This window comes from Pangasianodon hypophthalmus, chromosome 30, assembly GCF_027358585.1.
Source record: "Pangasianodon hypophthalmus isolate fPanHyp1 chromosome 30, fPanHyp1.pri, whole genome shotgun sequence".
Classification (NCBI taxonomy): domain Eukaryota; kingdom Metazoa; phylum Chordata; class Actinopteri; order Siluriformes; family Pangasiidae; genus Pangasianodon; species Pangasianodon hypophthalmus.
Window position 1 is genome coordinate 5,198,185 of NC_069739.1, and position 144,179 is coordinate 5,342,363.

At 39.0% G+C, this 144,179-nt stretch overlaps 1 protein-coding gene across 7 annotated transcripts; it reads left to right on the forward strand.

Annotated features, from left to right (window-relative positions):
• The first annotated feature begins 23,473 nt into the window (after positions 1-23,473).
• Positions 23,474-101,325, forward strand: epha7 (eph receptor A7). Of its 7 annotated transcripts, none has more exons than XM_053231746.1 (17): positions 23,474-23,702; positions 25,323-25,387; positions 26,425-27,094; positions 42,683-42,838; positions 52,458-52,793; positions 82,516-82,640; positions 84,873-85,047; positions 86,616-86,760; positions 87,498-87,553; positions 90,175-90,300; positions 90,751-90,936; positions 91,822-91,883; positions 92,036-92,245; positions 92,489-92,704; positions 96,399-96,592; positions 97,260-97,415; positions 98,216-101,325. In XM_053231746.1, the coding sequence occupies exons 1-17, from the start codon at positions 23,615-23,617 to the stop codon at positions 98,328-98,330; spliced, it is 3,081 nt and encodes a 1,026-aa protein (XP_053087721.1). In that variant the 5' UTR covers positions 23,474-23,614; the 3' UTR covers positions 98,331-101,325. The 7 variants fall into 7 exon arrangements, with proteins under 7 accessions (XP_053087721.1, XP_053087725.1, XP_053087722.1 ...); XM_053231750.1 differs by having other exon boundaries at positions 92,555-92,704; XM_053231747.1 differs by having other exon boundaries at positions 90,187-90,300.
• The last annotated feature ends 42,854 nt before the right edge of the window (positions 101,326-144,179 follow it).

Consider the following 144,179-nt stretch of genomic DNA (forward strand, 5'->3'; position numbering starts at 1 on the left):
CAGTCAAATATGAATGATACAATCTACAAGACCTAAAAATATGTATGGAATAAAACACAATAGGGTGTGCTGTTAAGAAGATAATGACTGCTAAAATGTCGTCTGTCAAGGCTGGCCATTAATTGTTAATATACCGTACATGCAGGGTGTAAAGAATAAAAGACGTGGAGGCATGCTGTTTTAGGAAAATAATAAACAATGAGGAGCTGTTATGTGACTTGAGGTGAAGTTGATTATTTTCCAATAACACCACGTCCTTGGAAAAGTATGAGTCTTGTGTCATACTTTGATTTAAAAAAATGATAAATGTTGGCAAATCTCTATGTTATAAGAGAAATAAAACACTAACAAACAAACAACATCCAGTCGGCACCTTGTTTGATGAGAGAGGTCAGCTTGACTGGATCAAGCTGACAAGAAGGCTAAGATAACTTAAATAACCACTCTGTACAAACGTGGTGAGCAGAAAAGCATCACAGAATAGCAAACCTTGAGGTGGATGGGCTACAAGAGCAGAAGTCAAACATCATGATACACTCCTATCAACCAAGAACAAGAATCTGAGGATATAGTGGGCAGGGGTACAGGTGCGTTGACGGTGTGTGTACATGGGTCTCATAGGCTAGTAATCCTGGCCAGTGATTCTCTCCGTTCCTGTAGAGAAGTTCTGAGCCAAGCTGTACCAGCAAACAGCAAGCATTAACACGTGTATAATTATACAGAAGCCTTCAATAAGTGCATAATTATGCAAAGCCAGCCAAATCTGTTGCTTTATGTTTGCTGTTTTGCAAATGTGTCTGAAGACGCCTTTATGTGCCACTTGCTTTTTCGCGACACCTGTTTAGTGTAATTAAAACAAACGCTGACATGCGGCAATCAGCATAATCACGGTTTCTTTCATACCTTCCCAAAAGACGTGATAACTTCCCCTAGACTATTTCCCAAATGTATATTTTGGCTTAAAATAAAGCTCTTCAGGTCCTGAAGTGTCAATCTAAGTGCCAAAAGCTGCAAGAGTTAGAAGCATTGAGAGAGGAGCTTCTCGAATCTTCTTTACTCGGAACAATGATGCTCTTATTCTAGTTTTAATTAGCACTCAGATTTCAGTATTTAAGGCAATGTCTTGTTGATTACAGCCCTTTTTTTTAAATTAGTACTCACCTTAGTGAGATGGGGTGAAATGTTTTATTCTCTAGAACAATCGTAGCTTCCTGAAAAGTTCTGGTGAATATGTTATACCACAGCGCTGTTGAATTCTCGAGTCTGATTGGTCAGAACGCGTTGATGTATTTTTTCGCATTGTTGGAAGGAGTCTCCAGTGTCAGCGCTTTGTAACAGTCAGAGGTAAAGCTGTAACTTTCTGACATTTTGGCTTTGTGGTTTCTAGGTAACATGACAAGCTGCATTGGTTTTGTATTATCAACTTGAATAGAGAAAAAAGAGGAATGACTGATACTACCTTAGTACTATAATGTTAGTAATAACAGGAACTTGTTTTGTAGACATTAAATATAAGAATAAACAGATAAAAGTATGATGTTCTTGATTTCAAATTGATATGTGTTTGACAGCACAGATACGCTGAGGACACAGATACACACACAAACTTGTTGTTGAATGGCCTGACTTATGATTGGTGTATGGAGCGAATAAAAATATGTATGATTGGTTCTTGTTTGAAAGCTGAAAGTTTCGTCTTGAAAAGTGCCATCATGGACATTATTTGTTTGTTTGTTTCCCCCATTTTCTCCCACCCACCACCTAGCTTTCCCCTATCATACAACCAGGGTGAGTGAAGACACTTGAATCCAACAGCTGAAGAGTAACACACGCGAAGGACATCGCTTTCAGCCCTCTTCCACATACATGAGCTCACAGACACCCATGATTGGTCACTAGTGTCACTGCGATTGACATGTCAGTGAAAGTGTGCCATCCCTCTTAGCTAGAGGTCAGATTTGCTCTCTCGGACCCCTGGTCACTAATGGCTTCAAACTTAAGATCTCCCAACAGTTGGGCCAACTCTTTCCTGTTGCGCCACTCAGGAGTTTGCACCATCACAGACTATTTTACGGGCTGAAATTTAGCCAGGGAAAATAAAGAGACAACGTTTGGTAGCCCCATGCTAACCTGTAATGTAAGCAAAACCTTCACACTCCACTGCAGGTCCCAAGAGTCGAAAGAGTCAATAACCAATTAAATGAATTTAAAGGAATCTTCTTTCCCATTTGCATTTTTTTGCACTGGCCAACAAATGGCTTCTCATTTTTATTCACTCTATTCCAATATAATCAAGTAGTTGGAGAAGAACCTGTCAGGATCAATCTATTATCAAACATGGACACTTTGTCGAATGGTGGAGCCATCTTCATTTAGTTTCCAGTGAGATTGAGAAAAAGAAATCATAAGAGCTGAGTCCTGATCATCGACCGGTTGAAACCGACACCGCTGATTTTGACTTGCTAGTTGATGGCAGGTGTCTAAAACCATCTAAAAGATGCTTGCAGGATGTTGCTTAATATCATTCATGAATTTTGAAACAGTCGTAAATGAACACGGCATGGAATCACGCTCCGAACACCTCTTTCTCCTTCAGTGATTGCAATAGTTAAAGACAACACCGTGTTCTGTTGGGACTAGGGCGAGTTTGTAGTTAATTCCATCAAAGTGTCTGTCTTCCCACAATGTCATTTAGGATTCAATCTGATATCCAGTGGATTTTTTTACTGCTCCATTTGCATATATATAGAACTCGAAAGATAAATACCCAGCTTGTGTTAAGCACCTAGATGTATTCTGAGACATAAACGTGTCCGGTAAATCTACACTACGGGTTTTAATATTTGTATAGGGATGACTATTACACACCTAATCATGTAATCTAATCATGTAAAAATGTAATGACTGGGAATGTAGCCAACTGGCTTGATAGAATTTTTGGGGAAAAAAACCTACTTCACAGGTTACATCCTTGGAAAAGGTGGAAAAGTTGCAGTGTTATTATTCAAATAAATGAAAACTAAGTTGTGATTACATCACACAGTGCTGCTTCTGAATAAAAATAGTTGCCTTATACACATAAATTTGCTTAACATTACATTGCAATCAATTATGAACTCAACTGATGTAGCTGAGGTTGAGGAACTGTCAGTTTAGGAACAGTTTAGGCCACACCCACTTTAGGTTTAAATCCGAATATGGGTAAAGAGCTCTAAACAGATACAGATAGTGGATAGATTGTGTTATTGTACACTGTTGCTGGAATTGTCAATCCTAGGTCTTTTACCTTTGGTTAGCAAACCAAGAGGATGTAATGTACTTTTAAAACTCTTTTACAGTGCATAATTAGATCATAATGACCACTGTTTTACTAAGCTACAATTACACCGCTTAATACCTTGGAGAACCGAACTGTTCCTGTACAGTACCTTTGTTTCCAAAATATCCAGTGACTAAATCATGTGGTTCAGAACTTCAGCATCTACAGAGACCAATAAGTAATTGTTTAATGCAAATTGGTAATGGGAGAGAACTGATATCAATAAAGAAGTGATTATTACCAAGCTGTACAGGGACAGGGGACAGTCAAGGTGGAGTGCAGGGGAACTGACAAGGTAAAGGTTAATGACTCTGTCCTACAGTAGAATAATGAGTGTGTTAATGACCTGAGGGAAGAGGTAAAGGGGTCTGTCCCCCAGGCAATGTTAGACCTCTTCGCAGACTTCAGTCATGGCTTAAAATAAATGAATCAACCCAGTGAATTATAGATCATTAAATCAATAAAGATCGCTGTAACATGTAAAGTGTAGTTTAGCATGACAGTAAAATATGCAAACGTTGTTACTGGTAAGCGCTGTGAGTACTCTGTCATTCCACGCACTCCATGTTTTTTTTTTCCGTGCTAACTAGAGTGAAGATGACTGATATTGGTGTCTTCTTGAATCCCCCGTGAATATGAGCACCTGGATCGGCTTCGTGGAAATAAACTGCTCAAAGGACAAGAAGGGGAAAAATGAATGAGGCACCGGTTTCCCATGGCTCAACCCTCCAAACAGAGCTCTCAGTGGATCCAAATACTGGATGTGTTGAAATGCTCTCGGCTGGAACCGCATCTGAAATAACAATCAGGCCGTGCTGACAAACGTCAAAATCTCAACCTGCGAACACACAGATATCCGGTGCATCAGCGATGACACATCCTGTCTCAGCATAACTAAATTCATGATCAGAAATACATGCTGATGCTAGGTTTGGGGAATAATATAGTCTGAATTTACTTTCAAACTTCCCAGCTTCACTTGACTGCCTCAGTTTGAATATCATGTGTCTAGGCTGGACAAAATTATGGGTTTCATTCAACATCGCATCTCATGGACAAATAAGCTGAAAAACTAGAATAAACATTCCAAACTGGGACCTTTACTCTGGCAATCTTCCTGCACGGGATGGCAGGATAGGAACCCTGGGGCTGGAAGATGGAGGCAGAGAGCTGAACTGGAGGTAGTTAGCATACCAATTTCTACCTGCTGTGCCAAGTCCTGTTTGTGTCATCTATTTCCACCCCACACCTGTTCTCCCTGATTTCGAGATCAAGCTTTTCACTAAAAGCCCGGCAACATTCTGCTTAGACCTCAGAGGTGTGTTCGGGCCATTGAGCTCCAACTTACCGGACCTTTCCGGATGAATGGCCTCCTCTGTTATCAGCTCTAGGCCTGCTCCGTCTCAAAGGCAGTGGCCTGAGTCCAACCATTCTGCTCCAAGCCCGAATTATCTTTATTATTAATCTGATTTGGGTAGCAGTTTGATACGCTTTGCCCATACAGTTTTGATTATGATGGCTGGCGATGAAGGGGATGTTCTTCTACAAGCGGGGGAGGCAGCTAAGTGCTTTGTATGAAGTGAATAAATTTGTGCTCATCCGTTAATTCCCACACATCTGTCAGATCGTTCATACATGAGGAAAGAGACGCATGGGCACCAGCTGGATCCAATAAAAACACTGAGCAGTATGATTATCCCATTCTGATCTCAATGTCAGATTGTGTATCCGTGCTTATGGAGGCTATGGATAGCTGTCTTGGGGGATAATTTGAGTTTGTTTTTGTTAGAGCAGACAAATCCCATTGAAGCAAATCATATTACCGTGTGCGACACCTTATTTGCACACAGACACTGCTTTCGTGATGGACTAGAGTGTATTTGTATGTTTGTAATTTGATGTTTGCGGATGTGCAATTAAGTTGCATTTTCTTAAGTCACCAGTTGTCATGTCCCAAGCTATAAAGTCCAGGTTTTCTGCATCTTAGGCACTGAACAGGGTCTACGCAGAATTGCGTCTTTCTAAAAAGCAAAATAGCATGTGTTTGCCTTAATGAATATGCAATTCGAAAAGCACAAAATACAGGGTGATGTCTATACAGATACATTGATTTAGCAGTCATTTCAGGAGCGGCAATTTCTTGTGCAAATTAATGTGACCGAAGGGCAGGTATAAAATTTGCATATAAGCCTATTTACATCATTTGAAGACAAAATAAAACCATCTTTATGACAGTTTCTTGAAATGATGAGAAGCATCTCAAAATAATGAGACAGAACAAACAAAATAATGAGACTTATTGCGCAATTGCACAAAGTTGTGGCAGTTTTACTTTTCCAGATGTCTATAAACCCAGATGATTGTGTCATCTGCTACATGGTCATATGATTGTATATTTGTTTTTTTCCCAACATCTAACGTTAGATGACTAAGGAACTTACAATTGCTCATTTGTTTACGTCTAGAAAACTGTACACGTTATTGTGGAATATGTTACTAGAATCTGCTTTTGTAGCTATAGCTAGCATTATAGAGGCTCCGTGAATTAGCGTTCAGGATCACACGCTTCTTGATTTCCTCCCAATGTGCCGAGAAAGTGTGGAATTGAAAGTTAGACAGCCCATACTAAGAAAGTTGTTAAGACGCATCGCCCAAAGCACTTATCGTTTTTTGCGAAGTGGAAATACGCACTAGGGGCTTACGTCCAAACGTTATGTCAGTATTTATGTCTGGAACATTCAGAGTCTGGTTATTAGCTGATTTTCTGCGAATCCTATTAGATTATGCAAATGAGTTTGACAGATATTTCTTGAGTACAAGCATCCAAAACAGGGTTTAATCTTTCACGAACAATTTAGGAAGTGGATATGCATGCTAGATGACTAAATATGGTGAGTAGCCATCCAAAAAACTGGAAGATGCTTGGAATATCACAGATTTCCAGACGGGATTGAAATTATTAGACAGTTTGTAATGTTTTCTGGTTGAGATATTGCTAAGTAGTAAGCGCATGGATGTCTAATTGGCCTTTAGTTGGCACTGGAGTAACTTTTGATCCGGTGTCCTTTAGCGATTGGTCAGTATGACCATGGTATTTGTCGGAATAAATGCACAAACACGTCCATAGCATTTTCAGGCTGTGACAGAGAGCTGAATGAATGAAGAGGGTCATTCTAGAAAAATCAGGAGCTACAGTGGCAAATGTCATTTGAACAAATGTCAGACTTGCCTTTCAAGCTGGCACTTTTTTGATAGCCTAAAACGTAAACCGTTCTTTCTTTCGCCGTTCTTTTTTTGACCGAGCCACAGCTTTAACAGGCCGGTTTTGTTTAATGCGACGTATCGTCATTCGTCATCTTTGTAATTACAGCATCATGTTTCAGAAACAGCAGCCGATTTATACAGTGTGAAGCAAGTGTAGTTTGAATGTTCCACGCCGCTATTGTGCGATAGTCACCTTTCATCTAGACGTGATATGTGCTGATATAAAGTCTTAACACACAAGAGTTTGTTATTGCAATGCAACATGGGTAAGAGAGACAAAACACGGACGCACCTTTTGACAGCCTTCACCTCACTCCCTCAGGAGCACTGACAAGGGAAGAAAAGAATGAATACAGAAAGAGATTGCTATCAGGACCTGAAAGATGAGAAAAGATGGCAAATCAGAATGCAAGAGTGGCAACATCGCAAGCCTTCGCCCATGTGATTTTTGTTCTTTTTCTTTTCTTTTCTTTTCTTCCTCTGCACAGCAGGAACACCACAGAGGCCAGGCATACCTGAAAATACACATCTGTCAAGACTTGTGTTGATGGTAAGTGAAAAGAAAACAGAAACTGATAGAAAAAACTGATTATGAGACATGAAAAATGAACTGGGAGAAAGGAAGATAAAATAAGTCCGATTTAAACAATTACGGTGCTCCTTTATGAGTACAAAAGGCTGCAAAAGACCAAGTTTGCTATTAATAAACTGTCTTTGTTTTATAGTTTCTCAAAATTTGCTTCGATATTTTATTCAACTGATATTTGTAATTTAATAAGACATTACTTCAGCTGCATATCTTTCAGTATGAATATCCAGTTACTCAACATTTGTGCCTAATATTATATCACAGTGCTGCTGAATCCTCAACACTGATTGGTCAGAAATTGTTGATTAATTTTCTATAGCAGCAGCTCTGACAGTAGTTCAGGTTGATATGAATACACTTGTTTGCCATTTTTGATATGATGAAAGGAGATGTTTATTTAATTTTTGGAAGGAGTCTCCAGTGTCAGTATTTTGTAACAGCTCTAACTGCTAAAACTTTCACATGGATGTTTGGAGGTTTCCATCATGGGAACGTCTTCAGGACAGAAGGTTTTGTGGTTTCTCAGTAATATGACAAGCTGAATTTTTAGTTTTGTTTTGTTTTTTTGCTTTTGTTTTTTTGTCTCATTAACTTCAAGAAAAACTGGTGAGGGAACGACTGTTTTTCGTTGTTGTAACATAAGTGGTAAGAAGAACTTGTGCATATGTTCTACAACATTAAACGAAACTATAAATGGATAAAAAGTACAATGTGTCATTCATTAAAAAATAAATAAAAATAATAATTGTTAGCAAATTAAGGATGTACTGTTATAGGAAAATAATCTGTTTTTAATGAGGTAAGTGTAATTTAGCTTCACACCTGGCTTGTTATTTTTCTGTAACAGCATGTCACTTTGTGATTTATTCCTTACTTAATGACTAATTATAATAAACACTTAACACAGAGTCTGCACTCTGACTTTCAGACCATATTGAACTGCAATTCTCGGTGAAAAGTTTCCCTAAAAATCAGAGTAAAGATCAACAGCATGCCAAAAGTGGCATGACGGTAGTAAGATTGTGTATTCCAGGACATGTCCATCATCAAATGTCATCCTGCACTTTCATCTCCGGTTCTGATAGAGTGCAGCGACAGGGGCTTCGCATATCTCCGGCAGCTGTGAGAAGCAAACACACACACATAAACAAATCTGTTTTCGCACCTTGTGTCTCCTAGCCACACACAATATTAAAGCAGGAATGCACAGCAGTGAAATGAGGTCTAATAGCCATCTCTGGGTGTCACTCAAATATCTCCGATTTGACAGGAAATTGCATTATCCATGGAGCCTCGGAGATGGCCAGCACCCTTCCGAGCTTGACGAAGTCTTTCCAGCTGACGAGCAGCTGATGAGCTTGAACAATGACTTATTAAATTTCCAGATGCCGCATATCTGTTAAATCAAGGGGACATGATTTCAATTCAATTCAATTCATGAACGGATGAAACCTGTATCAGGGGCCGAAGTGCAGACTCCGACTCGTTACTGGACTTCCGAGAGCCTCAAAAACGAGGAATAATTGCTAATCTCGCACGTCTCCCAGCCGAGCTCTCTAATCCTCTGATGATGAGCTATGGCTTGAAAATGAAAGCGCCATTTCCTTTTCTTTATGGCTGCTTTATGGCAGCCCTCCAGGGTGGCAGTTTCAGATTTCAGATCAGGTTTAAGAAGATGTAAAGCACAATTGTTTCTCGATTCAATTATCTGATATCATTATGCCGGGTGTTCTTTTGCAATTAAAGCTGTATTTCAGGGTCAGCGTTTGCCAGAACATTTTCTGATTAGCCTGATGAATTCCAAGCTTATGTAGCACTATTTATTTAGCAGGAAAGAAAAAAATAAAGCTTTAAATGTTCTTACCTTAGAACTCAGCTTGCCCAAGCACATGTGAAAACTAGTTCAGCGATGTAAATACTGCAGGTTTGCCTGCATTGCTGCAAGGCTAAAATATCCAGTTAATAATTTAGTTGTGCTGTGTACACTTTGTCTTTTATGTTTCTTCCTAGTGAACTCTCTTATGATTAGGTGGGTGAGTAATCCTGGGACTTGGGGTCCAGTTTGCTCTGAATCTTATATGTGCTTTTCTTTCTTTTTTTCTTTTCTTTTTTTTTTGTTCTTTCCATCTTCACACAACCCTTCAGGGAGCAGCTCGCCTACTTTATCATCATCCACCCATATGAACAGAGCAAACATTCAGTTTTACACTGAAATACCAGGCCTGTACAATCTGCTCTACAGCTCGAGACTGCTGTGCAGGCTGAAATAGATTAATGGACTTTTACTTATTATTTTTTGATCAGTATCAAAGCCAGGGATAGTGTTATTTGGATAGTGATATACTGGCAACTGAGTGCGAACCTACCTGCTGAACACGTGTGCCCATAACACATACAACACTCACTACTGAGTCAAATGGTATTAAATAATGACAAACTTACATGACAACTCAATTGAATTCTATTGGATTCTATAGTAACAGCAGATTCACAGCCACTGATACAACGTATCTAAGCATAATAATAATCAACTGATTTAAAAAATGTTATTTTACAAGGAAAAGCATCATCATTATTGACAACATGAAGTTTTCTGTAAGGAGATTTTTATGTTTATTTAACATTTAGGGAAGGAGTCTCCAGTGTCAGTGCTTTGTAAGCATCAGAGGAACTTTACAGGAAAGTCTAAGAAAGGTGGATGCTGCAATTTGCAATTTTTTGATAAGCTGGAAAATAGAAACTTAATTATTTAACTTATTCATGACTAAATTTTAAAAATTATTGGCAAATTGTCGTGGTAAAAGAGAAATAAAACACTCGGGTGTACTTTTATAGAAAAATAATCAATGTTAGGCTGGTAACAGTAACTCCATTTCGTGTTGGGCCTCATCACATTACTGCATCATTGATCATTTTATCTTATGCACATCTCAAAGTGTTTTTTTTTTACCTTATTAATAAATAAAAAAATCTGACACTGGCTTTAAACAACCGTCCAAGAATTAAAAAAGAAATCCCAGTCAGCTGTTGGACCAAAGAATGCGCACAACAATGGAGAAAACCTGAAACATTGTCGGAATGTAAAAACTCACTGCTGTGAAATGTACCCATGGTGCTAGTTGGCCATTCTAATGATGTATTTCAGACCAAATTTGTCTGTCCTTGCTCTGCTATGCATTTCATTTTCATGTCACCATGACTAGCGAGTTTGTTGACTTTTCTGTATCTTGTGGCTGACGCTTTTAGCGGCATGTCGATTGGCTGTAAATCAAGGCATGAAGGCTGGCTGAAGTGACGCTTTAACCAACAAAATAGGCCCAAACACTAGAAATCAAAACATATTTCTTTTATTCCTCTATATATTCATTAATATGTCAGTGATCAATCTGACACTTAAGGCCCAGGGTCTAGTTTGTAACCAAGTAGGGAGCTAGTTTGGCTGTAGATATCTTGACACATTGATTGAATCATTTGACTTTCGAGATATCTTCATTTCCCAGACCTAACTTGGTAAAGAAGTACAATGCATAGTAACTGTAATCACACAGCTGTAATTTTTAGTTCCTAAAACTTTGTAGACCTTCTCCTAAAAAGGCCATAACAGCTCATCATTTGAAACCAGACCAGTGACTCAGGATGGCTACAATGCAGTCAGATCCACATTTCGGTCATCTGATGGGCACGAAGGCAAATAAAGCAAACTGGGGGGGGGGGGGGGGGGGGGGGGGGGTGATTGAGAGGGCAAGCAAAAAAACCAAGAATGGGAAAGATTGATATAAAGGGAGAAGGATGCAAGAGGTCAGGCTTTAGGAGCATGGCACAGGGTGAAGCTTCAGAACCGCGCTCTTGTCAGCACTTTTGCGTTCGACAAAGACTGGAGTGAAGGAGGAGATAAAAAGAGCAGGGGAACTAGACTACACGTGCGCCAATCCCTTCAAATCTTACATAATCCCTCTTTCTTTCCCTCCGGGAGGAAAGTTGACTCAGACTGAAGTCAGAAGTACGGGAGGCCATGTTAATGACAGCGACGTGCTGACACTTCAGAGTTGCTTTAACCTGCTCAGGTTTAGCTTAACGGTTAAGCAGATCCCTGCCCTTTGGTTAAACTTAACATGGCCATGATACTTGTACAGCAGGATTAGAAAAAAAAAAAACTAGCTAGAACAAATGGACTGAAAGCATTGCAACAATGTGCAGAAATGATAAGCCAAATGTAAAAATGTATGAAAATAAAATCTTAAAAATTAGTTAACAATTAGTTAACAATTAGTTCATGCCGCTATTATAAGCTTGTACTGTTTTTTGACCTAATATTTTATAAATTGAAAACTCAACTTACGAGATAAACTGAGAAAACCAACTAAAGCATCAGTTTGTCTCGTGTCGCTTGTGGGCGTGGCCTTTACAGCTTTTTTTGTTTGTTTGTTTGTTTTTTAGAAACGGTAGTAGCTTGTATATCTATATATCTATATATATATATATATACATATATATATATATATATATATATATATATATATATATATATATATATATATATACATATATATAGCTTCTAAAGCAAAATAGCTTAAAACAAATTAAATAACACACTAAACTTTGTGATTTATGAAATTTATTTACATATTACATGCTAGGCTTTGTACTAGCTTCATTGGCAGATTAGCAAACCAAGCTAACCCTTCTAGCTATGTATATTAACCAGAGGCATTTACAACTTCTGTTACTTCCTGCAAAGCTTTAATTTTTTTCTTCGTAATGCCTCTATACACATTTAACACATTTAAAAGGTTATATTTCTTAAGAAGTTTTTCTATGATATTATTCTTTCAATTTTGCAAGTCAAACACAAAATGCAGGTAGGAACTAAATGCAGGTAGTGCGTGGGGAACGGAAAAAATGTCGGACCATACATGTCATAGGATTGGTTCAAGGAATTCTAGCCAATTGTTTGGCTTTATTGCTTTACTGTATCATAACTAATTTGCATAGGATTAAAAAAAATCTCGATTCATATGTTGCTTTGTTACCCTCTCGGGTCTAGGGAGTCTATTTCCTAGATTAGGACCTTATAAGGTAAAAAAGACGTTTTATGTCCTGTTGCTCTGTTTTCTCCTCTTTTGGAGAAGCAGATGTGATGAATTATTAAACAAGGTCAGTACTAAATTCCAGGATGTGCAAAAGCCACACCTTTAGACATTACACTGGATTTCTTTTTCACACAGGCAGAGTGGCATAGCGTTATATTGCCCAAAACGACATAATGTGCATTTTGACCTGCTGAACGTGGGTGTCCATGCAGAGTCTGTACATACGTACGTTGACGACATGCTCATTGACATTCCATTATCAGCGACTCAGTAGGCATCGATGAAATGGAAATGTCAGACAGCGAATTAATAAGACTGCATAACACTAATCAACCCTATACATCAAAATACATAAAGATGAAAACAAGGCAATCTGTTGTCTAAAAAGCCCACTTGTGCACCCTGCTTGTCTTTTTCATCAGCGTGTGAATGGCAGGGAGCCGCGGAGACTCGGACTGCGGGGAGCTAATTGCGTGTTGTTTGCTTTTATCGCCACAGATGCTTCAGTGAATGCCATTACTCTCTCCGTGAGTGTGTCTTTCTGTGTGTGTGTGTGTGTGTATGTGTGTGTTTGTGTGCATGTCCTCATTCAAGCTCATTTGAGCCCTTATTTTATGTCATTAGCGCTCTGATTGAACAATAATCACTAAAGGTTACTAGATCACTTATTGGTTGGGTCTCTGGACAAATTAAAAATCAATAAGGTTCATATTTACCTCCCACTGGCAGCTGTTAGAACACGATTTATGCTTATTAAGTCTGAACTTAATGAATTTAGTCCATAATAAAACGTGGTCATAAATTGAGAGCTTGGTTGTTCAGTCCAAAAAAAAAAAAAGAACAAATAGGCCAGCCATGGTTTGAAAAAAAGAAGCTCTGTTCCCATGCTTGAAATGTGAAACTATTAGCTTCGCAGTTGGTCAATTTATCATGGTGTAAAGTTGGTCAATGTATCATGAGGGTTTTTCTCTCTCTCTCTCTCTCTCTCTCTCTCTCCAGGTTTAATGGCTGTGAATGGAGAGTAAGAAGGACGGCATTGAGGTTAAACCCCACAGTCGAAGCGGACCAGCCTTCCTCCGACAGATCTCAAACCAGAGCAGCTTCAGCATTTCGGAGGAACGTTGAAACCATACGCCTTCCTCTTCTGTCGAAAAGGAGCCCCTGCGCTACTCTTTCACAACATGGAAAACCAACACGAGCTACCGTCTTCTTACTCTCTGTCAATTATACAACCTCGCTCCCCTTCGCTCCTTCTCTTTCTGTCTCTGGCGTGGGTGATTTATAGGTTGGCACTGAGCTCATGTTTTTGGAACGTGAAACAGTCACTTATTGCTGTATATGGCAGAGATACATAATGTTGTGATATCAAATAACATAATAACATGCTGGATGTACCTGTGAAAATCTCCAACGAATTTCGTTAGCAGTTGTTTCATGCTAAATGTCAAAAAAATCCATGTTAAACCTAGCATAAAAATGTTAGAAAAAAAGCATTTTTTTTTTGTGACACGACCGTGGAAATGGGAGGAATGGCTACTCGCACTCAGGGCTATGACTTATTTGCGTTTTGAAATCTCACGTCTCTGGTTGCATTGTTTATACTCAGCAGTACAGTGAGACAAAACGTCTAACATTTGTTTTTTTAGTCTTACAATAAAGTCATAGTGTCGGGCTAACATTAGCTAGGGTGTTTGTTTCTATTAATAGGTATTTTCTTACGTTGTTTATATATGACGAAGGATACAGTCTCACGCCTTTCTCCAGCTTACTAGAAGAAGCTATGCAAGTGATTTTATCTTTGCAAGTCTTACCTATATGATGGACGCCATTCAGGATCTCCTGTAGTCACCGGGTGTAAAATTAAAAGCCATTAATTAATAGCTTTTAATAGTGGACGAGCCGGAAGCAGAAGTGCTGTTCTGATTACAATGTGCAAGTGTTTGTGCAAGTATTAACAAGCAATTACGTGTTTCTTAAATTGCATTTGGCTTTCCTAGGAATTGCATCATTTTCAACCATGTGAAAAAGTGAGAAAACGCACATGGATGACTCCATGTTCGTATTTTTGTGAGTAACAAGCTAGCTATCTAACTGCGACTAGTGATGTATGTTGACCTTCTCAAAAACAGCGAACTGTATAGTCACGCATATATATGTCTGTATGTTGATTGATATAAAGTAATTACTGCTAGTGTCTACACTACTATAACTCATTTATAGGTAAGAAGTACTGCTTTGTGGATTGTTGATGCTATGAGCAGCCATTAGGAGTTTCAGAGAGCGTTCCGAGTTCCCAAGAGGGAATTTCGAGTTGAGTTGAGTTGAGGGCGTGTTTTCTTTATTGGATGTCAGTAATTATGACAGGAAATTGTCGGAATGATTTTTGACCCTCCATATCTGATCGAATGTAAATCTCCTTTCCATTCCTTTCCTCTCATTTGTCTCTCAATGGGACGGAAAAAAAATACACACAAGGTGTAAAAGCTGCTATTTTTGCTCCAACATGGCTCAAGCCTGCTTCTAAACCATTAGCCAGCTCTAAAGCTTCCTTCCTACATCCGCTCCGCCCTCCGCTCCACGTTTCCGATCGTGCTTCGCGTATTTATTCTGGGGGAAAGGAGCCATCGTCGATCACGCTGAGCTTGCAAAAATGACACGTAAATGGTTCGGACCGATGGGAAAGGACTTTTGCTAATTAGTCTGGAGCAAACACAGATATAGTGAAGGGCCTGCTGTGCCACATGGTGCTGTTTGGCGGAAGTTTATGGACGCCTGGACGTCTTCAACTGTCAAGACTGAAATTTTCAGGTCCCTGAATTCCAAAAACACTGTTGGGTAATGGGAAATGCAAATGGTCACAAATGAGGACAATAATGACTAATTATGGTTATGGATTGCTTTTTAAATGACGAAGTAGTCATTCCTGCCAAGATCTCACACTCCTAGCTTCTTATTGTCCAAAGCTAAGTGTGGTATTTTTATTACCTCACTGCATTTTGAAGACAAAGTAATAGGTTTAATGAGAAGCTCACGCCTGCTGAGTGGACACAAAAAGAGGTGGCCCGGTTCTGTGTTTTTTGTCTAATAATTCATTGATTAGAGGCACAAGGGTGTTTTTTCATTCAGCATTAATGAGAGCAAATGAGTCAGTGTCTGCAGTTTAGCACGGCCGCCTGCGAGCCTTCGGCGGAGCTCGTGGCTCCTGCTGCCCTCTTGTTGCTCTGTGCTTTGTAATGGCTCTTTGTGTAATTAAATCGAAGAGAAAGGAAGTGCACACTGCTTAGACGTGTAGTCAAGTTAAATGCCCCGTTGTTGCTTGGGAAGAGAGATCACTAACCTACAAGCGTTTAAATATTTATAACCGAAAATGATTAAACAAAAATTTCCCCTTACAGAAAAGTCACATGAATGTCACACGTGAAATTAAGAGACGTGGCTTTTAGACACTTCACGTGTTATTTTTCACATGTAGTAGTTTGTTTTTGTCACATGATTCGTTTCTTTTCATGTTTGTTTGTTTTGTCACGATTCATTTCTTTTCATGTTTGTTGTTTTTGTCACATGATTCATTTATTGTCATGTTTGTTAGTTTGTTTGTTTTTTTTTCCCATGATTCATTAGTTTCATGTTTGTTGTTTGTTTTTTAACAGGATTCATTAAATTTCATATTTATTGTGTTTTGTCACATGATTCATTTATTTTCATGTCTGTTTGTTTTGTCATCTGATTCATTTATTTTCATGCATTTTTGTTTGTTTTTTCATGATTTGTTTATTTTCATGTTTGTTTTTCACGATTCATTAATTTTCGTTTGTTGTTTATTTATTTTGTCACATGATTCATTTATTTTCATGTTTGGTTTTTTTACACGATTAATTAAATTTCATGTTTGTTGTTTATTTATTTTGTCACATATTTGTTTATTTTCATGTTTGTTTGTTTGTTTGTTTGTTTACACGATTAATTTATTTTCACATTTTTTTTCTGCATGCTTTATTTTTTTTTTTTTTTACAATTGATTTATTTTTCACATATGATTTTTAATATGATTCAGTTATTTTCTCATGTGATTTTTTTAACATGCTTTTTATTTATTTATTTTAGTTTTTTACAGATGATTCATTTTTTACACATGATTTTTTTTGACATATTTATTTTCACACATTGATATTTTGAATTATTCATTTTAACATGTGATTTTTATATGATTCGGTTATTTTCTTATGTGAATTATGTTTATTATTAAATTATTACATTATTAATAATGTTTTTTAATATCCATTTATTTTCATATATGATTCACTAATTTTATATGGGATTTTTCAAATTTTCTTAAAAAATTTTTTTTACTGATGCTTCATTTTTCACATATGATTTTCAACATTATTCAGTTAATTTCTCATGTGATTTTTTATTCATTCATTTTCATATGTAATTTTTTTTACATGCTTTATTATTATTATTATTTATTTTTCATTAATGTTAATATATGATTTTTTAACACAAATCAGTTATTTTCTCATATTTTTTTTTTCCACATGCTTCATGTTTTTTCCCAACTTGTGATTTTTTTTTTTTTTTTTGGACATTTTGAATCATTTATCACGATGTTTTACATGACTAATTTTTTTATACGTGATTTTTATATGATTCATTTATGTTCATGTGATGTTCTTCCAACAATTTATTTTTCAGTTGATTTTTTAAGGATTATTTTCAATTTATTTTCATATTATTTCGATTTTTTTAAATATGTGATTCATTTTTTGTACAACCTGTTGTTCTTATTAGAAAACTAATATTAACATTACTGTCTTTAATAATATCCTTCACTCTTTGTTTTTTCAAATATGAACTCCTGTCTCTAAACCTTTTAGCAATTAAGGTTTGGCAAGAAAATCTGACATTTATTTGAGCTTCATTTTTGAAAATTCTGGTCCTGACCCACATTTGGAAAGAATGCAGGTTCTGTGATCATGCCTCCACTGGTGTATCAGGTGCAAATGGGGCACTAGCTGACATACAACAATCCCTCGGTCACACTGAACCCTAGAAAACGTTCTCTTGGGCCACCGGTGCACTGCATTACTGAACTAAAAAAAGACCTCAAATTGCCTGGGAGTGCTTACCAAAAAACCCATGTCTCTCTCTGGCTGCTGCTCCTGGTGGCTATTAAATCTCTGCGTGGTTTTTTTTTTTTTTTTCTTTCCCCCTTAAGGGCCCTCAAAGGCTCCACCCTGGCTAGAGAGACGGATCAGTACGAGCGAGGCCGGCTGCTCTCCCCTCTTATTACCCTCCCAGCTAGGGGCGCTTAGGAACGCAACACTGCTGCATTCATGCTCTGTTCACACGTCTTTCTGTCTCTACAGCCCTGTTTTTTGAAGCTTCTCGTGAGTGACTGAGTGCAAAAAAAAGGGAGACTGAAAGGAAAGCATGAGTCCTGGAGTGAAGTAACCCATAAAAAAAGAACTCCATGTTGTTTCCTGCTGATGAGGAGATGCGGTCCAAGCTCTGGGTTTCAGAACAGCCAGCAAATAAACACACAGCAAAACACGCAGACTGAACGCAGCACGAAACACAAGAGTCTTCCACTTTTCCTAGGAAAGTATTTACACTCAATTTAACTGGTATACATTAAATATTGAAACATTAGTAATTCTGAAACAAAATCACTCCATAATACGACCTTCAGCTTGATTTTAAGATTAAATTTATTTAAAGCATTTAAAGCATTGTCACTCCATAACAAAGGAAAATCTGTGACAGGGAAGTGTTGCGTCATAAAATATTACAGCCAATCACGTTCCAGTATGCAAATGAAACCCATACATCACAGGTTTGTCAGTGGAAGGGGGCGGGGCATGTACAGCTGGGAGTGTTAATATCATTCTATCTAAAATGGTTCCTCAAGGATGCTTTGGAGAGTGAGAGTGGTTCTATTTTGATACGAAGTTCTACATACAAGCTTTAAGAGTGTTCCATCAAGTACCCTTAAAAAGAACGTTTGACCTTCTGAAGGATCCTTTAAAAACCCCTGAATGAATGTTGTTTTTCTTAAAGAAGAGAAAGATTTTGGTTGGAGCTACCAAAAGAACACTTGAGGGACCATTTCTCTACTTTACCCTCTACCATTTCTGTTTTTTTCCCCTCTTTTGTTTACACCATGCCAAATAATCTATTACTTATTGTGGCAAAGTTATACAAGTATTTAAAAAAAAAAAAGCATTAGATTTCAAAGCTTCGTAATTTAGAGATGCTAATTATTTACCAGGATCAAGCTTAACATTACTGACTATTCATTTCCTTCAATTTCTGCTATAGAAAATGAGAACATTCTTAGAAAAAAGATTACATTTTACTACAATAGGTTTTTTTCCCCTAGTAGAACCCCATAAGCAAGCTAAGAACCATTCCAAAGAACTCTTGAGGAAACCAAAAAGTACATGAGACATGTACCTCATAGTGGAAGCTTTAATGTAGCTGAAATGTAGCATATTTTGTCATTTATTTTATTTATATCCAAAGCAAAGTCTTCCTCAGGAATTGGATTGGAGCTCACATTATGTTCAGTTTTGGTGACTAGCACAGCTACTGTTGCCTTGTGTCTTCTGAAAGAACGCTTACGGATGTAGCAGGACGTTGATAAGGACCTCCACAGAGAGCTCCACTCCTGTGAACTGTCATCTCCACATGACCACTAGAAGATAATCCCATTTCAAGGAAAAGAGCCTCATTACCAGATGTAGGGACTCACTAAGCTGTGCATTCAGCATCCAAATGCTCATTTTCATTCATTTTTGGTTAGTTTGTTTTCTGAAATCCGTCCGCCGTAGCTAATTCACCTTTCGCCATTATTAGAGCGCGTCCTAATGACCACTTTTTCGATATAAATATTCAAAAGAGTATTAATAGGCACTCAGATAGCTCCTGCTTAATCTATTAGTAACAGCGGTGTTGAGTTTAAAGGAACACGTCACTGAAACAGAATTACGGTGTCACTTACTGCCATGTTAGAGAAGTAAAGCCCTGTTTATCTTATAGGGTGGTAATTAGAGTTTATCAAAAAAAAATTAAAAATCCCTGTTCATTCCAGACACCTCAAAGAAAAGTTTAAAATGCTGATAATGAGCGATGCGGAATAATGCTGCGCAGGGGTGTGTATCAAGGGTAATGAGGATTAGCAGTCATTTGCATACCAAACAACAAATAAATACATATGCAAAAGAAAAAAAAAAAAACAGAGGTAAATAAACCTTGGAGAGAGTCCTTGCCCACCGCCATCCATTTGCAGTGTACATGGTGTATTAATCAATATTTGTGGGCCATAATTACAGTCGGTTCTCTTGTTCTAGGTAATGGAGATTCATAAGTGACCTGGAACGAGTGCATGGTATGTTTCCGCAGCTAATGAGTTCCCTTTCGTGCGTTAATTTATCAATGATTTGCCAAGTCATCTGAGAGGATGGAAATTAACTTTACACTTTTTAATTGTGTTTGGTGTTTATCTTCAAATCTCAAGCGCTACTTTAAAGCCTGAACTCATTTGTCACGTGGATCTACTTAAGCTACACACACTGACGGTAGCAGGGTTGTTGGTGCCAGTTTGAATATATTTTAAGAAACTGCTGAACGCTGATTTTCATGCTCAACAGTCTCTTGGGTTTTCACAGAATGGTGCGAACAAACAAAAAAAATGCAGCGAATGACACTGTAGGAAGAAACTGACCACTCTTTACAGCCGTGGTGAGCAGAAAAGCATCTCAAGTGGGTGTTGTGTCAAAATATTACAGCCAATCACCTTCCAATATGCAAATGCAACCCATACACCTCTGTTTTACCAGTGGAAGGGGGTTCATCAAGGGTTCATCAAGGGTTCATCAAGGATTCTTTGAAGAGTTAGAGACCTTAGTTTTTAAAGTGGTTCTACATGGAACCCATTTGGTTAGGGGGTTCTACTTAAAAGCTTTAAGCGCGTTCTAGGAGCTAGTACCCTTAAAAAGAACATTTGAGCTTCTGAAGGATCTGTCAACAGTGACTGGTGGTTCTGTGGTCGTAAATATCTTGATGAAGAGAGAAGTAACTCAAATAACCACTCTTTACAACCGTGTTGAGCAGAAAAGTATGTCAGAATGCACAACATGCCTGGCCTTTGAGACGGACGGGATACACCAGCAGAAGACCACTTCTTCTGGGTTCCACTCCTCTCAGCCATGAACAGGAATGTGTGTTCTGTCTGTATGTCTTTCTGTCCATATATCCGTCTGTCTCTCTGTAGGTCTATAGTGATGGAATGATGATAACAGGTTTTTTTGTGTGTGGTACTGTCTGTCAGTCTTTCAAGCTGTGTTCAGTCTCTACATCTGTCTTTCTATCTGTCTGACTCTTTGTGTCTATCTTTGTGTGTGTTTTAATCTTTATGCCTGCTTCTGTATTTTTGTCTGTCCCTATTTTTTTTTTTTTGTTTGTCTATTTATCTGTGTTTTGATCTCCTTTGTATCTGTTTCTGGTGGTCTGTCTATCTGAATATGCATGCGTCCATATGCCATTCTGTCTATCTCGCTTCTTTATGGTTATCTGTCTGTCTTTATTATGTGTTTGTTTCAGTCTGTCTATCTGTGCTTACGTGCGTCAGCCTTTGTATCCGTCTTTTTATCTGTGTATCGATGTGTCTGTCCATATGTCTTCCTGTCTACTTCTTTATCACTCTGTCTATCCATGTGTCAGCCCGCCTTACTCAGTATCAGTCTGTTTTTCTGTCTGTCTGTTGTATATATGGGACATTTGTCTTACTGTCTGTCTGATAGACTGCACAACTCACCTACTCCCTCTATAGCCAAAAGCTGTCCTATAGCACTGATTTTCTTTTATAACGTCTAAACAGAACAGTGTCAAGACATATAAATAAACTCGAGACCTGTTTAAATATATGACGTAAAAAGTTTCAGAGTCTCGTTCACAAACTTTTTGCAGCTTTGCTGCTTTAGGTGTAAAAAAAAAAAAATCCCTGGACCCTCTCAGCACAGATATTTTATGAAGTATTCAAATATTAGGCTCATTATTCAAACATGTACAGTAATATTTTAGAGACAGAGTCTTTATTAGAGACAGAGCACTTTTTATTCATGAATGTTCCTCTCAGAGAGCTCAGAGGTCCAACTTTTGAGTTATTGAGGTTTGGATTAAAACTCGTTTAATTAAATGACCAGTCAAATATGCTAATAAGTATATAATCTCAAGAATACAATCTTTTGTAATGGTAGCTTTGCGATTTCCATTTAGATGGACCATTTAGCTGTGCTGCCTGGGCCTTGTCTTGAGAACCACCGATTTATTTATTTATTTATTTATTTTTGAATAATTACAATATATTATTGATCTAGTAGCTAGCTAGCTACCTGATTTGTGTTTGTTTTTGTTTTTTTTTTGTTTATGATTTATGCCCTGAAATAAAAAAGAAAATCTTTTAATGATATATAGATAAGAAGACAACATAAATAAACACAAAATATTTAAAAACAGACAAATGAACAAACAAACAAAGATCTTTGAGCATTCAAACAAAATAAAGGCAAACAATTTTTTAAAAGTGTACAAATTTGTTTGCAGCTAGTTTTGTTTTGATGAACTACTTTTTAAAAGGTTGACTCTATATTGCCTTTGTTTCATCATAAACAAAAAGGCCTTTTAAAAAAACAAAAACACAGGAACTGATTGACAGCAGAAAGTATGCACATTTCTGAGGACACTTTATTTTGCTCCCATGCTGGGTGCGGTAATATTAACAGCAATGTGCGTTCAGGCTTGTCCCTTATTAGACTAATCGTGGAACAATAACCTGCGTGTTTTTCTTTAACATGTTGTCAGATGAGCAACACTGAGTATTATTGAGTGTTAGGCCACCGTGTGTGATATTTAGTAAGCATGCAATCCTTTTCAGACGCTCAGCTGTTGAGGCATGCTTAATCCGCCCTGCCAAACGTCCAGCCATGGATGCACACAAAAGAGGAGAGTGAGCTACTGCACATAGTCTGCAATGCCACTTAATAGTTTGTGTACAGGGTCAGTGCAAGACATATTTCTGTATGGGAAAAAAAACTCACACACGTTACACATGAGAGCATTTTATTATTCAATATATGTGAAAAACATACGATTTCAACATACTATGCCCTACCATGTGTCCTACATATGAAAAATTAACATGTGCAAATATACAATAAAATAATCATGTGGAAAAAATAAAACCACATGTACTACCTTAAAATGTCCACATGTGGAACATCAACACACAACAATGACACAACAACACACACACACACACACACACACACACACATGCACAGTGTATACCTGTACCGGACAAGAAATGACACATGATTTAAAAAAGATTTAAAAAAGATTTTAAAAAATAATGAAAAAAATAAATACAAATATAAAAATAATGAAACAATGTAAATAAATATAAATACAGATATTAAAATATAAATATAAAATTACTAGAGAAAGTGCAACAGACTGTCATGTTTTTGTCAATATTTTTGAAAAAGAATTTAATTTATGTATTACTGATTTTTTTTTTTATTATGTTTTCTGGTCTTATATATATTTAAATATAAATATAGTATATAAGTATAGTGTTGCAATTACTTATGTTAACATCATAACATCACTTAAATATAATAAAACAATGTGCTGTATAATATTAATAATGAATGAAATTTTAACATTATATTCTAAACAACGTATAATAAAAAGCAAATAATAAAAATAAATACAGTACATTGTATATATGTCCACATTACCAGACAAGAAAACACAATAAAACTTATATAATTTTGAAAAATATATATATATTTTAAAAGTTATTATAAACACAATAGTCTGTTCCAGTTTCTTACACACACACACACACACACACACACACACACATATATATATATATATATATATATATATATATATATATACAATTTTTATAGTATTCTTCATAAATATTATCATGTCATGTGTTAGGGCTATTTTATAGAATACAGTTATATATAAAATAATGTATAATAACGTTTTCACTGTGTTTGTTTACATGTCAAAGTTTTTTTTCCCCCGAAATCCCGCCCCTTTCCTGCAGTCACTCCAGTTGATTGGCAGCGCTCCTGGCCCCGCCCTAGCTCCGCCCCCTCCGCCTCTATTTGACTGAGACACTCGTGTTGCTCTCACTCAGAGCCGGTGGCTGTGGCAGCGTCGTCCATGGCAAGGCAACGGATATAAGCGCGCGCTCTCTTCCTTCTTTTTTTTTTAATCCCCTCCCTCTATTTCTCGTCTCGAGCTGCTCTCGGTCCAACCAAAGCCCGCACCATGACCATGCTCGGCCGCCTGTGGACTCTATTCTGCCTCCGCGTGTGCTTTTACGCGAGCGCCGGATTAGCGCAGAGCGCCAGAGAGGGTAAGTGATGGGAGAAAAAAAAAAAAAAGACAGAAAGTTTCCGCGGAGAGGAGAGCGGAGAAGTCACGAGAGGCGCGCGAGCGTGGAGACGGAGAGTTGGTACTGAATGCACGCGCTGACTGGCACACACACGCACGCACACACGCACGCACGCACGCGGTGTCGGATTGGAACGAGCTGGATACGGTGTTGCGGTGTCGCACTGATGCGCGTTTGGATACTGGAGAACTTGCACTATTGCAGTATTGAGCAGCCCGATATGTCCGCGCGCAGCGGGTCACCGCTGCTCACTCTGTATTTACGAGTTATTTTCTTCTTTGGATAATCCAGAGCTCATTATTATTATTACTATTTAAAAAAAATGTATATATATATATATATAGATAGATAGATATGCAATATGCAATCTTTTTGTCTTTTTTTTTCATCCGCAATGTCCTGAATCCTGAATATTTTTTCCTTCTTTAATTGTCGGATCAGACCCGAGTGCTAAAAACCTGCCACAGTGTGTTACTGTCGCACAACTAAACTGCTTGTGCTCGCTGTGCTTTAGCGGTGGAATTTGGGGAGAGATGGATAATGGATATATTTATAGAGAATATGAAGGATGATGACTAATTAATAACTTGAAAATGTCCAACGGGTGTGCGTAAAAGCGCAAACGGCGCACCTTAGGCTATATGTCTATACGTCAAATTAATATATATATATACACACATATGTATATATGTATATATGTATAAAGAGAGAGAGACTATATATGTGTATATGTAGCATTTGTTAGTATTGGTGTAATCTGTAATTTTTAAAGAATTTTGTTGTGTGTGTGTTTCAATTTGTCGCGCCGCGGCGCATAAACATCTCTCTGTCTCTCTCTCTCTCCATGTACATATATATATATATATTAATATATATATATATATATATATATTAATATGCCTAAACCTCAAATATACCTCCCCCCCCCAAAAAAAAAAAAAACAGCCCCTAAATCACCTCTGCCTTCTCCCACTCTTCATTTCCAGTCCCACTCGATAAATGCGCACCGCATATGCATTTCAATTACCAGCAAGCAGTGTGTAGAATTAGGTCGTCTGTGCTATACCTACTGAGTGTATATCTCACATCACTTTTTTCCCTCACTCCACTGCTGTTTGTGCTTATGCCTTCATTTAGACTCCTGTTTTATCTATGAAGATAAACCTTGGCACGTTTTTTTTTTTTTTTTCTCCAATCTCATTTCCCAAAAACATGCCAAGAGCAAAATTCAGTGTTTGGATTGTCAGATTGGCTTTTGTAATCATGGCATGTTAATTCAGCTCCTTGTTTAAGGCTCTAAGCACAACAGCGTGTTTACACACGCTCAGCTACAACACACACACTCATACCCACAGACACACACATGCATACAGACACAGGTCATGATTTGTTATTTCAGTAGATGTTTTCTGTCACTGGTGCTTGTTGGGGAGCCCCTGTAAGCCCCCTCTCTCTCTTTCTCTCTTTCTCTCTGTCTCTTTCTCTCTATCTGTCTCTGTCTCTCAAATGGAGAAGTTTTGATATTGAAGCATTAATTCCTCTCTGTGTCCGTGTCTGTGTCCATGTCTTTTTCCCGGGCAGTGATCCTGCTGGACTCAAAGGCACAGCAGACTGAGATGGAGTGGGTAGCGTCTCCTCCGAACGGGGTGAGTCTTCAACCATCCCGGGTTGAACTTCAGAGATCAGCATGGGATTATTCCTTATCTGATCTTTCAGATGCTCATTTGATCTCTATAGTATTGTTGACTGGATCAGAGCGAGAGAATGTGAACGATACACACGTAGACGTGTGCAGTCCGTAAAATATTCAAGTTTCCAAATTGTCAATGCTTTAGGAATTTTTTAAGGCGTACTCTAGACTGTTCTTTCAAAGTTGGACTAGATTTTTTTTTCTTGATTATATTACTACTTAATTTTTATTATTTTTGAAATATGCAATAATAATAATAATAATAATAATAATAATAAGTGGCCTACTCCTTTGTTAGGTCCATTATTTCCCCCATTTCTCTTTAGTTTATTTCAGACATCGACTAGGTCTGTATTCTTTTGCCCAGAACTCATTTTCTACTTTGTGGTTCATATGCTTTTATAATAAACTATAATCTTCTAGCTGATATTATTATTCCAGAAGTTATTATTTATTATTATTTATTTCAATCAAATTCTTTTTTATATATATATTATTTTGATTTTCTTTTCGGCCCAGACACTCGTACTATGTTAAAAAAAAAAAAAAAAAAAAAAAAGCTATCGGACCACTGTTTGTTTCTCACCCTTGGAATATTTCTCCTTGATTTTTCTCTCGTAGTTGTATTGTTTTTTTCAATTTCCTTCTTTTTCTTTTTCTTTCTTTTTTTTTAACTTCTGATTTCTTCTTGGCTGAGGCACTCTTGCTTGACCCAGTGTATATTGAAAAAAGTTCTTAGACAATGTTTTATTTGTTTATTCTTTCTTTCCTGCTGGATTATTTATTCCAGGTCTCAATTTTTCTCCAGCAGTTAAAACTAATAAGAGTCAAATTCTAAAACTTTTCTAGCAACATGTATTTTATGATTTGGAGTATTATAATAGATTTTTAAATTTTTTGCAACAATATTTGACTTGGGAACACTTTCTGTTAAAGCATGAAGATAATAAATATGTACAGTGATCAATTTTTTATTTGCTTTGCCTTTTCCAGTGGGAAGAGATCAGCGGGCTGGATGAGAACTTCACCCCAATTCGCACGTATCAGGTGTGCCAGGTGATGGAACCGAATCAAAACAATTGGCTTCGGACTAACTGGATCGAAAAGGGCGATGCTCAGAGGATTTTCGTGGAGCTGAAATTCACACTGCGGGACTGTAATAGCCTGCCCGGTGTGGTGGGAACGTGCAAGGAAACGTTCAACTTGTACTACCAGGAGACGGACGCTGAGATGGGCAGGAATATCCGCGAGAGCCAGTATGTGAAAATAGACACCATCGCGGCGGATGAGAGCTTCACACAGGGCGATCTGGGTGAGAGGAAAATGAAGCTGAACACGGAGGTGCGGATCATCGGGCCGCTCTCGCGCAGAGGCTTCTACTTGGCCTTCCAGGACGTTGGAGCATGCATCGCTCTCGTCTCGGTCAAAGTTTACTACAAGAAGTGCTGGTCCATCATCGAGAACCTGGCCACGTTCCCGGACACCGTCACGGGATCTGAGTTTTCCTCGCTCGTCGAGGTCGAGGGAACGTGTGTCAGCGACGCCGAGGAGGAGGCCGACAACTCTCCCAAGATGCACTGCAGTGCCGAGGGCGAGTGGCTTGTGCCGATTGGAAAATGTATCTGCAAGGCCGGGTTTCATCAGAAAGGGGACTCTTGTGAACGTAAGTATGCAAGCTGCCGCTTCCTGTCCTTATGGGAAATTCTGTATTAGAACCTCATTGATTAACCTCATGCCTGATTGGACAATAGTGTAATATTAAGGTATTATTATGTACATTAGGTTATTATGTAGCTTATTCATGGGTCCATTTGGCAAAGGAAATTGCGCTTCTAATTATTTGACGAGTCTCAGTCCAGTAATATGGCACCTCTTTCTGAAAAAAGAATTCCGATTCATTTTGCAAACGGCTCTGCTTATCCGTGCAAGACGAAAGAACCAAAGCAGAAAAAAGAGGCCCAGGAGTGGAAGAGAGAAATAAAGAAGCATGATATTTGACAGGAATAATAATGAAGGATTAAATCTGGAGGCATATATCCGTGGCATAATAATAGGGGATCCAGTTAATTGTTTGATTAGCAAGCTCTTAAATTATAGTGGTGGTTGTGTTGGTATTGGGATTAAACGATGACTTGCACTTGAGTCTGGCTCTCTGCTCTTCAACAACGCTCTGTCTTTCTGTCTCCTGCTATCTGGCTTAAGGCCAAGTCAATCACTCACGAAATCCCCAACCCTGGAGGAAGTCCAGCTGGTCACTCCGTGTGTCTCTGAATTGTCCCTGACGGAGAGGAGAAAACAAACAACGGGCATTCCACATCTTTAGGCTCCTTACAGGAAAGGCAGTCAGGGTTGATACCATTGCCTCACCCGTAATAGGGGGGTCATCCCTTGGCATCAGTTTTTCCCTTCCTCCTGACTCGAAATACAAGAACTGGCGAGGGCTCAAAGAGGATCACTTAGTTTTACTTCGTTTAAGTGGCCTTGCTTTGCTCGACGAAGCCTTTCATGTGCAAATTGGGCCACCGTGCCGGTGCCTACTCTGTGGCTTATCAAGTGTGGCGAAGAACAACGCTTCATCAGAAATATTGGAGGATGGCTCAGATGGCTTTTACGCCGTACATACACGTCTGGGTCTGCATCATTAAGTTAGCGTGTGAAGAGTGCTCTACAATGCAATTACATGATCAAAAAGCAGAAGCCCCTATTGCGGTGCCCCGTTGAGAGGTTATTTTAGAGCTGAAAGCCAGTCAGAAAAGCCAAAAGGCAAAGCCAAGTCCGGAGATGTGAGGGTGCTACTTTGTAATTTGAATTATTTGGCATGTATCCAGGGTAATAATGGGGGTCTTTTAAGTTCTTTGCGCAAACAGTGAAAGAGCTAGGGTGACAAAAATGCCTTGATTTTATGATGAAGTTGATGTAAAATAAGAGCAAAGCTTCACTGTTTGACCCCCTTCGGTAGGAAGTTTTGGTCAGAAAAAAAAACTTCACAAACTCCTGACATGCCTCCCATTTTTTTAAAGCACCACAGCTCCAAAAGAAGAAACCAATTGCCCTCCACAACATGCCCTCCACATTGTCGCGTTATGAGTTTCACTGGGCTGCCGACTCGAGCGTCGGCGATATTACAGGCGCAGTTAATCTAAATAAAATGAGCGCAGGAGTGCTGCGTCAGCATTCTTGGTCCCAGCCATTTCTCCTGGTATTAAATTGCCCTGCTCAGTGTTTCCCCAGAGTTCTGAAAAGGCTGAGAAGTACCAGCGTACTTCTTATTTCTCCTCCTCTTCAGTCTGCAGTATCTTCTGAGAGACAGAGCCCTGTTTAATATGGAGGTCCCATCTCTATCTCTATTTCTCTTTGTCTTCCGTTTCTGACTCTGTCCATCCCGAGAGAACTCTCTGGCCCTGAGGCTTTCTAGAGCCTGTTTTTTTTTTAACACCCCCTGTTACATTTTAATATCTGCACTGCATTTTATGCACTTATGTCTGTTTTTTTTTTTTTTTTCAAAGCAGCATAGCTGTAATTCAGGCGTCCTGTCCGTCATGTCATTCGAGACGGGTTCCTCCGTGTGCGCTGCAGGCCTCCTCCCAAACGTGTGCTGTGATCTTCTCATTCATCACCTGTGCTGGAGTGGGTGGCAACTGTCCGTCTTTCATTTCTCTCCCCTTCTTTCTCGCCATCTCTCTAGTTTTTTTTCCGCAATAACAAGATTTAACCCATGCCGCCTACTGCTAGGAATCCTCAGCGCTGGCGGCGTTGAAAAGAAGCAATGTGAAATGTTCTGGGTTTATTTTGCATAGAGCCAGGCAAAAATAGTGGTCATTCATTTGCAGTGCGCTGTTTCACCAGTGTCCATGCTGAGAAAATTGAGACACTGCGTTCCTTAACCCCAGTGAAAAGGCCCTTATAGAGAGACATTGCGGTCTTTGTTTTCTCTTTTTTTTTCGCGAGCAATCTTTGGAATGCACGTTGCTCAATTTTAGCACGTCACATAATTTCATCTTGAGCCGTGCAGCATAGCTGGGGAATGACTGCCAATTGACCCATCGTGCGTGCAAAAGCAAAGCTCTACTGTTTGCCTTTTTCCTATGCAACATTTGCTAAAATGCTAATGGGGAAGTTAGCACTGCGTGGCTGTCATCTGTAAGAAGATCATCCGTCTCGGCTGATCTGTCAGGGAGGTGGACAGAAGTTAGTCAAAACATGATGGATGGCTTCTTCAACCCCCCCAAAGGGGGTGGAGAGGGGGTGGGGGGTGGAAGGCAGCTTTCTGTGGAGCTATAATAACACACAATAGCGGAAGAGGTGAGGGGAGGCTAGGCTAGGCTAACACTCGGGCAAGGCCGCTCCTTGGATTTTAAACGCTGCCCAGCAGGACGTGGTGAATGAGGATGAGGGATGAGTGGGGCTGTAGGAGTAGGGGGGGATTGTTTCTGAGCTGTGACATTTAGCTGATTGATCAGGTGTTAACTCGACGGCTGGAAACAGCCATCCACTGGCAAAACCTAAGTGATCTCCATTATTCAAACGGAGGGAAGTTCCTCAGGAGGGACGCTGCAGGCTCCGCGGCTGTCAGAGACGGACTCAATGCCTGACGGATGACAAAAAAGGCTGCATTCTTGCAGAGCTTGGGGTGGATTTTTCCCCCCCTCCTTGACTAGCAGGTTTTCGCTATATGATATGATATGAATCCGATGGTCAAAACTTTTCAGTCTGCTTCTCAGTGGTGTGGGATTTCAATCTAAGTAGTACTAAGTACTGAGTACAGTTTTAAAATAAGACACCAGCTTTAGTAAATGTCCACAGATTCAATCCTGGCTAGCTAAGTAAGTAGGTTATTAATTAATATAGTGTTTAGCATCCACATCTTGTCAATGGCACTACACATTCATATCATATCACATAGCAAAAAACCTACTAGTCAAAGCTAGTCAAGCTGCCTAAGGAGAGAAAATCAACCTTGTTTTGCTAGCTAGCAAAGTAAAGAGAGAGAATACATGTTTGATATTCAGTGTTAGCTAGCTAGAAAAGTGTTTAGCATCCACATCTAGCCGCTGCCTTGGGCTGCCAGGGACAGACTAAACACCTGAGTGATGGAAAAAAAAAAAAGCTGCATTTTTACAGAGATTTACTCTCCTCAGGCAATTTAACTAGCTTTGACTAGCAGGTTCTTGCGATGTGATATGATATGAATCTGTAGCGCCGTGGTTCAAACAAGTCAGACCCGGTGTGAGTTATCGATCTGCTTCTCAGTGGTGTAGATTTTCAATCTATGGACATGGAACAAACAGCTTTTTGCAACTCAAACGCGACAGGCTTCGGGAATCCTTACTCAGCACATCGACACTCAAAGGTTCAGATGGAGAATTTGGCTAGCAAATTCAGAAGCACTTCATTATTGTTTAAGTACACTTTTTTTTTTTTTAAATAGCAAATGAATGTATTTATTCCCTCTGTGGAACAAAGGTGTGCTTCCTGTCCCTCTGTGGGTTTTTATCTTTGGGAGTGTAAACGGAGAAAAGTGTGAGGTTATGTAATAAGTTATTGATTTTGTTCTTAGCGGGAGATTGAGGTGCCAGGCCTGCGTTCTCTGAGGAGGGAAACTCTGACAACAGGGCCCTCACTGCCGCTCAGCCAGAGCTAAAGACCCTCAAGCTGCTCACATATCACTTTCACCTCAGGGTTAAAGCTGCTCTTAACACACACACACACACAGATAGATATGTACACACTTATACACATGCGGGCCCGCCTAAATGGACTTGTACACTAAAGAAATGCATATAGCATGAATGCTTAGGTGGACACTTGCAGCATTAATGCTTAAATGGAGATCTGTGCCATCCTCTCCCCCGGACAGACAGCAAGCAATTACAGAAAAGACAAATGGATGTGTGTGTGGGTGAGGGTGTGTGGTGGTGTGACGGGGGAAAGTTAGTAAGCCTACCCAAGTGTGTGTGTGTCTGTGTGGAGAATGTTTAGACAGGTAAGAGACGGCTGTGAAAGCCAATGGGTTTGTCGTCAAGCTTCAGGAAAAGGTATCCAAGCCTTTTGTGTGTGTTTGTGTGTTTGTGATGGAGATGTCAGGATGCGTTAGCATTGCCGGGGGGTAGAAGAAGGTAGGGGGTCTTTGTTTTGAAGCAGGAGGGGTCACGGGGGTCACTCCTTAGGCAAGTCAAAGGTCGACCGGCCACCTCATTTATCTTCCAGCCTGGCAGCGAGCTGTCATTGCATTGTCCGAAACACATTGCAAGCAAACATGCTCAAGTGAAGTTGATATTCACTGACCTCAAAAGACCAAGCAATGGCGAAAAAAATCATGCCATTATCCGAGAAATGCCAGAGAGGTGCCTGCTTTTTTTTTATCTCGTCAGCCATGTCATTTGATTTCTCATCAGTCTTATCATAGCATCCATCTGTCCTGTTCTTTTTCTGTAGGTTTCTCACAATAGGGGCTGAAGTATAATGATGACAATAGCCTCAGCTGGTTTAATAGAAGATATGTTAAAATAATAATAATGATGATAATAATAATAATAATAATAATAATAAGTAAATATGTAAAAAAATTCTGGATGTATTAAATTGCCAGCATTTAGCATCTAAGGCACTCTGACTATAATATTAAATACTGTACTCTAATGTTAAAACGCTATGCTCAATGTGGCTAAGTAAGTAGTTTATTAAAGCGAAACACCACCTGTGGTAGAGCTAGCTAGCAACATTCAGTGTTAGCTAGACAGAAACATGTTTAGCATCTACATTTTGTCTCTGTCTGTGGCTATGAATGTAGTATAATAAAATAGTAGAATATTAAAATAATACTCCAGCTGTGGTAAATGCACTTTTAATATATAGTGCTAGCAAGCAAAGTGTTTGACAGCAATAGTTTGTGACTAAGTAAGAAGTAGCGGTAAAGCTAGCTAGCTTGCAAACCCAAATCCAGCTGCTACCAAATGCAAGTTATTTTTAAGAGAATAAAAAAAACAGCAAGCCAAAAGGGAAATCTCAGACATTTATTGATCAGTTTAGTCAAGCTAGCAACATGTTTAGCATCCACAGCTTGTCAATATCTGTGGTTATGTACAGTATGGAGTACTATATATTTTACCGCAAAGTTGTTTATTAAAATAATGCTACCCGTGGGGCAAATTGTTTAGCATATAGCTAGCAAATGTTTAAAATAACTGCCTCTTAGTAACCATCTGTGGCTATACTGTGTTTCAAACAATATACTATAAAAGTAATTAGCACAAAGTTTCTTTTGTTGTTTAGCATTGATGGCTAGCTAGCAACTTAGCAAACATTTAAAATCTTGTCGCTTCCTGTGGCTATCAGTTCTAACTGTGCGTTCAAGTCCTCCTGGGAATTTCGTATTTGCGAGTTTGGAAGTCGTATTTAAGACGTCAGGTGCGTTCAGGTTACTTTGGTTGGAGCAAGATGGTGGTGTATCTTCTCTTAATTAACTACAAAAAAATACAGCAGGGTTTTTAAAGTCTACTTCTAGAAAATGAAGAACAAAGAATGTGTCAGGTGTGTTTTGCTTTTTTATGCTTTTAATCAATTTTATGAAGCTACTGTAAACTTTATCGTTACATAATGATTATATCGTAATTGTACATTATACTATCGTATATCGTATAATACCTATTCAATTTCAACAAATTCACCGTCAACTACGGACAACTACAGATCCTTCGAATTTCACTGTGTTTTCTTACTGACACGCCCCCTACTCGGAAACTCGGAGCTCAAAGAAAATCACGAATTTCTCCCTCGTAATTACGACTTTGTGGTGTGTGTTCAACTCGTATATACAGTCTTTCCGACATGAATTGAACGCACCATAAGTAACTTTTAAAGATTAGAGTTATAAATATAGCTTTATTAAAGTTTAGAGTAACATAGTAATAAGTAGCAGAAAATAGTATATTAAAGTGATGCCACCTCTGCTGAGAGATATATCGTTTGGCATTTTCTGCTAGCTAGCTAGCAAAACATTTAGCATCCATATCTTGTATCCTGTCTGTGGCGATGTATACTGTATGTAGTATATTAAAATAGTTCTAAGTACCTGTGGTGTATTTTAAACAGTATAATAATATAGTACTAAATATCATTAAGTAGTAGTAAGTAATGGCACCTCTGTGACATACTGTTTAGGATTCAGTGCTATGAAGCTAGCAAAATATTTATCAGCCACAGCTACCTTTAGCTATGCATGTAGTGTAATAAAACACTTGTATTTTAAATAATATTAAAACCCATGTATTTTAAATTAGTATTAAGTATCACTAAGGAGTATATTAAAATAATGGCATCCTTTAGCTTTCTGTTCTAGCTAGCTTTTACTGGATGTAACAAATGTGATTCAGACTCGGGATGTACTTAAAGTTTTTTTTATTTTTAGTTTATTGAGACTTAAACCTAAATAGAGACAATTTTATAAAAGTTATTGATAAAAATCTTTTAAAAATAAGCTATACCATGGCATCCAGTGCTCCTTTGACTAGCTGGCTCAGACAAATATACAAAACATTATGTGATGGAAGTACACAAATCACATTTTCTCAAAATATGCCCAACATTTGGATGGAAATATGCCGGCAGTCTCACACACACCAAATGATAAATGCGCTCTAAATCACTTCCTGCCTTCGACAGAATTATGTAATGCTTTGCACTGATAAAGTACATCTTAATGTCAGCAAAACCTTGCATGAATGAAGAAGAGCATTAGGTTATGTCTTCCCGTGCTGCGATGATTAATGGTCCTAAACAACGGTTGTTTTATGACTCCAGTGCATTAGTGTTTATGCAATCGATATTTACTTTCAAATGCCTTTTAGTGAACTTGCGGCATTACAATTTATTTCATTCATTTTATTAAGGTTGTTTACTTGCTGCTTAAATTATGTGGCAAGTCCTACTGCATATTTAAGCATTTACCTTTATAAAATGGAATTTTTTTTTCTCTTCTCCCTAGAAATAGATTGTGTGTTTTCTCTTATGAAAAATTGAGCTTTGAAGCCATCATTATAAAAACGGAATAAGCAAAACATCACAGGAAAAAAGCGCGTTTGTGTGTAATCAGACTATTCAGTTATCTTTATTTACACATCAGTGCCACTTCAGTGGAAAAAAAAAAAGAAAGACTTTTTTTTTTTTTTTGTTCACTAAGAATCCTCACTCATTACGGCACATTTCTCATTATGTATGTTTATGAGAGAGACTCAGTGGGTTTGTCGTTAAAAGAGCCTGTGTTTTGTGGTTTTGCTAAAAAAAAATTACACTCCGAAGTGTTAAGTTTGTGCATGCTGTGTGTAAATGAGGAACAGATAAAACTCCAAAAAGAAGGAGGGGTTTACATTAGAATAAAGTAAGTCAATGAGGACAAAAATTATTATACAAAGATTATGCTGCTATACATTGCCATATGCCTTGCAATATAGAAGGAAACTGTAATGTGTCATGATTAAAGATTGACTTATGGTCATTTTGAACAATATATATATTTTTTCCAACAACAATATGCAAGTCTCACCCTTTCTTCTTCTTCTCTCTCCTGGACATTTGTGCATAAGAGCTGCTGCTATAATCGTAAAGACAATTATTTACAACCCGCTCATACTGAACATCCTTTCAACACACTTTTTTGACTTTATAGCATACAGCCATAGAAGAGTAATGATTTATAGTCCCATGATCCGAGGTCAGTGTTTCCTTTTGAGTCTGGTTCTTCAAAGGGTTCGTCTCAGGAAGTTTTTCCTTGCCACGGCTGTCTCTGGTTTTTTCATTAGTGAACTAAATCTCCATCCTGATCTCTGTAAAGCTGCTTTGTGACAATGTCTATTGTTAAAAGTGCTATAAAAATAACACTGAATTGAACGAAAGACAGAAAACAAGAAGAATTATGGCTGATTAGCGTATCGCAGGCTTGACTGATAAATAAACGAATAAATAATAAAGTCCACGATCTTTTCCTTCCCCGCAGTGCGCCGTTTATTAATATTCCTGGATAATTTAATGTACAGAAACAGCACCGAGACACGAAACAGCGCTTGTTGAGCAAGTTGATTATCGTTATCAATAAACGCGTGAATTTGTTTGCACTGTAGCTCGGAACGGATCTGGGAATTTGATTCGGTGGCTGATCGATTGGCCTCCAGACCTCATGCAGGGAGAGATCGGCAGGCGTGTGTGTGCGTGTGTGTGTGTGTGTGTGTGTGTGTGTGTGTGAGAGAGCGAGAGAGAGAGAAAATGGAAGAGTAGGCCACGGTGTATGTGTGGCACTATAATGATAGTTTGTCACTCTTCTTTTGCTTAGTCACCTCTGCTACAGCTGTGTGTGTGCATGTGTGTGTGTGCGTGTGTGTGTGCGTGTGTGTGTGCGTGTGTGTGTGCGTGTGTGTGTGTAGAACTGGTGTATGTAGCACTGATGCTGCATGGTCTTAGAGCTGATTAGTTGTGGTCATAGAGCCTTTGGCTGTCCAGACCTTTGGGTTCATGTCTCTTTTATACGCTGAATAACTGATGACCCTTTTTCATCTAATGCCTTTCATCTCTCTTTCTTCCTCCCTCTCTTTTTCTGTTATCAGCAGCAGCTTTGCTTTCATTGTAGTCCTTTAACTACGGTTTCAACACACATATTTTCGGAATAGTTTGGATAACAATTCAACGTGCAAATTTCCACTTACTCCAAATGTAGGGTGTCTAAAGTTTGCTGCTTTAATTTTGTGGTTTGTAAGACTCTTTGATAAATCACAGAGGTGCCAAAATTTATTGTTTAGCTGTCGCATTTGCAATTTCTGATGCCTTACTGGAGCAATTACAGGAGACACCTGGAAGTAACACTTTTCTGCCTTTTTAGCTAAAGCAGCAGATAATAAAAAGCTGCTATTCACTGAAGGGGAAAGGACGGGAGATATGAAGGACACATTTGCTTCTGGTGTTGGTTGCTTTCGCTTCATGCCGAATTTCGAACCTGGTTTAATTTGGATTAAAATATCTTTTTTTTTTTTTTTTTAAATGCAACCTTATCTTGCTACTTTTAAAACTGTTGCTCTACAAATGCAATGTCGTTTGGGGTAGCTGTAAGATTTCTTTTCTTTTTAGCTCCAATGCAAAACCAAAAAAAAGCAAACTTTGGCCTTTTTTTTTTTTTTGGCCAAACTGTTTCTTTATAGGAACTTTGGCAGGGACATCCTTTTCATCAGGGAGACAAATGAATTCATGAGGACTGATTCATTCACAGGAGTGTTCATGAATTTTGTCCCTCTTTGTCTACGTACATGCAGCGTGCCAATAAACCTCCAATAAATTATATGCAGTGTAACTGATTTAATGCAGAAGCATCATTTCTTTTCCATTCCTAAAGATGTGTGCAACACATCAGCTGCTCTGGGAAGAGAGAGAAATTACAGATGTTACACATTTGGCCAGGTCATCTCAGGCAATGCACATTTCGTTTCAGTATAGTCCACTCACTATTGGAGATATTAATTACATGTAGCTTAGGACTTGTAAAGTCGGTCAGATTTCCACGGGTCATTTTAATTCGTGCCATAGTGTGACCCAACGAACATCTGGCGGTTGTAGCGGGCCACCCAGTTGCATCCGTAACACTAGATTTCCATCGCAATTGTGTTGGAGTTCCTAATCGAATCTCCTTTCTCTGTAGCCAACACTTGAATAATAAGGAACGGGTTAGAAGATTAATTTTTTGGCAGCCGGGGCCAACACGTCAGGCCAACACAAATCCAAGTGTCAGGAACGAATGCGAGCTGATGTTCAACTGCTGTGTTACATAAGATTAAGAGGTCTTTTTTGGAAAACCGAAAAAACTTATGTTGTCTTGTGGCTTTATCGCTAATACATACCTTTGACAACTGGTGCAATTTAAAACGCAGGATCTCAGGAGTTTCTCTTCTGACTCAAAAAAAATTCTTTAGAAATTTTTTCTCTGGTTAGTTCAGTTGATTTTTTGATTACAGGAAGGTGGAAGATTTGCAAACCCCAAGCCTATATATTTCGTTCTTTCTTTCTTTCTTTCACTGTATCTCAGGTTTTCCACATTCAGACTGCATCGTCTCAAAGTGTCCTTCTCCCTCTTAGTGTAAGAGAATGCTAATCTTCTCTTTGTTTCTCGGCAGAAAGCTACTTATCCGTCGCTCAGCCTAGGTAGCAGCCATGAATGGGCGGTTTGTGTGCATGTAGCCCGTTCTCTCATAGCTAATGCGAAGGGTTGTGGCCGAATTAGCCCGAACATGATCCGTCTTTTAACCACTTAATCCGCCATTTTGGCAATCCTCACCCTGCTTTTTTTTTTCACTCAGTGTATCATTTTGTACTTTACACCCAAAGCTCCTTCATTCTGAGGTCGGGGTGGAGGTGTCTGGAACGGGCATTCGGAGCAAGAAACTGAATCCCCGCTCTGGTGTGTGGCTTTTTTATTTATTTATTTTTTTTAGGTGGTTTTTTTATTTTTTTATTTTTTTGGTCCCTCCTACCCTCCTCTGAGCTTTTGGACTTACCTCATCTTCTGGAGAGGCCAGATTAAACTGCCTGGAAGTATGAAGCCTGTTTCTTAGTTGGGGTGTAAGGTGCTGAGCTTTTTCTTCATTTTACAAGGTGTTGCCTCACTTCATCCAGGTTGATATAATCAAAGAAACACAGGTGTTGCTATCAGAAATTATAAGAGTTACAAGGAATAAATGGTGCAAGTAAAGGGGAATTGCGCTAGTGAACATGTCAGATCTTATTCTGCAATCACGTAATAGTAGCCAGAAGTTAGTCAACACCCAAAGGAGTCATGGGTAATAATGTCCAAATCCCAGGTGGCACAAAGGGTGCAGTTTTAATGTCACTCACGTAAAATTCTACCGAGAATTGAGAATATTTAAACTTGATATCAACTATTAAACAAATACAGTGCAGGCTCTAAGGGAAAGAGAAAAAAAGAGCATAGGGAAGAGGAGAGGCATAAAATGTAGGTCAAGCTCTGTGCAAAGCAGAGGTTATGATAGCAGAGTCGATATTTATAAAGTCGTTTTCCTATCGTTGTGGCTGAAATGAGTGCCACAGCAGGGACGGCGCTGTTTCCAGACACATTTAAGAACACGAAATCACCTCTTTTACTTTATCATGCTGTTTTTTTTTTTCCTGAAACGGACGTCAGCTGTAGCTCTCCTTTCACTCTTTCTCTGTCTCTATCGCTCCAGTCGTCAGTGCTGCCTGGCTTTCTTTTCACCAAAGCAAATTTCCAATGTAAATGTGCCAAGACGGCTGGCTGAATGTCAAATCAGCGACCTTGACTTGACATGAATGCCCTGTAGGGAAATAGCCATCAGAGGTCCGTCTGCTTCCTGTGGCTGTGCAAGCGACTGTATTTGATTTAGTCTTTTTTTTTTTTTTTTTTTTTGCACAAAGTGCCGGATCAATCATACAAATGAGCTCCTGATGGGCCAACTTTGATGTGCGGACTCGCTGGAGATTAGGACGAGCTCGATAGCAGCTTCTTAGTGAGGAATTAAACACTTCCAGTTGGGCTAATGGTAGATTACAGCCATGGTACCAAGTGGAGCAGGATAAACATCTCTCGAATTATGTTGTTTTTTTTGTTTTTGTTTTTTTTGGGTTTCCTGAAAGAAAAAAAAAAACTGTGGTGTAATGACAATGTTGCTGCAGGCCACCTGGGCAAAATAGTCTGTCAATCATCACACGATCATCTGACAACCCAAAATAACACTGAAGGTGCCAGCCTGTCAAATAAGGATATTAGAAATAATTATCATCTGTTATGGCCACAGGAGGCGATATGTCTATCTGTCATGAAGTGCCAACTCCGGTGGAAAGGCTCATCCATCCTCTGTCCATCTTTCAGCCTCTTTCTACGTTCGGTGTGTTCAGGAATGCCAAGAAACTCAACACAAAAAACCCTCAAACTGTATCCTCACCCCCTTCAGAACTCCATTTTTTTTCTCAGCTGTGTGTCCAAAGGAGATAGCGCTGCTTTGTCTAAAAGACCATGCGGAATCTCATTGAAACATTTTCTTTGGTTTGAGCCATTTCTCATTTTTCTATCGTGGCCAGATTGTGAGGCTTTCTTCTTCAGTCAGGGCCACGAATAGCAAAATCCTGACTAAGACACTGTGTTTGTCGCCGTGACTCAAACCAAAGGCTTGACCACCAGAAGGAATATTACAGTCCTGGCTTTGGAGAGCTTTGCCAAGACTTCTGTAATCTCTACTCGTCTCGTTCTGTTTAACCCTCGAGGCTAACTAAAGTAATTCACGTGTCTTTATGATAAAAATTCTGTATGTACTACATACTGTATACACCTAATTTTAATACAAGTATATACACGAATTCTGTTTGAGCAATAGTAGGTCACATGACCATAACGCACATACACTTTTCCTGTGCTAGAAACTCAGTAACTTATCCAAAACCCACGGAAAATCACGTCTATTTTTTATTGGTCTACATTTTAAACTCGGCCAATAATGCTTTTGTTTTGGTTTCAGAAGACGACAGGAAAGAGCAAGCACCTCCTGGAGTATCTTTATACTGAATACTTATGTAATATACTTAAGTGCTTGTTTTTATCACCGTGTCAAGTTAGCTAACGGTGTCCCAGCTTTCCTCGTTCTGAAGTTGTTACAGTACATGTCATGTTCTCAAGTGGATTCTGCCACATTGTGTCATGGAGCGCCAATAATTCTGTCAGCAAACTAAGAAAACTTGCTTTTCCCTCCTCATATAAATAAATCGTTCACAAGAAGACATGCTAACCGATCATTCATCTTCTGAAGTGACAGCGTTAGCATAACAATGGTGTGTTTTTTATGGCTAGCCGTGCCAAGAGTTGTTAGCCCAAGGCGGCCATGTTGGCAGGCCTGGAATGCACCAGCCAGATATGTCTCTGTTTGTACTTGTCACTCGGACTCTCTGAGATCGGTCCTATCTTCAGAGCTCGCATTGATTTCGGAGCTTAATTTGCCACCAGGTTGCTTGTGTAAACATCAGAGATGCCTGGGTTCCTCAGACGGCGCAATAAACACACCTCGATTGCTCAAACATAAAAATAAACCACCCCTGCTGCCAAGTGGTCGTAAGAAACTCGGGTGTCAGCGGGTTAAGAGCCCTCCTGTTTTGGTGATTTGTGACAGCGCTAATCTTAGCATGTTAGAGAGGGAGCTGCTGGAAGACCGCTGTCGGGGCTTAAGCCCTCGGCTCATGTGGGATCTATCCTTCATAGCCTTCATGCACAGGCTTAGGCACCCAAAGACTAACCTACAAACCGGCTCACCAGTCTGTGTAATACTTCATTTTCATTTTTTTCAACCATCCACCCAGATACAATTGTGCAACAGATGCTTAGTCATGAGATAAACGTTAACTCGTGTATGTAATTCTTGGTGGCACCTCCTTCGTTTTTTTTTTAATTATTATTATTATTGAATTATCATTATAATAAGGCTGTTATTAAATTACAAGATCTTTAAAGCTCAAAGCTGTAAAGACCGGCGTATACTTCCTGCTTCCAGATCCCTCTGCCTAAGCTGGAGATCCTGCTTTCAATTACCAGGCTTCGCAGGTTAGAAATACCAGAGATAAAATCGCATCTGTCTTTCTCCTCTCCTCTCCTCTAGCGGCCCGGAGAGCGGTCTTTATTCAGCTCGCTCCTTGCCTGGCTGGGGCTCTGAGCTAAATAGGCAGTGACAGCGCTTTCATGTAGCTGAAATGAGTATACTTTGCTCCTCAGAACCCCCCATTTCCAGTGCTGAGGTGTTAAAAAGGGGAAACCGATGAGGCCTCTTACCTCTCCTTCCATTTTAGACTTGACACAGGAGGTTTTTTTTTTTTTTCTTTTTCTGTGAAATGGATTGAAAAAAGGAATGGGAAGATTTTACAGTCACGATAGACTCCATGCTGAACACCAGTAATAATCATTAATGGTGCACAAATATCCATTTGGGTAATGAAGGCATGCTTTAAGGCTTTATAGGGGTCATATTCTGTCTTTAGACCCAAACAGCTGGTGTCTGTGTGTGTGTGTGTGTGTTAGGTCTGTTAGAACAGAATGCCAGTCCAAGAGTAGCATATTTCTAGTAAAAAGCACTAGCTTTGTTTTATTACTTTATTTAGTTACTAACCTGGAAAAAATGTTAAAAAATGAACAGATAACTAATAGTTCCGTTGAAAGATCCATCGCTCCTAGTGTACTTCTGTATAGTGTGGAGTTCTGTATAATTATCGACCATGATGTCATTTAAAATGATATTATACCATTCTGCAAATTACAGTATTTAAAAGACTTGTGTATATGTTTTTGCAAAGTAAATGGTACGGTGTACAGTCCAAGTTTTCCGAATGCTTATTTGAGTTTGGAAAAAAGTTTCTTTTTTTTTTTTTCTCTAGTACCTGCCCTGCGTCCATTTCTGCGGAGTTTAATACAAGAGGTGCCACTGTTCAGTAATCAAATTATGTTTAGTTCTAGAGCGTTGACGCTAAATTGGATTTCGAAAAGAGATTCCCTGAAAAGAGAATTCGTAGCCACTGTAATTCTCAGGGTCTCGTATTATGATGGCACTTCATTAGAAACACCGTCCGTATGGACTGATGAAATAAATTGGTGGTGCAAATGACTCGCTGTCATTGAGACGTGGGAGGGAGGTTTTTTTACACCGCGCCTTGGGCTATCCAGCCCTAATTTGAGCTTCATCTGTGATCTGGGGCTGCCTGCGGGACGTCCTTTTTTCCTCCCGCTAAAGGTGAAATGCTGAAATAATCCCGTTACGTTTCCTATTTTCTACACTAACCTTGCCTTTGTTTTTCTTCTCTGCTTAGAGGACATCTCTCTCTCACTCCCTCTCTCTCTTTCTCGCTATCTCTCTCCTTGTTTAATGAAGGAGGGCTATTTAAAAATAAACTTACAGAGGATCGATATGATCAGTCCTGAGTAAAGTCTGCTCTGCTTCCTGCTCTGTCTCTCTGTGTGTGTGTGTGTGTGTGTGTGTGTGTGTGTGTGTGTGTGTGTGTGTGGAAAGAGAGAGCGTGAGGGAGTTTTTTCAAGCATGCTCATGATGCCAGAGGGCCAGGTTGATTCAAACACCAGCTGTTGTAAGATGTGAACACAAGCTCGGATCTGTTCTACCCTGCCCTCTTTTTCATATGAACTCAACTGTGAAAGAGGTTGTAACTTTCTCTCTCTCTCTCTCTCTCTCTCTCTCTCCTTCTATCTCTGTCTCAGCCTGCGGCCGCGGCTTCTTCAAATCTTCGTCGCAGGACCTGCAGTGTTCGCGCTGTCCTGCCCACAGCTATAACGACAGAGAAGGATCTTGGAAGTGTGATTGCGAGGACGGCTACTACCGAGCGCCCTCAGATCCTCCCTCCATCGCCTGCACAAGTGAGTCCAATCACACATCAGAGGTGCCAATATTTTTGACCCCTTGCTACGATAATGTGGGAAACACCAGAAAACTAGGCTTTTCAAACCAATCCGAAAATAACATTTCCTCAGCTGAAAAGGTCAATTCATTGAAAGCGAAAGGATGTGAAAGACGCACATTTACCAGCTTTGTTTAGGTGAACTTTGACCTGTGAATTCATGTCCCGAGGTCTTGTGAGCCGGTAGAAAACAAGAGACTGAGAGATTTTGGTTGTTTAAAAAAAAAAAAAAACGCAGGAGCTCCGGTTATACTGAAATTTTGCCTTGCTAGAGGCTTTTGTGGTAAAATTTGACTTTTTCTCTCTGCCTGCTAGGATTTTCTTGGTAGCAATGATAGCAATAAGTTACCTCAGTTATTCGCTAGTTTATGCTCGACTTCTTTCTTCCCCGGTTGCCTAGAAAGAATATTCTTACAACTCTAGGATTTTCTTGCTAGCAATGACAACACCAGACATTTCAGTTGCTCATATACACGATTTAATGACTACATGCTAGCTAGCTAAATAAGTTACCTCAGTTATTCGCTAGTTTATGTTCGACCTCTTTCTTTCCCAGTTGCCTAGAAAGAACATTCTTACAACTGCTAGGGTTTTCTTGCTAGCAACGACAGCCCCTCTACAAACACACACAAAAACACACAAACACACACACACACACACATGTCTGTGCTGGACTTTTACACTGCGTTCAAGTAAAGTTGCGTATCCACTGTGTTTAGGACGTGATTCCATATAAACACCTCACTCTTATAGTATTCAGAACTTAAAAAAATTGAATAATAGAGAGCTGTTGTTGACCTTCTCAAAATGGCGGCTCCTGTGTTGCGTGTAATTAGTTTAATTTAAGATATACAGAGTCTTTTCTTAGGAATTTACCAACATATCAGAGGAAAACGGTGACATTCCCAATGATTTTGTTGTGTTTTCACAGCCACCAGACATTTCAGTTGCTCATATACATGATTTAATGACTACATGCTAGCTGAGGTAAATAAGTTACCTCAGTTATTCGCTAGTTTATACTCGACCTCTTTCTTTCCGTGTTGCTTAGAAAGAACATTCTTACAACTTTAGTCACGCGACTTGAAGGGATCAAAACATGAATAACATACTAATACACCAAGTTAGGTTGTTGTTTTTAGCACTTCTGCTAATGTTCTGCTATGCTATCAGGCATGTTTTAGTCAAATTACCTCACAACATGCACATGGTGTCCTGTATGATGATTTGAATACAATTAAAATTGTAAAATATGTTCCATTTTAGTGAGAGCTATTTTGTAACATGTTATTTGGAGCAACTTTTTGCTTTTCTGAGCTAGATAGCACTATGTTTGACAGAAATACACACAGTAATAGCTGCTGAAAAATCCTGCTTGGTCTGACTAGCCGGTAAGCCAGCACTGTGTTGCTGGTCAGACCAGACTGTTTTATTTTTACCTCAGGGATGTGTGAGTTTTTTTTGTTTGGTTTTGTTTTAAAAAAAAAAAACAAGGCTAAAAGAATATATGGCTAGTTTGCTGACTAACTACCTAGCTAACATCAGTTCTCATTAGCTGCCAGACCAAATGAATTTTAGATGAAAAATTCAGTTAAACAGTGACACATGAAGTAATTAAGTAAATGTCTTAAAATTTCTTTATTTACAAAAGTGGTGATTTGTGGGGTTTTTTTTTTCTTTCCTTTGTTTACCACAAATGCTAGGAGTAGTTAGCCGTTCTCAGTATGCAGTGTCCAGGCTTGTTGGTTGTTATCGAGCACAATTTTTTTTGTCATTTCTAATTTTTCATGTATGATAAATATTAGCTAATAGCTTGGTGTCTGTGATTTGGAACCCTTGTTTTGTCCAGTTGCTCTCTCTCTCTCTCTCTCTCCCTCTCTCTCTCTCTTTCTCTCTCTCTCTCTTTCTGGTAGCTAATGAACAGAGGGCCAATTTGCTGTTTCCCGTCAAATTAGATTGCAATTACTGTCAGCACTGGAAGCCACAGGTCCCGGACGCTCCTTTCCCACCTCTCTCTCCCCTCGTCCTCTCCTTTCCTCTCCCTACTTTCATTTGTTCCAGCGAGTGCCGCAATTACGCTCCAGCCATTGATGACTTGTTTACACAGAGGGAGAGATGGAGGCAGGGAGGAAGGGTGGGAGCGAGGGTGCTGCTGGTTTGTTAATCCACTACAAGCAGGTTTATTCATGAAGAACCCCCTCCCCTCCTTTCCCTTCTCTTTCTTTCCTTTCCTTCCCTTTATGCGCTTACAATAAAAGTGAAAAACAGTGGAAATAAATTCAAAAGTGGGAGCCAAAGAAAAAAAAACTACTCACGGAAAGAGAAACGATGGGAAGGTGAGACGGCCTCCCTAATCTGACAAGATGACTCCTAGCATCAGCCGCGATTTCCGCGTCAAGCTTCGTCGACAGTATGGATCTAATCAGATTTAGCCCCCGAAAGCAAGTGAGCATTTTGGAGTTGCGCCTCATTGACTAGATGACTTGTTAGGTGGAAATAAGAGACGTACTACATTCGAACACAGTCTCTGGTCTTCTTTTATTGCCTCAGAGGGTCAAGGGGTCAGCTAATCAAGTACCTACTTCACAACGTAAAATAGCACATTAAAATGTCTCCTTCTTTCTGATGATTTTTCTTTCTTTCTCTCTTTCTTTCTTTATATTTTTTCCCCTCAAACACGCGCTGTGAAACATTTCCAGCCCACGCGCCTGCTTCGTTTGTGACCGAAACAAAAGACAGGAACACGCTGTTTGCAATTTGCTCTAATGGTTACCCGCTACACCTAATCAGGAAGCCGCAGGAAAGTTGGGAAGCCCTTTCTCCCTGTCTCTCTCGCTCTCTCTTTCTCCATATACATCGCTCCCACCTCTTTGTGCTACCCGTTCATGACTAGATTGTGGTTTCTGTGTCTTGCTAGGAAAACATTCAAAAGAGCGAAGTACAGGGAAGCGCAAAATCATTCTTTCCCTCCTGCCTTTTTGAAGGCTCTCCGACTGAGCGAAGCTCCTCGTGCTACTTTATTGCATGAAATTTGTAATGTCCACCAAGCGTTGTCACGAGAAGAGAGGATTTAAAAACGCAATCCCCCGGCTTTAAGCGCAGCTGCGCAGGCCGGCTCGCTTCCAAAAGCAACTCGCATGACGTCGTTTCGCAAAAGTTCTGCGACGTTAACAGCACGCTCTTCAAAAAGTCTTATCTTAATTATCTGTGGATTAAGTTAACGTGGGCCACGGATGAAGATTTCCTTTTGGGGATTTGCAGCCGTGGGAGACTGCAGCGGTAATTGGAGGCCAATTTACATTCGCTGAACAAACATGCGGACAGACAGCTTTTAAAATGAATGGGCGTAAACCCGAAGATCCTCAGGCGCTAAACAAATAAAGACACACGCTATTCTTTAAAATGGGGATTAAGAAGCATCGTAATAAAATTCTGATTTGAGGGCTGCACAAAGGGAGAGGCATGTCACTGTCCAGATGGGGGAATAATAAATTAATGGTGGCTAAACCTATTCAGAAAATATGTCCTGCGGTTGTGTATTTTGGCGTGGCACCACACGACACACATTCCATTTAGTCTCAGCCAGTGCCATGACCTTATGAAATATATCGGTGAGGCCTCGGAGCACGATCAGCTCCCAGTGAAGGTTTTATTATTTTTCAGCCAGAATCGGAAGAAGGGAGTTGTTGATGGATTTTGGAGATGACATCAATCATGCATCAGCTGTGTGCAGGATCTGGACAGGGAAGAAGAAAAGAGAAGCTTGAGATGTAGAGTTTCTTTACATGTCCTGGCTATGGCTGATGGATATAGTTGTTTTTTTTTCTCGGAATAAATAATGAGTGTGTGTTTCAGTCTCTCTAGTTTCTCTGGCTGCTTGATCGCTGGCATTGGAGTATGTTTGGTTGGTTGATTAGGTGATTACATCATCTCGTTGTCCCCATTTCAAATATCCGTAGAGCTAGGTGATACAAAAATACGTTATAGTTTCTATAGTTTTTTATGCTACACATAAAAAAAAGTGTAATTGTTGATGTGGTGAAGATATTTATTTCTCAATTTTGGAAGGAGTCTCCAGTGTCAGCACTTTGTAACAGTCAGAGGTAAAGCTGTAACTTTTAAGCTGAATATGTGTTTAGCTCCGCCTTCTGTATGTTCATTGGCTGTTGCACTTAACCAATCAGAATCATTGGGATCTGCAATAAAGCTATCGACTGTATTGATCTTTTTTTGATTATTGGCCTGCTTAATAGTACTTCATTTCTACATTCAGAGATTGGGGTTTTTTGGCTATTTTTAGAAATTTGCGAAACACTGTGTGAGAAACACACATAGAGAACGAGGGAAAGAAAATCCAGCTCCCCAATTTCCCCTTCGACACTTTGCAGCGTCGAGACCAGAGTTCAGCCACCATGTTAGCAAATCTGCTTCATTTCAGTGGCGCTCATATGGAAGCAACTCGAGCTTAACTACGCTTAATTATTGACTTGACTTCTAATAGGAGGCGCAGCTCTGAGCAGATAAGAACTGCATTCCAAAGTTAAGCCCTAAGTCTAGTCACAACACACTCACACACTCACACTGTGGATCAGGAGATGACCTAATTAACATGCTGTCACTGGAAATCTCTATAAGTCTGCCTTGCTTTAATGGTCTTGTATCTTATTTTCAGGCATTTTTCTATAATTACAGAGTGTCTATTTATTTTTTTAATTCCCAAAAAACACCAAAAAAAAAGTCACTTTTCTCAATACACATCCTTTAATAAAACCCCCGAACTTTCTGAAAGCCTTTCGAGAGCTTAACTCTTAACTATACGCTTAAATTGAGGGATCTGGCTGTGTAAAGCTACACAGTACAAGAACATTCGATATATTTATATCACAGCACTGCCGAATGCTCGATTCTGATTGGTCAGAAGGCTCCACCAGTTCCGTCTGCATAATCTACAGCTAATAAACAGATTTTAAAAGTGTGTTGTTATTTAACAAAGAAATACTTGTTGTCGTTGATATGGTGAAGCTTTCTGTGTGGAAGGAGTCTCCAGTATCAGTGCTTTGTACCGGATAGTTTTTCCACCATGGGAAAGTCCTCAGAGCAAGGATTTTACACTTTTTGTTTTTTATTCTTCTGTCTTATTAACTTCAAGAGAGAACAAATGAGAGGCTGGTGAGGGAACAACTGTTAATAGCTTCTATAACATAAGCAGCTGGCATTCCACAACATTAAGTATAACTATAAATGGATAAAAAGTACACTGTGTCTCTGATTAATAAATAGAAAATTGTAATCAAATTACAAGTATAAGAGGAGTATAAGACATCAGGACGAGCTGTTATTGGAAAATAATTAACTTCTGGGTGGTTACAGTAACTCTGCCTCGCATCGGTCCGCATCACACCACCCTGTTGTTGATTATTTTCCTATAACAGGAAAAGGTGTTCTTAGATCTTAACGTTTCCATGGTATATATTTCAAGCACGTCTCAAACCTTTGTTAAATGTGACGTTTGGCACAGGATGCCTACTTCAATGTTCTTTGCCAGAATCGCCGCCGGAAATGCAAGTTCACTCCTCCAGAACGATCCTGCTGAGGAGTCAAGATCATACGTGTGTACATGATTGAGAAATCAGTCTGCGAGGGCAGCCGAAGATTAATCTGAGGCATGAAATGGAGGTAGGAGGAGAGAGAGAGGGAGAACGAGATGAGAAGGAACAGCAGGTCAGGAAAACAGGAAGTCGGCAGGAAGTCGTCGCGTAGACCCCTTGCTCATTTTCACATGCATTATAATTCCGCCGTAGATATATATTTTTCATTATCTCTAAATCACACACACAGATGGATCTAGGCAAGGGCGTTTTAGCGATCACTTCCTAGGATTTAACTCCATCTCCTTGCTATTGAGCGAGACGCTGAAGTGGCACTCGAGGCAGCCTGCGCGTTACTCCTTGTTTATTGCTGGATAATCAGTCCCTTGATCTTTGCCACTCGAGAGTCAAAAGCGAGCGGCTGTGATCATGGAGCCATAACTGCTATCATTATATGTAGCCATGGAAATACAGAACGCATCCCAGGAGGTGAAGTGTGTTTGTGTGTGAGTGGGCGTTGGCTCTTTTCCTGACGGAGCGTGAAGTAGGAGGTGAGGCTGAGACGGAAAAAAGAAAGTGGAACGAGTGTGATGGTGTACCGTGATTAGGAAATCTAAAATAGTTATATCCTTTCTGACAATGTGTGCAATGTGTTTCTAGTAAGATCTATATTGTTTATAACTGTTTAGCTATGAAGTTTGAATATGCTATATTATTATTATTATTATTGTGCAAGTTAGTTTGTATGAAGGTAGGCAAGCAAGTATGATAGTATGCAAATGTCCTAGTACACAAGCTAGACACTAGACTAGTAGGCAAGAATGTACATATCCTAGTGTAAGCTAAGTTAGTGAGTTTGCTAGTATGTAAGTATGCTAGTATTCAAATAGGCTAGCTAGTATACAAGTGGGCAAGTATGCGGGTATGTTAGCATGCAGATACAAGTAGGCAAGCATGCAAGTATTCTAGTATGCAAATATGCAGGTAGGCTAGTACTGTAGTATGCAAGTATGTTAGAATGCAGATAGGCTAGTGTGCTAGTATGCGAGTAGGCTAGTATACAAGTGCGCTAGTATACGAGTATGTCGGTATGCAAATAGGCTCATATTATAGTACACTAGTAGTACCCAAACATACAAGTATCCACTAGTATCCAATAGACTAGTACACTAGTATGCAAACAGGATAGTATGCAAGCAGTTACATGGGCTAGCATGTGGGTATGCAATAGGCTGGTGTACAAGTATGCAATTATGCTAGTACGCAAGTAGATTAGTATACTGTACAAGCGGGCTAGTATGTGAGCATCCCTGTATGCAAGTAAGCTAGCCTGTTAGTACACAAGTATGCTAGGATGTAATTAGGTAAGAATGTGAATATTCTAGTATAAAAATATGATAGTATCTATGTGTGTTAGTATGCAAGCAGGCAGACATGTGAGTAATCTAATAATATAGCATTTGCACTTCGGCTACAATGTAAATGGCATATTTATGCGGCATATTATTCAGTAAATTATTCAGTAGTATACATGATTATGTTACTAGAGTGAAACTAATAGGACGTGTGTTAGAGGAGTGGGGGGAGTCAGTTTGGATCTGATGACTCCAGAGAGTTTAATGAGAAGGGTTAGTGTCCATTTCCGTCAAAAAAAAGTTGGCATCCAGTGTCAGCGCTGCTGTATGTATTATATTTTATATACATGCTTTTATGGATAGAAGTTGTATCGCCATTTTTAATTTGCATGTTGTCACCACATCTTACGATTGCATTCAGGAGAAAAAAGCGAAGGCGTCATGGCAGCAAAGCGAACGCCGAATTGAATTGAGAGAGGATGATGGAGACAGGAGAAAATAGAGAGAGTGACAGAAAGAGATGAGAACACACACACACACACACACACACACACACACACATAGAGAGACCTCCTCTCTTCACCTGCCACAGGTGGCCCTTTCATCTCATCTGATCATGCATTTTCCCTCCCTCCTCCTCTGATGAATATAGCAGCATGAGTGTGTGTGTGTGTGTGTGTGTGTGTGTGTGTGTGAGAGAGAGAGAGAGAGAGAAAGAGAGAGAGAGAGTGAGATTGAGTGCGTGTGTGCCATTATCCCTAATGAGGAGCACCTTTTAAGTGTCATATTATTCATCCCTACTGTTCTGAAGCTTGCTTTTTGCCCTCATGCATATGGATGGTGCGTCTTGAAAGCAGACATGTTAACGCCTTCACAAAACATCTAAAAACACAAACTCATAAACCGAAGGCCCCTTTTTTTTCTAAATAAAAAAATAGCGCAAACGACATTATCGCAATAGGATCGAGCGTGTGCTGGATGTGGGATGATCACAGAGGCCGAGCACACGCCACGATTATTTTACGAGATGAGGTCGAGTTGCTGGTATTTTAAAGGATAAAGAGACGACGCAGTGTTCTCTCAGTCGAGGGCGGATGGTTATTGTAGCCTGTCTCGAGCTGTCACGGTGGCCGTAGCTCTTTCTTAAGTTCGACTCGTAAATTTCAGCCTGACTGTCGAGAGCATAAACTTTTACTGCGTTCGTAGGTCCTAATCGTTACACGGGAAGCTTGTTATCCTTTTAGTTGGCTAATTAATTAGGATAGGAATACGATGACTCCATTACCGACTGTTTTATTTGATCAAAACCTACTGCTGTATGTTACTCCCTTGAGGCTTTGGACTCAAGAATGAGACATCTTTTTAGCTGTTTGAATCATCATCATCATCATCATCATCATCATCATACGAAATGTAAATATTTGCATGAATATGTTTTTAAAATCGTGTGATGTACGTAGCTAGACGCTAGTGGACTCGGACTTTTGGCCCCTACTATAGTTTCCAGTGGAAGCCACTATACCTTCTGTCTCATAGCTCATTATTGAGTTCTTTCACTGCCGGTCCGTGCTGACCTTGGTCTCTCTCGAGTGTGTCTCCCCTGCATTGTGGAACGTCTCGCAGTATCTGGGTTACACTCTAATTGTGTGTCAGCACTTGCCAGCGGGACTGGATTCTGCATGTCCCCATGGCACATTAATACAGCAAGCGAAAGGAGAGAATAATCCAGTGAGTGTGCCGAGTGTCAGCCTCAGCGTCACTCTTCCCGTCACGTGGTTATATAACTCAGCTTTCTTCTGGCTTTCTTCTTAGCCTGACCTCTCTCAACTTCTTAGATCCCGGCATACAAAATTTACAAGATGGCGGTCACCTTCTGTGTGGTTAAATATCTCATCTCTATTCTTCTCCCTTTCTTGCTTCTCTCTCTCTTACTCTTCCACAGCCTGGTCTACATCATCCGCCAGGTCTTGGTAATTCTTTCTACAAGATCTTTTGGCACTAGGACACTTTTGGCACTAGATTTTTTAATTTCCACCAAACCGATATCAAAAGTTTCAGTCATATGGTTCTTGGTACCTGCTTACGATTGGTGCAGAAAGGAACTAATGGTACTTGGGTACTTGGGTTTGAGGCTTTGTTATGCTTCAGTGGTACAGCGTTTGTGTCATTTGTGCTTTTAGATACCTTGACCAAAACAAATGTTTCATTTTTTTTACACCACAAACAGACATTTGTTTGTTTGTTACTGATATGGGGTGCCAACTTTATGCAGATTTTTACAGATTTTACAGTATTTTTATTTTGTTACATTTCCATCAACAATCAGATTCAAAGTTTAATGTTGCAGATTGCAGAGATAATTTAAAAACCATTCCTGATTGAGCCATTTCATTTGGAATTTTGTAGCATCCGATATGAAGTGATTACCTGAATGGCCAGATAAACTAACTTGCAGTGAACTGAAATGGTTTGACATTTTATGGAAAATTATCTTGAAATAGAACCTTAATTTCTCTTGGTTGCTGTTTGGGCCAGTCGTTGTCTGTGAATATACGGTGCTAAAACACTTAGGGATACATAACTCACCCCTCTTTGCTCAGTTCTTTTATTTTTTTTCTTTTCTCCGACTCTTCAGGACCTCCTTCAGCTCCTCAGAATCTGGTCTACAACATCAACCAGACCACCGTAACCCTCGAGTGGAACCCTCCGGCTGACTCCGGCGGCCGCAATGATCTCACCTACCGGATCGTATGCAGGAGGTGCAGCTGGGAACCGGAGGAGTGTGTTCCGTGCGGAGGGAACGTGGCATACGTGCCACAGCAGAGCAGTCTCACGGAAACCTTCGTCACCATCAGTGAGCTGCTGCCGCACGCCAACTACACTTTCGAGGTGGAAGCCGTGAACGGCGTCTCGGACCTGAGCCGAACGCAGAGACTCTTTGCCGCCGTCAGCATCGCCACCAGTCAGGCGGGTAAGAAGTTTTACTCTTATTGGAAATGCTCTTGGTGCTTGGGAAGTAGAACGCCGTGCTGGACTAAATGCATTTCTGAGAGGAAATTATTATTATTATCATTATTTTATATTAAGTGAGGCAAGAACCTTGATTAACCATTATATTCTGTCCAAGTTAAAATGGCATTTTAATTTAATATATATATATATATAATGTTTTTTTCCCCATAATATGGAAATGTATAATGTGTCTGGATGCCTTGCTGTATGACGCCATGCTCCGGAAGGGCGTTTTTTGTTGTTGGATTACATTGTAATGCAGCGGCTACTCTTGTTTCCCTGATTTGTACTCGGCTGCCGGGCTTTTTGCGAGAGCGTGTAATTTCAAATGAGTGTGTTTATCGTGCCGGCCACGCCGTACTTACCTCAGTGGGACTAATTTCACAAATTATTTGGCATCTGCGTTCCTGCAGTTCGTAATTTGTGGTTAGAGTTGCTCAGACGCTGTTAAAACCAAAATATGATAAATAATGAAAGTCACGTAAGGATTCTGTCATTTCTTTTATTCCGGCTGGGTTGGGACACGTGTTTAAAGCTGACGGGTTGACACTCTTGTCAGGTGTCCTGTTAAAGGAGTGCTTATTATCCTGACGAATTAAGTTAGTGTTAAGCTTCCGTTTTGCTCCCACTGAAGTCAAGGTAGATCTCCCATGGCAGGAAACAGCATGTCCTTTTTTTTTCCCCCCATTCCATTTCCCCAGAGAGAAATGACTCGTGGTGTTCCGTCGCTGTGCACACACATCCAAGAAACGCCATGCTAGATCCCTTCTCTCTAATAGATATTTTTTAAGGATCATGCAAACAAGATTTCTCTTTCATGCCCAACCACCCATGAAATATAATTTGCCATCAAGTTCACACTGACTGGGCTCATTAATAGGGGGGTTAGCTGAGCTAGATAGCCTTGCTGTTTTACTGTAAGTACAGTGCAAGCAAAAATTATCTCACACACACACACACACACACGCACACACGTGGCATAGAAGAGGGCCACATGGAATAGCACATAATTTAAAAGCTCATTTCTCACACTTGGATATGTGTGTTTTTACGAAGCAGACAAAAGAGCAGGATCTCAGATCTCAGATATGATTTTATAGCCGCATTCATCTGCTCCGGGATGAGGAAGGTGCAGAAAGATGGAGGGACTGGAGCAGAGATGAGCGAGCGATGATGAATGTTCAGTGACAGGGACCGTGACAGAGACGCACGGCAGAGCAAGAGACTGCAAGGGCATCCAGACACATAGAGAGAGAGAGAGAGAGAGAGAGAGAGACCTCAACTCCGTCCAACCCTTCTGTAACGATGCCTGGCTTCCTGACAAAACACAATTACTGCAGCAACCCTGGGCAATATGCAGTGATTAGTTATAGTGCGATTGAGGAAACTTTATCCATGCAGCCATGTTTACTTTGTTGAAACAGATAACTGCATTGCTTTTGCATCGTTCGTCAACGTATCTGCCAGGTCCAAAAGTCTGGGTTCACTACCGAGAACTGTTTTTATTTCATCAGTTATGGCAAGCAAGATTCTGTCATTCTTCCCTAACACTAGTAAAAAAAAAATATCATTGATTGAAAGCTGGAACAATAATGTCAGTGCACGTTAGTGGTGCTGAAGTACTTGTGATGTCAGAAGGTTGCTTATGATTATATAGAGGGCTAAATTCGTGCTTGTGACGAGGAACATAAACACTTTTTCCATAGCACCTGTGTACTAAGCTATTCTAGCTAGCTAACTAATACTGAAATCCGGCTAGCATTTACCTGTGAGAAATGCTCGCTAGTTTGCTAGCAGTTAACTAGCCGGCTAGCTATTTGGGACAGCAGGATTTAGTGTTAGCATAATCCTTTGTGTTCCTGGATCTTTTTATGAGTATTTTTTTTTTGTTCCTAAACTATTTTTGCACATTCCAGATGTTAAAATGGTGCTGTCAGGCATGACAACATTTAGCACTGTGTATTCTAAACATAAATACATAAGCATCAAGGCTGTTTATGCTTCTGTAGAGGGCTAAGTTCACTCCTGTGATGATTCACACTTTTTCCAGAGAACCTGTAAGCTAGCTAGCTAACGAACTTCTGAAAAATTAGCAATGAGCAAAATTGTTGTGGTGTTTTCTGACCAGGTTGCTGTTAAATAAAGAAATTCCCGTGAAAATAATGTCTCAGATACTGAAATCGCGCTAGTGTTTACCTGTGAGAAATGCTCGCTAGTTAGCTAGCAGTTAACTAGCCGGCTAGCTATTTGGGACAGCAGGTAAACCTTTCCATGAAGCAACATTTATAAATCATATTCATGATATTCATAAATCATTATAACTGTGCTTATAATTCCTTCTTTTAAGCATTTTATAACCTCTAATAATGCTTCATAAAGCTCTACTAATATGCTATAAATAATTCTTTGATGATTTAGACCTATTCATTATAATCCCATGTGATTCACTGCACAACCTTTATAACTAATAATGATTGTGAATAATTATTAGGCAACAGTAATATTTATTAACATTATAAGAACATTTAAAATGTGCTCTGAGTGCTTCGATTAACGTGAATGCAAGTTTTAAAACACTATTAATTTTTTTTATTACTTAGAAGACACAACGCAGGTTGAAAATGTTAATGTCAAAATTAGTTATTATTTATTATTTTTTTTTAATTATTATGATGGGAGGTTTGTTAAAAACATCAAAAAACATCCAGACATGACCAAAATACACACACGTAGCACATATTTAACCTTGGCGAGACAGGAAGCTAGGTGTCATTTTGGAAAAAAATCAGTGATGACATTTTAAATGTTTATAATTTGTTTATAACTGTTAATAAATATTTGAGATTTTTTAAAACAAAATTTTAATTATTCATTATTAGCTACAAAGGTTGTTCAGTACACCATATTGCATTACATTGAATAGTTATAATGTGATTATAAGTTATCAAGGAATTATTTATAGCAAATTACTACCACTTCCTTCTCATAAGGAATCATTACCAAGTTATAGAGAATTATAAGTGCAGTTATAAGGATTTATGAAAATGAGCATTCTCAGTGTAAATACTGTATTCTTTAGTAATAACTATGAACCAAATATTAGTTTTTGATAACTGATGAAATAAAGGCGCTTCTTGTTGCCGTAAGAACAATGCGTTCTTTGTGTTGGGTCGCGATAAAAGAATTTAACCTCGTCTGGCCACCCTCGATTCGCTGCTCAGCGAAGCCTCCTAATCGCAATTTTATCCCTGGCTGCGTCATAAAAGCAAGGATGGAGCTGATCTCGTTAGAGCTGACATCTGTATCATCAAATATCCACCCCTTAGGGCCTTTAACTACTTAACGAGCCCATCAGCCACCTCGGAATAAACGAACGAACAGGACTAAAGGCAGAGAGACATCGCGGTTAATGATAAATAGTTCGGCGACTTTTAGTATTTCCGATAACTCTGGTTAGTGAAATGGAGGTGAAGAGGGTGAGAGGAAAGATGGTGTGATTTGAGAGAGAGAGAGGTTAAGAGGAAGAAAGCGAGAGAGAGAGATAGGCACTGAGTGCATTTTAATCAGAAAAAAACAAGCGTTGCTGTGCAGAAAGGGATGCATCTAAAGAGGAATTCACACCTCCCCTTAATTACCCTTGTGTTACATTCTCATGCAGGAATGAGCGAGAGAGCGACAGAGGATGCAAGAGAATGATAGAGAGAGAGAGCGTGAGAAGGAGAGAGAGAGAGAGAGAGAGAGAGAGAGAGAGAGAAAGCACTCTAAGTATTGTTGCTCAGAAACCTAATTACTTCCCAGTTCTCTTTTAAAAGGGTTTAAATAGCTGCTGTTTTTCAACCTGCAAGTTCATTATTATCACGTCTTCTTTCTTTTTTTTTTAACCTCTGTTCTGTTCTTTTCTTTTTCTTCCATCACCGCTTCTCACCTGAACATGACTGTGGATCTGAATTGTGCTCTTTTCGGGGCATTTTAGTCATCTTTAGTATCACAATGATGCGTGTATTGTGACTCGACAGCTCTATGGTTGACTTTTTCCTTCCCTCTTTTTCTTTCTTTATGGTCAGGCCTATTGAGAGCGAGTTGCTTATCTAGTAAACATTAATATTTATTGAGTAGATCTCGGCGTCTGCAATACCAGAGAACATTTGGAGCATTTAGAACATTTCAGACTGAGGATGAGAGTGTGTGGATCATTGTGTATGTGTGTGTGTGTGTGTGTGTGTGTGTGTGAGCTCGTTTCAGTGCCATGTATTGCATAATGTATTGCACAACCCTAAGTGCATCGGAAATTAATCAACAACGGCGTGGTGTGATTACTGTGACCGTGTGGAGTTGATTATGGTATCTATAACAGTATGTCCTGAAGTGTTTTTTTTTTCCTCTTATACCACAGCAATTTAGCAACAATTATTTTAAAAAAAATTTTGTCCATTTATAGTTACATTTAATAATGTACAACCAGGTTAGCACCTTGTCTTGTTATCAAAGCACCAATCCATTTGAGGATTTTGATGGGAAATTAGTACTGAGTACGCTGGTCCCTTATCGTCCACTCCTTGGTCAGCTTGTCGAAGTCAAACTTGTTCTCTGGACACTCCATTCTCGTGCCCTCTCACTTCACCTCACTCGAGCCTCTTTTCACTCGGCCCGTAATTAATATGGCCACTCCATCGACAGGCTATCGCTTCAGCACGGATCTTGCTGGATACCTCCGAGATGGATCACACTTTTCAGTGGGAACAACGAAGCCATTGATCGATCCCTTTAAAGTCCTAATCTGTGGAAGGGCCGTTAAAAAAGAATGGACTGATTGATTCGCCGGGATTCCCAGTTGGCCGGTGTCGGTTTCTGGTTAAGCGGATCCCACAAGCCTCTTTTGTAGCGCTTGTATGGAGTTTTAAGTTACCTGGCAGCCCTTTCTTCCACCTTGCACTCTCGTTTACACTACCTTTCTCTCCTTTCCGTAACTTCTCCTCTATTAGGTAACATGATAGGACCTGACCTGGCGTCTTCGCTTCAGCAGCTGTGGCTAAATCGCCGGTGGTCTCCGTGGCCGGACCGTCACTTAACCCACGGCTTTTGTGTCCCGTTTGCTCGTCACCTGATCCTCGGGCGATGAATAATTTTCATGGAAGGTGCACTTTAATTACTTCGCCCATTTAAGTGGCATCGCGGCGGCCTAGCACGCTCATTAATCTCGGGCTAGGATCCCATTGCAGGGGCTTTTTTTTATTGCTTCCAGGCCCCCGAATCCCTCAGAATGCTCTCTGCTCGAGCGGACACGAGCGATCAGCAGTGTCCATCCGCCCTCCGTCCTGCTTTCATAAACAGGCTCGTAAAAAAGGGTGCTTTAACAAAAAAGGAACGAAAGGAAAATGGACTAAAGAAGAAAAACGTTAGCAGTTCACCGGAATCTAAATTGAACGTGTCTGTATGTGGTCATCTCGTAAGGAAAGAGAAAAAGGAAAGGAATAGAAAGAGGTGAATGGCAACCCACAGGCAACCATTGTGAGTCAGGAAAGCAGGGTTGTGAAATTCTATTTAGTTAGAGATGCACGCAGTTTTTTTACGAAGCGTTACTGTCTACAGAAAAGCACTCGCTTTAAACCTTCCTAACACGTCGAGGGCGAGTGCCTGTGTTACTACCGAGTACACACACACTCATACACTCCCTTATCTGTTTGTACTCCGTGCTTTTTCCCTCCTCTGCCTCTGTTTACCTGCGTTTAGCCCTTCCTGAGAACAGAAAGTGGAGATTTTTCGGATAACATCAACGCCAGTATACCGTGCCGAAGATGTGTGAGGACGATACTGAGCTTAGCGTTGAGCTTAAGTCATTACTGAGATTTATACCACAGCAATTTCGAATTCTCCATGCTGATTGCTTTAAGTGTATTTTTTTTAGAAGGAGTCTCCAGTGTCAGCACGTAAAGCTGTAAGTTTTCCAACACAGGACTTGCTAGTCCAACATGACAAGCTAGTGAGAAAACAGCTCACTAGCTTTATATTTACTATAAAACAACATCCCACAACATTAAATGTAACTATAAACGGATAAAAGGTACACTTTCATTGTTTAGTAGGAAAAAAGTATAATCGCTGGCAAATTGCTGCAGTTAAAGAGGAATAAATCATCTCGAAAAAATAATCGACGTAAAATTCAGAGTCGTAACTCACACCAGCTTGTCGTTGATTAGTTTCGGATAACAGCGCACCCCCAAAGTGGTTTATTCCTCATTTAATCGGGTTCATCTTCCATTTCTTTCACTTCATACATACAGATATGTCTGTGTTATACATTTTTTTTAAAGCTTTCATGTTCCTCCTCGTTATTGGCTAGGAATCCTTTGTCTCTACTTTATTTAATTTTTTTTTTTTTTTTGAGCTCTTCAGTTCTTGGTCATTAACTGGATAAGTTTTTCAAAGACCCAAGTAACTCATTTGATTTTAATTTATTCCAAAAGTTTTTTTTTTTTTTTTCATGGTCTATTCATTTTATTAGAGCACGTTTGAATAAAAGGAGAACTCCTATACCAAGCCTAGTCTCCAGGTTTGCTCTGGTTGCTATGGCGATGTGAGTGACGTCTTCAAATGTTTGGGGGAGAAAAAGCTATTCTTATTTAGGACGTTATGTTTAAATACGATATCGTAAACCGTGACAGAAGATTGAACAATACTCAGCATGGACGAAGGAGAGTGAAGGAATAAAATGGTAGTGAAACACACACACACACACACACACACACACATGCACAGGACTCCAGCTGTGCCTCCTGGTGCTCTTGTTTGTGTGTGTGACAAGTTATCTCTGCCATGTTTGCCTGGTTGAGGCTAAAGTGTTTCATTTCCTCCGGTGGAGCAAAGGGCGAGTAAGAGGCCCCACACACACACACACACACATACACACACACACACATCAGAGATGCCTGAGAGCAGCTGCATCAGTGCTCAGGTCTGATCGAACCTGTCACAGCTTACACTTAAAATGTGTGAGAAGGCAGGAGGGAATGTTAATATGTTAGGGAGACAGAGAGAGAGAGTATGTGTGTGTGTGTGTGTGTGTGTGTGTGTATGTGTGTGTGTGTGTGTGTGTGTGTATAAAGGACGCACCTGTGAGATGTTTGACTCGGTGTGTTTGAAGTCAGGGTGACATGAAATGAGGAATCAATACTCTCGTCCACACACACACACACACACACACACATGTATGAAAACAACTACGCATACGCATCAATTCGCACACGTTTATTACACGCCTGAAGTGTTTTCTGCTTAACTTCATATTTTCACACATTTCCTGCTCAGATGAGCCGAAAGAGAGAGAAAAAGGAAGATTGAGTTCCCGTCCCTGACGTTATTCCGACGTTTATCGTCTCATCTCCCGCTGAGAGAGAACTAATTACGTCCTCACGTGTCCCTGCTCGCACCTCTGATTGTCTCCATCAGCTATATGCTTTATAATGAGTTAGGCTCGCACTACTTTCAAGGGTAAAATAAGAGAAAGAGAGAGTGATGGAGTATTCTAGAAGAGAAGGGAAGCTGGTGCACATGGTGCGAAAAAAAAAAAAAAAAAGGTGATGTGTAATTATAAGTGACCTTCGACCCCTCGGAGCCGGGACATGGTTACATACATAGCTTGACCTTAAACTAGGCTTACACACCTGCTGCTCCATTTCTGTTGAGTGCAGCGCAAGACACACACGCAAACACACAAACACACACGCACAGTCAAAGCTGAGCGACTCTATAAATACACAAGGTGAGAGTTTATAAGTAAATATGTATGTATACACACACACACAAACACACACACACACACACACACACACATACACTGTCAAGTGTTTATTCATTTATTTTTGCCTTGGTGGTTTATTCTGTATAAAAAAAGTTGAAATATGAAATATAAAGGTTATAACTAATTAAAAGCAACAATCTATTGAATGTATAAATTATAAATATGCATTATAAATAAATAAATAAATAAATAAATAAAGTAAGTGACATACAGTCCCTAATAGTTAAGATACAGTTGTAGTATTTAATTAATTAATAGTTTTCTTCTTCTTCTTCTTATTATTATTATTAGTTATAATAATAATAGTAATAGTAGTAATAATAATTGTTTGTTGTTGTTGCTGTTGTTATTTTATTTTATTTTATTTTAAATTATTTAAAGATAAGGGACTAAAGAAAGACTATTTGCCCTAATTTATGTAAACAAACTAACTTAGTAACTAACTGATAGACAGACAAACAAACAATTAAATAAATGAATAAATAGATAAATGTATAAATAAAGAGCCCTCAGTTAAGGCACAGTTGTAGTATTGTTTGTTTGTTTGTTTTTAACTATTTTATTTAATTTTATTTAAAGTTAATGGACTAAAGGCAAAAAGGCATTTGCTTGATGTATAAATCAGCATCAGAATTTAAAATACAAAAAAAAGCTTCATAAATTTTAACTTTTAAGTTATTCTATTTAGTTCATTTTTTAAAAAATAAATAAAATAAAATAAAACTATTTAGTGCTTATTTACAGTAGTTATTAGACTCTGATTTGTGTCGTTTATTTTGTTTTGTTTTCTTTGTCTAGAAAACAGCTTTTTAAGCAATTCTAAGTGACCTTTGGCTCACAGCTGTCACACAACTGCACGGTCTGACTCTAAATTAGGTTTACATACCTTCTCCTAACACACACACACACACACACACACACACACACACACACATAAAGCTGAGGGACTCTATAAAGGCAGTTTGCTCTGATGGAATTGAATGATTTCTGTACAAAACATCAGACGTATAAAATGTAAATAAGCAACAGAAAGCTCGTAAGTAATTATAAGTGACATTCAATGACTCATAATATTCACACAGTCTCATCAGTTGACCTTATTAAAGGTTTACACACCTTCCGCTAACACGGACACACAGGTCGATTGTGTTTATTAAAGCTGAGGGATGACATAAAGAACATTTACTGCGCTGGAATTTAATGACTGGAGTATAAAACTGCAAACAAAATTATAAAATTGCCGAGTACGCATGATATAAAGCTAATAAGTCATTAGAAGTAACCTTTGAGCCCTTGTATTTGTCACACTGAATATATAGCCTGACCTTAGTCTGGGCTTTTACCTCATGCACCTGTTGGTCTTTTCACAAACACACACACACACACACACACACACACACACACACTCACACATTGTAGTTTTTTTGGTTTTTTTTTTTAAATCAAAGCTGAGGGACTCTATAAAAGCCATCTGCTCTGGTGGCTTTTAATGATTTGGGTCTGAAACAACAGTATAAAGTCACCAATGCCACAGAGACTGGAGGTGTGAGACAGATGGGACTCACATGTGGAGTCCATTACAGCTGCTGCAGAGGATTGTGGGAGTAAAAATGAGTCTTTTGTGACAATGACTGTTCCACTGCTTTTAAATGTACTTTAAAAGCACTGTTTATACTGAAATATACAGTATATACAATATGTAATATATATTCTCCATTCTGATTGGCCAGGAGTTGATTTATCGTTTCTATAGTAACAACTCACTACCACGTAACACTATGTCTAATAATAAACAGACAAAAGCATGTTGTTATTTAACAAAGAAAAAACGTAATAGTTTTCTCAGAGGAGATGTTTATTTGCATTTAAGGAAGGAGTCTCCAGTGTCAGCGCTTTAGCAGTCAACAATAGAAACTCTTCGGGAACAAGATACGTTTTTTTTTTTTTTCTTTTTTAAATATTCATTTCAAGTCACTATGGCTATAGGAGGCTATAAACTTTTTTATAGCTGCTTTAACGTAAACCTTTAAAGTAACATTAAAAGTAACTGTAAAAGGATAAAAAGTATGATGTACTGTTCTTTAATGAATAAAACATGTTTAAATATTCGTTGGCAAATTGCTGCGTTATGAGAAGAATAAAAGACTTTAACACGTGCGAAATAATAAACTTCAGGGTGGTAACGGTAACTAACGTCGTTGATTATTTTTCTATAGCAGCACATCAGTGTGTGTTTTATTCCTTACTTAGCGCACAGCTTTCAAGATGTTACTTGATACCCGACTTCTGTGCCTGATGTGTGTTTTTTTCCCTCCATTTTTCCTTCTTTTTTTTTGTTGTATATTTTTAGAGCCGAAGCCTTATTTTACTTACCTCAGCCGAGGAGAAAAGAGCAATTTTTCTCCTCTGACAGCTCGACATAGACAAACACAGACAGAGTGGACAAAACGAACTAGTGTCATTTTTTTCTATTTTAGGGCATTTTCACCTTACATTAGACAAAACACTGACTGTTCTTTCTTTTGTCTGCGTTTTGCTGAAGTCAACTTTCTGCTGGTGAAAGAAAGGCATGAGAGAGAATGAGAGAGAGAGAGAGAGATAGAAAGAGCGAGATTGTCGAAGGGGTTAGACAGATGTGTCTCGTCTCATCAACACTTTTATAATGAGTCGAGTCACGAGCTCTGCACTCGATGATTGACGTAAATCAGAGATATTCTTTAAAAATCCAATGTCTCATGACAGCATTTCTCTTGGCATGGCTTTTGAATATTTTCCATTAGCTAAGAAAAAAAGGCAGAATCCACCTAAACACTGAATTATATCGGTGAAAATGAGTCAAAATTCCTCCGGCGTAGCGTCTCTGTCGGACTGTTTTATAGAAGGCGAGTGTTTCTCTGCCAAAATGGTTGTTAAACTAAGTGCTTCAGCAGGAGTAAAACAATTTGGCAAGGCTCTCGCTGCTCGTAATGCCATAAAGATGTTCCACATCCTCGATGTCCCATCGCTTTCTGGGCAAAGAGCACTCAAAGTGGCTTTTATAGTTGTATCAACAGTTTGGATGAGAAAATTCGCCTCGGGCCACAGAAGACATCGCATTAGCCTTAGCCGTCTCAGATGAGGGTTCCTAATTGTGGTGAAATCTGTCACCTCAGGGCAGAATGCCACGTGGCTCGAGCGTAGCGGTGCCGACCTTCTCGCGAGACATGGCGCTTAATTTCGGACGTGGCAGAGATGGCAGAAGAGTTAACGGTGTTGAGACGTGTAATAACTTCCTTGGTTTCTCTTCAGTGGAATACAATCAGAGGCAAGTACAGGGGCAAGTACAGATGTTTGTTTTTTTTTTTGTCCATGTACATTTTGTAGAAATGAAAAAAGGTCCCTAGGTATCAAATAAAGGTTTAAGCTTGGATAAAGTATTTAATCAAAGACTTCAGGCTGTGCTGCTACAAGAAAATAATCAATAATAAGGTGGGGTGATGCAGCCTGATGTGAAGTGGATTTAATGTTACAACCATGAAGTGTTTTATTCCTTTTATACCACAGCAATGTGCCAATGATTATCATTTTTATGTATTAAAAAAACGGCATGTTGTATAGTTTATGTTTATAATTGTGGAACGTCTGCGAAAGTATCGGTTACAGAACAGCTATAAACTGTAATCTTGAAGTTAATAAAACAAAAAAAATTGCCGTATTGAACAATTTCCCATGGTGCAAAGCTTCCTGACTGTTCCAAAGCGCTGACACTGGAGACTCCTTCTGTAAATTTTACATAAACGTGTCCTTACGGAAAACTTCACCATATCAACACTTATTTGTTTTTCGAATTTAGATTATGTGACGCCACATGAACGAGTTGTTGCTATAGAAACAACGACATAACAACAGAACGATTGCAACATGCAATTTAGCCGGGACTACTGTCAGACCTGCTGTTATAGAAGATTAATCATCGTTTTCCGACCAATCAGGTTCGAGTAGGTGTAGAGGTTATGCTGTTTGGGGTCAGTCGAACTTCAGCTTGATTGTAGCCCAGTGGGAATGTAAACCATCTCTACTTTCGAGTTTACAAACCACTTACAATGTAAACAATTTAAAAATTGAATAATAGATGGAAATATACCCGGAAGTGCCATTAAAACACGAATCTGTATTTTACACTGATACGTTACTGACCAGTCGTAGTTCGATTGTTGCTTTATGGGAAACTGTAGCAACCCGCAGTTGCTCATGGAAAAGGTGTTTGCAAAGCGGGATGGCCAGTCGTCTTTATGTGACCGTTACTTCCAATGAACGGAAAAGTGTTCCAAAAAACCCTGTGAAACCGCCTCCATTTCCATGACAAAGCTCTCACCCGCCAATTAAGTGCTGACAGGGTGGATTTGGGCTCAAATAGGAGCACAAAGCATGGCCAAAGCCTCTTTCGTTCACCATGTAATTGGGAATGAGCTCTGCGTATAGAAGCTCGACACCCCAAGAGCAAATTACTCTACCATCCACCAATTACTGTAAACTCTGAATGTTTGATAGCCAAAATGGCAGCACCTCTTTGGTTGTTTCGAACTCATTCCACTGGATCTATAGGCCACTTCTTTTGTTTGCCGGAGCAAAAGTTGCCTTGGTGGTTTTGTGTAAAGAATGTGCTGTCCATGCTCGAGCGCGAGCAACATTGACGGTGGTCTTCAGTTTGAACTCCCAATGTTCGTGTACACAGTGCGTTCTCATTGTCCTGGGCTGAATTAGTGAGTGGGTTATGGAAAGAAACGGCTGCTGCTCTGCGTTAATTCTGAGCTATTCAAGCGGATAAACAAAGCACAGCTTATTTTGAATGGTGGCCTTTATTTAACGCTGGTCACTTAAAAAAAAAAGACAATGCAATTAAGAGCGTCCCGAGGCATTGACGACCAATTAGACCCACGTGATTGATGACCAGGATTACTGCAATGCTCTAGCGTTTCTTTCCCAGCTCTCTCTGTTTTTATCTTTAAGAGCTTAAGAAGTTCGAAACTGTACCTATTTATTTCGTTCATTCAGGATCAAATTAAAGGGAAGTCTGGGGGTTGAAATGTCAAGCTAATCAAAATTGGGTTGCTGTAGCAGGCTAGGTTTCCGACCTTAATCAGGCCTCTGACTTCAAAGGGCCACCCATGGCCCTTTCTCTTTTTCTTTCTCTTACCCTCTCTCTCTCTCTCTCTCTCTCTCACACACACACACACACACACACACACACACAGAAAAGAGCTTGAGACCAATTCGTCTTCCATGCTGCATGATTTGTTGTTTTTTTTTCATTTGTGCCATAGCTTTGGTCATTTTAAGCAAGGAGAAGTAACCTAGCATGCTGAAAAAAAAAAATCTCCAGCTTTGATCCTAAATTAGAAAACATCATCCCTTTAATGGAGCAATTTTAAAAAATGCCCTCCATAATTACTTAATGACACAAGGCCTAGCATATTTGCTGCACGCAATTTGCCCCTATTCTCTGGGTGCCGTAAAATCAAACACAATTGATATAATTGGGCCAACCTGATAAAATTTTTACTTTTGTTGCTTGAAAGTCCTTTTTTTTTTTTCCCCAGCAGCGCTCCTCAGCAGTGAGCGATCCATTTTTAGTTACATTGTCGTCGGTACTTTGTGGAGTCAAAGGGCAATCGTGCAAAGCGGATTTACTGAAGGAATAATTGCTAGGCTTTTCAGCAGCAAAGATATCTGCGGTTTCAAGCTGAAACGCAGATGCATTATCTAGTCCATTAGAGGTGATGACCGTTAAATGTACCTTTATTGTGTCTTGATTGCCAAATGAATATGAACATGAATATGGAAGAAAATTATAATGCCATGATCATAGAAGGACAGAGTGATGGGAAGGACCTTGTGAATATTTTCACAACTGCTTGAGCCCTTGCTGATGAAGGTTGAACAAAATAGTTATGTAGCTTTCTATGGAGAAAAAACCTTGGGGAAGGAAATTGAAAGAAGTGCTCAACCTTCAACTTATCAATGGATGTCCCACTGACCCAGACCATTTCTTTATATTGTATAGCAACCCGTGCTTGGAGATCGTCTAGCTAGGATCTGAGGTTAAAAATGAGCTGAATAATATTCTGATGATTTAATAATTTTTTTATCAAAAAAGATCTTAATACTTAAGCTCGAGGGTCTCAGGGAGAGCTAATTTGAACATAACACACTAGGAAGACAGTGCTATTAGCCCTCTTCCTCATACGTGAGCTCATAGATTCCCAGGATTGGCTAGTGTTGCTCTGATTGACATGAGAGAGAGTGTACCATGAGAGCAAGGCCAATTTTCGCGTAGTCGGGATTCAAAACAGCAATCTCCTGATGATAGAGTGAATGCTTTTCTGTTGTGTAACTGTGGCTGCTTACAGTTAATATAGGTGGAAAGTGGTGGCTCAGTGGTTAGAGCTGCTGATCGGAAGGCTGCGAGTTCAAATCCTGTCCTTGTCAAGCTGCCATTCTTGGGGCCTTAGGCAAGACCCTCATCCCTCAACTGCCTGTTGTGTCAGACAATCGAACAAATGTGAATGTCTGATGGGGTCATTTACAGGTGCTGATAGGAACCCTTACAGGGCTAAGCACTGGACTCCCCTTCACTTTTTTTTATTTCCAAGGTCCAATCAGGCCTTCAGTCTACTGCAGGCTCTTGGGATGATCTTGACCTCCCCGTTGTTAACGGTATCCCCTGGATAAAGGTCCTAAGCCATGATGTACCTTCTACATTCATTCATTTGACAGACATGTTTATCTAAAAAAGACGTATGACTGATGCAAGACACAGTCCAAGCATATAACTTGAGGGTTAAGGGTGTTGTTCAAGGTTCCAACAGTGGGAACAATGTTCTTATGTTCTTATAACCGCTTATACCATCACCCATCAAGGTTCAGATGCTTTGTTTTAATTTGTTTACCGGGGAAGTGAATATAGTGTGGCTTTAAACTTTGTAAGGTATATATTTAGGGATTTAGGCTCACTTCCATTGTACTGAAAGTGATGCTAAATTGCTAGCACACATGCACCTGCACCAGCATTTGGGTTAGGTCATAGCCCAGTTTTACATCACTTACACATTTTTATTCGGAAATGCCGAGGCTGAAGATGACCTGGTCAGTTCTTCCAGCTGGGAAATTCATGCATTCGTGTTTAATCCTTCATTTCGTGGCTATTTTTATTGCATGAAATAACAGTAAAGGAGATTAGGGAATAGACGTCCTGGGGATAAAACAAGTGCCTCACAGCTGTTTACTCTGCTGTGGATCCGATCTGCGCACAGGGAGCTGAGGATCAGACTCGGCCTTTTGAACCCACACTGGGACTGAGAGAGAGAGAGAGAGAGAAAGAGAGACAGAGAGATGTACAGGAATCTTCTGCCATGTTGTTATGTCTCTTTTCTACAGTCACTTTCTAACTGATTGATTTCAGAGTTAGTTAGGAGAGGCAGAGAAAGAGAAAATGTCAGAGCAGACAGAAGATCTCATGCCTTTTAACTGAACCCAGCCAGTCGGGAGGATACAGGGGCATGAAAGTGAGAGGGCGCTTTGTTAGAGCATCAAGACGATCACTCAGCGACAGTCCCAGTTCGCACACTCGCTCCCGGGCCAGAGAGAGGACAGGAACACGCCGGCTCTGAGACACAGGCGATAATCCGGCTTTTCTCACGTCGCTTAGCTCATCCTCAGACCCAGGAGAGCAGCTTAAGGTCATACAGAAAGCTGAGGAACCTGACATTCACTTCAGACTGCCTGTTTTTCCTGACAGCTGATCACATCTCTGCATCTATACACGAGGAGTGACGCAGACTGAAACTTTACGGCTGGTGATTTCAGTGGTTGTGTTAAATTTGCACGGACGGTTGTATGCAGCAGTACAGTAGTTAGAAATTGACACATCCGTTGTATTGTTAATGTTTTTAGCTCGTCTGTAAAAGATTAGTGGAGATTCCTTAGAAAGTGGAGGCACTTTTTTATCCTAACTAATAAAACAGTGTCTGAAATTACAGTTAAAATGTTAATTCTTCAGAATGAAGCGTTGTATTTCTGTAAAAAACATAATAATAATTTAATTAAATTTTATTTTATATAAACACTTGGTGGACTCTTTTTCCCAGGATGGTGAAAAGGTCATTTATTTATTTATTTAATAGCTATCAAGCAGCTATTATATTTTTCAATATGTTATATATTTACTGTAATTATTAATTATTTTCCTATCGCATTTATTAAAATGGTCATATATTAAAAACTTATGATTATATTAATTTTTATATTCAATATAACACTATTCTTTTATTCCAAATGTCACTCCGTAACAGTTTACTATTACACAATTTGCTGTATCCGCCCCACACCGGCCGCTGGCACATTCCCGAAAGACACCGGGAAAGGGCTTTCATTTTGTTTTGCTGTCGGAAATTCCCGTTGCCGCTGACTCACGCCGCGAGTGTCCATTCATCACCATCAGCCGTTGTTTCCTTAAGCTAACAGAACAAAGTGCTCTCGCTCTGCAGCGCTTTATCATTAGCTAGGGGACCGTCGACTCACGGGCCAAGCGAAGCATAGCTGTTTGTGTTAAAATCCTACCAGGCGATCGATTTGTCCGTGAGGGCGAAGCCTGAGACGTCTCACCGCAAACAGAGTCAGCCGTTCAGTCATCCATAAAGAAGACGTCATGCTCTGATGAGACATGATAATTCAAGCAAATAGACACAAGTTAGGAAACACACACGTGGGAGTCAGTGCAGAGGCAGCTGGAGGATTTACCTGTGTCTGGAGTTTAGGGTTAAGTGTTAGTCACTGAGGCACATACACACCCAACATTCTGAGGCAAACGCCTCTTAGTTTGAACTTGCTTGGTGTGAGCTTTGTAGGATTTATTTATGTCTGAGAGACATTGTTATGGCTGTAGCTGTGTGTGTGTGTGTGTGTGTGTGTGTGTGTATGTTGCTACATACCTGCCTCACTGACAACATACTGTACATTTTTTTTTTAAGTTCCGATGAAATTCCCTCCATCCATTCTCTGTACCTATCCTACATAGGGTTGCAGGGGAGCCTGGAGCCTGTCCCAGGGGACTCGGGGCACAAGGCAGGGGGCACCCAGTCCATCACAGGGCACAATCGCACACACTCACACACTACAGACAATTTGGAAATGCTAATTGCCCTACAACGCACGTTGTTGGACTGGGAGAGGAAACCCCAGAGGCACGGGAAGAACATGCTTTGTGCCCCCCAATTGAATTGAACCCCCAACCCCGGAGGTGCGAGCCACCATGCCCCACTCCAACTCCTATTTTAAACACAAATTAATTAATAGTGGGAACACTGTTTCTTCAATTTGTATGCTATTTGCTCGGCTTTGTATAAGCTTCGTTTGCAGATTAACAAATCACGCTAACTGTATTAGCTACACTCAGAAGAGGCACCAACATAGCACTCTGCTACTAGTCCAAGCTTTACTTTTCTTCATAATGTCTCTATACACAAATGACCGGACCGTATGTGACAGGATTATAAGTTCTTCCTCAGTAATTAGGAACTAAAGTTGTGAGTGGGGAACTAAAGAAACGTCGGACCTCACGCCACTTAGGATTGGGACACTCGTCTGGATTTGTCGCTTCACAGCTTCATATGAAATTTGGCAAGAATTTGAAAAGAAAACGTCAATTCGAGCGTCCTTTGCCACTGTCACTGAAATCGCGAGTCTCTGACAGAAACCTGAAACACCTCCCCTCCTCCACCCTCCCTGTCCAACCTGAACCCCAGCCTGAGGTGATGACAATGAGAGGGATAGAGCGAGGGATTATAAGAAGAGAGAGAAAGAGGGGAGGGGCAGGATGAGGTCAGGGCCAGGGGATGGAAAATGAATTTGGCCGCTCTTTTGAAGGGGACATTGTCGTCCTTGTGCAGGATTTTGGAGCCCAGGAAGCCTGTTTCATTTCATGTTTTTCCATCTCTCTCCTCTAATCACCTCTGTTTCTCTTTTTTTCAACCTCCTCCTCTCATTCTCTCTCTTTTCCTGGATTCTCTTTCTTTCCAACTCTGTATGTCTCTCTCTCCTCTATGATTTATCTTTCTGTCTCACTCTGACTCTCAATCATTCCCTCACTTAACTTACTCTTCTTACTCTTGCTGTCTCTATCTATAAGCCTGTCTTCTTCTCTCTTATCCTCCTCTGATTCTCTCTATCATCCTGTCTCTAATTTCTCAAGCTTGTTGTCTGTCACTATCTCTCACTCTCTTTCTCTCTCTCTCTCTCTCTCTCTTACCCTCTCTCGCATATTCTTTATCATCCTCAACTTTTCATATCTCTATAGTCATCTGTTTCTCTTATCCTCTATTTTCTCCCTTTTTTCTCTTTCTTTTCTCTGTCTATATTTCTAATTCTCACTGTCCCCACGTCTCTCTGTCTCTCTGATTCTCCATCATTTTCAAACGTCCTGTCTTTTTCTTTCACTCTATATGCCTGTAAACCTCTTTCTCTCTTTTTCTACTCACACTTACTTTCTGCAGTTTTTCAGTATATGATCCTCCCTTTTCTTTCTCTCTCCCATCCTCTAATGTATATTTGTCTCTCTATGTATCTTCCTCGTTTCTATCATATTTTCTTTGTCTCTCGAATGCTGTTTCTCTTTTGCTCTATTTCTTCTTGTCACCCTGTTTCTTTTTCACTCTGATTCTCTCTCTGTCTCTCTCTCTCTTGTTCTCTCTCATTCTTTTTATTCAACACCTGTTTAATTTTGTATTTGTTAACGCTTTCTCTCTCTGTCTTTTTTACTCTTGAATATTCTCATACTCCTTCTTTTGCTCTCTCTCTCTCTCTCTCTCTCTCTCTCTCTATCTCTTCCTTAATCTCTTGCTTTCTGTCTTTCGTTCCGAATGAGGCACTGATCACTCGTTCTCACGGCTGTTAATTGCGGTTGATATGATCTCATGCTAATCTGTGTGTCCTGTGGGAGTCTGGAGACTGGATACAGATCTATTAGTGCATGCGACTGTGTCGGAGTGTTCAGTGTGTGTGTTTGTGTGTGTATGTGTGTGTCTGTGTGTGGGTGAATAACCTGATGAGCTACAGTGTATCTATGTGTGTCAGAGTGTTTGTCTGGCTGATGGGATGCGAGTGTATGATTCAGTATGATAAAGCATGGTGGTGTGTGATTGGCTAAGACCCAGCAGCCCTATGACATAGTGTGTATTTATATCTGTGTGTGTCTGTGTTTATTTAAATCCTATACCCTGCTAGCATTATTATTATTAGCACAGTTAGCTAACTGAAGTTTATTTACAGCTCCTAGCTAACAATATCTTCAATATTTAACCCATCTCAAGAGCAGTCTCACATTTTAAAAGGTTTCTACACTGAAAATGGTTATATTTTGCTCTTTAATAAGTAACAGGGTTGTATGTTTTAGCATAGAATTAGCAAACACGCAAAATGTAGTTCACTAGCAAATATCTTTTACCTTTACATTATGTGAGTTTATGGGACAAAAATGGCACCTCAGTCATGGGATCACCTTGAGGATTAGCTTAGCTTGATAAATCAGTGTTGTTTAAAGGTTAACTTCTTATACTTTCCCTCCCCGGACTTGTCATTACTCACTCTCATAACTGCATACCTTTGCTAATTAGCTTCACTGTAGTTACTGAATAATTCAACGTAGTTACTGAATAATGTGCTTTTAGACGAATATTTGAAAAAATTAGCCAAGATGTTAATGGGTTAAACTCACAGGTTAATAATCTCTTGATGAGCAACTGTCAGATAGTGTTAGCTAGCTATTTTTATAGCTTGCAAGCTAGTCTGATGGTTAGATTTCTATCTTGCTTGATAGTTTGCTAGTTAGCTTGACAGTTTGCTAACTAGCTTGATAGTTTTCTCACTAGTTTGACAGTATGATAGCTAGCTTGACAGTTTGCTAGCTAGCTTGATAGTTTGCAAACTAGTTTGATGGTTTGCTAGCTAGCTTGACAGTTTGCTCACTAGCTTGACGGATTCTAGCTAGCTTGATAGTTTGCTCACTAGCTTCATAGTTAGATAGCTAGCTTGACAGTTTGCTCTCTAGCGTGATAGCTTGATAGCTAGCTTAAAAGTTTGATAGCTAGCTTGATAGTTTGCTAGCTATCTTGATAGATATTTCTAACCCTCATTTTTTTAGTTGCTAAATTTATACAATTCTCACACACAAGTTTCTTAGACATGTTAAAAAGTTTGCCTTGGAATCAAAATTCTATCCCAAATCCCTTTAGTGAACATGTGTACAATTTATCTGTTTATGTTTAGCACTATATAATACAGTGTAGTTGTGTGTATGTGTGTGTGCACATGTGTTTGGGTGTCTGCTAAGCCCTAAAGCTTAATATGCAGCATCTACATGGAGTGTAAAAGATAAATATCACCCCATTTTGTTGACTCGCAAATACTCCAAAAACATCTCTTTTCCCTGTGTGAAGACACGTCTCGGCCCGTCTCATACCTCACTCGGTGGAGTGTGTCCAGCCCATGTGTGCGTGTGTGTGTTAGAGAAATTACTGCATGGCCCTTGTCCAGATTGGTGATTAAGAAGCATATGAGGTCTGATGAATACGATCACCTTCCAGATGACGGAGATATTCCGCTAATAAACGCAGGTTTACTCCTCAGTGACCATAACGTCTGTTCACTTTCCTCAACACAATTTTAATTTCAGATTTTCACATCTGCCATCTGAGTCCGCTACCCAGAACGGTTTGCTTTTCAGCACTTACCAAAAGCTAATTAAAAAAAAAACCTCAGTTGGTTTATCTGAAAATTAAACGTTGTTTGAGAAATCATTGTGTTCATGTTAAAGACTTGTTTAAGGTAATTGCAGTTAGTGATGCGCTTAAAGGTCATTTTTTTCAGTCAAATCCAGAATACGTGTCATATTTTTTGACACGTAAACACGAACAAGTGTCGCAAACTAATAATGAACCTGAATGCAGAGTTTGCTACAAAATTTTAAGCCTAACTAGCGCTAGGTATCTAACAAGCAGAAAGGTTGTTAGAGAATAACGTTAGTCAAAATGGCAGAAATGTAGCTATGAGTTCAACAAATGGACTCTTAAGCTACAAGTTATGGACTTGTAACCTAGAAGTCATGACTTGTTCTTAGCTGACTATGTATAGTGACTATGTATAGTTATGTAATTTGTGTATAGTTTCAATTTCTGTAATTAAGTGTATTACTGCAGAAGTGTAATGAGTTCAACAGATGGACTTGTAAGCTACAAGTTATGGACGTACAAACTACAAGTTAAGTGTAATTAGGTCACTGTGTATGTAGATGTTTTTGTTATTAAATGTATGATGGTAGAAATGTAGCTATGAGTTCAACAGATGGTCTTCTAAGCTACAAGTTATGGATGTACAAACTACAAGTTAAGTGTAGTTAGGTCACTTTGTATATAGTTGGTTTTTTTTTATTATTATTAAATGTATGATGGTAGAAATGTAGCTATGAGTTCAACCGATGGATGCGAATGCTACAAATTATGAACTTGTAAGCTAAAGTTATAGACTTTTTGCTACAACCTTCTATTTATGTACTTGTAAGGTACAAGTTATGAATTAGCTCGCTATGTATAGTTTCAGTTTCTGTTATTCAGTGTATTACGGTAGGAATGTTGCTATGAATTCAACAGATGAATTTGTAAGCTACAAGTTCTGAATTTGTAAGCTACAAGTTAAGAAGTGTAATTAGCTTACAATGTGTACTTGCTATTAAATGTAATGTTACTTAAATTTGACTTGTGTTCATGGGTGAACTAAAAAGCATCACTACAAACACTGAAGACGAATCTTGGATACAAAGTGTTAGGCTTAAGTTATTATAGGCTTAAGTTATTATATTTAAACCACAGCGACTGCTGAGCATTGTCGTTTCTTAACACTTTAAATTAACACACTCTTTGTAAGACTATATAATCTTCATGATCCCACCTGATTCCTGTCAACGAGAATTGGAACTTTTTTTTTTTTTTAAACAGAAGAATTATGCAATCTCATATGAGAAAAATAAAATGACATGTTTACACAAGTTTTTGATTAAAGTGATTAAAAGAACCGGTTTCGCTCCGCAAAAAAAAAAAAAAAAAAAAAAAAGCTTTTTACAGTAGCGTTTGTTTTGTGCGTGTCAGATTTGTGTATTTGTATGTATCTGTTTGTGTGTGTCTGTGGCCTCAGGCATTACCTCAGCATTGTTCTGAGATGACGAGGTCGGCGCTCTTTAGCTTGTTTACCGAAAGCTCCAGCATGCAGTTTTATTAAGATGAAACCCATCAAGGCTTTTGAGTCCGTGGAGCAGAAAGCTGCATCTTGTAGCTGCTCATTTTGCAAAAGGTCAGCCGAGGCTGTAAATAAAGTGCAGTGTGTTCGCTAAACTGCTTTTATAGTGAGCAAGAGTCTGTTTTTTCCTGCATTGTGTGTGTGTGTGTATGTGTGTATGTGTGTGTGTGTGTGCTCTATGAACACATTTATTGTATTTGGGGCAATTTTTTTTTTACATTTTTGGCTGAAAGTGTAACAATGCTGAAAAGCTTTCTTTTTTGCATCATTAGGCTTTATGGGTTTGACTTCATTTCTATAATAAGTACTAAAGGTATTAAGATGTACTACAAGTACAACATCACTGAGTAAGGCTGAGTTTTAGTGCATTAAGTGGTGCACTTTGTTATTGTGAAATGTCAGGGTGAATATATGGATATGACGTGCATGTTGTTTGCGCAACCAAATGATTGCGTTTAGTGTGACCTCGGCAGCGGTGGGTTCTGATGAAAACGGTCCAGCGACTCACTTGGAAGCTTGTAGAGCACGAGTTTATTCCGCACGGTGCAAAATGTTCCAACGCAATAACGTAACCGTGTTGCTGCATTTTCATTTAATATGCGCCGAGGTTCTCGGATCTTTTGGGAAATACGCTTTTCTCCACCTTTAGTGCCGCTGATTGTGAGAAACAGGCAGATGATTTTCCATCACTGTCATTTAAATTCACTTTAGTTACGCGCTCGTATATTACGTTTGGAGGGAAAAAAAATAGCCTCCAGATTCAGCACCAACGGAACGGAAATGAATGTAGGATGGATGAATAATGTGGTCATGCTGTACGTAGGAGGGTCCAGACATCTTGTGTCGCCTGACGTCTGAGGAAGGATTAATGTGATTTTGAAAAATAAGATTAGAATTTTTGTCAGTAATATAAGTCAGAATAGTTTGTACTTAAGTGCTAATTCAGTGGAAGGTGTTAAGCAGTGAATGAAAGTGCCTATTGAGAGACCCAGTTGTCTGAGATGAGAAAAAAGTGTGGAATAAAACACGAAAATAATCAATGACCCGGCACCACAATCTGGCTAAATATCCTGCAGATATTTATTTTTTGTATTTACTGGGAAACTGTGTCATCGCTGAATTTTCTCATCCAGGTTGACGCACCAGAGCTGGAACAGAATGCAGCTATAAAATATACAAAGTGCAGATGGGGCTTAGCTTTAAAGTGTGGACTTCCCCTCTACGCTTTCACCCATGTTATTTTTTTATTCAAGCAAACGGACTGATGACTACAGTCAAAACCGAGACACATAAATTACTGGTGTGAGTCATCGGTTCATATTTGACTAAACAGGGAGGATTCGGTGCGTGTCCATGTGGGGTGTACGTGTGTGTGTGTGCGTGCCTGGGCTGGAGTGCCTCTCTGGCCTCGCTCTATTTGAAGCTGACAAAGCTCTCCGTTACGGTGGCTGAAGAGGCTCATTCCGGTCCGGGGAGCGAGTGAGTGAGCGAGTGGGAGAGAAAATGTTGTCACTGCAGTACCATCAGTTCCTCTCCACATTCATCAAAGTGCTGGACATCAATGGCTACTTGCTCTATTTTCTGACTCACTGAGCCCCTACCAACTGAGAGAACACACTCCTCTCTACTCTTCGCCTACACATCTCTTTTCTCTCCTCTCACATACCTCCAGTACCCTTTTTCCACCAATATTTTCCTCGTACTGGAGCTGTGGCTGAAACTCCATGTTTGTACCAGTTTAAGACCCAAAATAACTACTAATACATAACTATAAGAGCATTAACAATAAGTTGACCATTCAGCGTTAAGCTGAAACTTTTAAAGACTCCTTGGAGAACACTTTTCAGCTAACTTTAGTTCTTTATATTCTACACTGATTTTCTGTCTCCCCCCTCCAGAATTGCTGCGTAACGTTTTCCTCCAAGCTAGCGTGTTCCAGTTTGAATAAGACTACCCTGATGTGCAACATGTGCGTCATACTTATTTGCAACAAGTGGATGACAGGCAGTAACATGTTGATCAAGTGATGTGTAAGAATCGATTAGCTCCGGGAAGGATATTCATCATGTTCCAATGAAAAAGCGTGTTTGGATTTGGACTGGGGCTTGGCTTTGCATTGGAGAGAGCATATTGCAGGTGTGAAGAATACACTCAGGATTGCAAAAAAAAAAAAAAAAAACAAGCTTTCTGTTATGGTAACTAAATGATGCCAAAAGCATTTTGGCACTGGAACCAAACCAATTCTGGCAGGCAAGGGCCACCACCTTTGCAGTGGAAAAGTGTTGAACAGTTTCATTATTGGTTGCATTGTTTGTTTGTTTTATTTGCTTTATTTATTTATTTATTTGTGATTAGGGGTGTAATGACACATTGTGGCATGAGGCATCATGATGCAAAATTGTGAAGATCTGCTACATGGAAATTATGCATGTAATGCAGTTGCGCTTTTTGAAAACTTTTTGAAGGTCCCAATCTGTGCAACCCATAGAGTTAAAATACATAGAGAGCACGCTGGTCACATGATAGCGTTCATTCCTGGAGAGCCTGCGAGATTCATGTTTCACTGCCGAAACAGGAGTCTACATTTTTGAAGTGACCGATAGTCCAATAGCTCTGGATTGCAATGAGCAACACGCCTTATAAGTAATATGGTACCAACCGAATAATGGTTATAATGATTAAAAAGAGCTCTACAGTAGCTTTCAGACAACACCAGCCCTGCGTCTCTGTGATCTATGGTGCCTGAGAAAGAGGCCGCAGAAACCGGGCAGTCTAACCGACTTTGGAGCTCTTTTTCTGCTATGGAGCTCATTATGATTCAATCAGTCATTTTCAAAGTCCCATAGTCAGAAGCTTTGTTTATTCACTCACAATTTTTTGGGAGAATTTCTAAATTTATTTATTTATATTCAAGATATGGTGACCTGTATTACATTTTGTTTATGATATTGAACCTCTGTTCATAGCAATTTTTAATTTATTTAATTTAATACAGTCAAAAATGCACACTGTTTTGCATTGGTTATGATTCAGAAATAAAAAAGAAATCTTTTCAGTCATGATTCTTCTTCATTCAAATTTTGTTGAAATTTTTTTCTGAGAATCAAATTGAATCGAATCGTGAACGCAGTATCGTGAATCAAATCGAAACGTTACCGGAGTGTATCATTACACCCCTATTTGTTACTTGTTTGTTCATTTTAGTTGTTTTATTTATTTAGTTAATTAGTTGTTTGCTTTCATTTATTTATTTATTTAGTTAGTTACTTGGTTGTTTGCTTTGTTTTGTCTATTTGTTTGGTTGTTGGTATGTTAAAGTGCTAGAATCTTTGTATGACCAACAAGATTTGAAAATTGTTTATAAAACCAAAAAAGCAACAACAACAACAACAACAACAAAAAACACGTTACAGACATTGGCATCCCTTTGGGAGGGTCAATTTTGATCTTGGACACTTCCTTCTCTCTCTTTCTCTCTCTCTCTCTCTCTCTCTCTCTCTCTCTCTCTCTCTCTCTCTCTCTGTCCATTGACTGCTGGAATAGGCTTCAAAGCTCTGACCAGTGAGATTAGAGCCAGAGGCTACTGCACATGTTCTGCTTTACTAATATACACACACACACAAACACACACACCCTTTCCCACCCTTTCCACACCATTGCCGTCTGCACCATTTCCTGTGACGCATCAAATTACGCCGCTATCAGAATCTGCTCCATCACGCTAAAATGAGGTCATCGCACGTATATCTAACAGCATGTGCTGAGCCGAAGCAGCAATCTGGCCCTCGCATGCTTAATTCCCGCATCATCAGAAAGCACATGTCTTGATTTCCCGCGTGAGTAATTGAAAATTTAGCAGGGATAAGGCTTGAGAGTGGGCGTACGAGGAATCCGTCTGTGTTCAGTCTTGACTTGAATAGCTTTCCTAATTGAAAGAAATGAGCTTATACATTCCACTCATCACCATCTTTCCTGAGCCAAGAAAAAGAAAAAAAAAAAAGAAACATGATGAAACTTTTATAATGAAGTTTTTATAATGAAGTGACATTTCCCTCCTGCTAAAGGTAGAAAGAGAGAGAGAGGAGATGAGGAGTGGGGGAGGGGGTGACATAGACAGAGAGATGGAGGAGAAAGTCGAGAATATTAAAAATCCCCATGCATAATGTAGCTCTAATGTATTCTAATGCAGGACATGATGGAAGCTCGCTTCCGCCTGAATTAGTATGAGGTTTCAGAAGGTCGCTAATACCCACGCTAATGTTGCTAATGTTGGCTGTCCAGTCTCTGGACAATTTTGCACTTTTTTTGCGACGTATCACCCCTCAGGTGTGCTAAAAGTCAGTGAGTCTGGCTGATGTCATTAATGTCAAGCGTGTCATTAATGGCAGTTACAGAGCACTGGTTAAAAATACCAATGAAAGACAAATCTCATATTAGCATTAATTTTTCTTTTCCTCTCAGACAGTAAGACACTCAAATATTCAGCTAATCTTTGAAATATCACCAAAACGAAGTCACAAATCATCAGCTAGTGTTATGCTAGTAATTTAATAACCATTTAGTAACCACATGCTAACCCTAGCTTTTGTGAAAATATTATGCCACCTGTGGTACATTAGCCAGCTCGCTAAGTAGTTAGCAATTAAAATGTAGCCAGAATCTACACAGAACTTTTTTGCTATTGCCTCAGAGGGACAAACCCAGTAACCCTTCTTGTTTTCTAGCTTTTGAACAGTGTGTAGCTAACATTAGCTTAAGCACAAAGTAGTTTCCTGTTGCCTGACCAGGCAAAGTTAGCATCAAATGAAAATATCTAATTAAGATTTTGTGTATGATTATTTAGTTACTGTATCTTTTTTGAAATAAATATTAGTTAGAGATGCTAGCTAACCATCATACATTTAGGCTAATTCAGATTAAATTTGATTTGGAATGGACAGCTAGTTAATGCTAGATTTCTGTTTGTTGTTTAGCTAGCTAGATACTGGTTAGCTAACATTAGCTTGAGCACAGTGTAGTAGGCTTTTGTCTGGCTTTGTTTTGATATGTCACCTGACCAGGCAAAGTTAGCATCAAGTGAAAGTGTGTATTTTCTTACTATACTATATAGTATAGTAAGAATACTATACTATTTTTTTTCCAGTAAATATTTGATGGATGCTATTTTTATGTGGTTAATGCAAATTAATGCGGATTCAGTTGTATTTGCAATTAAACACTACTACTGTAGCTAGGGTTAGTGTTTTTTTGTTGTTATTTAGCTAACTAAGCACTGATATCTTAGGCTACCTTTAGCTTGAGCACGAAGTAGTTTGATGTAACTGGTTTTATTTTTAATGCAGAGTTGAAAACAAAGTTAGAAGCCCAAAACTCAATTGCTCTGGAGCAATTTTTTGACTCCATATATAATGGTTAAAGTCACATTTGAGTGCTTTTCATTGAAAACAAACTAAAATACAGCAGGTTTTTAAATACAGGACATTAAAACAGTGTGCGAGGACCTCTCCATGTCCTCCAATAATAGCCAGGCCGTCCATCCTGTCCTCCATCTCTATGGTAAAGAGGCAGCCATTGTGAAAGGCCCTTTAGCCTCGCACACCAAACCACCCATCAAGTGACAGACAAACAGTGAAGAGGCTAAAATATCCAATTACTCAGCTTCGAACCTTCTCAAGTGTACAAGTGTCATATTAAATTGCAAAACCTCGCCATCGCCATCGCTATATGCCTCGTCCTCTTGGGTAATTGACACTCGCTGCATACAATGTCTGTCAATGGAGCAACATTGCGAAGAAATGTGAATGAAAGGAAGCTTAGCAGCAAAGTTAAAACCGGAGCTTGGATTATGAAATGTCGGTGACTGAATTTGTAGCAAAGCAGCATCGGTGTGAGATGATCATTCCTTACATAGATCGTTTTTATAGGTTTGTTTGCATGTTATTTTAGAATATGATGTTGAGGGTTTTGTGAACTCTGCAGTACATTATTGCTGAGCTCAGACTGGTGTGTTAGCATATATATATATATATATATATATATATATATGTGTGTGTGTGTGTGTGTAGTGACGCTACTGCAGTCACACTGTTTGAGTTCGATTACATGAGACATGTCAAAACAGAGTTTGACTGGTGCAGTCTGGAGGCACGCGCTGCCGTTTGCATTAGTGTCAGATGCTCAAAATCCGAATTTAATCCGCAGTCTCTCATTCACAACGGGTCAGTGCAGAGGAAAGACCTGGACCAGCGAGGTCACGACCTCCAGTGTTTACCTCATAATGCTTTTCACCGTTCAGCTAAAGGTTCTCGTGAGAGTTTTTGTTTATTTTTATTTTCCTTTTCATTTTTTGTGCATTTTTGTTACTGGTATCCTCGCGGTGTGAGTGGTAGCTCACTTGCAATGCACTCGTCTTAATGGCAGACATCCAAATCGCACTCCAACCATGATAGCATTTAGTGTTGAAAACAAAATCGAAAACAGGATTTTTTTTTATGTTGAATAAATTGTATTCACAGCTGGTATCATTTTGACGCCGATATTGAAGTGTTACTGCAGTCAAAAAGGAACTTTTTCTCAGGTGTTAAACAACATGTAAGGAATAAAATACTTCAGAGTGTACTGTTAAAGGAAATGGTGGAATGATGCGACTCAACAACTCAAAATCCTGAAAATAATTTAGTGTTACCACCCTGATGTATTTTCCTGTAACAGCATGTCTCTGAGTGTTAGTTATTTCCTGTTCTCACTTACGTTATAGCAGCTATACACAGTCATTCGCTCAATAGCCTCTCTTTTCATTCTTTCTTTCGAAGAAAGGTTACAAAACTTAAAGTTCCAGGTTTACTTCTGACGGTTCCAAAGCCCTGACACTGGAGACTCCTTCCATACACTTAAACGCAGTACTTTCCAGGATACTAGCATGTTATATGGTAATGTAGATGGATGTAATTTCTGCTCATTTTTTGCTAGAAATACCTCTGTGCTAAAAATATGATTAGCATTATCATAGAAATGGCACCACAGTGGCTAATAACAACATGATCAACAAGCATGATGGCAAAAAAAGACAAAGAAAGATGAAAAAAAGGTGAAGGATCGTAGCAAGGCGCCGTCAAGTGCCTGTGGTTAATTGGAATGTTTATTAGTGGAGATGTGTGTGTCATGGTTTTCACGAATGCCTCTGCAGAAAAAAAAAGGCTTGTGGAGTCTCGGTTGTCTTTGGGGGGCATGCGAGGCACTCACGTGGTTGGAATTAATTCGACATAATTGCTGTTCGCAAGGCAGACATGTCTTTTTCCTTCTGGGTGGGATGAGGCTGTCTTCCGCTGTTTGCTCTCTAATTGAAATTTCCATTACCAGCCGTAAACATTTGGGAGCCGCCACGTGAATATTCATCAGCCTAGCAGTCGAGAGGTGCATTCACGTGTGTGTGTGCGTGTGTCTCTGTGTGTGTATATGTGTGTAAAAATTTTTTGCAGTATAGGATCTAGTGGGCTGATGTTTGTAAAGTTTACATATAGCTGTTGCAACTTTTCTGAGTCTTTCTCTCTGTGTGTTTCAGCTCCGTCTCAGGTCAGCGAGGTGATAAAGGAGCGCGTGCAGGAGCACAGCATCCAGCTCTCGTGGCAGGAACCCGAGCAGCCCAATGGAGTCATCACCGAATATGAGATCAAGTACTATGAGAAGGTGAGTCTATTAAAGTCAGAGACAGAAAGAGAGAGAGAAAGGGAGAGAGAAAGCAGCAATGAGAAATCCAGAGAGAGTGCACGCGTAGGCGTGTGTTTTGAAAGCAGGAAGAATGCTATTCTGTCTCTGCGTTTGAGTTCGACACTGTGTGGGTACCTGTCTGTCACCACCCCAGATCCCTCTTTCTCCAGACTCGTCTTCCTCTCCTCCTCTACGCCGTACCATTTGCATTTTCTCTGCCCGCAAACATTCAGGGCTGTCCAGAACACATCCTTCTCTAATAATCGAAATAATGAATAAGGCACTGGGGAGAATTGAATTAGCCAGAAGTTCTTTACATGCTAGAAAATATCAGCAGTTCTGCACACACACGCACACACACACACACACACACACACACATGCGTGAGCATGCTTACATTTGCTACAGTGTGTTTGCTATTAAGCTCCTAAAGTCCTCTACACACACTGAGGTGTGACACAGACTATGAAGCTTTCATATATATATATATATATGCATATTTCATATATATATATAAGCCTAATGCAGCAAAAGCAGAGTTAAAGCATTAAAGCACCGTAAAGCCACATAATTCAATTCATTTTATTCATAAAGCACTTTTATTTTTTTTCCAATAGATACGGTCATAAAGCTTTAGAGAAATCCTTTTAGGGATATTGGCACTCCCAAAGTTTTTTAGATATTGGGATACTCTGGCGATCGTACTGAAAGCCTGTAATAGCATAGAACAGTATCTAAGGTTGGATTCGACATGTTTTCTGATTCAATTCACTGAAGTACTTCATGCTGTAAAAGAATACAATATTGACTGACAGCTAGGGCAATTATGGCGATAGTCTGTTGATTTTGCGATATAATAACATCAATGACGTGATACACGTCATTATCCTCAACTGTAAGTGCTTTTTGTAACACTTTTGTTGTGCGCTGTAAAAAAGTAACAGGGTTTTTGTACCAACTGTTTGATTTTCCCCTCCTTTTTTTATGAAATACTTTGAGAGACAAATCTCTGAAACTACAGTGACCCTTGTTGGGTCTTTGTTAGCAAAATCTCAGGAAAAGCGATAAATTGTGTATTGCGAAGTGATGTTTTGATAGTCATCATGATATGATGACTATATGATCAGTTTTGTGTACATTCCACAACATTAAATGTAGCTATAAAGGGATAAAAATGTGAAATGTGTCATTCTAATAAATGTTTTAGTGTTGGCAAATTGTGCTTTGGTATCAGAAGAATAAACCACTTCATGAAGTGCCGTTTGAGTTCCAATCCTGACGATGCCACAGACATCCGTGACCCATATGAGCAAAACAGGCCATGCTGTATGGGTGGGAGGGATAGCGTAGTCTCTCTCCTCTGTCAATCACAGTCACACTAGCCAATTGTGGGCATCTGTAAGCTTGTGAATGCAGAACAGGGCAGATACCACTTCCTCTGAGTCTGTTACACAGCCCTGTGAGGCAGCATGAGCAGCTGTTTGAAAAGATGTGCTATCCTTCAACCTTCCCAGGTGGTGGCTGTCATATGAGAGGGGAGAGCTGCCTGGTGGATGGAAATTGGCCAAGATTAAATCATGGAGAAAATGAAGGGAAAAATACCCCCCAAAAAAGCCTTATTAAAAAAGCCATTGCCCTTAAAAAATTGCCCTTATAGCTCCAGTGCAAACCTTCAGACACCAAACAATTTTATTCTCATTTATGGCCAAGTCTTTCCTGTAACTGACACTCATATAAGACATTTAGCCAAGAGTTAACACAAAGGCTTTGAAACACACTAAAAAAAGAGAGAAGTTTAAAGATCTGTCTGTTTCCTGGGCAGATCCAGTGCTGTGGTTGGAAAATTAGAGACGAGCGTTCCCTCAACGATCCTTAACGTTAAGTTAACAACATGTGTGCGAGAGAAAGAGAAGCAGATCATATGCAAACCTCTCGAGACTCGAGCCCATTGTAAACCAAGTGCTGCTCTCGACAGCTTTCTTTCTCACAGTTACCACAGTAACGCACGAAGGCTGTCGTTCTTTCAATATCGTTCCTCCGCCAGCTCTGTGCGTTTGGAAAAAAAACAGCGAGACCCTTGAAGGTCCTCGGATAAAAACCCTTGAGAGCAGCTTTGCCTCTGCATAAAGCACTTGGAGAAAGTATTTGTTTCCCTCAGCCTGAATAGCGAAAATCACTGCATTTGTTTTTTTGTTTTTTTTTTATGTAAAGGACCAGAAGGATCGCATCTACTCGACAGTCAAGTCCAAGTCCACATCAGCCACGGTGAACAACCTGAAGCCCAGCACGGCGTACGTGTTCCAGATCAGAGCGTTTACCTCGGCCGGATACGGCATGTTCGGTCCCAGGCTCGAGGTCACCACAAAGGACGAGTCGTCAGGAGCTGGTATGGATTACTAATATTATGATGTTCTATCTGCTACTAATTAAACATGTAACTGGTAAGCAAAGATATGTACTTAAGTGATATTTCTTGTGATAAAATGCATTAATGAAACGATCTACAATCATTAATGAATCATTACTACATCTGTGACATTTCCTAATTATTATGAATAATATATACTGTATACAGTATATATATAACACCCTGTAAAACCGTGATAGGCAGGCTTTGTAGAGTGTTCACTTTTTTTATTTATTTTTATTCCAACTTCCTTTTTACTGCTTCTCTTGGCAAATTAAGCACTTTAAAGAGAGCCAAAAACAAAAAACAGCCCGCACACCCTTTTCCGTTGCCTTCGGTCTGTTCACAGACAAGGTCACTGCCAGCTCACCGGCATCAACTCTCAGTTGCGGGTCAAAAGCCATACACTGAAAAACGAAAAGTCTATAAATACACTTCCTCATTAACCACACACAGCTGCACCCATTCATCCGTTACCGCAGTCGTTCTCCGTGACCCCGCCTCCCAATCACAGCCAGCTCTTGACCACACCCCTACTGTCGCTTAAGCATTTTAAAACATTATTGCCAACACAAGGCTTAGGGACAGTGTAAGAAAATGAAAATGACCTGCAATTAGGAGGAATTTAAAATAAAATATTATAATTGTTTTCATGTAAAAATAAAAAGAGATGAAAAGTAGTGATTGGAATATCGCAGCGTGTTGTGTTTATTTAGTAATATTTAGTAATATTACTGTTAGTTTTATTTCTAAAGTAAATTTTTATAATTTCCTATCAGAAGCAGCTTACAGCATTGAGTTGTCGATGCCGGATCTCTGTGTTCTGCTTTTTTCCTGCTCAGAGCCGGTATTTGAGCAGAACTACACGACTCCACAGTAACTCCTGCACAACAAAAAGTGTGAATGCCTGTCAAAATCCCCGCCATGACGTGCTCTTTAAATACTGCTGTCTCGCTGTATAATTTATTGAGCCGGAGCGGCATATCCTGTTCCCTCAGCACTCTGTCAATGCGAGTGCTCTTTTAGCGGCGGAGAAGCGGTCCGAACGTGAAACGCTCCAACCTGAATGTGTCATTGTTTCAGATGAAGGGCACCACGTTACCACTGGGAACTATTAAGCCCATTTTCAGAAACAGTAGAACCGTGCACTCGGAGAGAGCCCCTAAAATAGAACAGAGAGAAGCCGAAAAAAAGGGGGTTACACTCATGTCTAACGCTCATCTACGCGCTAGCATGCTAGTTTAGATGATTGAATGAGCCTAAATATATTGGAGTGGATGAAATTTGTTGGAAAAGTTCACATTTCCTCAGCGAGTAATGGCGGTATTTAGATACAGGATTGATTACAGATACAGGATTTCCACAGTGTAGCCTGCTGCGTTTTTGGGGGTAAGGGGCGGGGTTTAGATGTATTTCAGTTTACATATAATAAAGACGTAGTGTAGTATTAACATATTATTAGTGTAATATAATTATGTATTTTAACTGCTAGTTGTTTTAACAGGCTGTCTTATCTGTGTTTGTGTGTGTATGTATGTGTGTGTTAGCCACGATTGTGTCAAGCGAGCAGAACCCGGTCATCATCATCGCTGTGGTGGCAGTAGCCGGCACCATCATCCTGGTGTTCATGGTGTTCGGCTTCATCATCGGGAGAAGGTACGCTCTCGCGGCCCCCGTTGACTCGCCGCTCCTGTGAGTCTCCTCCGCTCTGGCATGTGCTTGCCTTTTGTTTCCTGTCTCTCGTGGGCGTCACGGTGGATTCTTCCACACACTCCCCCCGAGCTGATCACACTCGCCCATCAGCATGCCACTTGTGTCACTAGTGTCCATGCCAGGAACGAGAGCGTGCTACTTTTTTTTTTTTTTTTTTGCATGTTTTTTTCATTTGGATGCAATAGAAAGGAAGGATGCTCTGGAAAAGGATGAAAGTCCACTTTGTTTCCTTTCGCTGCCGTGTGAATGTATAATATATATATGTGTGTGTGTATTGTTCATCCTCTCCCATCACTTCCAAGCATGCCTGTGTGTGGCTGAATGCTGTGCTTAGCCACTTCTTGTTCAGAGGCCCCCCATAAAGTTAAAGCTTGTGCATATAGAGATATAATAATTTATATTTATACCAGAGTTCTCAAATCTGATTGGTCAGAACTGCAACTCTGACAGTTGTTCTAATGTGTTGTTATTTCTGGCTAATTCACAGGGATTTGTAGAGTATCTAAGCCTAAAAATACACTTAAAAAAACGCTAATTTTTTAATAGTTAGTTGCTGATACGAGGTTTTTGTGAGGAAGTGTTTATTAAACATGTTTGGAAGGAGTCTCCAGTGTTAGTTAGTTTGTGTGTTAGTTAGTTGTATCACTTGTATCCTGGTACAACCTGTTTACAGTCTCTCTCTCTCTCTCTCTCTTTCTCTTTCTCTTTTTTTTAAGGCACTGTGGCTACAGTAAAGCAGACCAGGAAGGAGATGAAGAGCTGTACTTCCAATGTGAGTATCAGGTTTTGCTAGCGTGACCCATATACACACACTCACATTTCAAATGTTTGTTTCTTTAACATCTTTGCCATGAATTTCAGTCAGTTCCAACCTTTCTCCTCAATTACTTTAGCATGAATGTTAGCATCTTTCTTCTTTCCTGTCAGAGCTAAGAGTCATTCCAGAGCATTTTAATAACACTGTTAGATTTTTTTCTACTTAAAATATTGTGTTCTGATATGTTTTTATTAATCTTACATCGAGTTTAGTTGTAAATACATAATTAGCAAGGCCCTTCCCTTCAATACTTTAGCATCGATATCAGCATCTCCTGTCTTTCCTGTCAGAGCTGAGTCGCTTCAGTTCTCAACATTTTAGCATTAACCTTTTTTGCTAAAATATCACAAACTGAGTTCTTTTATCAAGTTTGGCCAGCTTCCTAAAAACAAAACAACAAAAGAGACCCTTTGTCAATACTTTAGCATCAGAATTAGCATCTTCTCTATCTGCAGTTACAGTAAAAACTTATAATATAACCCAGCCTCAGGATATTAGCATAAGCATTAGCATCTCACTTCTTTGCTGTCAGAGCACTTCATGTGCCAACATTTCAGGATTATCATTACTTTTTCTGTTAAGGCTAAAATATTGTCTTATTTATGCCCTTTTGTCATCTCACAAAGTTTTATGAACTTCAACCTTTCGAAAAACACATCAGTAAGAGAGACATTTTCTCTATTAGTTAGCATTCAGTGTTAGCATCTTCTCTTCAGGGCATATATTAGCATCTCTGTTTAACATAAATACTATATATATATATTTTACATGCAGTTCTAACATTTCTAAATATTATGAGAGAAACCTATCCTCGGGATTTTTTAGCATTAACATTAGCATCTCCTCTGTTCTCCTCTGTCAGAGCTAAGAATCATTTCAGAGTGCTTCAGTTCGCAGAATTTCAGCATTAACATTAGCTTTTCTGTTATCGTGGCAAAGGTATTTCGATATCTAGGTTCTTATGTCATAAAGTTTGTTTAGCTTAAACCTACATAAAAACAGGCCAATGGAAGGTACATATGCTAGCATCCCTGCTGTCATGGCAAAGATACTGAACTGATACTAAAAGTTATTTTGAGTCATCTTGTGAAGTTTCGTCAGCTCCAATATTTAAAAAAAAAAACAGGTCAGTAAAAATGAGAACGCACTCTTGTCCCAAACACTTCAGCTTCAATGCTAGCATCTCTGCCATCAGGCTAAGATATTACGCTCTTGGATTGCGCTGCCTGGGATGCTAAGCCCCCGTTCTCAGGCCTTTCACCCAACGAGCTGCTATCCCTCAGCACTCACTAATGAAGCCCCTAGAGATGACCGTGCCGCCGGCCTCCCCAGACAAGCTCCGCTAACGATGCGCTGTAGGCAAACTGCTGATTTGGAAACAAAGGGTCAAGGTGGCAGCGCTAGCTCCCTTGCGTGCAACGTCAACAGTGGCGCTTACTAGCACAAGAAGTGCATGCTGAGTACCTGCCAGGCAGCTTCGCTAGCAAAAAAAAAAAAAGCCAAGGAAGCTACAAACAAGAGCTGCCAAGCTAATAAAGTACCCTCGAATGTGAGATGGTGATGTTAGCCAGGTTAGCTGAGGGAGCGCTCGCTTTGTGCGCTCCTAATTTGTCAGAGAAGCAGTGATAAGACTCGTCGTATCAGCAACGCTGACAGGCTGGATAGACTATGTAATTACAGGAAGATGGGGAACATAAGCATCAGTAGATCGCCATGTTTACACATGCTAGGAGAGCTAACACAACATCTGTATTTGCTCTGTCTTCACAAGCACCAGGCCTACAGCAGATTAGTTTCATTTAATAATTTAATTACTTGTTAGCAATTTTAGCCAATTTTAGCGCAGCATGACGCGGCCTGATAGCGTCTGAAGCACTTTCATTAAATGGGCCGGCGTATCACAGCTGACAGGTAGGCTTGTAATTAGCAAGTTTGAGAGGGAGGGAACATGGTGGGCATTAATTAGGTAAAGAGTACTCTGGAAAAAAAAGAAAGTTATGTCTATGCGTCATTAGCTAGCTTAATTATGTGGGTCAACAGGAAACTAAATTGTAGTTGTAAAATGAAAAACCAAATTAAACTCAGCGACACTATGTATGTTTAGCGCAAATATGTATTCTTTTCATTTAGTTTGGGGTTTTTTTAAAAAAAGAAACATCCACTTGAGGGAAATTCATCAGCTTGGGTTTTCTTTAAAGAAGCATGAGCTACTGTTTAACCCAATGATAATTCATTTTTGGTGTATTGCAATGTCAGACTCTCTGGCTTCTAATCTGAGTCATGTCTCGCAGAATGCAAACAGCGAACCAGATTTGCGAAAGTCATTAGCCAGAGAGCGACAACGCCATATGTCTCCAGTTCTCTGCACTCCTAACCTCCCCTGCAGCTCCATTTGGGGCAGCTTAGATGAAACAAACGAATAGCATTTTAATTCCCTGTTTCGGGGAAATTCACTGTAGGTTGATGGTTTTATTAGAAAGATCTGACACTAGCCTCTATTTATAGCTTCCTGGCTCCGCCCATCGCAGCATGTGTGCGTATTTAATCGTAACAGTAATCCTCTTACCCTTCTGCAGTCAAATTTCCAGGCACCAAAACCTACATCGACCCTGAAACCTATGAAGACCCCAACAGGGCTGTGCATCAGTTTGCCAAGGAGCTGGACGCATCGTGCATTAAGATCGAAAGGGTGATCGGCGCAGGTGAGATCTCTTTTCCTCAAACACACACACACACACACACACACACATAGACACAGTGCCTTGCTTGTTCATCATAATGATAGCCAAATATTTATTCCTTCAACAACCCTTACTGCATTTCTCTGTTCTGATTATTAATAGCCCCTTTGTGGGAAGAGAGGGTTGCAGGGCGGTGGGTGAAATAGCAGCGTAATTAATATATCTCCTCAGGAGAGAATGCGCAAGGATGCGTCATCGTTTGATGAATTACTGCTGCTACTTTCAGATTGTTCCGATGCAACAGTGTTAGCGTACACACAACATGATATATGCAATTACTGGCAAACATATCATAATCATGAGCATGCCTGATATTGCGTACAGATAAATGTGTTCAAACCGGATGCTGAAAGATATAAGGCATATGTGTGTGTGTGTGTGTGTGTGTGTGCGTGTGCATGTGTGTGTTAGGAGAGTTTGGCGAAGTATGCAGCGGTCGCCTGAAGCTTCCTGGGAAGAGGGATGTTCCCGTGGCCATCAAAACTCTAAAAGTGGGCTACACAGAGAAGCAAAGGCGGGACTTCCTTTGTGAGGCGAGCATTATGGGACAGTTTGACCATCCCAATGTGGTCCATCTAGAAGGCGTGGTCACCAGAGGTTAGTTCCCACACACCATAACGTCATATACGCATTGTACCTGATAGGAGGTTGTGATGTCACAAAACATACTCAATGGCTTTAACCCTATCAGAATGCAGTATGCAAATTAGGAGAGGATGTCATCATACGTGGAATCCTTAGCTACAGAAGGTGCAATTGACAGGAAGTGATAGCTTAGCACTCTCTGTACTTCCATGAAAAGCTGATTCATATTTAAGTGTAGTTTGTGATGTCACAAAATCATAATGCATTATGCAAATTAGTAGAGAATGACGCTATATACGGAATCCATAGCTGCACAACCCGTTAGCGCTTAGCTAATTAAGAACAAAACTGTTATTGTGTTTTTCAGCAAGATTGGCTTCTTTTAAGTAAAGCGCTGCAAGTATGACAATACACAGGAGCATTTGAGTTTACAATTTGCATATCATGCATATTCATCGAGCAGTGCATTCTTACTGAGTGCAAAGTTGTAGAAATATTCCTTAGTTCATTTCAAACAAGGGTAGCTCAAGCTTCTGTGTTAGTGACTTTCAGTTTAAATCCATTTAAAGTCTTAAAAGGGGTAAATTTATCTAATTCACCTCAGACGTGGGCTAGCTGACCACTTTATTACCTTCCCACGGCTACATAATTGTATATAGTAACCACAGCTCGATAACTAAAGCTGACATCTATATTGTTCTGGATAATATTAACTTGAGTGAAGCTGTTAATGAACTACTTTGTGCATGTTAAGCAGAAAGAATGCACTGTACCACTCGCCTCTTAGAGCCTCGCTTGAGTTATTTTCCCTCATTACGGCTTCACACGCTAAGTGGATGGAGTTTATCTTCACTACTCCTAATCACATCTAATGGAGTTTGTGCTTCTCTTTGTCAGGGAAGCCAGTCATGATCGTCATCGAGTACATGGAGAACGGCGCATTAGACGCCTTCCTCAGGGTGAGTACGAAGACCGTGTTTTGTTCTCAAGCCGTATCTTTTCATATGAAAGCAACGTAATCGTATAATTGTATAATCTAAACAAAAGGTTTAGAGTCAGTTTTTGGGCCTCAAGATTAAGATTCGGTTTTATTTTATTTTTTTTTTCTCAGAAACATGACGGGCAGTTCACGGTGATCCAGTTGGTAGGTATGTTGCGCGGCATCGCCGCTGGCATGCGCTACCTCTCGGACATGGGCTATGTGCACCGGGACCTGGCGGCGCGCAACATCCTCGTCAACAGCAACCTCGTCTGTAAAGTGTCCGACTTTGGGCTGTCCAGAGTGATCGACGATGACCCTGAGGCTGTCTACACTACCACTGTGAGTCAATAAAACCACCGAGTGAAAGCTACACCATCAGAATACACGATCTGATGTATAGCCGCAGCACAATACTGAGATTAACCCTTGTGTTCTGTTTGGTACAAAATGCTGTTTTAACTCTTAAATGCATTAATTGGTGTTTTGTCATTCGTTTGTACTGACCTCAGGTGATGGGTGTATAAGTAGTGAACGGAACCTGAGGGTTAATCCCATGACTTCTGTTTGGTTGGTTGTTTTTAGGGGAAGATGCAGGATGTAATGAATTTGATGTTTACCCCAGCCACTCATCTGCATTTTACTGAACAGGGCGGAAAGATCCCGGTTCGGTGGACAGCCATGGAAGCCATCCAGTACCGTAAATTCACATCAGCTAGCGACGTGTGGAGTTACGGCATTGTCATGTGGGAGGTCATGTCCTACGGCGAACGGCCTTACTGGGACATGTCCAATCAAGACGTGAGTCACTTTTTCATGCTCATATATGCAGATCATGTAGTATTTTTGAACCATTTGTAGCACCATGCTGGATAAAAAGGATTTCAAGGTTGTGTCTTTTTGCACATATTACTGTTAATACAGTATAAACTGTTAATATAAATAATAGGACCCACTGGATGTACATTACTCATTCTTACCTTTTCCTGCTTCCCTTTTCTTTTTATTTTCCTGTAATTTCCTGAATAATTCATATTAGTTACTGAATAATTTGCTTTCAGATGAAGAAGAAAATAATAATCTGGGTGTTTAAGGGCTGAACTAATCATATGGTACATAGAACATCATATAGCATCAAAGTTTGAATGTTTATATATTTATGAATTTAATTCTAAAATCCCATATTTTACTTTTAAAACATGTTTTAAGTGTGCGTTTCCTAAACGTTTTTTGCTTTATGTAGGAAAATTAGCTCTGCATTTATAACAGGATTATTATTTTTTTTTAATTCTGTATCAATTTTGTAAAAATATTTTTAAAAAATGAAAAAAAAGTATGTTTCTTAAAAGATACATTATATATTTAAGTAAGTAGCTCATTTCCAACAGTTGGCTGAATCTTAAATGGCCAAAGAGTGCACTGTGTACATAAGTTGTACCATGCAGTTATTTTATTTTACAGCCTATGTAGTGAGAATATACAGTGAAGAAGAAATGTGTGTATTGGAGGGGGTGTAAATTTAAAATAGTCTTGCATCAAGCTAATGGTAAGCTTAATATTAAGCTAAATATCAGTGACCGAATCATTACTGAGTGTAATTAAACAAAAAGAAACAGACAATATGAAGTTTTAATAAAATTATACCAGCTCATTGTGTATTTTTTTTGTGACACAAGCTCATACTATAGCATTGTTGAATTCTTGACTCTGATTGGTCAGAAGGTGTTTCTATAATTTATCATTTTCTATAACCGCGTCTTTGAGAGTGAGTAGTTATGCGTATAACGGGTTTATATTAATGAGCTATAATATGTTGTAATTTCTATAGTATCTAAACCAATGAGTAAATGAATTAAAAAGTTGTTTTGAATACTGATTGAATTGAATACTGATTTTTTTTTTAAGTACCAAAAATTTTGACAAAACACAAATTTTGAAGGAATTTGACAGCCCTGGTGCGTCGTAATCATTCATTCACAGCATGAGCTTATTTGTCTTCATTTATGAAATAAATGTACTTCATCATTGAGTCTGGAGTTGTGCTTTCTCCACCTCTCCTGCTGTTCCAGCAGAAAAAAAGGCGTAGATGACAAGCTCCTCCGCCTCCTCTGCATCTGGCCTGAAGCTGATCGGAGGAGTACTTCCCTCATTAGTGCACTTATTTAAGCTGGTTTAGGAATGCATCGCTGCATCCTGCTTCATTTGTCTCGAGTCCTGAGCACCTGGCACGAAAGAGTGTCTAACGCTGATCTTCGTCTGATTGTGTAAATTGATAGAAAATAGGTTTTAGAGAAAGAACGGGTCACTTTGCATTTAGAGTGCCTTTCTATCTTGGCGATAGATGCTTAACCTCACTAATGAGATGTGATAATGTGAAATTTATTGTTAGCAGAGCATGAGACATGCCAAACTCCAGGTTTGATCTAGAGACCTTTCTGGCTTTCATCTCGGTGGAATTGATACGTAGGTGCGCCGAGACACTCTTCATCACTCAAGCATTGAAATTCCGCCCTTGTAGAGGATAATGATATGTACGAAATGGAAGAGGTTTTAATCCATCGCTGTTTGCAGGCTTTGTTAGACACTCGGTGTCAAAATTACACAAGCTTGTACTTCCTCAGAGAAGATAAACACCCCTTAACAGAAGGGCTAATGATGACTTATAATTGCCGCGCCTGCTAGCGGACATGTTATGCAAATGCGGTGTGGTAAATCATTCGTTTTAAAGCTTCGAAACCGGCCTGTATGGCGCACCACATCCTTGACACACATCAACGTCAGCGAATTCTGCACCCTGTCAGGACGCTCCTCTTGGGTGAACAAGGAGAGAGAGAGAGAGAGAGAGAGAGAACAACATTTACATTTCCGCAACACTTTACTTGCTTTGACACTTCTCTCTCTGTAGATCCACAAGTTTTGCCTGAAAAGACGAGACGAGAATAGCAGATGAACCTGACTTGAGGGTAAACAGACATCTATTATACCGCACCAGAGAGAAAAACAGCTCCCAGTCCCGGTTATGTTGACTCATACTTAGCTAGTTCACTCAGGTCAGGAGCAGCTTTAGCAAGAGAAAAATACGATGATTTCGTTTCTCTCCAGAGCGTTCCTCGAGTAAGGCAAGGGCGTGTGAACGCCGGTTGCTGTCAGGACTCGCAAACATGCCGGGTGCAGTCACCTGAGGATTAGACTGCGTGTCTAGTTGGCTAATTTAATGCACAATGGCAGGTCTAGACTCAGCTAATTGCATGTGTTTAACCTGTTTTATCCACCTCTTTAAAACTTCGCAAAGCTGCAAGTAAAACCTAAAAGATTTATTTGACAAAATATGTTTGTTTAGCCTCTGATTAAAGGATGAAGTGCTAGAGTAAAGAGAGAAAGAGGGAGAAAGAGTGCTCAAGTGCCTGATCCTTATCTCTTTTGGTTACAAAAGTGGAATATTTACATATTTTTTCAGCTCCTTTTTCTTATTTTTTCTGCTCTTTCTAGGTTGGTGAAATCTCATTGGGCCAGTTGGGGAAACTGGGGAGGAATCTGGATTTCTTATGCTAAATAATGCTAAAATAGCCTTGGTTGATAAAATAGATGAAGTATAGCCACTTTTGAGGCTAGAATGGGCAGTTTCACCAAAGCTGGACAGCTGAAGATTTCAAAAAATGTCACCTGATCTTTTAGCAATTTTCAAACCTCCAGCCTCAGAGTCCTGTTTTTGGTTGATAGGAGTAGAACCTGATGTGGTCTTCTACTGTTGTAGCCCATCCTCCTTAAGATTTGCTGTGCTGTGCCTTCTGAGATGCTTTTCTGCTCACCATGGTTGTAAAGAGTGATTACTTGTGTTACTGTAGCTTTCCTGTCAGCTGAAACTAGTCTGACCATTCTCCTCTTACTTCTCTCAGAAACGAGGCATTTCTGCCTGCAGAACTGCCACTGTCTGCCACTCATATATATATTTTTTCGCACCATTCTTTGTTGGTATTCCATTAAATCCTCTGAGAAAAGTGTTTTTGCACATATTCTTTAGTATAAAGACACTCCAGGAAGTGTTCACTCTTTTCTAACAGCCAGACAATAAAATATAGATGTTGTTTAATATGACGTGTCAGAGAAGCACCAGTCTCTGGGGTTTTAAGTAAGCTATTGAGTTCCTAGCACAGGAACAGCCTATGCTCATGGTCACTATGGTCATGCGATCAAACAAAAAAATTGCACAGCTACACCCCCTACACTGAGCACTAATACTGAAGGACAAAGCAACCAGTTTGTATTAAAAGATTTTTGTAGGATTTGATCTTTTTGGTTCCTCCTGGTTTTTGTTACACATATACAAGGATGTACAAAGAGATTTCGTAATAAATAATTATTTAATTTTTAAAGATAAGATATATATATTCCCCCAGAGGTCTATCTATCTATCTATCTGTCTATCTATCTATCTATCTATGGATAAAATAATGGAACAACTAAGGTTCAAGACCATATCTATCTCTACTTGAAGGTCATCAAGGCTATCGAGGAGGGGTACCGTCTTCCGGCACCCATGGACTGCCCTCCAGGACTCCACCAGCTCATGCTGGACTGCTGGCAGAAGGAGCGAGCTGACCGGCCCAAATTTGACCAGATAGTCGCCATTTTGGACAAAATGATCCGCAATCCCAGCACACTGAAAACGCCAGTGGGAACATGTACAAGGTAAAAAAAAAAAAAAAAACACAATGGTCACGTTCATCAAGAATCTGATTGTGAAACCTTCTAGTAGTGCTACCAGTGGTTCAGTACTCATTCTTCTATGATATATGAAATTGTCTGTGATATTACTATAGCTGTTTTTTTTTAGTGTAACTGGATTTAACAGACAATCCCTGTCTGTCCTGTGCTCAGCATGTCCACTTGAATAAATCCCAGAAAATCGATATGGTGACACCGCTCCCATGGCTTTATGGTCAGCGGCAGGGCTTTAAAATCAATCGCCGTAATGAGAGACTTTTTTTGAAGTTCTGTGTGGGCGCTGACGCCCACTGTGCCATTTATCAGTTGAAATCCATTTACAGAGGGGAACAAGGCCCGAGAAGGAGGACATAACCTGAGAAGCAGCGGGGGAAAGGAGCTTAGTCCACTTAGCCATCGCTTTTAGTGGGAGGACGTCTTGCTAGCTTTACCTTTGGGAAGGAAAAAAATGACTTCCTGTCTCTACAGAAATGAAGATAAACGATTATTATAACTGTAATTGTTATTAGAAGTAATTGGTCGTCTTCGTGATGTTACGTAATGCATTCTCTTGAGCAAAAGGAAACTGATCCGAGATCCCATGTGACTCATTTCGTTTTGGGTGATCACTTTCATTTCCTGTCATTTCCAGACCCATCAGTCCGCTGCTAGACCAGAGCCCGCCAGACTTCAGCTCGTTCCGCTCGGTGGGCGAGTGGTTGGAGGCCATTAAGATGGAGAGATACAAAGACAACTTCACAGCAGCCGGCTACAGCTCACTTGAGTCTGTGGCGAGGATGACTATTGAGTAAGAAACCATTCATATACTCTTTCTTGCAGCAGAGTTAACGTCTCATTCTGTTCACTACTAAGCAATGGATATCACACTGTTCCACTTTGGATATCATAGCAAGCTTGACTTTTTGAACTTTGTTACACCACAGCACTGTTGAATTCTTGATTCTGATTGGTTCGAAGGTGTAGATAAATTTTTTTTATAATAACAATTTATTTACAGGGACGTTGCACTTCCAGGTTTCTCTAACATGACTGTTTATTGCTGTTAAAATCTAAGTGACAACAAGAACTATGTGACATTCCATAACATTAAGCATAACTATAAATTGATTAAAAAAAATCTTTTATTAGGAAAATTTGTCGTCAGTGGCAAATTGCTGTATGTAAAAGAAATAAAACACTTCAGAACGTGCTATTATTGGAAAATAATCAAATTCGGGGTGGTAACAGTAACTCTGCTTAAACACACCAGCTCATCGTTGATTAGTTTCCAATAAAAGCACACCACCAGGTGTTTTATTCCTTACTTTAACAAAACACTAGATATATTCCATCATGATGGAAAGTAACTTTTATCGTTGTTGCACTTTTCATGAGTTGCGTTTAGCAAGCTTGCAAATCTGAAAGACACATTTCACTGCATTTCTCGTCGAGGAGAAGTTTCTTCCTGATCTATGTCCATGCCTGTCACGCCATAGTAAACACGGCTGTTTGATTCTTGTCTCTTCTCCATTAACAAAATAATGTATACGTCTGTAAATCTTCTATGCTCTGCCGTGGTGATTTATGAGTGTGTGTCTGTGTCGGTAGGGACGTGATGAGTTTGGGAATCTCACTCGTGGGCCATCAGAAGAAAGTCATGAGCAGTATACAGACTATGAGAGCTCAGATGATACACCTGCACGGCACGGGCGTCCAGGTGTGACGGACGGTCGCCGGGAACCGCCCCCTGGGAGCGGGGCGGGGACTTAGAAGATAGCGCGGAGAATCACCGCAAAATAAAATAAATAACACTAATAAAAACCACACGACGTCTCTCTCGAAACGGTGACTCTTCCAGAAGCTGTGGAGACAAGGACTTGTTTCTTCGTTCTCTGGTGAAGGACGTTAAGTGAAGGTGCTGAATCAATGAACGTGCAAAAGGAAAATGGAAGGAGAGAATACTACCTGGAAACACGTCAGTGGAGAGACAGAGCGTTTTCTAGCAATTTGATGCTTTTTAACCATTTTTTTTTCTGCTCATCGTTGGTATTGACTTCACTAGAATATGGATATTTTTTACAAAGATAATGGACAAAAAAATGCACAAAGTAATCAAATCCAGTCAGTACAAAAAAAAAAAATCCAGAGTTGTTTTTGATTTCCTTTTCTTTTCTGATACACTCCAATGGGGACATTTGCGTCATTAACCAACGTCAGTTTTCCCAATTCCTTTAAGTAGGACAGTTTGCCTTATTGGATTTTTAAGTGTGGATTTGACAACAGGGTAAAAAAGTCGCCGCTGTAGGCAGCAGGGCAGAAGCACGGACCTCAGCGTGGACGTAACCTCGGCTTCTCTGCTCGCAGTGAGTCGGAACCTCGCTTTTTTTTTTTCTTTGTCCGACTCCTCCGCATTTGCAATCTCTTGGGAGTACTCCTTGCGAGTGCACGTAAACGTGCCCGGCGTACGGATGGCCGAGTTTTATGATGCGGCTGAAAGTTCAAGAACCAAGAACTTCAAGAACCACTTCTTGACAACAAGCTCTATAGTTCCAATATTACTGTTTTTTGGGTTTTTTTGAACACTTGAAGGCTGCCTGCCTGCCTTTATTTTCCTGTTATTTTTTTCATGAGGTGTCTCCACGTAGATAGCACTATTGAAGACAGTATTTAATATAAAAACGGTTCAATCTAAAATTAATTGTTTGGCTTGCAATTTTTTTTTTCTTGCAGATGTTGCAAATATTTTATGTTTCCACAATCCAGTCCAGTCAGTTCTAAGTTAAACTGATATTACCTTAAAACCTTAGAGGCGAATATAGACTTGAGGTACTTCTTCAGATGAATAATTCTCGATTTTTTTTTTTTTTTTTTTTTTTTTTTACAGGAAATGTATTATTATTATTTTTTTTTTTTTTGCAGAACGTGCTCGTTCTCGCTCAGTTGTGGGAACTAGACAAAGTGGATGTAGACTGAAGGTCATATATAAATATAAATATATGTGAGTCTGGAAGAGATGGATCAATCAGAGCAATAATTACCGAGATGGTTCTTCTTTGTGATATTAAGGTGCTATGTAGATTTTTACCATTTTGGCTCGTCAGCTAATCACAGCAGAAAGGGAAAGATGTTGGAGAGTGTGATTTATATATGGGTTTCCTCTCTTTTCTGGGCAGCGGGGTCATCGAAAAACCACAAGAATGTACTTTTATGTGTGTGTGTGTTTGTTTGTGTTTGTGTGTGTCTTCCTTCTTGATTAGAGAGCTCGAGGAAAGAGGAATTCACTTTTTCAAACATGCGGTTAAAGCCAGATTCTCAGTGCCATCACACGCTGGTCAGTGTTGGGATCATTCCCAGTATCGCACACGGATCACCAGTTTCCCTTTTTTTTTACATTTAGTTTAATTTCTATTGGATTTTATGGCTGCTCTAAAATTACACAGGAAGAATAACAGTACTAAAATGGTTATAAACTTGCAAAAATGGGTTTTATTAGTTTGGGGTTTGGCAAACACAAAAAAAAAAAAATAATAAAAAACACTTGTGGTGTTTAGTCCAGATGTTAATTTTAAAAAGCCATTACGTAAATAAGATGTTCTTCTATCCAATGTGCTCTGGTATAAAAGCCCTGGCCCCCAGGCAGTGTGAGTGTGTGTGTGTGTGTGTGTGTGTGTGCTCTTGGATCAGATGATGCCCCTATCTCCGCTCCATTGCGCTGGCCTCAGCACTGGATCGGCTCCAGCCCTTTTTTGTTTCCCCAATCGAATGCTAGTGGAAAGGCTTTCGGTCAGCACAAACCGCTCTGGCTCTCATGCAAGCGGCGTATTTTTGCCTCGCAAATTGTAAACACTTGCATCGTTTCCTCCTCTCGTCTCTCTCTCTCTCTCTCTCTCTCTCTCTCTCTCTCTGAGCCCTCTCCAGTCTTTAGGGACAGCCAATTTGAGATTAACGCCAGGGTTCAATCGATCCTCAGTGAAGGCCATCACGACACTTCAATGACAAATCTGCTGTACTGTTTAAAGCTTGACAGTAGGACGCGGGTTCAGACGTGGCCTGTGCTGTTCGTTGAATCTAGGGCTGAGTGTGTCTTCTTAGAAATATTTAACAAAATGCATATGAACCACCCCGAATTGAATAAAAATCTTTTTGGAAGATTCCAAAGATGTCAGCACTGTTGATTGTGTCTGGTTGGAGGGAAACTTTGTATATGATCTGATTGTAAAACTTGTACATTTTTTTTTATTTATATTGTTTCCTTTTTTTCTTTATTTTTTACACCTTTTCCTCCGTAGTGAGCTCTGAATTCATTGAAAATGCACTATATTTTTCTATATCGCTTGCAAATGTTTTAGTTCACCCGGATGTACATAATTTCTCATGTAGGACCAAAGACGGCCAATAAGTTTCCATTAAAGATTTTTTTTTTTGTTTTAAGTTTTGTTTTTTCCTGTCTTTTAGGTTCAAATGTACAGTAAAATAAATTGTCCATTTATTACAATTTATTATTTATTTTGTTTTTCAGCAATGGGAGGATGGAGAATTCGAGTCATTGGTTCGAAAAAAGTATTTTCCCCAACTGCAGATCTGTAAAATCATTTTACATAGATTATTTCTTGTTACATAGACCATTTTCTTTCTTTTTTTTTTTTTTTTTTTTTTTGCTTTGTAACCTTTGTAATAGACTGTACATATATTTTTGGAAATATAATACAATCTCTATAGAGATGTCTGAGTTTGAATTTGTTATTAAGCCTCAGTGTTTTCTTCCAGGTTGAAAGTTGTCCTTATTAAACATTATTTTCATATCGGTGCTTGTGTAATAGTGTAGTGATCGATACACGAGCACATACAATCTGCGGTAAAGAGATGACACTGCAGAACATTAATATCCCATAGGGACAGTTTGTATGTTTGTGTGTGTGTGTGTGTGTGTGTGTGTGTGTGTGTGTGTGTGTGTAAATTGTCAACACTCTCTCTGACCAAGCCTGGGATAGTGTCATTAAAAATACATTATCCAAACCCTGTAACCTGGGAGAGTTAAGCTTGTCTCCTCCAGAGTTAAACAAAGCAGCACTAATGGATTTATAAAGATTATATCTCTGCAAATATTTAAATATTTATTTTATGAACTTGGGAGGAATCAGGTTTCCATAGGTGGGTGGAATGCACTCTAGCGAACACTGGAATGTGTTAATAAAAGGTCTTGGCTATCAGCCATGTTCCGTACACATGAGGGTGAATAACAGAGGTGCCAGCGTCTACAGTTTAGCCGTAGCAGTTACTGAGATTTTCTTGCCACGGCTATACAGGAGACGCCTGAAAAACAACACTAGACCATACGGAAATGTAATTCAACTGAAGGGGAAAGGACGTAGGATGTAGAAGATGCACACTTGGTTCTGGTAATGTTTATTTTCGCTTCACGTTGTCTAGGTGAATTTGCAAACTTTGGTTTCGTGAACCAATAGAAATAGGGTATGGGTGTGGTCTCTGGTCAGTAAGAGAGAAGTCATTTCAGCGAGTCAGATCATTTGACTCAGCTCACCAATAAGAGTCAACTCTTTCGGCTCCTTTATAACCCTTGCCATTTTGTTTGCGTAAATTTTGACCAGTGAGAGTTGATCTTTGGTATAATAATGACGTAGGTAATATAAGTCACATGTTTCTACACTACACATAAAAATGGCCTAAGACACTCATGTGCTGTTTAGACAAAGAAAGGACAGTTTGATTTGATTTAATTAAAGAAGGCAACATCAAATGTCATTGCAGATGAATAAATTAATTCTAAGGAAGAGCTCAGATGTTGGAAAGAGGTTTCCATGGAAGCATTTATGCAGATTTAACCGACTTTGCCAACATATACTAAAAACAAAAAGGAGAAGAAAAGGAATCGCTTACACACACACACACACACACACACACACACATATATATATATATATATATATAGTGTATCAATATATATGCTAGTCGAAAGTGCTTAGTCGTTTGCAATCACATCACTTGTACAATGTACAGTTTATCATTTGACTATTTATCATTCATGCTTTTTTTTTTTGGATAAAATTCAATTTGTTAGCAGTGTTGGCACGTCTGGAATAGTGTAGGAACATCACTGTGTCTCAGCCACCTTTAATCCTCGTTAAATCCTCCCTCCACCAAAATATACCAAGCCACGTTTACTTCCTCTGATGCAAACAATAGTGTGTAACCGATTCTATGGCCGTACACGTGCTCACTGATAGACGGCTGGTTTGTGCCAGGCAGCGATAACATTTGACATTTCAGGGTTTCTCTTTGTCCTCTCTGAGGTTTTACACAGTAGGGTTGCTTTAAAGAGTCCCATTTGTACACAAAGCAGGCAAAAGGACATAGGCACTATTAAAGAGAGTGGAGAACGACACTATGAGAGAGACTTAGTTCAAGTACTCCTACATGATTAGTAATCCTGGAGTAAAGTCTAGAGGACTATTTGGGACCACGATTTCCATACAGATGTCTGTTAAGTAAAGTTGCCAGTAAGATTATGATCGATTCACATGGGATATGTGATTTCTACATACATGCATACTACAAACACCAATGGTCACATGACCATAACATGTCTGTAGTCTAGGAACTCAATAACCTACCTAACCTACCTAACCCCCCAAAGTGTTGCTTCTCTGACATGTCCTTTTAAACAATACCCTATATTTTATTGTTATTGTAAGTTTTAACTTAAACTCAGAATTGGTTTCGGTTCGGGTTTTGGCATGGGATGATAGAAAAGAGTGAGCACACCTTGATGTGTCTTTATACTGAAGAAAAACACAAAACTTCTTTTACTACAGAATATTTACCATCATGTCAAATCAGACTGGATATATTCCCTAGTTATTTCTACTGGCTACTTTATATGTCGCATAATCAGCTGAATGGCGTCCAGATGTGTGCTATTAAAGTGTCTTCAGTATAAATACACCTGTTCCTGGAAGTCCCCAGAGTAGCATCATGAAGATCAAGGAGCTATCAAAACAAGTCCAAGACAAAGTTTTGGAAAAGTATCAATCAGGGTTTGGTTATTAAAAAAAATCAAACTTATGCAAGGCATTGTAGTAGGTAAATCGGGAATTAATATTTAATATTTGGGCTGGATGAAACTGTGGTTTCTGTGGGTCTAAATGATCTTGACTGTGGGTCATATGTTTTGCACCCCTTAAAATTTCTATGGAAAATCCAAAACAGACAGTTGCCCCTTTCAGAACAGTCACTTCGATAAATTCTTTTAGGAAGCTAGAAGCCATAACTGAAGGCTAAATCTGGTTTTAGTCTGTGCAGTCTTTTAAGATTACTACTTGTCGCACTGTATGAGATGATCCCAATAAAATCTTGACTGAATTCTGTAACAGACTTTGTGACACCATGTCATCTCCATGTTTATATATTATATAATGAAGATGCTCTAATGATAGACCTGTGATTAAAGATGACCCTGTTCCGCTTACTGCAATTGTGTATATTTTTATGCGGGAAGCATTTTCTCAAATGTTCTCAACATCAAACTCATCCACGTCCATCCAACTACTAACCAAGCCCGACCTGGCACAGCTTCTGAGATCAGACGAGGTTTGTCCTTCTTACAAATCTCTGTAAAACTCCAATGCTCAAAAATATCATGGAAGGAAAACTTGTGAAGTCATTATGGCGCAATTTGCATCTCATCAATGGCATCATATCATACGAAATTGTCTGAGAAACTGTATCTCATTTCCTCTCTCTGGGGAAAAGGATAGGAGCCTGCTGGGTTAGATAACGACGGTTCATATTGCTGCACCCTTTAGACCGAATCTTTGGGGAAAGTCAGGAAAAATAGTCAGTAACCTGTAACTCTTGCCTTTAGACCAATTCACACATCCAGAGGAGGAATGATCCTCCATAGCAGAGCCACTCAATGAGGCTCAGCCCAGTGGGCAGGTTCCTAATCTTGCACACTCACACACTCACACACACACACACACACACACACAGCAGCAACAATGCGGCAAAACTAATGGTTGAAGGACTGTAATAGAGAAAGAGGTTGTATGGGTAAGGTGTGTGTCCATGTGTGTGTGTTGCTGGAGGGATGCTATGAACCATAGCCAGGCCTGGACTTATTCATCATCAATGACCTCAGGGTGACGAAGTTTGGTGTGTGTGCTGAACCAAGACTGGACCTTGGATGAACGAATGACCCAAAGTTATCTCTTTTTGTGTGTTTCTGCACTATATTTTTTTTTTGTCAGACTCTGCTCTAAAATTCCAAGCACACACTTTTTGTCCAAGTAAATTCTGTGAAGTATTTAACAGGAACCCAATGAACAAGTAGGTTAGCGCAGCTTTGGTCTTTTTCAAGCAAAAAAAGTCACGTTTTTTGCATCCAATTCATTTTATTTGCTGTTAAAGACAACTTGAAATCAAAACTGCCCTTATTTACTGTTTTAGCTCATGACCCTGGTTAGTTTGTGCATGAATTCATCTGTACTAACCACTTCAAAGACTTTTTTCTGCCTCCCTGATTTTTGACTATATAACCAATCATTTAGCATCGTGACACGGCCGGGAGCTCAGACTTTGGCCTCTGCATTCCTCCATTCCAAGCTGCACGAACAGGCTAAAATAAAATATGGCTTCACTCCTAGGATGAACCATTCATCCTTTTCATCCTTGCAGAAGGCAAGTCATCCTCCAAGATCACATGTGCAACTCCGTGTTTGTTTTGGAACTCTCACTTTTACCTCCGAGCCAATTAAATCAAATTGGTCCTCATTTATTAGTCTTTTAGTAAAGTTGTGTGTGAAAAGTTTTCACAGGCCAGACCGAACTAATTTTTTTTTAGATTTACAGACATTTCTGTAACATGAATTGTTTTCTTCGCACTCATACGTGTACGTTAATAAATGACAGCACACAGCACAGCTGATTTACATTTAGTGACACCCACAAAACTCCATAAAAGGCAAATCTCACAGTGAACTAAACTGTCCAATAATGCAGCTCAGCCACTGCAGACTGTCAGCTACCATAGACACGCAAGTTAAAATAATTGGTGCGTAAAATATCAGTAACTCATCATCAAATATACAATTTGAATGTACTCAATCGAGGTTTATGTTACTATGTAAATGTACACAAACCCACAAGGCTTCACAGGAAATGCTTTTTTACCACATTTATTGTGTAAATGCTCTTACGAAGGATTTAGGGATACATTCATTCCTGTTCAATTTGATAAATAAGGAGCAAAGACTTGAGCAGAGCAAAACCAATGACTGTTAAATCAGTCAGGTACCAACAACAGTCCAATTTCCTTCAAAATAAAAATGACGGAGGACGATACTGTAAAAAGACTAAAATTATTGCCCAACTCCAGTAAATCTCTAGTAGTGTTATGGTGTTACGGCTCACTCCTAATCTGATACACCTAAAAGCCTCTGAACACAAAAGCTTTATCTCAGTGTCAAGGATGTGGCCGAGGTTGGCTGCATTTCTCAGCCGTTACATCACTACGAATAAGGCTGTGAAATGTGGCCTTTGTTTCAGAAAATTCCAAGGACGCAACCTCCATATCACAAATCAGCCATAAACTATTTCACACAGCATATGTTTGAGAAAAGAAAACATTTTTGGAAGTACTTAGCTCATCATCCACTGAATGTCTTAATAAGGTAATGCATTTCTTAATAAATAATTCATACACATTCTAATTCTATGCTTATAGAAAATGTACACCTGATTCATATGTGAAATTTATACATGTGCTTTTTAGACACATCACGTTATGTTTCACACGTTTTCACATATAGTGCATGTGGTTTTATTATTAATTGTACATGATTATTTTTTACACAACTATTTTATTTTCAGCTGTGATTTTTTTAAAACTTTTTTAAAGTCTTTCACATGGGATTATTTTCATGTGATTTTTTCCCCACAATTCATTTATTTTCTTTTTTTTTTAGACATGATTCTGTTATTTTCACATGCTTTTTAAAGATGACTCATTTTTCTTATGTGATTTTTAATTTTTTAATTGAATTTTGACATCTCTTATTTTGCATGCTTCATTTATTTTCGCATGTTTTTTTCTTTCTACAAATAATTAATTTTTCATGTGATTTTTTTTTTTACACATTCATTTATTGTCACTTATCTTTCTTTATTTCAACGTGATTTGCACATGGTTTGTGCCACATGATTTTTTAACATGATTCATTTTTCCCCTGTGATTATTTATTTATTTATTTATTATTCAAATGATTTTTCATTAATTTATTATTAATTTATTTATTATGATTTTTCATTAATTTATTATTCGAATGATGATTCATTTTTCACACCTGATTTACACACTACATTTCTCTCTTTTCCTTCTTTTTAATGCAGTGCATGTCATTTTATTTATCACATACAGTATTATTCACATGATGTCCATATGATGTTTCCTTTTGGGCAGCATGCCTTTCCACATGTTGTTATCATGCACTACTCACATAATCACTTGTGAGAAAAATATGATCAGTGCAGTGTAAGGGTAAATAATCTTTTAAAAGTAAATACCAAATAGTACATGCAAGCAATCCATTGCAAAGTTGTGTACACTGTAATTATGTTACCTAGTTAATGGCAGCCAATGGCAGCTAGCATAAACGCTGTGTTAGCTGCATGTCAGTAAATCACAAAATATTGGTACAGCCTCCTTAGATCATCTTGTAAAAAAAGTGTAAAAAAAACAAAACAAAAAAACATTAGAAACTATTTCTAAACTCAGGCTAAATCCAAACCCAATGACACGGACCTCCTGCTGTCAGCTAGCTAACTGAGGATGAAACATGACTATCTTTGAAAGCTAACAGACTCAGATATACCACGTCTTACCACTTAAAAAATTATTCTGCAGTAGTTGTTTTCAGACAGTGTATACTGAAGCTCATTTTGAACCATGCAACATTCAATTCAGTAAACAGATTACCAATATCCAGGACACGTTGCAATTCTACTACCTCTAGCTACAAGCTACTCATGATTTAAAGTAGCTAAGCTAGAGCCAAATGACCCTTTTAATAAAGTAAATAAAGTTCACTGAAGCTACTTCAGTCAAATTGAGAAATATTGAACTGGGACATTTTCATTTTATTAATAAAACGACCATACAAGATATAAGCAACAAATACAGAGCTAGCTAGTTTTCTAGCTAGATACTTTTGTTACCTTACCTTGCTGCTTGGTGTGGAATAAAAAAAGTAGCTGGAAAAGCTACATTATTTCGAAAATAATAGTAGCTCAGCGACTACCATGCTACTAAAATGTTAATTAAGCTAGTAGCATCTCTTAATTGTAGCTAACTACTCCCAAACAGTTAGCTAACTAATTAAACAGATGATAATCTGTAAAACTAGCTATTAATCAGTGATCCTACTTCATTGTTCACTACATTCATTGTTCAAATATTCAAATGTATCCTTAATGCAGTCCAAAAATGTTTCTGTTTATGCTGCGTCCATGAAACTTTTTTAATGAAAAGAACGTTTTTAATTATAGACAGGATAATTATGGAACCCATCGGTCATTGCCGTCTTGCTTTTATCAGTGTAGCGACACTGTCATCAGAAAGATGACAGATGGTTCATATACACCAGAGAGTGTGGTTCTTATTCACTTCTCTTTTTTTGTTGAAAGGTATTCGCTCCAGTCGAGTTACACAATCCTCATGGGAACCTAATGCAGCAAATAATTGGAAAGGTGCCGACAAGATCCTGGCTAGCAATTACTGCAGGTTAGTGAAGTAACGCTAGCAGAATGGGGTTTTTTTTTACCCAGCATACCTGTGATATTAGTAAAAATAATCACGTCCACGTCAAAACTGAGGGAAAGAAGTTCATCTGTCTTAGACTGAAATTATGGACGCAACAAGACTAATGGAAGAACGAAGACGTTTCCAATAACACTGAATCATTAGCAAACAATAATGAGATGACTGCGTCAACATCGAGAGAAAGATCTTGAGCTGACATTACACCAGTCTGTCTCATGATGACTAAAGCTAAAACTCAGCTAGTGTAATGGGAAACAGGTGGTAAAGGTGAATTTGTTTACACAGCACCTAATAAATATGGTTTAATATGCCAGTGAATCTGCTAAATTAGCCATCAAGATCAAGTTGAGGTATCTCAGCTTGAGCTAAAGCTAAGGTTCGGTTAGCTTAATGAAAAACAGAGGATGTTTCTGAATCCCCACACAACCCAATTGCTTCGGGACACCTGCGAGATTAGAAATAATGATCAGATGACTACATCAACAACAAGTTCATCTGTATCACGTCAGTGTGGCTGAGGCTAAGGCTAAGGCACAGCTAATGGAAAAGAGGCAATTTGCTGAGGAATTTGTTTCTGCAGCACCTAATAATATCAAGTCATTAAGTTTCTTATTAAGCCAGGAGATTCAGACTCACTGATATGTGGGGAATAAAAGACAGCGGGGCGTAGTGTTGTAGAGAACTAATCAACAATGTTAATGATTTTCATGCAGCAGGATATACAAAAGTGTTTTATTCCTTTTATAAAACAGCACTTTGCCAAAGATTACATTTATTTATTTGTTTGTTTATTTACTCGTTTATTTATTTATCTACTCATTCATTTATTTATTTGCTCACATATTTATTTGTTTGTTTGTTTGTTTGTTTGTTTAGTTAGTTAGTGTTATTGAACATCACAGAACCAGCTAAATCCGGTTATCAGTTACATTATAGCTAAAATCAGTCGTTCTGTCATTCTCTCCTGAAGTTTAGCACATTATTATTTTGTTTATTATTCGATTTCCTGGTGCATCCAACATACAAAAATACTGCAAATTAGCTGTTACTATAGAAACGATAACGTATTAGAAATATAAACCTATGGACGTACGTACTAGTGAAGTAGAAAAGCACCATACTGTCCAATCAGAATCGAGCGTCCAACAGCATTGTGGTATAAGTTCGCAATAATAATTAGATAGTTATATCAAGAAAAAAAATTAACAAATATAAATCTGTATCATGACAGATTTTTCTTTTGCTAACTAAAGGTAAAACACAGCTAGCCTAATGAAGGACAGTGAACTAAACTGCTTTCTAATCAGATGATCTGTCATACATGCTGTTATTAGATTTCCATTAGCATTAAGAGAAGGAATTTTATTGCTCATGCTAATCTTGTAATGACTAAAGCTAAGACATAGCTAGCATAATGGAAGACAGGCTACAACTTTAAACACTGATATGTTAGGTTATTTGTTAATTATTGATTTTTTAGACATTATAATCAGCTGAATACTTCAACACCAAGAGCAAGAAGTTCATCTGTATCACGCTAGTCTGGCTCATGCTAGGGCTAAGGCACAGCTAGCATAATGAAAGTGTTTACTGAAACTTTTTCACAGCTCTTAATTAATATAGTGAGGCATTGTATTACTTTTTAACCAGAGGATTTGACACAACTAGTTAGTTAGTTAGTTAGTTGGGTAGTTAGTTGTCTGAACATTATTGCTACATGACTAGCAGAAGAAAGAAGCTAATCTGTTTCAATCTTGGGCTAGCTAACACCTACAGGAACACACTGGATGCCAAAAGCTTTCCCAAACATGAACAGGTGGATATTATTAAATTTCTGCAATCCCTAGCCCTCTCCAAGACCATGCTACATATTTTTACTCCAGAGTTATAATTTCGGAATGTTCAATAAATCTTTCGGCAGGTTTTTGTGTAATTTAATATGGCTTGTAGGACAAAAAAATAAATTTTCTCTCATGACTCCATTTGTATATCAAGGAGTCATGACTCCTATTTTGGGAACACCTGATCTAATACTAATCAGATAATGATGATCAAATCTAGCTTTATTTTTATATTTTTACGCACCAAAGGTCTAGATCACATGACTAATAAACATTTAACATTAAAACATTAAATTAAAGTAATTAAAAAAAAACTTTACCATTTAACTAGCTTTTATTATATTCCTTACTTTTACTGGCACATTTCTTTTGTGTTCATGTATTTTTATTTACATTCATTTTATATTATTTTTATATTATATTAATGTTCATTATTATTATCAGCCTACTTTATTATTTTATTTTTGGCCACTTTTTTGTGTTTCCTGTTTCTTCTTAAACGCTTTTGAGCTGCATTTCAAACGTATGAAAGGTGTTGTATAAATTATTATTATTAAGAGGGAAAAAAAGTTCAATAATTCACCAGATGTCGGATGCCTAATGGAAAAGATGGCCATCTTTAAATCAGCTTTCACAGTGGTGAATAATATTGAGTCTTTATTTAGCCTATCACTCTTTTATAGCCCTGAATGTCTCAGTGGTGAATAAAGAGCGATAGCTAGACTTGCGACGGCTATATTATATTGTTTATTAAAAGCCTTTTAGACGCTCTTATCATGTCGCTACTGTCCCTTAAGGCTATTTTGGTTTGAGTGCCTGCACTGCCAGGTATTCTCACATTTTCCTTTTTTATGGCCTGGCCCATGGCATTGCATGGCATTAAGTATTTAAGGAGAGTGTAAAATATGCCTCCATTTTCTGTCATCCGCTTCCATCTCCCGGGCAGGTGATCGATTTCAGAGGTGCCTCTTTTGGATGACACCAATGGATTTGGCCAATATGACGCGTTCCTTAAAGACACACCGGACCAGGGTAAGTTATAATGTGGCAGCCATGATCTAGCCACTGGCACAGATAGCTCATATGGCTGACACTCCATTTACTGCTCCATAATGGCTGGAGGTGAAGATGGAGCTCGAAATGGGATCCGGCTCAGTGGTATTAACTGCCAAAAGAGATATTATGGGTCATTTGGATTAATAGCCTTGCATTGGCATATCCAAAACAGCAACTAGGTGGACTATTTCCTCAGGATAAAGTGCATGTGTGAAATAGCATCACAATAGCACTACATGCTTTCGAATTAAAGGTGACCTAAAGAACCATTTTAGCTTCCTTTAAGCACCTTTCAGTTCATAATCCTGTAAGTATTTTTTTTTATACCATGGTGCTGTTGAATTCTAAAATCAGATTGGTCAGAAGGTGTTGATTAATACCTGCAAGACAAATCACAGGTTTATATTAATGCACTTCTTCTAATACTTTATCATTTCTATAGTAACTTTCACAAAGTCGCATATATTGGACTCTCCACATATTCTAAGACTAATAATAAATGGATTAAGAATGTGTTTTTATATAAGAAAAAAATGTCAAATTTTGTCATTTATTTAATGTTTAGTCTTGACATTTGTATAACATATAATGAAGGAGTCTCCAGTGTCAGCACTGCACTTCACTTGACTTCACTTCACTTAAGTTTTCAGCCAGGAAATTCTTCAGGGCAGTGATTGTTTTTGTTGTTGTTGCTGTGGTTGTTGGTGGTCGTGGCTTTTTTTCTTAATTCTGTGGAGAGAAAATACAGAAAATAATAAAGGTTGGCGAGGGAATGACTGTTTATAGCTGCTATAACGTAAGTGATAACTGTAACTACAAATGTAAATGTAACTACAAATGGATAAAAAGTATGATGGGCTATTCTTTAACTCTTTTTACCAGAGGCCAAAAAATTTAATTTCCACCTGTTTTGGGATGCCCGTGCTCAGCATTGAATTTATTTGTGATGTCACACTCCACATTAATGGTTCATGGCTTATATGAAAGTAGACATTCAGGGCTTTAGGAATTTGCCTTGTTTTCTGTTTTTACCTAGCCTTCTAGGTTTAAATGTTACAATTTTATTGTGGCAGTTGTATACTGTGTTTTACTCTTAAAAACAAAACAAAATTTTAGTTGTGCTGTCCGTTTTATTTCTGTACCAATGTTATTGTGGAGATACTCTATACACAGAAACCCAACAGTGTCCTGACTGTTGACTGAATCTTATAACAATCTTATACTGATTGAAAATGTCCAATAAGTCGATTTCCATTCCACTGGCAGAATGGAATACTGCTAAAAAGGGTTAATTAATACAACATAACATTGTAGTTGTTGGAAAATTGTGGAATAAAACACTACAGGATGTGCTTTTATTGGAAAATAATCAACTTCTTGGTGGTAACAGTAACAGCTTCATCACACCACCCTGGCATTGATTATTTTCCTATTTTTATTTTCTTACTGATTGCCACAATAATAACTTTTTTACCCACTGCAAAGATCTTTACACATTTTTTTTGTTGGTTTGTTTTCTCTGGCACTAATTAAATGGTTAAAGATCCATCAAATGAAAAGTTCTTTAGAAAACCACTCACTCTAAAGAACCTTGACTGGCATCATCATTTTATTTTTAAGATGTGTGTTGGTTCATCAAGCTTTCCTCCATTTTGGGATGTACTTTAATTCAATGTACACTCGAGGTGCAATTGAGTTGAAAGCCATTTGTTTTTATTCAATAAATAAATAAATGAACCTGAAATGATTTTGAGGTAACACACGACTTTGAGAAACGTTCTTCTCAAAGCGCTCCTTATACAAGATGCCTGTTTATTTCATGATCTGATGATCCAATGAAATCTTCTGGAAGTGGCTGACCCGTTTCATCCGTAACGGCTGCAGGTCGAGTGCTTGCAGTGTGTGGGCTGTATAACTGTGGAAGGTCAGCGATGAGGCCAGGCTTGCATCTGCTGTGCAGTAATGCAAGGCATGAAATAGCCTTTAGATTGGAGAATAGCCCATTGTGGATGGAGCTCAGGGAGAAATGTGTGACTGCATTGTGACACTATTATCAGTCACTCTCACATGAGATGGGGGATATTATTCATGAAAATGAGCAGAGAGGAGATGATCCCATAGGCTTTCATAGCCAGCGGTCTAGAGGGAAATATATATTATAAATAGAGAACTATATAAAAATAGATAGATACAGATTAAAAGGACATTTTTTTCAGGATATAAAAGACATTTTAGTAAAGGGCGACTTATTAAAAAACTTCCATAAGCCTGTAATGACAAGTGACATACTGTAAATCTCCATAAATATTTATAAATACTTATTCCAATATTGAAATATGTTTTAAAATCAAGAACTATATATAAATACAGTGCATATAAAAAAGTCTACACACTCCTGTCAAAACTGCAGGTAAACCCTGTCAGATCTTTTTTCCACCTATAATATGATTATAGTGAAAAACAAATAGAAACTTTTAGGTAAAGAAGAGGAAAAAACTTACAATATCCTGGTTGCACAAGTATGCACACCCTTTTATAATGGGGCATGTGACTCTAACTAATCACATTCCTACCACCTTATGTTCAAATTTAATTATACACAGGATTGAGTATAATTAAATTTGAGTGATTCTGATTAACCCCAAACAAGATCAGCTGTTTCTGTAGGATCTTCTTGACATGTTCTTGGTTTCGTCTGACTGCTGAAGACATGGTCCACAAAGAGCTTACCAAGCATGCAAGGGATCTGGCAGTGACATTACCAAGTACAGGACATCCCTCCAAACTTGATGAAAGGACAAGGAGAAAACTTATGAGGGAATTTGCAGGAATATCTGTCAAGTACCGGTCAGTCCCTGCATGACAACAATCTCTCGTATTCTTCACGTGTCTAAATCACACCAACCACACCAAATATGTCATGAAACCAAGGTAGGGCATAATTCTAAAAGATAGGTTTAGTAAAAACCAGACAGCTTATCACCCAAAGAACATCATTACCCCCGGTGAAGCATGGTGATGGCAGCATCATGCTATGAGACTGCTTCTCTTCATCTGGGACTGAAGGAATCATAGGATAGCTCCAAATACCAGTCTATTTTGGCACAAAACCTGCAGGCCTCTGTTAGAAGAAAGATTTAGAAGAAAGTAGAAGAAGTAGAAGAAAGATTTCACCTTCCAGCATGATAACAACCCAAAGCACACATCCAAGTCAACAAAGGAACGGCTTCAGAAAAAGAAGATCAAAGTTTTGGAATGGCCCAGTCAGAGCTCAGATCTAAATCCTATTGAAAACCTGTGGAATGACTTGAAGAGGGCTGTGCACAAGAGAGCCCCTCACAATCTGATAGATCTGGAGCAAGGAAGAGTGGAGTAAAATTGCAAAATCAAGATGTGTTAAGTTGGTAGATTCTTACCCAAAAAGACTGCGTGCTGTATTACAAGCAAAAGGTGCTTTAACAAAGTATTAGTTAAGGGGTGTTCAGACTTGTGCAACCAGGTTACTGTAAGGTTTACTGTATTGTTTTCTATTTTTTTCCCCCTAAAACATTTCTATCTGGTTTTCACATGTGATTTGTGTTGATTGTTGTGTCATTGTTATATCATTGCTTCTTTTTCTTTTATTTATAAAAATTTATATAAACAAAGTGAAACAAAAAGAGAGACTGGAGAGGGAATGACTGTTGATATCTGCTATAATGTACGTAAGTATTGTGATTCATGGATGTTCCACAACATTAAATGTAACAATAAATGGATAAAAAAGAACAACCTATTACTTATTAATAAATCAAATTTGTTACCATTTGCGAAAAGTAATGAGTCATAAAATAAAACAAATCACAAAATGGAAGCATGTACATATTTAGAATGATATAAAAACAGGATGATTATGTAGACTGTAAGGTCACAACAGAAACATTGCCCTGCATATCAATTACTTCCTGTTTACTATAAGCTGTTTATCCTGTGAGGTTTACATTAAACGTACAGTTAGCTCAAGTGTGCTGTTGTATGAATGATGATTTGTGCTTTTGCATACAGCAAAAAAAAAAAGCAATCCATGAAATGAACTCTACAGCAAAACAGCAGCACACAGTCCATAGTCTGATTTATTTCACTCTAAATAGTGATATTGAGTAAAAAATAAATAAATAAAAAATATCAGGTCCATGAAAATCGAACTGCTGGACCATTTATTTTCCTTTCGCTTGGTTATCCTTACATAATTGAGGCTTTAAAAAAAAATGGCCCAGTGATGAGGCAGCAGGCGAGAAGGAAAGCACATCCGTGGTGTATCATGGGAAAGAAGCAGTTGGTAGCAGGAACAGATGTTCAGGCAGATCAGCTGCTGGAGGACGGTGATTCTGATCAACACAGCTGATAGACACCAGCGATCATCATGGCTCTGGCAAAGCACTGGTCCTGATCACCAGACGCAGACGAAGCAGCCATTAGCTTGGTGTGTTTGGAATGGAGAGATATGACAGAGGGAGAGGGAGATGAGTGAAGAGAGAGGGAGTGTGTGAGCATGATGATCATGGGCTTCGAAGCCACCTGTTGTTACACGAGACGAATCGAACAGCAAACATGTGAAAACTGAAATCACATTTTCGACACATGTCCAAGGTGCATGTATAAAGACTAAACGCAACTGTGAGGTTTCCACACCAAAACCGAAATGAATTTTATTCCTTTTTTTTGTTTACATTTCATCACAGATTCCTGAATACCGCAAGCAGATCCACAGTCAACGTTTCAGCTGTCAGATCAGAGGACTTGCAAACTATGTGTGCAAAAATGAGGAAAAAGAAGGAGAAGAAGAAGAAGTGTGGTCCGGTTGCAGAAATGAATACCATCAGTACATTAATCTAGATCGCTGCAGGAAATGTTGGCACCCAACGTGTGCAGATTACAAGGAAACTTTACACTGCATGCGTAACTGAATATCATGTGATTACAACCTGCTGTGTAATTGTCACTTCGGGGTTTTTTTTTCACACCCAAAATAATCAGAAATTAATCTTAGTTCAGTGCTTACAAAAAAAAAGATGCAATGCAGCAGAATGATATCCCTCTGGAGTGATGGATGGATGGATGGATGGATAGATAGAAAGAAAGAAAGATAAAGAGAAAAAGAATGAGAGATATGAATGAGGAAGTATAGAAATAAAAAAGAGAGCAAGAGAAAGAAAGAAAAAGAAAGAAAGAAAGAAAGAAAGAAAGAAAGAGGTATTTTGGAGTGTGTATTAGGCCAGTCAAGAGAGAGTATATAGTATAGCTAATGAAAAATAAATAAATAAATGAAATAAAGACATAAATAAAATGTATACATTTTCAAAATTAAATAGCTAAAATAAAGTACACATAAATATTTAAATATACAAAACAAACAGATAGATAGATAGATAGATAGAAATGAAAGGGAAAGGATGGATTTGGGAGTGTGGGGGTAGAAGGGTGGTCAGGGGAGAGAGAGAGAGAGAGAGAGAGAGAGAGATGCATTGATTTGGTAAACAGTCGCAGAGGGGAAACAGGGTTCACAAAGCAACAACAAAGTTTTAGTATTGATCCAACACCAGTGATGGGAGGAGCTGAGTGTGTCGCTCCCCCCACAACACAACTGGGTTTCAAACCCCATCATGCAGAGCAGAGGAAGACCACACTGCTTACTACTCTCTCTCTCTCTCTCTCTCTCAATCAGATTGATCCACTTTTACTAAAATAAATAATAATGATAATAATCAAAAAGTTAGGGAGAAAAAAGGACAAGTGTCACTGCTACAGTGAAAAAAATAAAAGTGTTTACTTCTGTAATGTAGACCAGTGGGAATGAACGTGTGATGGGAATGAACGTGTGATGGGAATGAACGTGTGATGGGTGGGAATGAACATGTGATGGGAATGAACATGTGATGGGAATGAACGTGTGATGGGTGGGAATGAACGTGTGGTGGGAATGAGCATGTGATGGGAATGAACGTGTGGTGGGAATGAACGTGTGATAGGAATGAACTTGTGGTGGGAATGAACGTGTGATGGGAATGAACGCTTGGTGGGTGGGAATGAACGTGTGGTGGGAATGAGCATGTGATGGGAATGAATGTGTGGTGGGAATGAACGTGTGGTGGGAATGAACGTGTGATGGGAATGAACGTGTGATGGGAATGAACGTGTGATAGGAATGAACGCATGGTGGGTGGGAATGAACGTGTGGTGGGAATGAACGTGTAATGGGAACGAACGTGTAGTGGGAACGAACGTGTGATAGGAATGAACGTGTGGTGGGAATGAACGTGTGGTGGGAATGAACGTGTGACGCGAATGAGCATGTGATGGGAATGAACGTGTGGTGGGAATGAACGGGTGATGGGAATGAACGTGTGGTGGGAATGAACGTGTGATGGGAACGAGTGCGGTGTTCCTGTGTTACACCTCATTGCGTGATCTCAATTGGGAAAATGCTGACCTACTTTATAAACCCAAAGTGAAAACTCAAAATAAAGGAGAGGCATGCTCTTCATGCTCTTTATGCTCTTCAAGCTCTATATGCAGCTAAACATTGTTTTCTTGTGGTGGAAAATGTAAAGCTTTAACTGTTACAAAGCACTGACACTGGAGACTCCTTCCATAAATGTTCAAAATGAATGTCTCTTTACAGAAAACCTTCATGGATTTCATGGAAGAAAAAGTGAGAGAGCTAAGAAAGAAAGAAAGAAACAAAGAAAGAAAGGAATTTTGGAATATGCATCAGGCCATATGTATCATATAGTATATAAAATATCTGAAGAAAATAAATAAATAGATTAAATAAAAGCATAAAAAATTTAAAAATAAATAAATGAATAAATTATGAACTAATAATTAAGAAAAACAAAAAAATGTCATTTTTCTCCTATTGGACTCTCTGTCTTATTAAACTGTCCCCCTTTTTTCTCTTGTTTCTGTATCATTTGGTGGAAACTTTTATATCTTTTCTGTCTTTCCTGCTTGGACTGAATTGTGTCTCACTTCTTAGATTTGGTAAAATGAATAAATATAAAAGTACCAGCACACAATGTGGTCTCCTAATGTTCCTTTGCTGTTATTGTTTTATTCTCACTACAAGAGAACTTTAAAAGAACGTGTGGTGTTTATTCGACCTCCTGTGTATTGTTCTCCTTTACCTGGCTGCCGTGATGATGTATGGGATACACACTGCCTCCTCGCCTAGTGCCGTGTGTTCATTGTAAACTGGGTTAGCTTAGCTTCACCTTTGGCTTTGACGCGTAGCACAAGCCGATAACGATCGCGTCCCACATGAACACAGCTCGAGTCGTGCTCAAATACACTAGAACAGCCTCGTCTAAGCGCTGTCCTTACACCACAGTCCACTACGTGTCTTTATTTGGGACAAAACAGAGAGGAAATGATCCAAATATTCAGACTGACCTACATTTACAAGTCTTTATATGTAGAATTGTAATTATCTTGGGGTTTGATATTCTCTTACCATATCACTTAAAAGAAAACTTACTGTTCTTTTCCTTAGCACAGAATCCCCCAGGGCTTAACTTCTATCATTTTTTTATAAAAAAACACTCCTCTGTTCTTTAATTTGGAGAAGAGCACTTTCCATGTACCTAATCCATTACATTAAGGCAGATCTGTTGATTACTAAATTAACCTCTCTGCCTCGACTCGAATGCAGTTTTTCAGGAGAAATCTAGCTTTTCGCTTTAATGATTGTTTCCTCTGTTCTGGTGACGAATGCAGCTGTCAGCTGCAGTGCACATCTGGTGGAAAAGAATAGTTCAGAAACATAACGGTCCAGAAAACTGCTGCGTCAAACGATTAAAATGCAGTGGTCTAATTACAGCATGTGGCAATAGGGGATTGTAGAAAGGTGTACCAATTAGCTGACAATTAGCATCAAATTCAGGCGTACAGAAAAGAAAGCACATACGTATCACATGATCGTAAGATTTTCCACATGATTGTTTGACCACATGTAGAAAAATATCAAGTGCACATGTAAACATGTGGTATCATGAACAATATTTTATCACATGGGAATTATATGTGTGAGAAAAATCATGTGAAAAATTAACCCATGCATCCTATGTATAAGAATGATGGAATCAAGTGGAAAAAAATCATATGTGAAAAGAAACAAAACGTAAAAGAATCACATGAAAATAAATTAATCGTGAAAAAACTCTTAAGTGAAATTGAATGAATCATATTTTTGTAAATCACATGAAAACAAATGAATTAAATAAAGAAAACATGGTAAAATAAATTAATTGTGTAAAAATCATGTGAAAATGAATTATTTAAAAAATAATAAAAGAAAAAAAGAAAGAAAATAAATGGATTATGTGAAAAAAAAGTAAAATAAATAAATCGTGGAAAAAATCACATGAAAATAATTGAATAATATATATATTTTTTTAATCACATGAAAATACATGAATCGTGAAAAAATTCACGTGAAAATAAAAAATGTGAAAAAAGTGAAAATAAAATTGCTAAAAAATTGCATGTGAAGATAAAAATGTGAAAAAATCACAAGTAAATAAATGAATCGTGTAAAAAAAATCAAATGTGAAAACAAATTAATCATATTTAAAAAAATATTTGAAAAATTAAACATGAATAAAAATCATGTGAAAATAAACGAACTATAAAAAAAAGATAATGTGAAAATAAAACATGCACTATGTGTGAAAATGAATGCTTCATGTGTAAAAAAAAATGTTGTGGAGTGTCTAAAAACCACATGAGTAAATTTCATGATAAAATGATTATTTGCATGTGAAGTGTAGAATGTGACTCTTCTGTAAGGGTTATTATGGGATGTCATCTTCCACCGCTCCAGGCCTGGATTTTCACATGGCAAATTGTCTATTAAGCTTCTCGGTAAAGTCTCACACGATTTGGCTTTGAGATAAAACACTTGCCGTTCTGTTTCACATGGCTTTCCATGATGGCTGGATGCAGTGGCAGGTGAAATAGCTTCCCATCTTCACTAAATAAAGTACATGATCCAAGAACAGGCCTTAAGGTTCATGGAAGAGAGGACTGTAATTTGATCTTCTTCACTATCTTCATTCAGCTGGATATTTCTATTTTCTGATCAAACACAAAGCGCTTACAGCTTAATGGTAAGAAAAAGACAAAAGTCTCAAAATATGTCTAATGCTTGCGTGTGATTACTTCTTCTCCCTATGTTCGGAGGAAGGAAAGATGGCAAATCAAGATGCAGAGCAGGTTTTTCCTTATGGATGCACACGAAGCAGAGAAACGGGCTTTAAAGAGATGGTTCAGGGAAAGAATGCTAATGTGGCTAAGCAAGCTTTCTAAAAAAAAAATAATACAAGCTATTTGGAAAACGTAGCATAACTAGCAACATTAAACCTTTGTAGCAAAGAAATGTAGCTAACTGTGCTACAAGCTGCATGGACAGAGTAGCACAAATATGCATTAAAGCTATCTATCAGAGAAAGTAGCTAGTTATGCTACATTAAGGATTTCTATGAGAAAAATGTAGCTAGTTATGCTATATTAAAGCTATCTATGAGACAATGTAAGTAGTTGTGCTACACTAAAGCTATCTATAAGAGAAAGGTAGATAGTTATACAACATTAAAGTTATCTGTAAGAGAATAGTAGCTAGTAATGATATATTAAAGCTATCTATGAGGGAAATGTAGCTAGTTGTGCTACATTAAAGCTATCTATAAGAGAAAGGTAGCTAGTTATGCTACATTAAAGCTATGTATAAGATAAATGTAGCTAGTTATACAACATTAACGTTATCTGTAAGAGAATAGTAGCTAATAATGATACATTAAAGCTATCTATGAGAGAAAAGTAGCTAGTTATGCAATATTAAAGCTATCTATGAGAGAACTGTAGCTAACTATGCTACACTGAAGCTATGTATGAGATAAATGTAGCTGGTCATGGTACACAAAATCTATTTATGAGAGAAATCTAGCTAGTTATGCTAAATTAAAGTTATCTATGAGACAAATGTAGCAAGCTATGCTTCATTAAAGGTATCTATGAGAGAAAAATAGCTAGTTATGATGCATTAAAGTACTCTATCAAAGAAATGTAGCTAACTAGCTTTAAATAACATAATTAATGTTGGCATAAGTAGCAAGCTTATTGAACTACAGTGCTTATTCCTTTACTGATGCTACTCCACTACTTTTTCAATAAGGAATAAAACACTTTGGGCAACAATACATGCTGTTGTAGGAAAATAATCAACAACAGGGTAGTGTGATGTGGCCCAACCTTGAAGTCGATTTGAACCCTGAAGATTGTTTTTCTATTATAGCACATCCTGAAGTGTTTTATTCCTCTTCTACCACACCAATTATCCCAACAATATTTTGGTAATTAAAGAATGGCTCATCATACATTTTATATCAATTTATAGTTACATTTAATGTTGTGGAATGTCCATAAAACAATTTAGTTCCTAGAAACTATAAACAGTCATTCCCTCACCAGCCTTGCATTTTCTCTCTCTCTTGAAGACCAAGCTAGATTTCTCACAGTGGCTTTGTTGAACTATCTCTTTAAGTAAGCTCACTTGTCTTTTACTTTCAAAAACTACAGAGTGACAGCGACTTGAACCTGGAAAAGCAGCTGACCCTTTTTTTTTCTTGAGCGTCTATCACTGAGGTCGATCTCGCTCATGTCAGTCGTGTTGTCTCTGTCTTCTGGAGGGTCATCTCACTTGTTCAGGCTTGTTGACGTGGACGTCTGATCCTTTCACCATCTCTCCAGCTCTCTTTTGTCTCTCTGCTTTCCCTCATTTGTCAGTACCATGTTCTGTGCAGCTTGTCAACTGATAGCCTCTGAACCGCCGCAAGATTAAAAACACATTTAACATGCTCGTTTTCATCGTTTCCTTCTTTTTTTTCTCCATCAAAAACATCAACCTGTACAGTCTTTACTGAGCCATAACTGATGCTCAGCTTCCTGTCATTCTGAAATTAAGACATCATTCTATTTTTGTGATTCACATTCAATTAAATATGATTTCCTCTTTCCAATCCATATGGTTGTCTTTACATTGGCATATAAAAAGAGGACATATGCGGTATTAAAAAGCCTGATTAGAGTGGGAGCATTGGTGACCACTGGTCCCAGAGGTGTGTTTGGTCGATACACACACCACCTGTTGATGGAACAAAGCATCCGCTCAATAAAATATGCAGGAATGCCAGCTGAGGGAGTTGTGAATACTGCTTGGGGTGTTCGAGAGCAGGAAATGCTTAAATAAGGGATATTCTTTAAAGATTTTGAAAGTCACTTTCTGTCTGAAAAAGAAATGTGAAGCAGTCTGGAAAAAGCTGCTGGAAACTGCTAGAGCTGAATTGTGGACAACAGGCAAAAAAAGAAAAAACAAAAATTCGGATTTTGAACAAAAGTGAGGTTTTCTACCAATAATATAACTTTAACATTTACACTTTAAGAAATAATATTTTTAGCAAAACAATGTAGAAATGTTCTTGTTTAGGGTCTTTCGAAACCTTTCCAGATTTATCACAAATGCAGTGGTCAGTGTGCTTACAGGTAAACCTCACTAAAATCTCACTAGCTCTAATAAGAGTGCATTTCTCAAGATTTGGTCAAGTGTTTTTGAAAGTTATATGCCGTAGCAAAATGGAATTTATTCAGTTTGTATTCAGATATTGAAACGTCGGTCTGTGTTGGTCCTGCTCCATAACATCGTCATCAAAACAGAGAAGAGCACTTTTACCTCAGGTAATGAGACTGACACTGACATGGATGATGCTGATAATCAAAGTGGTAATCAAGATTCCTTACTGAAAACTTAAAATTCTTTCAAATGTGGAAGTAATGTTGTTTTTTCATGAGTAGATGAGGTTATAAATGTAGAGCTAGGTGAGATGTCTTTCAGTAGACCTGGAATGGAATCTTGAAATTGTGATTTTTTTTTCCTTTTTCACTTTTTGGGAAGTTTAAAAAACATATTTCAGTTCAGGAAAATGTAAAAATGTAACTATGGATTTTATTCATCAAAGCATGGAGCATCACCCATGAGGTTTTTCCTCAAAGTTGTTTAAAAAAAATGAGTAAAAAAAAGTAAAAGTAAAAAAAAAACAACAAAAAAAAAACATACTTTTGATTTGATCCAATACATTTTCATTTAGAAAAAACATTTATGCACAGACATTAAAATCACTATTTACACATTTCAAACATATGCCTTCAACAGAAAGCCTTTAAGACACTGATTGAATACAGTATATTCAATCTAGTGTGGTCAAACATTTCATTGGTAGTATATGATGTTCACTGGTCCCAGAGGTGTGCGTGTGTGGTCGATACACACTCCATCTGTGGTTGGAAAAAAAGTATTTGTCCAATAAAATATGCGAGAATGCCTCACTGAGGGAGATATTTTTGAAAAAGTTCTGTTTTCGGTTCTTGGGATATATATATAATTAGGCATATTAGGAGCAGTTGATAGTGAATTCATGTGTGTAAACACCAAGGCTTGTGTGTTCCTTGAAATAGAGGGCAGGTAATATGCTTTAATGCCCTTTGCTCTTTATGTTGGCAGGCTTCCTGATCTTGGGGAAATCGTTCTCTCTCTCTCCTCTCTCTTTCTCAAGGCGGCAATTAGCATGGAGCCAGGCTTAGGAGAATGCAATCTTCTGATCTTGCTGCTATTTCTGTCCTTTACCGTGTGTAAAGATGACTATCGTTCCGCGGGCGGACAGGCTTTTATTTGCCATCTGCAGGTCACTGTCAAAATCAGCTCAAAACATTTCTTCCCACAGAAGCGGAGCTAATTTCCGAGGCCAGAGTCTAAAAATGTTTCCGCTGCTATGCAAGAAAAATGGGAATGCAATTATAATAAAAATGGAACGTGTCTCAGTCTCTGGCCCCGTTCTAGTCTAGATATACCTGCAAAGGTAAATGCTTTCAAAAAGCTGTTATCTACTTAAATTGAAAGTTCAAAAATGTACAAACTTTTACGTTTGGATATCAATCAGTGAGGGAGACAGTAAGAATGATTGCTCGTGGCACTGGACCACCAGAGAAACCTGCAAACTCTGCCCAAGATCCGCTCCTATTTCTCACCACTGCAGCTCCGTAACACATGGCACTTTAATGGACTCCGTGGTAAGTGCTCTCTGATCACAGTCCATGGGTGAAATACCACTCAGCTCTCCCCTCTGCCAAGCAAGCACTCATTCGTGAAGTGGGAAAAAGAGTCTGTCACTTACGGTGGACGCTTTCCACCAGATATACACAGTTTGTCCTGGACACGGATGCTAATTGCATTTTAATGCGTCATTTATGAAAAAAATACATAAATCACAAGCTTGAGCTATAAAAGGGGTTTAGAGATTTAATGTCCTCGGTGGAGACATAATCCCGCATTGTGAAGAGGATAGAGGATGGAGTGGAGAAAATGGATATGGAAAACACACCAAGAATGGAGAGGTTTTTTGGCCGTCGTTGATGGTGCCACTTGAGTTTCGCAGAGGAATTCCTCTGAAGTTGAAGTAGAGTGGAGGGAAGAGGGGCTACAATGCACACTGAATGCAAGTGTTTGCCTTTTATAGAATTGCACAAGATATTCAGCTTGAGGAGAAATGTGACGGAATGCCGATGGATCTCGAATATTCCGTGCATTTCCATGCATGGACATTTCTGTGTTACCTGACAGGATTAAATACATTCCAGTTAGATTAGATTCTGGTGAAAGAAATGTTTCTTATCTGTTACGAGGCTAACAGATGAATAAAACATGACAGTGTGTGTTGTTAAACCAAAGTAATCAATGAAAAGTTTTCCTATAACAGCATGATGCAAAGCGTTTTATTCCTTTTATACCACGTCAAGTTGCCAGTCTTTACCGCAAATCATTTATTGGTTGTTATACCACAGCGCTGTTTGCTCAGAAGGTTGCTTGATTGGTCTGAAGGTATTGATTACTTTTCTATAACAGCAACTAACGAGCAAACTTGTTTCACAGATGTTCCTATAACACTAAACGTAGCTATAAATGGATAAATAGTACAATGTTGGTTTTTTTAATGAATAAAAAATATAATCATTGAAAAATTGGTGTGGTATAAGAGGAATAAATGTTGAATAACTTTGGGGTGGGAACAATAAAAAAGTTATTGTTAACATTAAAGTGTTTTATTCCTTATTTGTTACGGTGTTAACATTACTTATGGTGTGTTAATGCTGATGTTCATGGTTTGTTAATGTTACCTAATGATAACAGTTAAGGGAATCGTAATGCAAACGCGTTACCCATTAAATTCTATTCGATGTACTTCTCCACTGGTTAAATAGTCTCATTATATATTAGCTTGTTACAAAAATGGTTGCTTTGCTTGGTTGCTTTGCAGCACAGTGTAAAATCACAGAAAATCCCATTACTCTAGGGTCATTTGCACACTCGCTTATGTAAATCCCCATTCAAAAATCAATAGTACATTACTTCAGTAGGTGAGAGAGGGAGAGCACTTGGTCCATGCAGGAGGGAATCATTACGAGAGTGTTCGGAACGGGGGCGTCAAGGTGTCAGGGTGCAGTTTTCTCACTCTCTCGCCTCCCTCCCTCTCTCTCTGTTCTGTCAAATTCACAATCCAAGCCAGGAGATCGGGACTGGATGAACTAGCGAGCTGGCGAGAGTGAAAGACACACACATACACACACAGCGCTGGAGACAGGAGAAGGAGGAGGGCTGTGCTTTAAAATTCCAGTCATTTATTTTTTGTTGTCCCACCGCAATGTGTCATTGTCAAAATGCTTTATCTGTCAGGTGCACTCTAGCCCACAGACAGACCCGGGCCCGCAGGGAGACTTCATGGTGGCATTTTGTTCCTTGTTCCTCTCTGGTAGAGGGAGAGTAAGAGAGAGCGAGAGAGAGAAAGAGAGTGACCAGGTGGAGAAGTAGAGAGTTATTAGATGCACCATGGCAATAAAAGCACATTAACTTGCTAGCATGCACCCTGTGCTCATTGGCGCACCGGAGCTCAGGAGGTCTAGGGTGAACACGGGTCACTGGAGATGAGGTCAAGCTAGGTCAGCTGCTCCATTCTCACTGCATTTCATTTTAACCTGATCCTGGACTACAGAAATCTGACACATCCCTCAAAAAAATCCAATCTAAAAGGGTTCAACAAAAAAGAGGGGAATAATAGGTAACCGCTGACAGGATTTCTGCTCCCAGCATGCCCCACTGCAGCTTTAGATTATCAGCAGGTGTGAGCAATGATGTCAAAAAACAAAGAATAGTCTCCAGTTGTATTGACAGAAATTTGAAAGTTCTTGTGCAACCTCTGTGAGAACCAGGATCTCTAAAATTCAAAGATTACGGTGTGTCTGCCTCGTTAATCATTCATGGATCTTCTCGAACAACATCTTGGGGCATGGTGGAGTTTATCCTGGGAATATATGAATATACCCTGATACTCTGAGCTAGATGAGTTCAGACTTTTTCCCAATGAGGCCCACACACAAAGCGAGACTCTGCAAAGAAAGCAAACCAAGCTCAGGATTGAATAATGAAATGGCGTAAACACTTATTAGTCTCAGGGTGAGGTGAGGGAATGCTATCGAATGCACTTTGATGGCTCCACAGAGCCCTGCTTTAGAATCAAGGGATGTCCTCTATTTCAGTTAAGACATTCCTCAAGGAAAGGCTGCACCACAGGAGAAACCCTCCTTATGTCTCTCTAATCCTCAGTTAGACCTTCTGAGGCGACCAATGGGAGAAGAGCTAGCAGAACCCCTGGTACACCAGCAGGATTGGGGTTATTATCTCAGCAGGTCTCAATGCCCTCATGTCCACATGTCTGAGTGAGAACCAGCTGCTTTGTCCAAAACTCCCTTACTCTTTAAAAGCACTGAACACAGGCTTGTTTTCCCCAATGGAAGCCTCTACTTTTTTCTACAACATGCTGTGTAATCTTTGAGATGACTTCATCCAATTCTCTGCAAATTTACTCAATTGCAGAGTTGAGTAATCCCAGCATCGGGGCTTTCTGAAATAGTGAAGGTACACAGTATGAGGTCAGAAAAATTGGAAGATTTCACGTGAACCAACTCAATATGATCAACAACTATTACAATTCACTAAAACAAGAGACTCCTTCCATAAATGATATTAAACATCTTCTTACAGAAAATTTCACTGTCAGTGAGCAAATGTTTATAGAAACCTGTGATTTGAATTACAGTCAGATCTACTGTCTGTTGTTTTGACCAGTCAGATTTGAGAATTCAACTGCGACATGGTACAAAATTGTGTAACACTCTCTAGACCTGATGAGACCTGCTGTTTTTTTACTTGAGCGAGACCTAATTTGTATCTCCAACACTACATTAGATTCCAAATGGCAGGCAAGTTGAGTCATTAACTGTTGAAAAAAGTCCCTTTGTGTGTACCACTCTGACAAATAAGGTTTATCATGCTCGATTGCTCGTTCTCTGAATGACACTCAGTTAATTGCTAACGAGTTAACTTTTAAAAAAAGAAAGCTTGAGAGTGCCAGCTTGCATGTTCTCCACCTTGATCCAAAGAAAGAGAAAGGGAGTGAGATGGGATGGGAATAGAGAGAGAATAGAGAGTATTTGTAGGTTAGAGATTGTTGGACGATGCTAAAGACCTATCAGGACTCTATGGCAAGCAGCAAGCCCGCTCCGCCTATCATCCAAGTGTCACTTTTTTCTTCACCCAGCAGGAGTGTGAGCAAAAAGCAAGGCATACAAGCGAGGGTTGATTCTCCAGGGAAGTTTTTTCTGTTGCTTGCTTTATACAACCACTTGAGAAACGCTGTGAAAACTCCAGCAGGAACAGAAAACTGGGTCAGGCTAAAGCCAATACCACTATGGAACGCGACAAAAGTAAAAAAAAAAAAAAAGTGCCGCAACATCTCACTTTAGCCCTGTAGCCCTCACTCTATAGGCTCTGCAGTGCCGATTCCACTTGAGGTTTTTGCCACTTAGCGCATGATAATGACCCCACTACCTGCATATAAATCAGATTACCACTCTCCCCTGGGAACGCATGCATACCTCGCACATATTAAAAGGTCTTACTGCAGAAAACCCTGCTTTATACGTGACAAAAAAAGAGTAATGAACAACACAGTCCCTTATGGAACGGGGATCTAATATAGCTGAAAAATTGGAACCAGCAGCCTGAATGAATTACACAGGTCAAATTACGTTGCTAAGTTGTTGCAGAGAGTCCCAGATGGGACACCTGAAAATAAATGATGGAGATCAGACATGGCCACAAATATGATGGAGAACAGACGTGGTCCTCAAAAAAAAAAAAAAAACTTAAATGAATAAGAAAGCAACCACAGGCTGTGCAGTTTAAAATTCCTGTGCTTTGGTGGCTACAAAGATGCGGTTAACAGTAAAAAGTAGAGCGAGGCTGTTCGTTAGTTTAAGGGCTGAACGAAGGAGGCACCGAGTCCGAAAGAGCACCATTAACCACATCGAAGACTTCCAAAGCAAACTCAGCCACCACCATGACCCGCTGGGCCCAAATAACTTCATCTCATTAGCACTTGCTGTGATCAAATGGGTTTCTAGAGTGCTGACTATTACTGCCATCCTAGGCTCTTTGTGTTTGTGGGATATGAACATTGGGTTCAGAATCATTAGTTCAGTGCTGTGTTGCTATAGTTACACAAAGAGCCCCCAAAAAAAGAGGATAAACAGAAGCAAAATGTGGCTTCGAGACTTTTACAAGCCAAAGAGGCATTCACATTTGCCACGCATAAACTGTTCTACCAGATGGTGTGACAAAGAGATTGAGGCAACTGGTGGTGTGTTGCTAAGGGAATGCCAAAAATAGTGTGACCAAAACAATAAGCACTGCTGAATTCTCAATTCTGACAAGAAAGAAGGCGTCGATTAATTTTCTATAATGGTGACTTGAGCAAAAGTTCTAGCTGAACTACTACCTGGGAATGCATTACAACTACATGGGTATGTTTTCTGTGAAGAGATTTATTTAACTTTTTTGGAAGGAGCCTCCAGAGTCAGTGCTTTGTAACAGTCAGAGGTAAAGCTGTAACTTTGTGACACAAGAAGGACTTCAGGATGGAGGAATTTGCATGTTTTATTGTATTAGTAACTTTAGAACAGAGTCTAGTGAGGGAATGATTGTTTATATCTGCTAATGTAAGTGTTAACAGGAAGTAACTTGTTTCTTATTGAACCTGGAAGTACACTGAACCAGGACTCCGGACTTGGACTTGATGCTACAAAAAAGCATCATAAGACTTGTGCTGTGGAGATACACAGCATAGGTGAACACAATCAGGTAACAAAGCAATGACAGGACTGGGATGGAAACAGGACTAGAACAAAAACCTAAACAAACACAAGCACTTGGCATTCACTGTCATTGAATGAAAAACCAACCTGGCAGTCTCTTAAACCATTCTGCACCACCAAGAGAAAGATGTAGTCCAAGCTCTTTTTGAGTATACCATCAACTGCATGTTTAGTGGAAGGTATTTTTCATTTGGTTCTTTTGTCACTTGAGGTTATATACACCAATCATGTTATTCTTACAAATATTATGGAGGATACACTACTGTTTGGCCAAGCACTGAATGCTGAACACTAACTGAAGCTTTGTCAAATGCAAGATGATTTAGTCCAACGGACACCAGTCGATCATTCCTTACTATTGGAATTACCTACTATTGTATATTCATCTTCAAAATCATTCTTCAATGATTATCAGTTAAGGATTCTTAGCTTTCTAAACCTCTCTGATACTCTGTTGTAGGGTTTTTACAGGCTCTACATGGAACCTTTAATGGTTCCCACAAAAATACAAGCCAAAGAGTGTAATCTTTTTAGCTAACAGTGTAGGTAGTGTATTGGTGAACTATGGAGTAATTGATGAAGGAGATCCCACCTGCAAGATGCACTTCATAGATTTGACAGGTCATGTGACTTATTAAAGGTAAACATAGTTATGGAATATCGCAAAACAGTCAAGCCCTTTCACCACCGCAGATGTTTAACATTGCAGGGGCTGAAATATTGTTTAGAAAATGTGTGCATTCCAGAGAGGCCTAGTCTTCACATGGTGCTTGGTTCCCATTGGCTAGTGCATTCATTAGCCATAAGCCTAACTCCAACTGCTGATAAAAGTGACTGGTTTACAGAAGTCATGATCGATTGGTTTCCTGATAAGCCTCAGATTTTATGTAAACAAATCTGGTGCAGTGTGTAGCTGTGTAGCTGACCATTTTTTTTTCAATTTTGTCTGAACTCCATATTGAAATTTGTTAGCAAAGAATTGCAAAGAAATGTTTCTCATATAATATAGACAATGATATTATCAAGCACCCCGAGGAGTTTCGAGTAATAATCCTGAGTGAGTATCATTAAGTAATTTTAAGCACACATTTCACTATTTCACGGTGATCTATGCCCTCTGGAGCTTGGTGGTTTTTCTTTAATATTTATGTAATTAAAATACTCTGTTCCAGTTATTATAGTGTTGTCTCACCAGTTTTTTTTTTCAAACTTTCAAAGGAAGGAGAAATCATAACATCTGCAGAGCTCATTGCAGTTGTTGAACTGCAATGGATGTCCATATATTTTTTGCTGTATGTTGTGTTTCAGTGGCACGTCCTCTACTATTACCAATGCGTCCACGCTACAATCAGTGGAACAGCTGACGCTGATGAATTGATATGCTAATTAAAGTGTTCCTGAGGTAAAGGAAATTGAATGAGGTGATTTTCTCATGACCCGTAAAGAAGGGCCACGAGCCATTTGTTCATTCTGACCACAAAGACCTTGAGCAAACAACTTCGATGAGAAAAGCAAAGAGCTCGAACCGAACAGACGATGTTTTGAGCACTTAGGACATTTGAATCTGAATGATGGTTTAATGACCCTTCTCTTCCCTTCTGTCGAGTGCCCCCGCAATCCAGGCCGTGTTTTGTTGCCTTTGTAATTTGACTTTCACTCAAACTCCCCGAGATCCTCGTAATTGCGGGACGTAATTAAGTTTGGAGCGATGCACGATCAGGTACATGCGAAATGAAGCAAAGGCTTGGTGCAATACAATGAACGTTTACATTGATCCAAAGCCACAAAGACAACAGGAGCACGGTTGAATTTAAATGTTTGGTGAAATGTAATGAAAGGTGACACTTGGAGTGCTAGAACGATGCTGCTGTGTCGTCCTGGGTGCCTGTAATTAACTTTGCCGTGACGGGATCGCAATTAATGCACTGCTGCGATTATGACACTTCTGCTTGCGTGCACATGCCATTTGTGGCTGGCATACCTTTTATCTGACAGGTTTAAATAAAGTACTTCTCCACCTGCTGTTTCTTGATCTTTCGCCATGGCAGGCCTTACACTTCCTGTATGTGCCTTTTGTTTTTATCGACATGAAGTCTCTTTCATATCAAGACACTTCACCCACATGGCACCTGGAGCAGACAGAGGCGTAGCCACTTCACCATACAGTGCAGTCAGAAAAGTAAGAAAGAACTTTGGGAAATCACCCAGCAGGCATAATTACTGTCACAGCATGCTTTTTTCCCCATTATTATTACATTTTAAAGAGTTTTACATACTTTTTTTTTTTTTACTGTGCTCAGCATTGGGAAAGCTGTTTTGATTAAACAAAAAAAAAAACTTACAAGGATAAATAGGATGTATTAATCTAACTAATCATTCGTCCCATCATACCAACATTGCAATTTTAGCAATTTTAGTTTAAAGAACATTTGATCTGTCATGTTTTCTGGGTGTTCTTATATCATGTCCCTACAATGTTGCTGCTACAATTTAGTTGGAGCAACATTAACTGTGAAAATTGTGTACGTTGTTTTCAGAACGTTGTTGGAACATTATATTCAGAACACTAAAACCTTCATCACCTTCTTAATACCTGTAAATACGTGTTGTATGTTCTTTGTAGAAATGTTCTTTGGTAGCCAGGCTAATATTTTGCAAACCCATAGCCTTTGATTTTTTATTTTAATATTAGCTAACAATTTTAGATTAGAAAAACATTTTCTTAACATTACAGTTCTAGGAGTTTAATCTGTCAATTTTTCTGGTGGAGAACATGTTTATATAATGTTCCCACAGCACTGCTTTTGAATGAACACCAATGTTTCCATCATGTTAGTTATGGAAACTGGGAACATTGTTGGAGCAACATTCTATTAAGACTGAAGCAAGCCATTATTGGAAAAAAAAAACAATGCAGGAGCATTATTTTTGCAGGAGTGTTATTTAAAAACTTACTGTATGTATTAATAGCATTATAGCCAGCACCTTTGCTTTTGAAAAATTAAATTTAAAGGAGCTTTTAGTAATTTTATAAAGACTGTAAGCTTTGGGAAATTCCCAGTTTCCATAACTATCATGATATAACCATCATTATGGAAAAGAATAAATAAATAAATTCTTGTGTTTGTGTTTTTTTATACTGTATTACCTCCAGAGTTTTATAGACTGAAATACTCAAATCTGTGACCTAGTGATCCAGTATCAGGATCTATTTATTGATAGAGACTTTAAAGCACTTCTGTAAGTCGCTCTGGATAAGGCGTCTGCCGAATGCCATAAATGTAAATGTAACATTCCTAAAACATTGCTGCAGCATTTTTTAGTTGAAGAAACAGTGTTTTCAGAATGTTAGTTATTATTCTAATAATAATATTAAAAAGCACTAGATGTTTTTAAAACATTGCAGGAACATTATTTTTGGAATGTTACAAACTCCTTCTCAGAATCCGTTAAATACTTACTGTATCTTCTAATATGGTTCTTTTTAGCTGGGCTAATACTTTTCAAACATATCCAGTGCATTTAATTTGTTTTTTTTTTTTTTTTCCAGCAGTTTTTGCTTTTTTGAGTGACAGGGCTGCCTACTGTTAGGATTAGGATCACTGATGCACACAGTGCTGCTCAAAGAGGCAGTGAAAAACAAGCTCAAGGTGCACTAGGTCAAACAGCACCAGCGGGTCAAAGCTACAAAATCCTGAAAGAGCATCCTGAAATGATAATCTCCAAGCTGCTCTGTTCTAATGTATCTGTACAAACAGGCAACGGAGGAAATGTCTGTTAAACCCTTGCCAAGTCACGCTCTAAAGATGGCTAGCCTGTACGCCCATTTGTTATTTGCACTCGGTTAGCATGCCAGAAGTTTTAGGGAACTCGCTTGAGCTTTGAGGAAATGAGCAGCAAGACAACATATTGAAATGACCTTTTGTTCAACTTTTAGCTTGTCGCCTTCTGGCATGTTGGAAGTTGTCCTGATTAGCTATTAGCTTAGCTACTTAGCTTCGCAGCTGTCTTTGCTTGGGCCACATACTGAGGTGGATTTAGGGTCGACCTTTTAGTCTTTTGGTCTCTAGCCGAGCAGATTCTGTGGCAGGGAGTTCATCACGCTTAGCCATTAGCTTAGCTAATTAGCTCCACAGCTGTTCGTGCTTTGGCCTCCACTGGACATTCACTAGCGCACTATGAGGGCAACGACACCATTGTTCATGCAGTCGTGATCTGCTATTTTTGGCTTTTGTTATGGAGCCGTGCTGCTTTCTGGGATTGTTAAATTTGGCGCACATCCTCACAAATCTTATATTTTTATTGCATGCATTCTTGGAGAGAGAGATATTAATCCTAATTAGGGACTACTTACTGTATGTCCCTGTTGACTTGTCTGTTCTGACTGGTTCCTCACTTTCAGCTGCAGCCAAATTACATCTACAGGGGGGACGTCCCCACGTGGGTCGCCCCCCTTCCATCCACACAACCCATCCACCCCCCACCCCCCCATGGACCAGTTGCGGAACAGTAGCCCAAAAAAGAAAAAATGGTCGTAGAACATTGTTTCCCAGAGATACTGCGAGTATTTGCATTATCATGATGCCTTTAATCTTCATTTGTATGAAGTGAGGTCCTGAGTATAAAAGGAAATATGTGCTATGTGTCAATTTAAATCCGTTTCATCAAAAACCGCTTGGGAGAAAATAAGTCCCCTTGCTGGAACTATAAAACGGATAATTCAATTCCAGGCTAAGCCCGTAAAAGCGCTCGACTCAAAGTATGTAATGAACGACAGTCATTCATGTGGTTGCGGAATAATGCGCCCTTCATTGGAAAACATGTTTCTGCACAAAATCCAGAGTTCTTAAAGTGCTCAATTAGTTCAAATGTCAGATAAATCACATTTCAACACCCCCGCCCCCATCACCCAGCACCCACTTTCTTCTCTTTTCCATTCGTTCAGAGAACTGACAGCAGTAATCCAGCTGTGCTGACACTGCTGGAGAGATCAGCTATCGTTCAGGGCGCACAAAAGTCGCTCATGACTCATGGCAAGGCTTGTTTTTTTCCTGAAGCCTTTGATTTCTGTCTGCATAATATGTGGTAATTAGACACTTCTTTTTGGAGTTATGGTCTGAAAATAAGTGGCACTGAACAATTACATACATTTGATATCATCTGCCTGGATTCAAGCTCCAGCCTGTGTACAGCCGCATTGAAAGTTCAAGAAAATCAGCTAATGTGTGCTATAATTTGCCTTTGTGTTATCGCCTTATTTGCTTAATGGTTATGAATGGGCTAGCAGTGCTAAGCCTTTACTCTCTTTCAAAGAAAAAAAGCCTCAATTTTTTGGCCTCAATCCAATTTTATGGATTGCTATGGATAATAAATATTTATTTATATAATCCAATAAATATGGATTATTTTATTTTATTTATTTTTAATCTTTTGTGGAACCAAGAACAACAACAACACCAACAACGGATGCAAGCAAAAACAAACAGAATGGCATGAAGAAGCAAGGCTGGGGCTGAGTTCTTTCTAGGCCAGACTGTGTTAAGGGATTACACTTGGTAAAACATTCTCGAGATATTGTGTGCATTGATTTTTCAAAATGCCGTTAGAGAAACTAGAAGTAGATAAACTAAGCAAACATTGTTTAATCAAAGTACAAACAATAGGGTTCCATCACCTTTGGTGCTTGGACCCTTAATTACAGGAAGGGACAAACAATAAAACAGAGCTTGCTATGTTTACCGTGTTTACAGCTGACTTAAAAAAAACAACCTTTGTGCTGTTTCCTATTTGTCTTTCAGTTAGCGTATTCCTTTTATGGATGTAACCAATTCCAGCTACATTATTTCTATTGAACTGATAATAAGCTCTAAATGAATAGGAATACAGAAACAAATTGGAGGTACACTATTAGTTTCTTTCCTATCATCAGTGGTTTGCTCCATTGCCTGGATCTAAACACCTTACTGCCTTACTGAGCTCAAAAATAAAACCATATTTATACCATAATTCTCTACAATAAGACCCATGTTTACCCAAAGGTTACAGTTTTCGCTCCATATAGACCACGCAGAGCACAAGGCATTTCAGGTTCAAATCCGAATACAGATATTTGGAGCACTAAACAGACACTGATACAGATAATGTCGTTGTTTTAGGCCTACAATGAAACCCTGTGCTATAAGGCTCAATCTTTTGTCATGTTTTTGTTTTCATAATAGTAACACCGAGCTACTGAATTTCCTTTTTATCCCTAACATTCAACATCATGACACTGGAGATATTTTGTTCAATTAGGTAAGTTTTTTTTTTTTTTAAATGAGCTACGCAATCTAGAAGTTGTGCTGTTGAGAATCCATTATCTGTTGATTTCTTCTGTATTACTTGCAAATTGGGCAAGGGCAAGGGATCTTGGAGGATAGACGCACACTTTATTGTTATTCTCTGCTTATAATTGTTGCTCATCCAATCTTCAACCTTGTTAATGGCTCCCACCGTATTGCACCCGACTTCCTCAAATGCTTCCATGTTACATAAATCTTAACTTCGTAATTTTCTTAACATCTTTTCTCATTTTACCTTTGAGTCCTGTTACGCATTCAAGCAAAGTCAAGAGAGAATTAGACGAAAAATGAAAAAGACTGCATCTCTTGTCAATTTGTCTTCCTTTTATTTCAGACAGCTCTCATAATTCACTTAAACCTGGATGTTGACCAATTTTGAAAGACCTGAAACATCCAATGAAAACACAGCTGATGATAGAAGATGGATTTTAAAAAAAAAAGCTATGCTAGGTTGAAATCATATTTTAAGATTAAGCAGGAAAATGGACATTCAGTTACATCATTTTCAAATGCATGACAGAAAGGATTTAGTCAAAACCTCATATAAGTCATGGTTGCTGGCACAAAGTATTGTAGAAGGTGGAGATTTTTTTCCTGTGTCTCTCTCTCACACTCTTTCTTTCTCATTCTTTTTAAAAACCAGTCAATACATGACTGATATGCATGGCTTGCTTTTGTAATTGTCTTGGTGCATTGGGCCCAATGACAGACACAGCCATCTTTGCATGCGCTAAAATGGCTCTCACAGTGAATTATCACTTCGAGCTCAGCCATGGCCACGTCGTCTTCCTTGGAGAGCATATCACAGCCAAATCATCCTTACTAGCATAGACACCAAGCAATCCACTAGGCAAGGTTCACGGCAGATGCAGATGCCCAAGAAGGTGTTTATTACACAAAATGTCACATTAGACAGATGACTTTGTTAACAGTTTTAGTGAAAATCAATTTGTAGTATTATTCACAGTTACAGCTTATTGGAAGCTGTCATCAAATATCACGTTAGCCATATGGCAAAAAAAAAAAAAAAATAAATCAAAGCGGAGTTGCAGTTACCATCCTGAACTTGATTCTTTTCATATGCCAGTTTAGATACTCGTCATTCATGCTAAGACACAGAAGACAATGCTGATACATACATGTTCGTACATAAATACAATTTTTAGGGACTGGACAAGGTTATTCCACCATTCGTCCCACCTTGGTAGTAATACAGATATTACCCTTGATTCTGTATTCCTTGTGTCTTGGGTCAAGTGGACAAGTGGACAAGTACTGGCTCAAAGAACTTGTGGTAAGGTTTGGGATTTGACAATTGTCAGAGTATAGGGGCAATGGTCCATTTTTGTCTCTGTAGGTAAACATCCAATCTAGGTAGTCATTGAATGGTACCAGTGGAGGTACAAGGCACTGAGGCAGTGCCATGACTTGGGTGATCTTTCAATAAGCACCTTAGTAGACTCATCCAAAGGAAAGTACAGGAAATATAAACAATGGTCTATTGACTATATAATGCCCAGTCTAGACCACAGTAGCCTAGACAAACTCAAACAATATATCCAGGTCAGGTACACTAAATGGCCAAAAGTATGTGGACACCTGAGCATCACACCCATATGTAGGTTTTCCCCAACTTGTTGCCACAAATTTTGTAGCATATAATTGTCTAGAATGTCTTTGTATGCTGTAGCATTAAGGGTTCTCCTTCACTGGAACTAAGGGGCCCAAACCGGTTCCAGCATGACAATGCCCCTGTGCATAAAGCTCCATGAAGCAAGGTTGGAGCAGAAGAACTCGAGTGTCCTGCACAGAGCCCTGACCTCAACCCCACTGAACACCTTTGGGATGAATTGGAATGCTGAGTGCACCCTAGGCCTCCTAACCCACATTAGTGCATGATCTCACTAATGGTCTTGCGGATGAATGAGCACAAATCCCCACAGCCACGCTCCAAAATCTAGTGGAAAGCCTTCCCAGAAGAGTGGAGATTAATAAAACAGCAAAGGGGGACTAAATCTGGAATGTTCAACAAGCATATATGGGTGTGATTGGTGAGATATCTACATACTTTTAGCCATATAGTGTGTTATAAAATCAATTAGGGTCAGGAAATCAGCTAAACATTGAGGAACTTTTCGGGTCAATTCAATTTATCTACAAAGATCCAGCGAAGGTGCAGGTTTTTACTCCAGCCAAAGTAGAAGCCACACCTAATCGTAGTTTCAAGACCAAGACCATCAATTGATTAAACAAACAGATTCAGCTGTGGATTCTGGTTGGTTGGAAGCCATACTGGTCCTGGGAAAAGATTTGAAGACCCCTGCTGAAAAGTATATGTAGAAGTTCTGTTGAGTCCTTAAAAGTGACCAGTCTGTGATCAGTAGTCAAGCAGAGCTATCGATCAGTAGGCTGGCAATTTGTAAAGAGGCCATGGCCAAAGGTGTGGCAGTTCAGGTTGATTATCGCTAGGAAATAAAGAGGGTCATGTTTACCAGCTGCTTCACAGATCCAAGATTCTGGATTTGATGCTGGAATTTTGCAACTCATAACTCTGTAATTTCCCTCCAGCTTCCTCCAGATTTCCTCCCAAAAGTATGCCTGTAAGTGAACTGGCAACTTTAAATTGTGTAAATGAACGTGTTTGTGATTAGTATCCTGGATTGGTATCCTGTCCAGGGTGTATTCTTGTCCTGCCTCAATGTTCCCAGAATAGGCTCCTCGACCCACACCAGTATAAAACAGTTGCTGAAGTTGAATGAATGAATGCATACCTGCTAAGTATGAGTAGCTTTATATATACTATAATCTTTCATTAAATACTGTAAAAAAAGTATTACATCCCTTCACTGCTTTGCTTTCACGGGCACAGAATAATCAGCTTTATTTCTTTCTCTCACACACACATTGAACTGAATATATTTCAGCAACACTAATCCTGTTTCTTATACATTTTTATTTCAGGCCAATGAATTTTTGAACTCTGTTAAACGCCCAGTTTCATGGATTAACAGCAAACCTAATTGGATTTAGTGTAATATGTCTACTTTGAGCTCATTTAAATGTCATAGGCAGTTTAGGGAAATGGGACCATTGCGTTTTAACGACCTCATTTGTTGAACTATGATCTCGGGGGTTACTGTGTGGGATCTTTGGGGCATAATTAATTTACCATGCCCCTGATGAAAAATGCAAAAATATTCTTCTGGTGACGTTTATGGAATCAAAAATGCCCACAACCACCTCCAGTTATAGAAAAGAAAACAACATGAAACCAAATATTGCGTGTGGATTTAAAAAATAAATAAATAAAAAATAAAACTCAGGAAGCTCAGGAAGTTCTTGGAGGTTTGCTGCCAGCAGTGGGAAAGTCTGAAGTAATGGGACGATATATGGAAATGATTTAGAACAAGGCTAACATGCTAATATAATACAAACACCACATGTACTTGAGGAGACTTCAGTAGGAAGTGGTAAGAAACTTGAGTGATAATCTGCAGAAAGTTCACTCTAAGAACTAGCTATTTGAAAGAGCAGACAAAATAGTTGAAAATGTTTGATGATGGAAGGAAACCACACGCTTCTGTCCATCACACTCAAGTTGTTCTGCGTATTCTGGTGCTCACAGTTGGACACGTTCTGTAACTCCCACCTCTGGGATCAAGTAGAGCCATCCATTCTTTGGTGACTTCCTGATTAGTCTCATGCTGACAAGATTGTCAGGGGGGAAGGTGTCCATTTTGAGATCTTGGTGTCCCAAATCAAATCTCATATGCCACCTGCTGTCAAAACAAACTTTGATAAATGGCAGCCATGATCTAATGACCACCAAGGTCAGGCGCTAGAGATAGAAGTGTATCTCCTGAGCAGGGAGAGTCGCTGAGTTAGAAATCAGAACAAGAAAATAAACCAAGTCACCTTCAGAGATCTGCGTGACGTGAACTCATTTTTGCAGAGATTACGGTTTATTTTCCCTCATTACTCCGATCGTGCAACTCTCGCTGAAGATCTCCTGGCATCCTCCATGCCAAGAGATGCGAGGCCATTGTTTGGGCTTTTAAATTGATGAGTGAATCAGAGGGGTATTGTGTTATTAATTATTAATATCCCATTGTCACAGAGGAGGGGAAACAACGAGACCAGATCAAACAAGCCAAATGAATCAGAATGACTCTGTGTGTGCAACAAAGCGCTGGAGAAGTGAGGTGAATATCAATGAGAGTCCATGTTTTTGTTCATGGACTCGGGCTCCGTGGACCACTCTGCTAATGACCTTCTGCAGTGTAGAAATTGCTTATGGGATTGCTAAGGGACCAGACTGTCCTCTTCCTGATAGGTACATGGCTACCTGAAGACGAAAGAGAAGGAAAATAATACATATTTATGAAAATTGCAGAAGCTGTGGGAAATCATGACATGTAATAAAAAGACACAAGGCATTATTCAAGTCTCTCTCTGATGTTTAGGGTGAGTGTGTTGCATGACATGATGTCTACATGAGGATCCACGTATGTTGTCATCATCCTACTAGTAAGGAATAAAATATTTTATTATAGGACAATACGGATCCGGGGAGTTTCTGCATGACCCATATCTGTCATTAATGTAAACACAGCTCTGGCCTGAAAGCAGCCAGATGCTCAGCTTTTCATGCACAATCCAGACACTTCTAGAATAACAATGAAAATATAGATATTTGCTAGTCCATAATGGCAGTAGGGATAAAATTAACAGCCCTCATCCTGCACTGATTCGCTCTGGAGGTTGAATGGCAGCTTGTTAGCTGTTCATGTTCAGGGTGAGAAGATGAAAAAAGGCCAGATGCAGAGCGTGTGCTGGTTTTTGCAGCTAATAATGGCATTTCTGCTGAAATTTGGGTGATGTGGATGGGTGTAAAAATGCATGTCAAGGAATTGGAACCAGAGGGAGTGACATTTTGCTAAAAAAAAAAAAGAGATAGAGATAGAAAGAGAGAGATGTCAATGAGATCTCATGCCAAAACTAAATAGGAATGTTGAACCATTTTTAAATAATCATAAAAACGTACATCTTGTATTAATAGCTAATCGCTTTATCTCGTTAGTATCCAGTAACCTACTCAAGTATGACAACACATACATACTTAACTTTAAGAGGTATAAACAAACTGTTTATCACTGCTATTCCTTTACTGAGTTAACTTATTACACCATTACTGAGTTAGCTAATTACACCATTATTAAGTTAGCTAATTACACATTTACTGAATTAATTACACCTTTACTGATTTAGCTAATTGCACCTTTACTGAGTTAGCTAATTACACCATTATTAAGTTAGCTAATTACACCTTTACTGAGTTAGCTAATTACACCATTATTAAGTTAGATAATTATATTGTTAATAAGTTAGATAAATAAACCATTACTGAATTAGCTAAATACACATTATTAAGTGAGCCAATTAAATAATTTGCTAATTACACATTTAAGGAGTTAGCTAATTACACCATTCAGTAAGCTAATTACACTATGACTATGCCAGCTAATTAGACCACTACTGAGTTAGCTAATTACACAATTATTAAGTTAGCTAATTGCAACATTGCTACCTAATTATATGATACTTTACTCAATGATTAGCAAAGTTACCACCTTGCTAGAAGTTAAATAACCCGTTTAGGTAAACTAGCTAGCTAATTCCTGCATTAGCACCTGCCTCAGATGTTAAGAGCTATCTAAGATAAATAGAGTCTCATGCATTAGCGTTGATTTTTGTCCAAATTTCTCATGAGATCAGATTTGTTTTAAATACGCGAGGACACTCCTGCGAGAATTTCTTTCTGACAGCGCTGAGTTTCACTGAAGCGGAAACACACATCGAAGATCATTTTTAATCTGACACGAGTCCTCATTTGAGACTGGAAAAGGGAGATATGAGGGTGTGATAAAGAAAAGTTAATCTGATGTGATGTGTATGTGTGTGTGTGCGTATGTGTGTTCAGATACTCAAGTATCACTCTTGAATTTGACACTATTGTGATAAGATGCATGATGGCAGATCGGTGATATGCCAGGCCTGTTATGTTGCCCATATCAGCTTATTATCAGTGTGTGTGTGTGTGTGTGTGTGTGTGCAAGGAGCTCAGAGCACATGGAACTGGTTTCCCATTAAGGTTGAAGGTCATTTTACTGTGGATTTGTGTTTAGGCATGAGTGTGACTAAATCAAACAGACAGGATGGTGTGTGTGTGTGTGTGTGTGTGTGTGTGTGTGTGTGTCTGAGGAAAAACAGAAAGACAATATGTGAGAAACTGAGGGCGTGATGGAATATCATGGCTAATGTTGTGAATCATTACACAAAGCCCAGAGAGAAATTCCACAATGTGTATATATGTGTGTGTTTGTGTGTGTGTGTGTGTGTGTGTGTGTGCACTTTTTACATTACGGAGACGGGGAATTTAGATTTGCCCAGGGACGTCGGTTTGAGTGCATCATCTTCGGGAAGCTTTTTAATTGTACTTTAATATCGGGGCTGTGGAATAAACAAAGCGCTGCAGTCTTGGGGACGCCAGGGGACTCGGCTAAATGCATAAAGCGCCATGTTAATGCGAGTGCCGTGGTGTATCCATCATATTCATCCACACACACACACACAGACACAGACACACAGACACACAACCGGAACTTGGTTTGAGGGACTCTGGGACTCGGAGGCTTGTCGTGAGATTTTGTGAGGCGGAGCGTGTGCAGGATGCATAGTGGGACTCGCGATTCTTTTGCATCTGTCATGTGCCTGTTTATTAGCTTTCATTAATTTAATGCCATCTCACAAGACCTGAAGTGAACTTTTTTTTATTTTTGAAATGTCACAGCTGTGCTTATGGGACTCTTTAATGTATACAAATGACATCCAACTCCCTAATATCCTCCGAAAGCACCAAAAATAAATGTATCATCACAGCAAGCCCATGGCCGCCTCTAGACTCAACGGCTCCTGACGTGAAGATTGTTCACGAGCGACTTTAGTTTCCTCTAAAATGCTTTTTGGAACAAAGTCAAGAACGTTCTTAGGAGTGTAAATTTCGACAGACAGCGAGATGAAGTGTTCACCCAGCTTGACTTCGAATTTACAACTCTGGCCCAGATGCTAGTCGTCATGTCTACTTAGTGTTCTTACAAGAACGGCAGCCATTTTGAAAAATGTCCTAACTACTTTGCTGTAGCGTCATTGTATTTCTATAGTGCACTATGAGCACATTTTAGTTTAATTCCTAAGAAATTTCTGAGTTGGTTAGCAAATATTTAAAAAATTGTGTAACATAACTGTATAAAAGTGAGATGTTAGCTGTAACATATACAGTACTGTACTGCAATAGTCTTAGACACCCTATTTTTTTTTAATACAAACTTTGTTATAGATTTTGATTTGATGTCTTCTACATTATCAAGTCAGTACAAAAAAAATTAGTTTTCCAGGACAAAATTAAATGTTATAGAAAAATGTTCGCATGTCAGTAAAGAAAGCAGCAGATTATGTAAGAGATCACTTTTCAGACAAAAAACATAATGAAGGCTGCTGGGTTTCGCTGCAGAAATAAGAAGCGAGTGCGACAGTCAAAGTCTCCAGAAAAACTGTAGCTGCTTCTGCAAGTTCTCAGTAAAACTTACAGCTCATTTCCTTATAAAACTACACAAATTGTACCTGAGACTACTATTTTTTTTAAAGCAAAGGATCGTCACACCAAATACTGACTTTGTTTCATTTATTACTGTTTACAGCTTTTTATAGTATTTTTTAAACATAGAAATATTTAATTTCATTATTTTTGAAGGCGTCTTTGCTCTCCAGCATTTCTTTGCATGTGCCTAAGACTTTTACACAGTACTTTACATCTAGAGGTCATGTTTTTAGCATCTCTAGCTGGCTTTAACTCAGTGTATTGACCTCTCTCTCTGATATAATGATATATAAAGAATAAAACACTTCAAGCTAGAAAATAATCAAAGACCGTGTTGTGAGATGCGGCCCGATTATTTCCCTATAACAGCATGTCCTGAAGTGTGTTATTCGTCTTATAACGCAGATTTTTTTTATTTATTACTCAGTAAGAAGGAATTTAAAGGGCTACAAAGACATCTCTTTTTAACGACTGCTACTTGGCACAC

Coding starts and splice junctions, on each gene's coding strand:
- epha7 (XM_053231746.1), top strand. CDS start 23,615: ATGACCATGCTCGGCCGCCTGTGGACTCTATTCTGCCTCCGCGTGTGC. Junction 25,388..26,424: donor TAGCGTCTCCTCCGAACGGG/GTGAGTCTTCAA, acceptor TGCCTTTTCCAG/TGGGAAGAGATCAGCGGGCT. Junction 52,794..82,515: donor CATCGCCACCAGTCAGGCGG/GTAAGAAGTTTT, acceptor TGTGTGTTTCAG/CTCCGTCTCAGGTCAGCGAG.